The sequence below is a fragment of the Chionomys nivalis genome, chromosome 2 (genome assembly GCF_950005125.1).
Source record: "Chionomys nivalis chromosome 2, mChiNiv1.1, whole genome shotgun sequence".
Classification (NCBI taxonomy): Eukaryota; Metazoa; Chordata; class Mammalia; order Rodentia; family Cricetidae; genus Chionomys; species Chionomys nivalis.
This window is the reverse complement of record NC_080087.1, coordinates 75,482,774-75,613,253: the sequence shown is the minus strand read 5'-3', so window position 1 is coordinate 75,613,253 and position 130,480 is coordinate 75,482,774. Positions and strand designations below refer to the sequence as shown.

Genomic DNA, 130,480 nt, shown 5'->3' with positions numbered 1-130,480 from the left:
ATGTCTCTGAAGGCTGGAAAGAGATTAGATGTATGATAACTATGAGTGAAGATCAATTCTTTATCAATAATGTCACCAGTCAAAGTTCTGAACAAGGATAGATGGCCAGGAGCCTTTAATTACTGCTCACCTGGTATTGATTTAATTCTGGTATATAGTATCTATCTAAAAAATTGTCCATTTCTTTTACATTTTTCAATTTTGTGGCATACAGGCTTTTGTAGTAAGACCTAATGATTCTCTGAATTTCCTCAGTGTCTTTTGTTATGTCCCCCTTTTCATTTCTTATTTTGTTAATTTGAGTGTTCTCTCTCTGCTTTTTGATTAGTTTCGATCGTGGTTTGTCTATCTTATTGATTTTCTCAAAGAGTCAGCTCTTTGTTTCATTGATTCTTTGGATTGTTTTCTGTGTTTCTATTTTGTTGATTTCAACTTCAGTTTAATAATTTCCAGGCTTCTACTCCTCCTGGGTGAGTCTGCTTCTCTTTTTCCTAGGGCTTTCTGGTGTGATGTTAAGTCTCTGATGTGAGCTTTCTCCATTTTCTTTATGTGGGCACTTAGTGCTATGAACTTTCGCCTCATAGTGTCACATAGGTTTGGGTATGTTGTGTCTTTATTTTCATTGAATTCAAGGAAGACTTTAATTTCTTTCTTTATTTCTTCTATGACCCAGAAGTGGTTCAGTAGTTGATTGTTTAGTTTCCATGAGTTCATAGGCTTTCTGGGGGTGCTATTATTGGTAAGTTTTAACTTTACTCCATGGTAATACGATAAAACACAGGTGGTTACTCCATTTTTTTTAATCTGTGGATGTTTGCTTTGTGAGTATGTGATCAATTTTCAAGAAGGTTCCATGATATGCTGAGAAGAAAGTATATTCTTTCCTGTTTGGGTGAAATGTTCTATAGATCTCTGTTCAGTCCATTTGATTCACTACACCTGTTAGTTCTCTTATTTCTCTGTTAAGTTTCTGTCTGGTTGATCTGTCCATTGGTGGGAAAGAGGAGTGTTGAAATATCCTACTATTAGTGTGTGGGCTTTGATGTGTGATTTGAGTTTTAGTAATGTTGCTTTTAAATATGTGCATGCTTTTATATTAGGGGCATAGATATTTAGGATTGAGACCTCATTTTGATGAATTGTTTTTGTTTTGATTATAAAGTGTTCTTCTCCATTTCTTCTCATTGATTTTAGTTTGAAACCAATTTTGTTCGATATTAGAATAGACACACCCACTTGCTTCTTAGGTCCATTTGATTGGAAAAACTTATCCCAACCCTTTACTCTGAGGTAGTATCTATCTTTGATGTTGAGATGTGTTTCTTTTAAACAGCAGAATGCTGTATCCTGTTTTCGTATCCAATCTCTTAACCTGTGCCTTTTTATAGGTGAATTGAGTCCATTAATATTAAGTGATATTAATGACCAGTGGTTTTTAACTCTGGTTACTTTTGGTGGTAGTGTTTGTGTGTTTCCCTTCTTTGAGTTGTGTTGTTGGAGGGTTATCAGATGTCTGTGTTATTGGGGGTGGTGTTAGCTTTCTTTGGTTGAGGTTTTTCTTCTAATGCTTTCTCTAAGGTTGTATTTGTGGATACATATTGTTTAAATCTGTTTTTGTCATAGAATATCTTGTTTTCTCCATTGATGGTGAAAGGAAGATTTGCTGGATATAGATGTCTGTGCTTGCAGGAAGTAAATTTAAGAACATGATACCTGCATTGCCAAGCGATGCTGTAGATGGGATAAAATGGTAGTTCAATGGGTTATAAATGTTTGTCATTGTTTAGAGTGGTTGGTTACAAGCTGTTATTGGTAATGGTCAGGGAAAAAGCTAAACAAAATAGATTACATTCAGGGTTCTTGTTTTGAAAAGAAAAACAAGCACGCACACACATACACATATATATACATACACACACATATATACACATATACATATATGTATATATTGGGTGACAACATCTTTGGGGGCTCTGGAAAAGAAAATTTTGGGTTAGTTGTCAAGTCCTGGGATAGGTGGCTCTATCACTTGTGTGGAGGAGGGTCATCTGTCTATGTGTTACTTTCATTGGTTAATAAAGAAAACTGCCTTGGCCCTTTGATAGGACAGAAAATTAGGTAGGCTGAGTAGACAGAACAGAATACTGGAAAGAAGGGAAGTGAGGCAGTCACCATGTCTCTCCTCTCTGAGACGGACGCAGGTTAAGATCTTTCCTGGTAAGCTACCACCTTGTGGTGCTACACAGATTACCAAATATGGGTTAAAGCAAGATGTGAGAATTAGCCAATAAGAGGCTGGAATTAATGTGCCAGGCAGTGTTTAAAAGAATACAGTTTCCATGTAATTGTTTTGGGTAAATCTAGCTGTGCAGGAGCCAGGCAGTGGGAAGCGGCCCACAGCTCCTTCTTACACACTTGTTGTATAGTTTCTGTGTAAGGGGCTTGTCTCAAATCCTAACTAAAGTAGTCTGTGAGATTGGATCATCTGAGCTACCCATCTCAAAATTGTTCTGAGTAGTTTGTAGTCCAAAGCCAATCTTTAGGTGGTATTTTTCAGTTTAGTGGTATTATAGTACTGGAGGAATCTTTGTGGGGCCTCATTATTCAAAGGTCACTGTTTGGCGTGGTCATGGTTCACTGCAATAAACTGATAGAGACTCAAACCTGAAATCATGTACAGGAAGGGTAGATGAAGATTTTGCCTAGAATTAGTTAGTACTATGTATGACCATTAATATCATGACAAAACTTTAAAATTCATATATATTAATCTTATAAATTTTGTGATAATATGCTTGCCTTAAGAAAAGCTTTAAAGATACAATATAAAACCAAAGGATTATGAGATTAGTGGCAATAAAATAGTACTTAAATATTTTTTTTTTCTTCTGTCCCATATCAGGTGGCTCTTCTGATATGAGATAGAGATTTTGGATTTCACTTTAGTAAGCATGCTTGTATTTAGAGAAAAAGAGAGCCACATTTCAACTCCAAAGACAGCTTTTTAAATTTTATTTATTTATTTATCTATTTAAAAAACTCTTTTCTCATTTTACATGCCAATTCTAGTTCCCACTCCCTCCCCTCCTCCTGTTCCTCCCACCTTTCCCCCATCCACTCCTCATGGAAGTTAAGGCTTCCCATGGAGAGTCAACAAAGTCTAGCACATTTCAAAGCCAGCTTTAATCCTGAATTTTGCTGCAACTACAAAAAGACCATTGGCATTATATGTATGTAGAAAATCACAGAAACAAACATTTGAAAAGATTTATGAAATTTTATCCTGTTAGATATGTGATACACCAATAGGCCAATTTACTCTTTTCTTGAGACATTTTTTTCTGGATGATTTGTTGTTTTTCTTCAGATGTCTCATTTGTCCAGTGGTCTTCAGATTCATTAGCTGGATACCTTTATTTTTCTGAAAAGACAGAAAAACAATCCTTCACCAACCCTAATTTTGGGGGACATTCTCTTTATATCTGATAAAGTGAAAACTATTTCCTAGTTTTCTAGGTAGGTTAAACTACCAACCTAGTTTAGGTAGTAGATTAAATCTAGGTAGGAAGATTAGACATCCATGCTGTTTGATGAAATATCATCTCTTCTAATTATGAGGTATCTCTTGTTCAAGTCAAATATTCATCAATTTTGATGGTATCCATAGCCTTTCTTCTCCTGTGGAAACAAAAGCAAAACCCCTTCCCCAATATGACACATGTCCTGATTTCCATTCTGAGGTCAGTATATCTGCAAAGTATATTGGCTGATTTAATTCAGAAGTTTTTACTACTATCTCTCATATACATATCTAAAATGCATAAGTAATGAAAAATTAAAACTTAAACCATGTCATTAATCTATTTTGTTATCTACCAACATGAGATTCCTTAAAATAAGTTCCCTTGTATGATTCTTCACTCATTAACTCGCTCATTCCTATTCATTCACAGGTGTCTGAGCCATTTCTAGGACTTGGAACATTCAAACACAGCAAGGGCACTCTGCCCTCCCTAAGCCCTAGCTGCAATTGACCAGAATGCAGACAGATAGTTGGGAAGTGAATTCAGGGGTTGAATGGAACCACAGAAGGAAAAAAGAAAATAATGATAAAGGAGGGCTAGAGATATGGTCCAGTGTATAATAGCACATGCTACTCTTCCAGAGGACCTGAGTTGAGTTCTAAGCACCTATGTGAAGAGGCCTCACAAGGTTACCTAACTCCAGCTCCAGAAGACTCCATAAAGTCCCTAGGCATCAACTAGTCAAATGGGAATCTTCTTCTGAGTCTCATTATGAAGAACCCAGCTGCTCCAATGCCCAGGCCCTTAGCCAACTCTTCTGACGGGCTTATGCGACTTTACAGGAAAATCAGGGAGCCTAAAAAGAGGACCAGAAGCCACAGGTTCTCCTTATGGCTCCAGGTCCTTTGGGATTAAGTCTAGCAAATTCTCTCCTGTAGTCAAGTAGTAACAGATGGTGCTGATCTTGACAGCTGTCCTGTTCCAGTGTCAGGGACATGTTTGTATTTGAGACTACCTTATTGCCATGGAAAAATACATTAACAATGTGTGTTATTACTGGAAAGAGATACAGAAAACATAGTGGGTACATCTATATATGTACAACCATGTATCTAATGTCTGCGCCCTCGGAGCCTCCTCATGTGTATATGTAGCAGGATCAGCTGTTTTTCACAGGTGTTATTCTTGGCCATTGAAAGCTTGGGAATACAGCTGTTTTATGAGGTGAAAACAAATGGAGAGTTCAGTCTGACTCTAAAACACTTCTGGATAATTCTATTAAATCCCAGGACTCCAAAGATCATCTACTGGACAAAAAATTCTGTGTTTTCTGGCATGCTGCTATTACTATTGCATAAAGGTGAAGGGCAGGGATTTGCTCTGAACCTTGCAAAAGATTCTGCAATTAACATAGGGTTCTGCTCAGGGAGTCACTGGTTTTAAACAAGTTTAGCATCTGTCTCTCATAAAACTTCATTGTACTCTTTAGAAAAGTAATGGTGATTGGCCTTAAATCCTGGGTATTAATAACAATAATATCATATGGAGAAAATAAGGATCCTAAATTTTTAATCCAGATCTGTCAAACACACCCGCTTCTTCGATTCATAGTTCTAGCAAGTTCTTGTTCATGACACTCTAACAGTCATATCTGCCTCTGAAAACATCCATCTGGGAATGCTGGAGAGATCAGTAATTAAGAGCTCTGATTTTCTTGTAGAGAATCCAAGTTCTGTTTTCAGCACACCCATGACATCTCATGACCTATCTGTAATTCCACTTCCAGGACATCCAATGCCCTCTTCTGGCTTCTGTGAGCATTGGGCATACTTGTGGTACACAGATATACATGCAGTAAAAATAACTTTTCATACACATGAAAAGAAAGAAACAAAGAAAAGAAAGGAGGAAAAAGGAAGGAGGGAAGGAAAGAAAGAAGGAAGGAAGGAAGGAAGGAAGGAAGGAAGGAAGGAAGGAAGGAAGGAAGGAAGAAGGAAAGAAGAAAACAGCAACCTGCATTTCAGAAAATACCTAGTTATGGCCTTTAACTGTACAAAACAAAGTATGACAGGCCAAGACAATGGTTCTGTTTCAAGCTCACCTTTAAGCTATTATCTTTCCTCTCCAAGATCATTCTGTGACTCATTCTTTGAATTCGGGCATCCATGCCTCAGTTCAGTCACCATCAAACACCTGACAAGATTGGTACATATTATGATCCAGTCTGCTAATTTATCTGAATGACAGAACTACTTCTGGTTTTATTTGTGATATTTCTGTGCACACAAGTCCTGAAGACTGATTTGTAGGTACTTTTCAGGGAAGTTGAATAGGAAATATTATTCTGTCCTATCTGAAGGACTTCTTTAAATATCATTGTCTTGGAGAGCACTGGACCAGGCTCAGCAGTGGCTATCAGTACAGCAAGAGGGACACAGCACTCTTTAGTAGAAGGCATGCAGTGTGTCAGTGATATCCAGAAGAGACAATGGGTATCTGACTCCAAATCCTAAGTCTGTATCATCAAGTTCTGCATCTCATCTCACACGTAACAAAAACTGTTTTTCCCAAACAACACAGGAGAGCCACCATCTCTGAACATTCAACATCATGCATCTGCCTGTGATTCTTCTTCAGCCTAAGTTCTCTAAGGACTTGGAGTGTGGGAGAAAGTTAGAAAAACCAACACTAGTTGAAAAGGGCCTTTGCAAGGGTCAGAAATACCACAGCAGGCCATCTTCTCTCTGATGTCTACAAAATACTGTTACCTGAGGCCTCCATCATAAGCTATGACCAGCAATGAGCTAGAATGCCTTGGGGGACATCTCCTGTATAGTGAGGTTCAGGGTGATGAAGACAGGGGAAATCTCAGACTTAGGCTCAGTGCACACATAAGAGTCCAGTGGGATTCTCTTGTGTGTTGTGCCAGTGATGGATCAAGGACTATGTATGCTATATGAATACTCTTCTAATAATCTGCACATCAGCTGTGGGTGGTACATGCACAACTAAGGTAATAGAACAGATACTAGAGTGTTCTAAACAACAATATTTTCCCTTTTCTTTGCAGCTATCACTTGTGGCTTTATTATCTGATCATATCCCTCTAAGATAACTATTTGTATCCAGAGTCAAGCCTCCACCTCTTTTACAATGGCAACTCACCTACCTGCACAGCACTCTTGACTTATCAGTGGACAGCCCAAAATTTCATGCTAAGAGTTTTTTATCCCCAACATCATTACAAGTACTTGAAAATCCTATATCTCCCTTGTCTAGAATTCAGCTGTTGTGGGGGGGAGAAGGAGAGGATTGGGAGGAGGGGGAAGGAAATGGGAGACAGGGAGGAGGTGGAAATTTTTTCAACAAAAATAATTAATTAATTAATTAATTAAAACACATTGTTGGCACTCAGAAAGTGCCTTGAACACAGAGTTCTGAATCACTAAGTATATATTAAAGCAGAGCATTTCATCAATAAAGATTTTTTTAAAGGGAAAAAAATAGAACCAAAGTGAAGAAAATTTACAGATCTTGGGAAGTGTATCCCTGAAATGACAACATTGAGCTTTGGTGAAGCCTTGGTTTTATGATGAATGCTATGAATATGTTTTACTATCATTGGTTAAAAGAAGAAGCTTCTTTGGCCTATTGCAGGGCAGAACATTTCAAGGCAGGAAATCTGAACAGAGATAGAGGAAGAAAGAAAGTGGAGTCAGGGAGACACAATGTAGCTGTCAAAGGAGAAAAATGCCAGAAACTTACTGGTAGGTCACAAACTCTTGCCAATACACAGATTAATAGAAATGATTTAATTTAAGGTATAAGAATGAATTAGAAATGTGTCTGAGCCATCAGCCAAATGGGGTTATAATTAATGTAGTTTCTGTATGATTCTTTGGGACTGAATGACTGCAGGCAGAACAGAAACTTCCACTTACAGCTTTATGGATACATACAGAAATTAATTCTCGGCCCGTGTCATGGTCACAAGCAAATTCCAATCCTCTTATGAGATTCCAGTTATGATTCTCAGCCCGTGTCATGGTCACAAGCAAATTCCAATCCTCTTATGAGATTCCAGTTATGATTCTTCCTTCCCTCCAGGCATCTCTTATTTCTTTTGACTCACCTTGGACTGATATTGAAACATCAATTGGGAGGGTTTCTCAAAGGAGGAAGAAATGTCCCAGACTTAGAGACTTTACTAAAGGATAAGTAGATTTTTCTTTCTATCACTAACTTATGCATTCTTTTACCCCCATTTGCTAACACGATCTCTATGACCCAGAAAGAACACTCAGAACGTGGGGTCATGTTCCTTTATCCCAAATGCTTCCAGATCCTGTCTTTCTCAGCTGGCAATTAACTTCTGCTCTGATTCCAGTGGAGCCAGAAGAGGCAGGTGATGAATGTGCCTGGGAGGCCTGTCCTGTGTCAGAATGAAACTTAAGTTTTGATGATGCTGTTTCATTAACTCTTCACAAATTCTGTAGAGGAGATCTCAGAGTAAGGAGTTGGAAAATGAGTTTAAAAAAACACACCTAAGGAACAAGCTGGTATATCTATCCTAATATGTGACAAAACAGACTTAAATAAAATTAAACCAAAGATATAAAAAAGACATTTCATATTCATCAAAGAACAAACCACACAGTTTCAACAAAGAAAGTTACAGATCTGTTTCCTTCAGAAACACATATGTAAAAATAACCAATAAAAACTTACAAACAGAATCCAAATACATATCAAAAGATGATCCTACAAGATCTAGTGGGATTAATTCCAGAGAATCTAAAATGGTTCAACATAAGAAAATCTGTCAATGTAACCTACCAAATAAAGAAACTGAAAATAGGAAACTCTTTGTGATAATCTTAATTTATTCTGAAAAAGCCTTTGCAAATATAACAGTCCTTCATGATAAATGTCTTGGAGAGAATATGGGTATAACGGACATACCTAAACATAATAAAGGCACTATACAGCAAACTAATAGCCAACATCGAATTAAATGAAGAGAACCTAAAAACACTTCTAATAAAATCATGAACAAGACAAGGCTGTCAACTCTCTCTGTATCTTTTTAAGAAAGTACTTGAAGTTTTAGATTGAGCAACAAGACAACTGAAAGAGATCAAGGGGATAAACCAGAAAGGAAGAACTCAAAGTATCCTGTTAGCAGATGATATTATTGTTTACATAACCAAGGCCCAAGATGATACCAGGGCACCCCTAGAGCTGATAAACACCTACAGGGAAGTGGATGATTACAAAAGTAACTCAAAAATCTGTAGCTCTCTTTCACACAAATGATAATGGGCTAAGAAAAAATGAGGGCTAAAACCCCCTTCACAGTATCCACAAAAAATAGAAACTATCGCAGTGTGGCTCTAACCAAGTATGGTAGTTTAAAATAAAATGGCATCCAAGAGGAGTGACACTCTTAGGAGGTGTAGCCCTGTTGGAGGAAGTGTATCACTGTAGGAGTGGGTATTGAGGTATCTTTTGCTAAATCTTTGCTTTTATGACATACAGACCATTTCCTGTTGCCTAGAATATGTAGGACTCTTTGCTACAAGCCCACAGAACTTTATAGTGAAAGTACAGCTTTAAAATCTCTAGACTAACTCATGGAAGGAATCCAGTGAGGAAACACATTTGTAGAGCTTCAGACTTTTGAGTACCTGTCAGTGTCATTTCTGTAATTACCCTTGTTAAGTCATAGTGTACCCCCCTTTCCATAGAGGGTTTCATTCCAAAAGTCCTGAGCAATGTAGTTAATCATTCATTGAGCATAACATTTTCTTTTTTTTTTTTTTCAGGTGACACATGTGTATTTTAATAACTGAGAAATACTGTACAGATTGGTGATGATGCCTAGCTACAGCCACGGGATTTAAACTTTCTCTCAGGGAGGAACCTGGGAGAGCTTGAAAGGACTTGAAACTCAGTAGAAACTTACTTGACTCACGATAATCAAGAAACATAAGACACATGAGGTTTCTGATGAGGTTATAAAGGCAATAAAAAGTAGCTGGAGGAAAAGGAGATTCTTCTGTGGAGTTCCCTACAAACCTCACAAGCAGCCCCCTGGGTGGAGGATGCTTCTATTTATTTCTGTTTTCTTTTCTTTCTTTCTTTCTTTTTATTTTATTTCATTCTTTTTAATTAAAATTTCTGCATCCTCCCCGTTTCCCATTTCCCTCACCCCCTTCCCACATATTGCCCCCTCCCCCCACTCCCCTTCCCCTATACTAACTCCTCTTCTCCTCCCCCAACTCCATTCCCCCTCTCTCTAGATACTGAAGAGCAAACCAAATTCCCTGCCCTCCAGGAAGACCAAGGTCCTCCCACTTCTATCTAGGTCCAGGAAGGTGAGCGTCCAAACAGGCTAAGCTCCAACAAAGCCAGTTCATGTATTAGGATCAAAACCTAGTGCCATTGTCCTTGGCTTCTCATCAGCCTTCATTGTCCGCCATGTTCAGACAGTCTGTTTCAACCCATGCTTATTCAGTCCCAGTCCAGCTGGCCTTGGTGGGCTCCCAATAGATCAGTTCCACTGTCACAGTGGAACTGGGTGCACCCCTCGTGGTCCTGACTTCCTTGCTCATGTTCTCCCTCCTTCTGCTCCTCATTTGGACCTTAAGAGCTCAGTCCGTTGCTCCAAATTGGGTCTCTGTCTCTATCTCGATCCATTGCCAGATAAAGGTTCTAAGGTGATATGCAAGATATTCATCAGTATAGGATAGGGTCATTTCAGGTTCCCTCTCCTCAGTTGCCCAAGGTACCAGCTGGGGACATCTCCCTGGACACCTGCCAGCCGTTCTAGAGTCAAGTCTCTTGCCAAACTTAAGATGGCTCCCTAAATTAGGATATATATTTCTCTGCTCCCGTATCCCAAACATTCCATTCCCCCAAGCTCCCCCTATCCTCCCCTTCTCACGTTTCTCACCCCATTTCCCCTTAGCCCCATGCCACCTCACCCGCAAGTTACCAGTTTTGCCCGGCAATCTTGTCTACTTCCCCAATCCAGGTGGATGACTATACGTTTTCCTTTGGGATCACTTTCTTATTTAGCTTCTCTAGGAACACAAATTATATGGTCAATGTCCTTTATTTATGGTTAGAAACCAATTATGAGTGAGTACATCCCATGTTCCCCTTTTTGGGTCTGGGATACGTCACTCAGGATAGTGTTTTCTATTTCCATCCATTTGCATGCAAAATTCGAGAAGTCATTGTTTTTTACCGCTGAGTAGTACTCTAATATGTAGATATTCCACACATTCTTCATCCGTTCTTCCATTGAAGGGCATCTAGGTTGTTTCCAGATTCTGGCTATTACCAACAATGTTGCTATGAACATAGTTGAACAGATACTTTTGTCATATGATAGGGCATCTCTTGGGTATATTCCAGAGAGTGGTATTACTGGATCTTGGGGTAGGTTGATCCCAAATTTCTTGAGAAATCGCCACACTGATTTCCAAAGTGGTTGCACTAGTTTGCATTCCCACCAGCAATGGATGAGTGTGCCCCTTTCTCCACACCCTCTCTAGCAAAGTTTATCATTGGTGTTTTTGATTTTAGCCATTCTGACAGGTGTAAGATGGTATCTCAAAGTTGTTTTAATTTGCATTTCCCTTATCGGTAAGGAGGTTGAGCATGACCTTAAGTGTATTTGGACATTAGAATTTCTTCTGTTGAGAATTCTCTGTTCAGTTTAGTGCCCCATTTTTTAATTGGTTTAATTAGCATTTTAAATTCTAATTTCTTGAGTTCTTAATATATTTTGGAGATCAGACCTTTGTCAGTTGCAGGGTTGGTGAAGATCTTCTCCCAGTCAGTGGGTTCCCTTTTTGTCTTAGTGACAGTGTCCTTTGCTTTACAGAAGCTTCTCAGTTTCAGGAGGTCCCATTTATTCAATGTTGTCCTTAATGTCTGGGCTGCTGGGGATATACGCAGGAAGTGATCTCCTGTACCCATATGTTGTAGAGTACTTCCCACTTATTCTTCTTTCAGATTCAGTGTGTTCAGACTTATATTGAGGTCTTTAATCCATTTGGACTTGAGTTTTGTGCATGGCAATAGATATGGACCTATTTTCATTCTTCTACAGGTTAACAACCAGTTCTGCCGGCACCATTTGTTGAAGATGCTTTCTCTCTTCCATTGAATACTTTTAGCTCCTTTATCAAGATTCAGGTGTTCATATGTTTGTGGGTTAAAATCAGGGTCTTCTACTCGGTTCCATTGATTGACTTCTCTGTTTTTATGCCAATACCAAGCTGTTTTCAATACTGTAGCTCTGTAATAGAGTTTGAAGTCAGGGATGGTAATGCCTCCAGATGATCCTTTATTATATGAGACTGTTTTTGTTATCTTGGGGTTTTTGTTTTTCAATACAAAGATGATTAATGTCCTCTCAAGATCTGTGAAGAATTTTGATGGGACCTTGATGGGGATTGCATTGAATCTATAAATTGCCCTTGGTAGAATTGCCATTTTTACTATGTTGATATTCCCAATCCAAGAGTAAGTGAGATCCTTCCATTTTCTGGTATCCTCCTCAATTTCTTTCTTCAAAGACTTAAAGTTCTTGTCAAATAGATCCTTCACTTCCTTGGTTAGAGTTACCCCAAGATATTTTATGCTATTTGTGGCTATCGTGAAGGGTGATGCTTCTCTGATTTCCCTCTGCTTCCTTGTCCTTTGTGCATAGGAGGACAACTGATTTTTTGGAATTGATCTGGTATCCTGCCACGCTACTAAAGGTGTTTATCAGCTGTAGGAGTTTTTTCCTGGAGTTTTTGTGGTCGCTTATGTAAACTATCATATCATCTGCAAATAATGAAAGTTTAACTTCTTCCTTTCCAATTTGAATCGCTTTGATCCCCTTATGTTCTCTTATTGTTATCGCTAGAATTTCAAGCACAATATTGAAGAGGTATGGAGAGAGTGGACATCCTTGTCGTGTTCCTGATTTTAGTGGAATAGCTTTGAGTTTCTCTCCATTTAATTTGATGTTGGCTGTCTGCTTGCTATAAATAGCTTTTATTATAGTTGGGTATGACCCTTGTATCCCTAATCTCTCTAAGACCTTTATCATAAAGGGATGTTGAATTTTGTCAAATGATTTTTCAGCATCTAATGAAATGATCATATGGTTTTTATCTTTCAGTTTATTTCTATGATAGATTACATTGATAGATTTTCATGTGTTGAACCAGCCCTGCATCCCCGGGATGAAGCCTACTTGATCATAATGGATAATTTTTCTAATGTGTTCTGGATTCGGTTTGCCAGTATTTTATTGAGGATTTTCACATCGATGTACATGAGTGAGATTGGCCTGTAGTTCTCTTTCTTGGTTGTGTCTTTGGGTGGTTTTGGTATCAGAGTAACTGCAGCTTTATAAAAGGAATTTGGCAATGTCTTCTCTGTTTATATATTGTGAAATACCTTAAGGAGTATAGGTATTAGGTCTTCTTGGAAGTTCTGGTAGAATTCTGCATTGAAGCTGTCTGGACCTGGGCTTTTTTTGGTAGGGAGGTTTTTTATAACAACTTCTAATTCTTCGCAACTAACAGGTCTATTTAGATTGTTCACCTGGTCATAGTTTAACTTTGGTATATAGTACTTATCTAAAAAAAAAGTGTCCATTTCTTTTCATTTTCCAATTTTGTGGCATACAGACTTTTGTAGTAAGATCTAATGATTCTCTGAATTTCCTCTGTGTCTGTGGTTATGTCTCCCTTTTCGTTTCTGATCTTGTTAATTTGCAAATTCTCTCTCCATCGTTTGATTAGTTTGGATAGGGGTTTATCAATCTTGTTGATTTTGTCCAAGAACCAGCTTTTTGTTTCATTGATTCTTTGGATTGTTTTCTGTGTTTCTATTTTGTTGATTTCAGCCCTCAGTTTGTTTATTTCCAGTCTTCTACTCCTCCTAGGGAGTCTGCTTCTTTTTTTTCTAGAGCATTCAGGTGGACTGTTAAGTCTCCAATGTGTGCTTTCTCCATTTATTTAAGTGAGCACTTAGTGCTATGAACATTCCTCTTAGCACTGTTTTCATAGTGTCCCATAGGTTTGAGTATGTTAAGTCTTCATTTTCATTGAATTCAAGAAAGACTTTAATTTCTCTCTTTATTTCTTCCTTGATGCAGGTGTGGTTCAGTAGTTGACTGTCCAGTTTCCATGAGTTCATAGGCTTTCTGGAGGTAGTGTTGTTGTTGAATTCTAACTTTAATCCATGGTGATCTAATAAGACACAGGTGGTTACTAATATTTTTTTGTAACTGTGTGAGTTTTCTTTGTTACTGAGTATGTGGTCAATTTTCAAGAAGGTTCCATGAGCTGCAGAGAAGAAGGTATATTCTTTCCTATTTGGGTGGAATGTTCTATGGATGTCTGTTAAGTCCATTTGATTCCTTACCTCCCTTAATCCTCTTATTTCTCTGTTAAGTTTCTGTCTGATTGACCTGTCCATTGGTGAGAGAGGAGTGTTGAAATCTACTATTAGTGTGTGTGGTTTGATGACTGCCTTGGGTTTTAGTAACGTTTCTTTTACATAAGTGGGTGCTTTTATATTAGGGGCATAGATATTCAGGATTGAGACTTTGTCCTGATGAATTGTTACTGTTATAAATAAAAAAAATGTCCCTCTCCATCTCTTCTGATTGATTTTAGTTTGAAGTCAACTTTGTTAGAAATTAGTATGGCCACACCTACTTGTTTCTTAGGTCCATTTGCTTGATAAACCTTTTCCCAGCCCTTTACTCTAAGTTGATATCTGTCTTTGTGGTTGAGGTGTGTTTCTTGTAAACAGCAGAATGTTGGATCCTGTTTTTGTATCCAATCTCTTAGCCTGTGCCTCTTTATAGGTGAGTTGAGTCCATTGACATTAAGTGATATTAATGACCAGTGGTTGTTAACTCCGGTCATTATTTCTTTCTTTCTTTCTTTTTTTTTTGGTAGTAGAGTTTGTGTGTTTCCCTTCTTCAAGTTGTGCTGGTGAAGGGTCATTAGATGTCTGATTTATTGTGGGCATTGTTGGACTCCTTGGGTTGTGATTTTCCTTCAATTACTTTCTGTAAGGCTGGATTTATGGCTATGTATTGTTTAAATTTGCTTTTATCCTGGAAAATTTTGTTTTCTCCATTTATAGTGAACAAAAGCTTGGCTGGGTATAGTAGTCTGGGCTTGCATCTATGGTCTCTTAGTTTCTGCAGTACATCTATCCAGGACCTTCTGGCTGTCATGGTTTCCATAGAGAAGTCAGGTGTAAGTCTGATAGGTTTACCTTTATAAGTAACGACCTTTTCCCTTTGCAGCTCTTAATATTTTTTCTTTATTCTGTATGTTTTGTATTTTGATTATTATATGGCGAGGAGATTTTTTTTATTGAAAAAAAAATTTTCTGCCTCCTCCCTGCCTCCAAAGTTTCTCTGAGATCTCAGGGTATAGATTACACATACATTTCTAATCTTGTTCAAGGTATTATACCTATACAGCTCAATTAATAATATAACACAAATTTCTAGTCCTTGAAACTTATTATAACCAACTGTTTAGGATAATAAGGAGATGTAGGTGAGTAGTTAATCACCTAGTATAATCAAAATTGTCACATTAGGTATGTTTTCAAGGTCAAACAAAGATATAGTTTAGATAGATATATCATTTCAAACACTTCAGATATATACAGAATATGGCATTTAAAATGTTTTAATAACCCAGTGTTTCATTTTTATGACAATGATACAAGTCTGTCTGGCAGCGCCAATTACTTCAGAGAGGTTGATTGGCATCGAAGAAACTTGTTATGGAATTTGCCATCAGTGTGACTAGGATAGCCACTTGGAAAAGACAAATAACAATTCATTCACAAGGATGGAGAGCATACTGATGGTAAGAAATACAGATAGGTTGGGGGCAGGGTTCTTTTCTTATCTCCACAGGAAAATACTCATCTTCAAAGAAATTAAGGGACCCTGAATATTTAATTACTGATGGATGGACACATTTTGTAAGTATTAATTTATATATATATATATATATATATATATATATGTCTTATTAAACATTTCTTTGTGGGCCCATATTTCGGTTTGGCACAGAAGCCATTATCCCGGTCTGAGCTAGTCACATAGATCTGCAGACAAGCTGTCTCTGCCTTAACAAAAGCCAGGATGTGTTGCTCCTAGTTTTCTTTTGTTAAAATGTAGAGTACCTGAAAAGAGATGTTGACCGAAGCTGATGACTTAATGGTTTAGAGGTTTGGTGCTTCCCTTCCTTTGTAATTTGGAGGATGTCTTATAGAGATGCTAATTCATGGCCTACCTGACTGCTAGATGCAGACATGACCTAAGCCAACGCACCTGGTTGCCTAGGGGACAGCCTAATGTGTTTTCCCCCACTCAATTCGGGGGTTTATAAGATGCTTGGAGAATAAAGAGTGATTCTTACTTTTTCCAGGATGACCTTGTAAGCTGTGTCAGTTTTATTCCTCGCGACTCCATTCCAGCCGGGTTAGGGAATCTGTGTTGGACCCACATGGGCACCGACATTTCTTTATAAATATGTAGAGCTGGTTTTGAAGTTGGACTCTGGCTCAGTCCCTCTCCAATTCCAAGCCTGTTAGTAAGAGAAAAACCCAGAGTTTCTGGAGTTTCTGTCTCATGTCAAGAGCCATGATATGGGACAGAAAGAAATATGAGTTTAGAAAACATCTTTGCTTTTCTTCATATCTATCATACTTTTCACTAAATATATCTATCATGCCTTTCATTGAATATATATGTATGTCTATATATGTCTATATGATTAATGTTTAAGTTTTTCACACTGAACAATGAGTTTTTCCTGCAGTGACATTTGAAGTTTCCAGGAAAAAGATGGGGCCCCACAACAACAACTCTACCTGGTTCATATGACATAATGATACTGATAGCGCTACTACAAGACCTGTTTTGGGTACCAGTTGCACAAGACGATCCCAACTTGGTTGGCCGAAATGGTGGACATCTTGTACAACATTCTGGCCAGACCTCCACAAAATACTCAGAGACTATTTGCAATTTTAAATGACATTGATCTTGAAATTTAACCATCATTTTACTTTCACAGGATCCCCCAGAAAGAACGTCACCCCCATGACATCTGGAAGTAATTCTAGAGGACGACATCCCCTCTGCCAGTAAAGTTTGCCCCTGGGTTTAGGGACATCATTTAGGGGTTGGGAGATTGGGGAGGAATTTTATAAGCTCAGGGATCATTTTTGAAAAAAAAGAAAAGAAAAAGGAAATGATGGGATAATAGATTTATAATTGTGAGTTACTGTTTTTAGACAAATATATTGGTATCGATTCTTGTATATTGATACAAACTTAAATTATATTGACTATTATATGCATGCATGTTTCTACCTCTGTTTAAAACATTTTTTATGTATTGATATATATTGTATATATTTACCATATTGCAGTGTACATTTCTACCTCTGATTAAGATACTTATAAAATGTTTGTGTATTGATATATATTTACCATATTGCAATGTATATTTGTACAGTGTTTATATTTGGAGGTCATTATCCTCATTTGTTACACAGTTGCTTATTGTCTTAGTCTTTAAGTTAGATAGACATTGAGAATTATATAGATTAATAGTCATCTAAGTTTGTCATTTATAATTAGACTAATCAGGTTCTTTAGATATATAGAGATTATACTCAGTATAGATAGATAATCTTCAACCTCTTCAAAAAGCTGTAGAAAATGGCCTTTAATCTAACTCAGAGTTTTGTGATAGTGAGACACAATTGCTCCTGGCAACATCGCTCTATTCCCGAGAGAATGTTGAGCACCAAAGACACTCCACCTGGAGCCTTTTTTTTTTTTTTTTTTTTTTTGGCAGAACTGGCCTTTGGGCAAAGAAATGCCCATACCTCAACCACTGACAGAGATACAGAGCGTGCATCAATGGATAAAACAGGACTGTCATATCCTGCCAAGACAGGATAAGATAGTTTTGAAAAGTTCCTTGCCTTTAATAATGTTAGGCCTTAGCCAAAGTTGGTTGACTCAACATTGCAAAGGAGACTTTGGGTGATTGCCCAGGTAGTCAGTTGTCTCTGTCAAATGTTGCACATTTTGGATGTATCTCGTTTGTTAAGTAATATTTATTCCCTTCTCAGATCTTTGACGGAGTTGAAGATTATATAATTGTAGTTACTCTCTACATTATTTAGACTCCTTGAGATAGAATGTTTAGCAAAACTTTTGTTCTCAATATTGTTTGTTATATTTATTATTTGTTATTATTGTATATAGTTGTATTTGGTTTAGTTCTGTCTTATTTAGACAAAAGGGGGAGAAGTAGGGATAAGTCCCGCCCCTTAGGGGGCATGTTCTCCTCGGGCTAATGTTTACCTATAAATCTGGCAAGTGTGCTCGCAGTGCTTGCTTCCACTTTCCTGGTCTCCACGGGAATGGTGGTTCTGTAAGTCTATTTCCCCATTAAAGCTGTATATATTTTTACAATCTGTCTGCATTCATTTATGCCGTTACATCACAGTGTTTTTATCACCCCAAGAGAAAGAACCATAGAACAGTGTATAGGGAAGAACTAACTATTTGAATCAAAGTGATTTGTACTCAAGAGAAAACCCCCTCGGCACCCTCTAGGCAAGAAGGTAAATTTAGGCAGAGATGGTAGGATTTAGACAACAGTGACTGGCCAGAAAGTGCAGGTGCAGCCACCTACAAAAGTATCCTCTACTTTTTTTAATCATATGGGAATTCTCTGTGTAACACCAAATGTTTTGGAACTTGTTCCATAACCAGACTAGCTAGAAGAGAATCTCCTGCCTCTGCTTCCTAAGTGATGATGGGATTAAAGGAATTCACAGTCATGCACAACTGTGTCCTCTCCTTCTAACCTCAAAAAAAGTATCCTAGGACTTTCCTTCAAAATTTCCTGTGCACAAGGCTCCTCCTGAGAATTCCCATCCTCTGGATTCACACTACTACCAACGTTAGTCCTGGTCTTACCTGGACAAATCTGAAACCCTGTCTAGACCCATCCTACAGAAGAAGAAATTAAAAGTCCTGAACAGGACAGTGATTGAGTGATGTTCCCTGCACACTACCTGTGCTGAACGTATCAGGGAAGTTCTTATTTGGTTCTTGACCTTGCTTGCTTTACCTCTAGACATGATACTACAGTTCCTCCAGTGATCTTCAGGGGATGTTAGCAGGGCACATTCTCAACGCGCTGAGAATTTTTTTCCTGAGCAGACTGACTTCCATCTCTGTCCCTGCTAACCTTGAACTCCCTCCCTAGACCCTTTTCTGACCTTACTGTATCCTTCCTTTGTCTGAGAACACCTTTATGCATGGGTATCATGAATTTCTCCTCCCTCCAGTCCTCTCTCATAGAGGAAGACTTGACTACAACCAAGGTGTCATCTAGGAAAGAACAAAGGTGACCCAGGAAAATCAGAGAGGACATGTGCAAACCCAACACATAATGGTAAAATGTTGTCCTGAAACATACAATGAAGGATCCCATAGTCCTTTCAAAGAAACACAGGTCACCTCATTCCCAACATTGAGCACATGAAACTCCTCACACAACTGTTCCTGGGCCGCTCTTCTATATCATTAATTTGACTGGTGACATTAGTGATAAAGGATTGATCTTCATTCCTAGTCATCACTCAGCCTGCCTCTTTCCAGCCCTCACAGACATCTCTGTTAACTACTTGCAGTAATTAAGTAAATACCATCTTCCCAGAGCATTGAGAACACAGGGTAGGCTGGGTGCTCAGCTAGGTCTCTGTATCACATGGACACATAGGCAGGATGTGTAGGCCGCCTCGACGGGTTACTCTGTCTAGGGTTTGTAACCCGCCTGGCTGGCCAGTTATTCCAGGGTCACGGAGAGGCACCACCTGAAAGACATAGGCTGATGAGAAGGAAGGAGGCTAGGCAGATTTGTCGAAGCCTCCGTTTATTAGGGTCATGGTTACAGCTTATATAGCCCCTGAATGGGGAGCTTGGGGGGCTGGAGCACGGGGTCTTGCCACGCACGTCACGTAAACCAAGAGGTTACAATGGGTCAGGTCACGATTCCTTGGTCGGGAAGTCACAAGGTGACACACCTAGTTGCCTAGATAGTTTGGAATGTGAGGCAGGTTCTGCTAAGAGATAACTCTCTATTAACAGTTAATTTGGGTGTGGGATAGGCTGTGAGATAGGCTTGCTCAATAAGACTATTCTCAATACAATTGGAAAGTGAAGCCCTCTGCAAAAGCTCCTCGCAGCGGTGCTTCCTGTAAATTTTGGGGGGACACGGCTCCTGACATATCCCCCTTCCTTTTATAAAAGCAGGCATCTATCAAGTGGAGGGCACCAGGTCAGAGTCTAACCCCGGTGTCAGGTCTAAATGAGAAGGGACTGGGACAAGGAGGGACCCTTCTCCCGGATTGGTCGAGCAATTTACCTCTCCTGGGAACAGAGGGGTGCCTTATGAGTCTTACGCCGAGTGGGGACCAGGTCTTTTTCCCCCTTACCCGTCCTCGGGTTCCCAGGACCCTGTCTTAGGTTGGGGGATGTCCTGCCATAAGTTGCCCGTCCCTGGAGCTCCTCAAATAAAAGGTATCTAGCAAGACCTAAAGTAAGCAGGTCTTTGACCACAGGGCACCCTGTCTTAGGCCATGTGGAGGGCAATCCTCGTGCCTGGCACCATGCCATGTTGAGCCGGTTTCTACAACCTCTGTATGGTGTGCTGTTCAGGCGAGGGTCCACACTAACTCCCGTCATTGGGCCCCTGTATCTTTCGTTAACGAAAAGACTGTGAGGAGCTCCTCAAATAAAAGATATAATGATATAATTTTTGGCACCAATAGCTCCATCCTCCAGACCAGAAGAAAGGGCGTTTTCCAAACCCAGTATTCACCGTTTAGTCTGGCCTAAGGTATATCCTCCTTCCTAAATGCCTACTCCACAATAAGATTATGAGTACTGCCTGCCAACAATAAGGGCAGTGTAAAGGGATCAAAATCTAAAATTTTTAACATATGCATTAAACCCAAACACTTTACAGCATGTGTCAAACTTTTCCCAACATCTATAAGCAGTTACAAATATCATTAGGTCAATTCCAGTAAGAATACATACATTGACAGACATTGTTGTTATCAAATACCACCAGCTCCAGTCTCTGAGCGACAGTCAGAACCCCAATCTTCCCCCTTCTTAAGTAAAGAGGGGTTAATATTTTAATTAAAATGAGTTTTGTGTCCCAAAGTTTAAAACAGTCAGATGTTTAGTCTACACCTCAGCTGCAAAGCAAACAGAATGCAGACAGCAGAGGCAGCTCAACATTTGTGCTTCAGGGCAGGTGGGCTTCCTGGGTGAGGTGAGCTGTAGTCAGCTATCTGAAGCACATCCTGGCAATTATCTCAGGCCGGGTCTCCCTGGACTCTGGAGGCATCATGACATCCTGCAGAGTGGCGTAGCAGGTTCTGTTATCAGGCACTCCTCCTTGGGGGCAGAGAAGACCGACCTGACCAAGCATTCCTCTCCAATCTCCTCCGGGAAGTCCTCTGTGGGGTGTCTGCAGCCACGACATCAGGTTTAGCTTTTATATTTTCTTTCTGTGAAAAAAGCATAAACATCTCCTCGACCCCAAATATATATAGGTCGGGTTTTTTCATAATGCATTGCAAGGGCCTTTTTTACCTTGCCTTAGTAAAGGTTAGCTTGGTGTCATCATGCTAGATCCGTTTGCATCAGGATCTGTGTGCAACTTTTATAAGTTGCTGCGTGCAACTGTTATAAGTTGCTTTCAAGGAGCCTTAGTACACTCCATATTTTCTTTTTATTAATTATTAGCCATATGTGCAGTTCTTCTTTGGAAGAGCCATTTGTAAAATTTAGCATAAAATCCTTTAAGGGATTTTTAGCTATAACATTAGCAAAATACAGTTGTGTGAATCGTAGCAATGATCATCTGGGAAAAGATTATTGTTTTGGCCTTTGAATTGAGCAAAGGCAATTGTCCAGGAATCAATCTTAAAATTATCAATGAATCTATTGTTTAGTATAAGAATCATTGATCATAGTCAATATTCTGTTAAACCATCTCCCAGATTTTATCCTGCCCTTTTGTATCAGACAGGCTACTGTTCTAAATTAAGAGTTTAATATCTTAACTGGCAAAACTGAGAAGGTTTAGCCATAAACAGCATTTTTTATAAAACTGTTGTAGAACAAGTTTTACATTTAATATACACACTTGCCATAGCTGTATTATAATTAATATACTATACCTGTTGGTTTATATTTTACCTGTTTGAGTACCTGCTTGGCAGCTTTTTAAGCTCTCTATTGGACACTGTTCTTTGTAATAATTTTACCTATCGGCTCAAGGTTTCCCATAAGAATATTATAACTAGAGCTTTAACCATTGAATATCTAAAAGCTTATAAGCTATTTTTTTTAAGTTGCAAGTTTGCCCCGCAGATAGGAAAAATGAAAAAGGAAGCATTTTAACTAATGATGTTGGCCTCATTAGACACCACCATGTAGAAAAATAAAAATAAATCCATATCCATCTCCATGTACAAAACTTTAGTTTAAATGAGCCAAAGGCCTCAGCATATAAAAATTTTGTTGAGCCTCACAGAGAAAAATTTTTTTGAAGTACACTTTGCCACATCTCAAACATAGCCTCAGTGGCACAAACATTTGGAAAAACCATAAATTATATCTCCTGAACTGAGAAGCTTTTGTATAACAAGACTACAGAGTGGGAAAAGTCCTTACTTATCATAAACCCATTTTAAAAATATATGAAGAACTCAGAAAATTAGTTATTAAAAAATTTAATCCAATAAAAATATTTGATACAGACCTAAACTGAAAACTCTCAACAGACAAACTGAGAGACAGTTTAAAAAAATGTTTAAACATAATATCCTTTAGCCATCAGAGAAATGTAAATTAAAACTCTGAGATTTCATTTTATCCTTGTAAATATGACCAAGATTAAAAATTATTGCTAACAATTTATGCTTAAGAAAATGTGGGTAAAGAAAAAACTTCTTTGCTGGAAGTGCATACTGGCACTAGAAGTGTAAACTGGCAGTCACTTTTGGATCATACACAGTATTGAAAGACCTGGATAAATCCAGACTTCTCCAGCAGAAAAAGAAGAATCAAAAATCTAGGGCTAGCCTGTTCAGCGACCCTGCCCTAGGAACCAGCTGAAGACAAAACCAGACTGCAATCCTGATAAACAATCCCAAAAAACAAGGAATTTTCCTCCTGTGATTATCATCACACTGCTCTAGGAACCTGGGAGTGGTCCCGAGAGGCAGGGAGCTGTCCCCCTGCGACCATCACTGGATTTTTGGAATTTTTATGACCCTCCTGGACCACAGGGCTGTGGTCTTTTTTCTAAAAATTTCCTCTCCAGGTTACTAGAGGCCAAACTCTTCCCCCACGTGGGTCATGAGCCTCGTGGGACTGCAGCAAGGGCGGTCTCCTGCAAGTCATTGGGGGGGCCGTGCCCTCCCGAGACCTGAGTGAGAGTCTCCCCAGCATTGGGAGTCCCTCATTATGGCCATTTTTTTAAAATTAGGCAATTATCTACCTTAAAACTTATCAATACCCCTGTTGGGCCTAAATACAAAAGTTTTTTGACCATAAAAACATGTGCTCAGCTATGTTTATAGCAGAACTACTTTATCATAGCCAGAATCTGAAAATAACCCAAGTGTATCTCTTTTACACCTAGGATAAATGAGACATCATCCTTTTAAATATCCATGAATACCATAAAATATCTTGGAGTAACTCCAAGCAAGCAGGACAGAAGTTTTGGGTCCTGTTACCTTTGCTTGTGAAGGCGGAAATGTTTTTTTATTTTTAACCATTATCACTTGTTAGAGTATAACTCTGGCCCTCGATAAATTTAGTGAGAGGCCTGAGTCTCAGCAGTCTACCCTCAAGCAACACCAGGCAGCAGGAAAGGAACACAAGCTGAGACAATACAACTCCCACCCAAGAGTGGGCATACAAATGAAAAAACTTGTATGATAAAAACTTTAACTCTTTTAAGAAAAAATTTAAGACATTAGAAAATAAAGATCTCCTATTTTTTTGGGAAAATAGAAGAAACATAGCAAAAATGACAATTTCACTGAAAGCAGTCTACAGATTCAGTGTAAATGTCCATTAAAAATTATAGCAACATTCCTCACAGAACTCACATATAGATTTACTATAAATGCACATTAAAATTACAGCAACATTTTTCACAGAACTCGAAAGAACAATCCTCAACTTTATAAGAAAGAAATAAAAATTCAGGATATCCTAAACAATTTTTAAAAATCCTCTGAATGTATCACAGTCTTTGATTTCAAAACTTTTCTACAGAACCACAGTACTGAAATTAATCTATCTTAGATATAAATTTATATGCCTACAAACTAAAGATTTTTGACCAAGAAGCAAAATTTTAGAATGGAAAAGAAGCACATTTATCTCCTTTTATTGTCCTGAAGCTGTAACTTTTTGAGTCCAGACCTCCTTATAGCCAACCTGTCTGGCTGCCTCAGCTCCACATGGCAGGAGGCTAAGACACAGGCTCTCTAGCCCTAGGGGGTCTTCTGTGGAATCAGGGTGGAGCTCAGCAGCTTTCGCTTGTCTAGCTCCGTTTGCCCGTTTGTCTAAAATCCTGTCTTTTTCCATAGTGAATTGTAAGTCCCGAATCTGAGAGGAGAGGTCTGAGAGTTCATGCTGTAATGCAAGAACTTGTTTGAGACCTCCTATTTGGGCCTTAAGGGCGGCTTTGTATTGAACAATTTCTGAATCAAAGGCATGCTATCGGGAGCAGTCAGAGCACAGGGCTGTGGCTGCGGAGTCCTTTTTGGCTGGCTAAGGAAGACGCGGAGAATAGGGTGTATTTCTGGGCCTGTTAAAACTAACCAGAGGCATATTTTATCTATAAAACAAAAAAAATGCAACTAAATCTCTTTTTTTTACTCTTACTCCTCTCACCCTGAGTGATTGTTGAAATGCCTTTATGAATTTCTCTTCCTTTGAAAGCGAATGGCCCATGTCTTGTGGGACGACAGCGAACCTGCGCCTACCTTATCCTGCAGATCTGTCCGAGTTCTACAGCTGCAGAATCTTCTATTTCTTGTCGTCCCGGGACTGCGCGTCGTCGTCCGGGAAGTTAACCGTGCTCCGAGTCCCTGGTTCGGGCGCCACTGTAGGCCGCCTCGACGGGTTACTCTGTCTAGGGTTTGTAACCCGCCTGGCTGGCCAGTTATTCCAGGGTCACGGAGAGGCACCACCTGAAAGACATAGGCTGATGAGAAGGAAGGAGGCTAGGCAGATTTGTCGAAGCCTCCGTTTATTAGGGTCATGGTTACAGCTTATATAGCCCCTGAATGGGGAGCTTGGGGGGCTGGAGCACGGGGTCTTGCCACGCACGTCACGTAAACCAAGAGGTTACAATGGGTCAGGTCACGATTCCTTGGTCGGGAAGTCACAAGGTGACACACCTAGTTGCCTAGATAGTTTGGAATGTGAGGCAGGTTCTGCTAAGAGATAACTCTCTATTAACAGTTAATTTGGGTGTGGGATAGGCTGTGAGATAGGCTTGCTCAATAAGACTATTCTCAATACAATTGGAAAGTGAAGCCCTCTGCAAAAGCTCCTCGCAGCGGTGCTTCCTGTAAATTTTGGGGGGACACGGCTCCTGACAAGGATGGAGCTCCCTCTTTGGTGCTGACAGACCCAAGGCAAGGACACAACAGGTGTCAGCCCTGGAATGAATCATTGTTCTCTGAGGGCATAGGGATGCTTATCAGCATTGTTGCTCAATATGTTGCTTAGAGAAGAAACATAAAGGGAAGTTGAGTGAGATGCAGGGCAACACTGAGAGTGGACGGGATTGAGCATTGATTTGGACTTGAACCCCACCACTCACAACCCATTGGATCCTGTAACAGTGCTCCTTTCTGAGAAGAATCTCAGAGCAGAAGGAGGAAGAAGAGTACAGCCTGAGATCTGTGTTGGAGCTGAGATTCTTCTCCTCCGAGGGAGAGCAACAAGTGAGAAGACTGATGGAGTTCTCTGTGCTTCTCTGCAAGAGGTGTACCCTCTGGCAGGGGCTTCTGCTCACAGGTAAGGGTACCTACTCTCTGACTCTGTTGGAAGGGAAACTTAGAAGCAGGCTGGAGTCTCCTAAAGAGACCAAGATGTTGAGAGGAGACTCAAGGTTTCTGTGTGCACTCGCGGAGCAGAAGGTACAGTGAGGGACAGAGGCTCAGCAGCATGAAACTCTCAGAAGACGGGGTGATGATGGCGAGAGAAAAGCCTGAAGCACTTCATATTCACAGCGAATTTCATTGGCTGTAATGTTCTGAAGACAGCTGTTCCCAACTGTGACAGTATAGCCCTCCAAAAAGAAATCAAACAGGGGAGGGCTAGTGAAATGTTTCAGTGTGTGAAGATATGGTAACCTGAAACTAATCCTCTGCTCCCACACAGTAGACTGAGAGAATAGATTCCTGCAGGCTCTATCTTCCATCCACATAGGAGCTCTGGTTAGAACTCACATATACACGCCCTGGAATATGTGGCCTCACACAGATTTGGGACACACATATTCAGATGTACACAAGAAGACACCAGCCTGCACAAATGCATATATTTAAATTAGTAAATCTAAAATCACTTATTTCACACTGAAATATAAGTACTGTCATAAGTCCCAAACAGAGGAACTATGAAGAGAAATTCATGGAGACACTTTCCTCTTTCCTTCCTTCCATTTTTCCTTTATTTATGTCTGATTCTTTTCCAGGAACTCAACCTTCCAAAAATTTGGAATAATATTGCCTTTATAAGTCCCTGGCTCTGAACTGGCAGTTCTGCTTCAGCCCTTAATCCCAGCACTCGGGAGGCAGAAGCAGGTGATCTCTGTGAGTTCAAAGCCAGCCTGGTCTACATAGCAAGATCCAGGACAGGCAAAGCTACACAGATAAAACCTGTCTCATAAAACAAAAATAAAAAATAAAAAAGTCCTGGTTCTCAAACCTGATGTCAGCAAATCCAATGGGTTGACTAGAATCACAAAGGGATCAGAGAAAAAATCAGAAAGTGTGGAGTCTCCAGAGGAGGAGTTCAGAGAGGTATTGCTCCTCACAACAAATACTCTATGGCATGTAGGGGAGGCTTGGACTTCCCACAGGTCAAAGTTCCCTGCCCTTTCTTAAGGAGGGAAGGGGAAGGAGGAGGGTTAAGTGGGGGAGCGGGAAGGGAATGGAAGGAGAGGAGAAAGTGTAAATTTTTGAATGGAAAAAATACAAGCTACATGAAGAGGGATGATGGACACTGAGGGGAACTAGGAAGACACCTGAGCAAAGAATTCCTGAAAGAGTTAATGAAGTCAGGACCATGAGGGGTGCACCCAACCACTGAGACAGGGGGGCCGATCTATTGGGAGCTCACCAAGGCCAGCTGGACTGCTACTGAAAAAAACATGGGATAAAACCGGACTCTCTGAATGTGGTGGACAATGAGAGCTGACGAGAGGCCAAGGAGAATGGCACAGGAACTTTCATCTGGCGATGGATCGAGAGAGAGACAGAGACCCAATTTGCATCAACCGTCTGAGCTCTTAAGGTCCAAATGAGGAGCAGAAGGAGGGAGAACATGAGCAAGGAAATCAGGACCATGAGGCGTGCACCCACCCACTGTGACAGTGGAACTGATCTATTGGGAGCTCTCCAAGGCCAGCTGGACTGGGACTGAATAAGCATGGGTTGAAACTGGACTCTCTGAACAAGGCGGACAATGAAGGCTGATGAGAAGCCAAGGACAATGGCACTAGGTTTCGATCCTAATACATGAACTGGCTTTGTGGGAGCGTAGCCTGTTTGGATGCTCACCTTCCTGGACCTAGATAGAAGTGGGAGGACCTTGGTCTTCCTGTAGAGCAGGGAATTTGGACTGCTCTTCAGTATCGAGAGGGAGGGGGAGTGGACTAGGGGGAGGAGAAGTGGAGTGGGGATAGGGGGAGGGGTGCGGGGGGAGGGGGGAATATGTGGGAGGAAGGGGAGGGAAATGGGAAACGGGGAGCAGCTGGAAATTTTAAGTAAAAAAGAATAAAAAAAAAAGAGTTAATGAAACACTGAGATACTCTGAGTCAACGGAAGTCATGTGGCTCATGTCTACTAAATAGAGTAGGCACAGTCCTACTTACTCACCAAACAGAGAGATAATCATACTTCTTTAATATTGGTGGTTTTTCTCAATTCTCTTCTAGCCTCCCTTTTAACCTCCTGGCACCTGTCTTCCACTGCCAATGTGACCATTGAATTATTGCCAACTCCAGTGGCTGAAGGAGATAACGTCCTTTTCCTTGTCCACAATCTGCCAGAGGAAATAAAAGCTGTAGCCTGGTTCAAAGGGCTGGGAAATAAGAAACAACAAATTGCAGTGTATGTACTGGACAAAAATTTAAGTAGGCCAGGTCCTATGCACAGCGGAAGAGAGATAATATATCACAATGGATCCCTGCTTCTTGAAAAGGTCACCCAGAAGGATGCAGGATTCTATACACTACGAACCTATGATAGAGGTGGAAAATTTGTATCAACAATAACCATGTACCTCTACGTGCAAGGTAAGTGATTCATTGAGAATTCTGTGAGCTAGGTGAGGTTCATTTCACTGGACACATACAGGAGAGTGGTCTCTGCTTACCTTCCTTCCCTGTGCATTGTGTCCCCATGGTGGGGTTTGAACATTTAATGTGGGAAACAAAGGGTGGAGAATAATGACAATAGATCAGGATCCTTCATTTAAGTTCACTTTGACACAGGTGGATGTATGGTAGATAACTCAGCCAAAGATAAAGCCTCTGTCTAGAGTCTAGAGATTCTCACAGGTTTGTTTCCTTGAGAAAGACTTTGAGGGAATTAGCATTGTACCTGGTGGAGGAAAACATAGAATCCTCAGAGATGTGAGCACCAGGACGCCCTGGCTCAAGACTTCTGTCCCAACTCAACTCCAGGTGTTCATGAGGAGCATTTTCTAAGTGTAGGATTTTAGCTTTCAGATGGCAGGGAAGAGTGCCTCCTGGTAGTTGAAAACTTGTGAAGTGAGGGATTAGAGAGTGCATTATCCTGAGAGCCTTGGCTGGGTTTCATCCCTTGGCCATCTTCTTCAGAGAGTCAGTAGGGAAACATAGCTCAACAGGTGTCCAGGCCATTTGCTAACTGTCCTGTTGGGCATATGAGATTTCACATGAAAGTTGTGGTCCCCAAGGAGAGGGACTCAGGACACAGATTCTTCTTACAAGGGCCTGTCCTCTAGGTCCAACTGGGGGAATTTTCTCCTTCAGGTAAATGGCTACAGGCTACGCTGATCTGAGAGCTTTGCAGACATGAGCTGTAGTTCCCATGCTGAACACCGGGGATGTCATCAGGATACACAATGAACAGCCAGAAAAATATTTGCCTAAACCGGGAACTATCCTAGAAACCTGGTTCCACTCATTTTTACAGACCAGAAAATATCTGTCTCAACATTCTCAGAGCTACGGGCTATTTAATGTGTCTGCCACACTGCCAGGAGACCATGTTTTCTTCCCACTTCATGTGTTTCCTTTGGAAAACCCATGGTATCCAAGGGGAATCAACTAGATAGAGGTTCAAGGTCTCTCATAAAGACCATTGATCACATGGGCAAACCCATTATACAGTTCAGCAAACAGAGGAAGTGGGAGAATCGTGTCGAAAATCATCCACAGGTTGAAGGATCTCACAGACTTCTCTCCAGAATCATCTCCTCCCACACAGCAAGATGTGAGACTCATGACAAATGACACATCCTGTGCCTTTGACCTCGGTCAGAACCTAGTCTGATAGTCAGTCTAGGGAGGGTAGATTCATTTTTCCACATACATCACACACCTGGTCCCTTTGTACCTCAAGGGCAGTTTTTGTCACCTTCTTGCTGAGAGCAAATTCCAGGTTTCCAGGGCATTGAAAATGAGGCAGATTGGATGCCCAGCTGGGTTTCTTTGTCACACAGCTGTGCAGATTTTCCATTTTTCAAGCTGCCAGAGCCTAGACCAGCACACAGCAGAGTGCAGTTCCTGAGTCAGCACCAATTATCTCTCCTCACAGGATGGTCAGTAGCCTTGACTCTCACTCTGTTCTAGGGGAGAGAAACACCAGGAGAGAATGGGAAAGGAACGTGGGGGCAGCACTGAAACCACAAGGGCAGTGTTTTGAAAACAGACCCACCCTCAGCCCATGAGACTCTGGGAGGATCTCCTTTCTGGAAGAGGCTCAGCTGAGAAAGGGGAAGGACAGCAGAACTTAGGAGCTGTGGTGGAGCAGAAGTTCCTCATAGAGACAGATCAGATGACTGAGACAATGGAGGTCCTCTCTGTACTCCTCTGAAAAAGGTCACCACATGCCAGGGCTTCTTCTCACAGATGACAGTGTGTGCGAGGAGGGACTGACATACTGTGGAGTCTCCTGAGTGGCACAAGGACATGAGAGGAGCCTCAGTGTTTGTAGGGAGAGAGGCTCAGCATTAAGATATCCTCATCGAATATTGAACAGTAAGAATGGGGGAGACATCATTCTTCCATCAAGTTCTTATTCATGACCACAATATTCTGAGGACTGATGCTCTCAGCTTGATGGTCTGAATAAAAATTCAATCTGGTGTAGATCACTAACATGATCCAACGTATACAGGCATTTGCTTCATTGTCTGACAAACTCAGACAAATGAACAGAAGAAAGCCAAGACGACTTGTGCTTCTTATGATGATGTCCCAGTTTGAGTGAACTTGAAGATAAAAAAAAAAAGCTGGAAAATGAATTCAGAATTCAGGTGTAGGCTACAGGCCCAAGAGGAACAGAGCAGCAACAAAGCCAGAGAGTGAAGACACATGGTCTATAGGGGAAAAGGTTGGGACTGCATTTCCCCAACACTAATCCACTATAAGTGTGAGCAGTCAGCTGGGTAGGAAAGAGAGAAACTCACCTAGAAACCTAGGCTGAGCAAGGGATACAGCTGCTCAGAACAGAAGGCCATATCTTAGTCGAATACAAAACTTCCAGTTTCGATGGATCTCTCTCTTCCTTCTAGCTTTCCTTTGGAAGTGCGGACGCCTTGCTACCTCTGACCAGCCCACTATTGAATCAGTGCCACCCTGCGTTGCTGAAGGGGGAAGTGTTCTTCTACTCGTTCACAATCCACCAGAGAATATTTTAGGCTTTGTCTGGTTCAAGGGAAGGTCTAACTTCAAGAATATTGTGGCCACCCGGTTAATACAAGGTATGAAAGCAACTGTGTGGGGACCTGCATACAGTGGCAGAGAGACATTGCACAGTGATGGATCTCTGCTGCTTCATCGTACCACTGAGAAAGACTCTGGATTGTACACGCTACGAATCCTGAGAACAGATGCAGGAAGTGAATACACACAAGTGCAACTCCAGGTGGACAGTAAGTGATTCCCTGTAATTGTTCGGTGATTAGCTGGGGCTTAGACACACATGACTGCCATGGCTGGCCTAGCATCTCTTCTGGGTCCCCACGTTGAGGTTTGATCACTTAGTGAAGAACACCCTGGTAGAGCCAAATGGCCATAGATCTGACTCCACCTGCATCACGGAAGACCTTGATGGAAAGTAACTCAGCCTAAGATGTCAGAGTCATCCCACTCCTTGGAGCTCTTAACTAGGGAGCACTGAATACTCTCATCTATCAACACTGGAGTGAAGTCACCCAGGAGAATATTTTTCTATTGTTCTTCTCTTAATTCTTTCAAAACTGATAGGGAACAATGATGTTAGAATCCCATGTCAAACTGTGGTATTTATTAGCTTACAACTGAGATTGTCATAACTAAAATCGAGGACCTGGTACAGAGACCATGGTGGAGGGCTGTCTATTGGCTTGCTCTTCTGGCTTGCTCAATCAGCTCTCTTATGTCACCCAGGAGTCCCAGCCCAGGGCTTAAACTGACGCATTAGTCTAAATTCTTACATCAGCCCCAGTTTAAAAACTGTACTAAAGTTATGCCCAAAGGCCAATTTGGTGGTGGCATTTTCAACTGAGTTCTTTTCTCGAAAAATGACTGTAGCTGGTGTGAACTTGGTATAAAAACAATCAGCCTAGTGGCCAAGCCTTTAATGAATGAAGCTTGCTTTGAAGATCAGACTGCTCCAAGCCCCCATATAGGCCCAGACCTAAGAGCTGTATGGCACAACAGGAATTGTTTCTATAAGTTGAAGTCAGGGGTTGAGTGATCCTTAAAAAAAACAGAAGAAAACACCTGGAAAGTGAAAGTTCCAGGCCTATTGAGTTCAGGGGAGGCATCATCTTAAATGTCAGTGTTCATGAGTCTGTACAGTATCTGACTAAGGGCAGTGAGGGAGTAGCCATGTAGACACCCAAAGAGACTGTTCCACAAAGAGGGCATGACACATTCAGGGACACTGTTGGAAAGAAGGACTTCATGTATCAGCCCTTCTTTAAGAGGAAGAGAAACACACATACCTGAACCCTAGGGTAAGTGATGAATCCATCTGCTCAGGATGGAGGTCACCATCTTTTCACGAAGCACAGTGATCCCCATGTGATGGCTTTTTTTCTCTTTTCCCTCCCAGGTCCCCATTCTCAGTCCTGCAACCCTTTCGCTTCTTCCCGACTCATGATCCAACCGGTGCCTCGCGATGCAGCTGAAGGGGAAGACATAGTTCTCCAAGTTTATAATCTTCCAGAAGATCTGAAAGCCTTTTCTTGGCACAGAGCAACATATAGAGCTCCAACCCTTACTATTGTAAAATACAACAGAGCCACAAATTCCATCTCCTGGGGGCCTGAACACAGAATCAGAAAAACCTTATACAGTAATGGATCTCTGATACTCCGGGATCTCACTAAGAAAGATGCAGGAATCTACACACTAATAGTTTTGGACAAAGATTTCAAAATTGAAAGACTATACGGGGAATTTTTTATAAAGAGTAAGTGACTCTCTATGGTCTGCAAAAGCTTAAAGTGTCTGATCCCACTTCATACACTAACCTGTCAGGATTGGGCTGTTACTGCACTCTCCTGCATTGCATTGTGTCCCCTACCCACTGGGGTTTGGGTCTCTACTGCAGGACACACACAGGGTAGACAAACTGTAATAGATCAGAACCCCACACTTGCCTTTCCATACAGAAAAGAAGAACTGTATTGTGTAAAACTAGCCCCAGGATGTCAACTGAAGCTCTCACCATGCACATGTCCTCAGAAAGAGGGGGTCAGGCAGTTCCTGAATAGTTCGACCATGGGGTCCTCACAGAGGCTGTCAGCCTGGACTCCAAAACTTTGTCTCTGGCTGGACAGTAGGTGACAGTGGAAAGTTTATGTCACTGTTTTGGTTAGATTTCCTGTTACAACCAACAAGGAACAAGGCTTTACTGACTGTCCCATAGAGTGTAGAATAAGCTATTTACTGCCATGAGAGATGCAGTTGGGTAGGTCACCTGAGCAACTCATTCTGAGGCTCAGTGGGCAGGTGTCTGGGCCATTAGCCTGTTGCTCTGATGGGCTGATGAGACTTCACAGGGAGGTCAAGGCACAAAGGGAAGAAACTGAGGAGGCAGCTGCTCCAGATCCCTCACCCTGAGGGGTCCAACCTAGGGAATTCTCTTCCACAAGTAAACAGTAACAGATGCTGCTAATCTGAGCAGCTACCCCACCCCAAGTTCAGACCATTGCTCATAACTAAGTTCATCTCATGAACACAGCAATGACCAGGCACTATGTGTTCTAATACAGGGAAACTAAGACACAGGAAACAGTGCCTGAATCTTGGCAAAACAGTCCCTGAATGGCAAATCCAAACCACAAGTTATGTCTATAGTCACAGCTCCAAATTCTACCTGCTGGATGTTTTAGAAAATGTGAACTGAAGAGGGTCTGGTTTACTGTGTGGACTACTGTCATTTGGTATTCTCCTCTGTTTCTTCACAGAGAATGTGACACAGCCCTTTGTGCAAATCACTGACACCACAGTCTCAGGAGGTACATCTGTGATCTTCACCTGCATTTCACCTGACACTGATGTCTCCATCCGTTGGATCTACAATGAGAAGAACCTTCAGCTCACAGAGAGGATGACTCTGTCTCCTACAAAGTGTGGACTCAAAATAGATCCTGTCAGGAGTGAGGATGCTGGAGAGTATCGGTGTGAGGTTTCCAACCAAGTCAGTTCAAAGACCAGTCACCCAGTTTCCTGGGGCCATCATAAGTGAGTGACCGCTGCTCTCATCCCACACCAGAGTATAGATATTTCTTTATCAATGGGGTACAAAATGGAGACACACTATGTGTTGAAAATGATTAGTTACTACTCAGATACAGCCAGTATGGTGACTCATACCTGTAATACTGGGATACACGTGTGTACAAGGAAAGACCAGGAATAAAAGTGATGTTGTCTTAAAAGGAAAATAAAGACACCAATATGATAAACAAAAATCCAAAGGCTTTAAGAACTTTTGTTATGGGTCAAATATATTGTTAATCCCTCAGAACTCATAGGAACTAATTTCAGGAGCCCTCAAACTTTGGATGCTTGGAGTCTGCTTAGAAAAATGGTGCATTGTTTTCATTGAGAAAAACACCCTCTTGTATGCTCACATACATTTTCTCTTTAACTCACCTAAATCCAGTGCTGCCTACACACCATTATCCATGTGAAGTGAGAAACGTGAAGACAGGAGAATGCACTGTCCATGATTTACTGTGGACATCGCTGGTTTCTAGATGCACAGATGTAGCATCCTTCACCTAAGGGCAGATCACACGCTTTTCACCCTGAAAGTGGCATTCACAGTGGGACCTTGCACCTAAGCCTTCTTTCTTGTTGATGTGTATTTCTTTCCTTTTACATTTTCTCATATTACATCACCAGCACAGTTCTCCTCTCCCCACCTCTCCCTAGACCTCATTTCACCTCTACCTCAGATCCACTCATCTTTGCCTTTAAATAATGAGCAGGCTTCCAGGGGTATCCACAGAACACCTGATAAACACCTTTAGTAGCGTGGCAGGATACAATATCAATTCAAAAAAATTAGTTGCCCTCCTATACACAAAGGATAAGGAAGCAAAGAGGGAAATCAGAGAAGCATCACCCTTCACGATAGCCACAAATAGCATAAAATATCTTGGGGTAACCCTAACCAAGGAAGTGAAGGATCTATTTGACAATAACTTTAAGTCTTTGAAGAAAGAAATTGAGGAGGATACCAGAAAATGGAAGGATCTCCCTTGCTCTTGGATTGGGAGGATCAACATAGTAAAAATGGCAATTCTACCAAGGGCAATTTATAGATTCAATGCAATCCCCATTAAAATCCCATCAAAATTCTTCACAGAACTTGAGAGGACATTAATCAACTTTATATGGAAAAACAAAAACCCCAAGATAGCCAAAACAATCTTATATAATAAAGGATCGTCTGGAGGCATTACCATCCCTGACCGCAAACTCTATTACAGAGCTACAGTACTGAACACAGCTTGGTATTGGCATAAAAACAGAGAAGTCGACCAATGGAATAGAATAGAAGACCCTGACTTTAGCCCACAAACCTACGAACACCTGATTTTCGATAAAGGAGCTAAAAGTATACAATGGAAAAAAGAGAGCATCTTCAACAAATTGTGCTGGCAAAACTGGATGTCAATCTGTAGAAGAATGAAAATAGATCCATATCTATCACCATGCACAAAACTCAACTCCAAATGGATTAAAGACCTCAATATCAGTCCAAACACACTGAACCTGATAGAAGAGAAAGTGGGAAGTACTCTACAACACATGGGCACAGGAGATCACTTCCTACGTATGACCCCAGCAGCACAAACACTAACGACATCATTGAATAAATGGGACCTCCTGAGACTGAGAAGCTTCTGTAAAGCAAAGGACACTGTCACTAAGACAGAAAGGCAACCCACTGACTGGGAGAAGATCCTCACCAACCCCGCAACTGACAAAGGTCTGATATCCAAAATATATAAAGAACTCAAGAAATTAGACCGTAAAAGGTTAATCAATCCAATTATAAAATGGGGCACTGAGCTGAACAGAGACTTTTCAACAGAAGAAGTTCAAATGGCCAAAAGACACTTAAGATCGTGCTCAACTTCCTTAGCAATCAGGGAAATGCAAATCAAGACAACATTAAGATACCATCTTACACCGGTCAGAATGGCTAAAATCAAAAACACCAATGATAGCCTCTGCTGGAGAGGTTGTGGAGATAGGGGCACTCTCATCCATTGCTGGTGGGAATGAAAACTTGTGCAACCACTTTGGAAAGCAGTGTGGCGGTTTCTCAGGAAAGTCGGGATCAACCTACCTCTCGACCCAGCAATACCACTATTGGGAATATACCCAAGAGATGCCCAAACATACAACAAATGTATATGCTCAACTATGTTCATAGCAGCATTGTTTGTAATAGCCAGAACCTGGAAACAACCTAGATGTCCTTCAATGGAAGAATGGATGAAGAAAGTATGGAATTTATACATATTAGAGTACTACTCAGCAGTAAAAAACAATGACTTCTTGAATTTTGCATACAAATGGACGGAAATAGAAAACACTATCCTGAGTGAGGTAAGCCAGACCCAAAAAGAGGAACATGGGATGTACTCACTCATATTTGGTTTCTAGCCATAAATAAAGGACATTGAGACTATAATTCGTGATTCTAGAGAAGCTAAATAAGAAGGCGAACCCAAAGAAAAACATATAAGCATCCTCCTGAATATTAACCTTCATCAGGCGATGAAAGAAGACAGAGACAGAGACCAACATTGGAGCACTGGACTGAAGTCTCACGATCCAAAGGAGGAGCAGGAGAGTGAGCACGAGCAAGGAACTCAGGACCGCAAGGGGTGCACCCACACACTGAGGCAAAGGGGATGTTCTATCGGGAACTCACCAAGGCCAGCTGGCCGGGGTCTGAAAAAGCATGGGACAAAACCGGTCTCGCTGAACATAATGGACAATGAGGACTACGGAGAACTGAAGAACAATGGCAATGGGTTCTTGATCCTATTGCACGTAATGGCTTTGTGGGAGCCCAGGTAGTTTGGATGCTCACCTTAATAGACCTGGATGGAGGTGGGTGGTCCTTGGACCTCCCACAGGGCAGAGAAACCTGCTTGCTCTTTGGGCTGAGGAGGGAGGAAGACTTGATTGGGGGAGGGAATGGGAGGTGGTGGCGGAGAAGAGGCAGAAATCTTTAATAATTAAATAAATTAATTAATAATAAAAAAAATAATAATGAGCAGGCTTCCAGGGGTATCCACAGAACATGGCATAGCAAGTCATATTAAACTTGCCACCATCCCTCATATCAGAGCTGAGAATGGCAATTCTGTAGGAAGAAAAGGATCCAAAGGCAAGCAAAGGAGTCAATGATGTCCCCCTATTCTACCTTTAAGAGTTCCAGAAGAATAACCATCTACATTACCATAACTTACATGCTAAGGTACTAGCTCAAATCCATGTAGGGTCAAAGATTATCACCTCGGTCTCTGTGATTCTTTATAAGCCTTGCTTAATTGTTTTTATGTTCCATGTGTTCATGGTGTCCTTGACTCATCTGGTTCCTTCAGTTTTTCCTTCCTCTATTCTATGGGATTCCCCAGGCACTGCCAAGCGTTTGGCAGTAAGTCTACGCATTTGTTCCCATATGTTGCTGGTGAATTTTAGGTTGAACACGATCTAGTAGTATAAAACAATTTCATTAGTAATCATTTTATTGAAATGTTTTTCCAGTCATGTTTGATTCTACCCTGAATTTCTTTTCTGTTGAGCCTCTGATTCCTGGCCATCCCAGGCGGTATCAAGTCAGGACTTCCTCTCAAAGCATAAACTTTAATTTGGACCAGCTATTTGCAGACCAATATGACAAAATCTGTGCCACCATTACCTTAGTACATGTTTCAGGAAGAATAGATTGTAGGTCAACTATTTCGTGACTAGATTGTTGCCCCAGTCCTACTGCTCGTTGTCGAAGATGGCTGGTTCAGGTTTCCTATGCCTCACTACTAGGATTCTTAGGGTCACTCTTGTAGATTCCAGAGAGATTCAGCTGTAGTACACTTCCAAGTCACTCCCAAAATGCCCCACCATTCCAGTCCTGTGGAGTTTGATGCGTGATTTAAGCTTTAGTAATGTTTCTTTTCAAATGTGCATACCCTTGTATTTGGGACATAGATGTTTAGAATTGAGACTTCATCTTAATGGATGTTTTCTTCATGGACTCTTATAAAATGTGCTGATTCATCTCTTTTGATTAATTTTAGTTTGAAGTCTATTTTGTAGCTATTAGAATAGCTACACCAGCTTATTTCTAATGTCCATTTGATTGGAAATTCTTTTCCTGACCTTCTGGTACCCTCTGCATACTGCTGAACTTATTATACAATCAATGTTGCACACACAACTGAAGGTGAGAATATTCTATTAGTTCTTTTTTCTTTTAGTTTTTAAAGACACAGTTTCTCTGTGCAGCCTTGTGATGTGGTATGGCCTTCTATATATCCATTGATTTTATTGGTTAAGAAAGAAGCTGTTTGGGGCCAATGGCTTAAGAGAATACAGCCAGGCTGGAAAAGATATAGAGAGAAAGTAGGCAGAGTCAGAGAGACACCACATAGCCACCAGAGTGAAAAGATGCAAGTTGCCAGTTGGAACCTTGCCTGTAGGCCACAAGCCACATAGTACAATATAAAATAATAAGAATTGGTTAATTCTAGATGTAACAGCTAGCTAGCAATATTCTTAAGTGATTGGCCAAGCAGTGATTTAAACAATATAGTTTCTGAGTGATGGTTTTGGGAGTCTGGGCAGTCATCTACAACAGCTTTGGCTGTCCTGGGCATCACTCTACTGAAGAAGCTGGCCTCAAACTCATAAAGATCCACCTGCCTCTGCCTCCTGAATGCTTGGATTAAAGGCATGGATTGACACCACTGCTCACTGTTGCATTTGTTATTAATGTGAAAGGGAATGACAGTAGAAGTGAAAAAGAAAAAAGCTTTTTAAATTTTATCATTTTTATTGATTTTTACTGAGCTCTACATTTTTCTCTGCTCCCCCACTGTCTCTCCGTACCCCCTGCAACCCTCACCCAAGATCTTCATGTTCCCAATTTACTCAGGAGATCTTGTCTTTTTCTATTTCCCATGTAGATTAGATCTATGTAAGTCTCTCTTAGTGTCCACATTGTTGTCTAAATTCTCTGGGACTGTGGTTTGTAGAATGGTTTTCTTTGCTCTAGGTTTAAAAAGTACCATGAGTGAGTGCATGTGATAATTATTTTTCTCTGTCTGGGTTACCTCACTCAAAATAATGTTTTCTTTTTTTTTTCACACAAAGTTATTATTTTCTTTTTTTCACAATACTTTTTTTATTTTCTATTATATTTTATTTTTTTAAATTATTTTTATTGTTTTTTAATTAAAATTTCCACCTGTCCCCGTTCCCCATTTCCCTCCCCTCCTCCCACATATTGCCCCTTCCCCCACTTCCCTTTCCCTATCCCCACTCCTCTTCTCCTCCCCCCACTCCATTCCCCCTCCCTCTCGATACTAAAGAGCAGTCCAAATTCTCTGCCCTGCGGGAAGACCAATGTCCTCCCACTTCTATCTAGGTCCAGGAAGGTGAGCATCCAAACAGGCTAAGCTCCCACAAAGCCAGTTCATGTATTAGAATCGAAACCTAGTGCCATTGTCCTTGGCTTCTCATCAGCCTTCATTGTCCGCCATGTTCAGAGAGTCCAGTTTCAACCCATGCTTATTCAGTCCCAGTCCAGCTGGCCTTGGTGGGCTCCCAATAAATCAGTTCCACTGTCACAGTGGGTGGGTGCACCCCTCGTGGTCCTGACTTCCTTGCTCATGTTCTCCCTCCTTCTGCTCCTCATTTGGACCTTAAGAGCTCAGACAGTTGCTCCAAATTGGGTCTCTGTCTCTATCTCGATCCATCGCCAGATGAAGGTTCTAAGGTGATATGTAAGATATTCATCAGTATAGGATAGGGTCATTTCAGGTTCCCTCTCCTCAGTTGCCCAAGGTACCAGCTGGGGACATCTCCCTGGACACCTGCAAGCCCCTCTAGAGTCAAGTCTCTTGCCAACCCTAAGATGGCTCCCTTAGTTAGGATATATACTTCGCTGCTCCCATATCCATCCTTCCTATATCCTAACCATCCCAATCCCTCAAGCTCCTCCCATCCTCCCCTTCTCACGTTTCTCATCCCATTTCCTCTTAGCCCCAAGGCATCTCACCCGCTAGTTCCCAGTTTTTGCCCGGCAATCTTGTCTACTTCCCATAGCCAGGCGGATGACTATACGATTTCCTTTGGGTTCACTTTCTTATTTAGCTTCTCTAGGATCACAAATTATATGCTCAATATCCTTTATTTATGGCTAGAAACCGATTATCAGTGAGTACATCCCATGTTCCTCTCTTTGGGTCTGGGATACCTCACTCAGGATAGTATATTCTATTTCCGTCCATTTGCATGAAAAATTCGAGAAGTCATTGTTTTTTACCGCTGAGTAGTACTCTAATATGTATATATTCCACACTTTCTTCATCCATTCCTCCATTGGAGGGCATCTAGGCTGTTTCCAGGTTCTGGCTATTACAAACAATGCTGCTATGAACGTAGTTGAACAGATACTTTTGTCATATGATAGGTCATCTCTTGGGTAAATTCCCAAGAGTGGTATTACTGGATCTTGGGGTAGGTTGATCCCAAATTTCCTGAAAAATTGCCACACTGATTTCCAAAGTGGTTGCACTAGTTTGCATTCCCACCAGCAATGGATGAGTGTGCCCCTTTCTCCACACCCTCTCCAGCAAAGGTTATCATTGGTGTTTTTGATTTTAGCCATTCTGACAGGTGTAAGATGGTATCTCAATGTTGTTTTAATTTGCATTTCCCTTATCGCTAAGGAGGTTGAGCATGACCTTAACTGTCTTTTGGTCACTTGAAATTCTTTTGTTGAGAATTCTCTGTTCAGTTCAGTGCCCCATTTTTTAATTGGGTTAATTAGCTTTTTAAATTATAGTTTCTTGAGTTCTTTATATATTTTGGAGATCAGACCTTTGTCAGTGGCAGGGTTGGTGAAGATCTTCTCCCAGTCAGTGGGTTCCCTTTTTGTCTTAGTGACAGTGTCCTTTGCTTTACAGAAGCTACTCAGTTTCAGGAGGTCCCATTTATTCAATGTTGTCCTTAATGTCTGTGCTGCTGGGGATAAACGTAGGAAGTGATTTCCTGTACCCATATGTTGTAGAGTACTTCCCCCATTTTCTTCTATCAGGTTCAGTGTGTTCAGACTGATATTGAGGTCTTTAATCCATTTGGAGTTGAGTTTTGTGCATGGCGATAGATATGGATCTATTTTCATTCTTCTACACGTTGACAACCAGTTCTGCCAGCACCATTTGTTGAAGATGCTCTCTTTTTTCCATTGAATACTTTTAGCTCCTTGATCAAAAATCAGGTGTTAATATGTTTGTGGGTTAAAATCAGGGTCTTCTACTCAGTTCCATTGATCGACTTCTCTGTTTTTATGCCAATACCAAGCTGTTTTCAATACTGAAGCTCTGTAATAGAGTTTGAGGTCAGGGATGGTAATGCCTCCAGACGATCCTTTATTATATAAGATTGTTTTGGCTATCTTGGGGTTTTTGTTTTTCCATATAAAGTTGATTATTGTCCTCTCAAGTTCTGTGAAGAATTTTGATGGAATTTTAATGGGGATTGCATTGAATCTATAAATTGCCCTTGGTAGAATTGCCATTTTTACTATGTTGATCCTCCCAATCCAAGAGCAAGGGAGATCCTTCCATTTTCTGGTATCCTCCTCAATTTCTTTCTTCAAAGACTTAAAGTTATTGTCAAATAGATCCTTCAATTCCTTGGTTAGGGTTACCCCAAGATATTTTATGCTATTTGTGGCTATCGTGAAGGGTGATGCTTCTCTGATTTCCCTCTTTGCTTCCTTATCCTTTGTGTATAGGAGGGCAACTGATTTTTTTGAATTGATCTTGTATCCTGCCACACTACTAAAGGTGTTTATCAGCTGTAGGAGTTCTTTGCTTGAGTTTTTGGGGTCACTTATGTACACTATCATATCGTCTGCAAATAATGAAAGTTTAACTTCTTCCTTTCTAATTTGAATCACTTTGATCCCCTTATGTTGTCTTATTGCTATTGCTAGAATTTCAAGCACTATATTAAAGAGGTATGGAGAGAGTGGACAGCCTTGTCGTGTTCCTGATTTTAGTGGAATAGCTTTGAGTTCCTCTCCATTTAATTTGATGTTAGCTGTCGGCTTGCTATAAATAGCTTTTATTATACTTAGGTATGACCCTTGTATCCCAAATCTCTAAGACCTTTATCATAAAGGGATGTTGAATTTTGTCAAATGCTTTTTCAGCATCTAATGAAATGATCATATGGTTTTTTTCTTTCAGTTTATTTATATGATGGATTACATTGATAGATTTTCGTATGTTGAACCAGCCCTGCATCTCTGGGATGAAGCCTACTTGATCATAATGGAAAATTTTTCTAATGTGTTCTTGGATTCTGTTTGCCAGTATTTTATTGAATATCTTTGCGTCCATGTTCATGAGTGAGATTGGCCTGTAGTTCTCTTTCTTGGTTGTATCTTTGTGTGGTTTTGGTATCAGAGTAACTGCAGCTTCATAAAAGGAATTTGGCAATGAATTCTCTGTTTCTATATTGTGAAATACCTTAAGGAGTATAGGTATTAGGTCTTCTTGGAAGTTCTGGTAGAATTCTGCATTGAAGCCTTCTGGACCTGGGCTTTTTTTGGTAGGTAGGTTATTTATAACAACTTCTAATTCTTCGCGACTAACAGGTCTATTGAGATTGTTCACCTGGTCCTGGTTTAACTTTGGTATATGGTACTTATCTAAAAAAGTGTCCATTTCTTTTACATTTTCCAATTTTGTGGCATACAGACTTTTGTAGTTAGATCTAATGATTCTCTGAATTTGCTCTGTGTCTGTGGTTATGTTTCCCTTTTCGTTTCTGATCTTGTTAATTTGCGTATACTCTCTCCGCTGTTTGATTAGTTTGGATACGGGTTTATCAATCTTATTGATTTCTCCAAGAACCATCTTTTTGTTTCATGATTCTTTGGATTGTTTTCTGTGTTTCTAGTTTGTTGATTTCAGCCCTCAGTTTGATTATTTCCAGTCTTCTACTCCTCCTAGGTGAGTCTGCTTCTTTTCTTTTTAGAGCTTTCAGGTGGACTGTTAAGTCTCCAAGGTGTGCTTTCTCCGTTTCCTTTAATTGGGCACTTAGCGCTATGAAATTTCCTCTTAGCACTGCTTTCATAGTATCCCATAGGTTTGAGTATGTTGAGTCTTTGTTTTTATTGAATTCAAGAAAGACTTTAATTTCTTTATTTCTTCCTTTATCCAGTTGTGGTTCAGTAGTTGACTGTCCAGTTTCCATGAGTTCATAGGCTTTCTGGAGATAGCATTGTTGTTGAATTCTAACTTTAATCCATGGTGATCTGATAAGACACAGGTGGTTACTGATATTTTTTTGTAACTGTGTAAGTTTGCTTTGTTACCGAGTATGTGGTCAATTTTCGAGAAGGTTCCATGCACTGCAGAGAAGAAGGTATATTCTTTCCTATTTGAGTGGAATGTCCTATAGATGTCTGTTAAGTCCATTTGATTCATTACCTCCATTAATTTTCTTATTTCTCTGTTAGGTTTCTGTCTGATTGACCTATCCATTGGTGAGAGAGGAGTGCTGTAATCTCCTACTATTAGTGTGTGTGGTTTGATGACTGCCTTGAGTTTTAGTAATGTTTCTTTTACATAAGTGTGTGCTTTTATATTAGGGGCATAGATATTCAGGATTGAGACTTCATCCTGATTAATTGTTCCTATTATGAGTAAAAAAAATGTCCCTCTCCATCTCTTCTGATTGATTTTAGTTTGAAGTCAACTTTCTTAGAAATTAGTATGGCCACACCTGCTTGTTTCTTAGATCCGTTTGCTTGATAAACCTTTTCCCAGCCCTTTACTCTGAGTAGATATCTGTCTTTGTAATTGAGGCGTGTTTCTTGTAAACAGCAGAGTGTTGGATCCTGTTTTCGTATCCAATCTCTTAGCCTGTGCCTCTTTATAGGTGAGTTGAGTCCATTGATATTAAGTGATATTAATGACCAGTGGTTGTTAACTCCGGTCATTTTTCCTTTCTTTCTTTCTTTCCTTTCGTAGTAAGGTTTGTGTGTTTCCCTTCTTCAAGTTGTGCTGGTGAAGGGTCATTAGATGTCTGGGTTATTGTGGGCATTGTTGGACTCCTTGGGTTGTGATTTTCCTTAAAATACTTTCTGTAAGGCTGGATTTGTGGCTACGTATTGTTTAAATTTGTTTTTATCCTGGAAAATTTTGTTTTCTCCATTTATAGTGAATGAAAGCTTGGCTGGGTATAGTAGTCTGGGCTTGCATCCATGGTCTCTTAGTTTCTGCAGTACATCTATCCAGGACCTTCTGGCTTTCATGGTTTCCATAGAGAAGTCAGGTGTAAGTCTGATAGGTTTACCTTTATAAGTGACTTGACCTTTTTCCTTTGCAGCTCTTAATATTCTTTCTTTATTCTGTATGTTTTGTGTTTTGATTATTATATAACGAGGAGATTTTTTTTTTTTTGATCCAGTCGATTCGGTGTTCTGTATGCGTCTTGGACCTTCAAAGGAATATCTCTTAAGGTTGGGAAAGTTTTCTTCTATAATTTTATTAAGTATATTTTCTGGACCATTGAGCTGTACTTCTTCTCCTTCTGCTATCCCTATTATTCTTAGGTTTGGTCTTTTTATTGTGTCCCAGATTTCCTGAATGTTTGGTGATGAGAATTTGTTGGTTTTGCTGTTTTCTTTGATCAGTGTGTTTATTTTCTCTTGGTATCTTCAGTGTCTGAGATTCTTTCTTCTATTTCTTGTAATGTGTTGGTAGTACTTGTCTCTGTAGTTCCTGTTTGTGTATCCAGATTTTCCATCTCCATTTTTCCCTCGGTTTGTGTTTTCTTTAATACTTCCACTTCAATCTTCAAGTCTTGAACCGTTTCCCTTACCTGTTTGATTACTTTTTCTTGTTTCTCTTGGTTTTCTTTGGTATCTTTGAGAGATTTATTCATTTCCTCTACCTTTTTGTTTGTAATCTCTAATTGAATATGGCAGTTTTTCACCTCCTGTTTAAGGTCCTCTATTATTTTCATATAATTCACTTTTGGGTCGAATTCTTCTAATTCTTCTGGAATTTGATGTACAATTCTTCTTATTTAGGGATTCCTGGATTCTGGTGATGTCACGTTGCCTTTCAGGCTGTTGGAGGAATTCTTGCATTGGCGCCTGCCCATCTTTTCCTTCAAATGGAGCCAGGAGAGGCCTGGTGTCTTGGTCTAGTCTTTGCTGTGACTAATTCTCTGGGTGTATCTCCTCAGTGTAGGGGCAGGAACTGTTCCCTTCCAGATGGACTCCTCAACACCAAAACATGAACGTCTGGTAGTCCAATGACCCGCGGACAAAAGAGTGAATGCAGGGGGTAGGTCGGGGTAGAATAGAACACAGGCGACCCTGCAACACAGGCTGGAGGTGCCTGTGCTCCCTTTCGGGGGTTGTTAAGGCCTGCCCAGTAGGCAGGCACTCACTGCTCTGGGTGCATAGCCTTAGTGTAGGAGCAGGAAGCTGTTCCTCAGGAGAGGACCTTGCAGACAAGGCAGGCTTGGGGGGAGGGGGGGTCACGTGTGTAGGAAAGAAAGCCCTGCAGCAGGAGCTGGGGGAAGGGGGGTTGAGCTCTCTTCCGGGACAGTCCGCCCCAGGATAGCACACACTCACCCGTGCAGATGGAACTTCTCAGCACCAACACAGGGACACCTGGTAGCCCAATGAGCCAGGGACCAAGGGAAGAAGGAGGCAGGCATGGACAAACCTAAGAATAATAGGTATAGCAGAAGGAGAAGTACAGCTTAATGGTCCAGAAAATATACTTAATAAAATTATAGAAGAAAACTTTCCCAACCTAAAGAAAGATATACCTATGAAGGTTCAAGAAGCATACGGAACACCAAATAGGCTGGATCAAAAAAAAAATCCCCTCACCACATAATAATCAAAACACAAAGTATACAGAATAAAGAAAGAATATTAAGAGCTGCAAAGAAAAAAGGCAAAGTTACTTATAAAGGTAAACCTATCAGACTTACACCTGACTTCTCTATGGAAACCATGAAAGCCAGAAGGTCGTGGATAGATGTATTGCAGAAACTGAGAGACCATGGATGCAAGCCCAGACTACTATACCCAGCCAAGTTTTCGCTCACTATAAATGGAGAAAACAAAATTTTCCAGGATAATAACAAATTTAAACAATACGTAGCCACAAATCCAACCTTACAGAAAGTAATAGAAGGAAAATCACTAACCAAGGAGTCCAACAATGCCCACAATAACTCAGACATCTAGAGACCCTTCACCAGCGCAACTCAAAGAAGGGAAACACACAAAATCTACTACTAAAAAAGTGACTGGAGTTAACAACCACTGGTCATTAATATCACTTAATGTCAATGGGCTCAACTCTCCTATAAAAAGGCACAGGCTAAGAGACTGGATACGAAAACAGGATCCAACATTCTGCTGTTTACAAGAAACACACCTCAACCACAAAGACAGGCACCTACTCAGAGTAAAGGGTTGGGATAAGGCTTATCAAGTAAATGGACCTAAGAAACAAGCAGGGGTGGCCATACTAATTTCTAACAAAGTTGACTTCAAACTTAAATCAATCAGGAGAGATGGAGAGGGACATTTTCTACTCATAACAGGAACAATTCATCAGGATGAAGTCTCAATCCTGAATATCTATGCCCCTAATATAAAAGCACCCACGTACGTAAAAGAAACATTGTTAAAACTCAAGGCAGCCATCAAACCGCACACATTAATAGTAGGAGACTTTAATACTCCTCTCTCACCAATGGACAGGTCAATTAGACAGAAACCTAACAGAGAAATAAGAGAATTAATGGAGGTAATGAATCAAATGGACTTAACAGACATCTATAGAATATTCCACCCAAATAGGAAAGAACATACCTTCTTCTCTGCAGCTCATGGAACCTTCTCAAAAATCGACCACATACTCGGTAACAAAGCAAACATCCACAGTTACAAAAAAATATTAATAACCACCTGTATCTTATCAGATCACCATGGATTAAAGCTAGAATTCAGCAACAATGCTACCCCCAGAAAGCCTACAAACTCATGGAAACTGAATAGTCAACTACTGAACCATACCTGGATTAAGAAAGAAATAAAGAAAGAAATTAAAGTCTTCCTTGAAGACAATGAAAATAAAGAAACAACATACTCAAACCTATGGGACACTATGAAAGCAGTCCTGAGAGGAAAGTTCATAGCACTAACTGCCCACTTAAAGAAAACAGAGAAAGCACACATTGGAGACTTAACAGCCCACCTGAAAGCTCTAGAAAAAAAAAGCAGACTCACCTAGAAGGGGTAGAAGACTGGAAATAATCAAACTGAGGGCTGAAATCAACAAAATAGAAACACAGAAAACAATTGAAAGAATCAATGAATCAAAAAGCTGGTTCCTGGAGAAAATCAACAAGATTGATAAACCCCTATCCAAACTAATCAAACGGCAGAGAGAGAATCTGCAAATTAATAAGATCAGAAATGAAAAGGGGGACATAACCACAGACACAGAGGAAATTCAGAGAATCATTAGATCTTACTACAAAAGCCTGTATGCCACAAAACTGGAAAATGTAAAAGAAATGGACGCTTTTTTAGATAAATACCATATACCAAAGTTAAACCAGGACCAGGTGAACAACCTAAATAGACCTGTTAGTCGTGAAGAATTAGAAGCTGTTATCAAAAACCTCCCTTCCAAAAAAAGTCCAGGACCAGATGGTTTCAATGCAGAATTTTACCAGAACTTCCAAGAAGACCTAATACCTATTCTCCTTAATGTATTTCACAATATAGAAACAGAAGAGTCATTGCCAAATTCCTTTTATGAAGCTACAGTAACTCTGATACCAAAACCACACAAAGACCCAACCAAGAAAGAGAATTACAGGCCAATCTCACTCATGAACATCGACGCAAAAATCCTCAACAAAATTCTGGCAAACCGAATCCAAGAACACATTAGAAAAATTATCCATTATGATCAAGTAGGCTTCATACCAGAGATGCAGGGCTGGTTTAACATACGCAAATCTATCAATGTAATCCATCATATAAATAAACTGAAAGAAAAAAACCATATGATCGTTTCATTAGATGCTGAAAAAGCATTTGACAAAATTCAACATCCCTTTATGATAAAAGTCTTGGAGAGATTAGGGATACAAGGGTCATACCTAAATATAATTAAAGCTATATACAGCAAGCCGACAGCTAATATCAAATTAAATGGAGAGAAACTTAAAGCCATCCCACTAAAATCAGGAACACGCCAAGGCTGTCCACTCTCTCCATACCTCTTCAATATAGTTCTCGAAGTTTTAGCAATAGCAATAAGACAACATAAGGGGATAAAGGGGATTCAAATTGGAAAGGAAGAAGTTATCTAATGGGTCTTTAAAACCGGATCAGGTTTCCCTTCTGGCCAGGGGCTTACAAAATACCCTCGCTCCGTTTCCTGGCTCCTGTTGTGGGACAAGATCACTCTCACCACTCAAAAGGGTATTCAGGGACAGGACCTGGCTCCCCGTTTGCCGGGGACCTCGCCAACAAAAGGCCTACCTCTTTGATTTAATTGTAGTGGGACGATCTGCTCTCAGAGTTGCACGCCGGTCCCCAACACTTGGCGTCTGTGTCGCGCCGGTCCCCGCCACTTGGCTGTCTGCCATATTATTTTATTTTATTTGGGTTTTCGAGACAGGGTTTCTCTGTTGCTTTGGAGCCTGTCCTGGAACTAGCTCTTGTAGACCCGGCTGGCCTCGAACTCACAAAGATCCTCTGAGATTTTATTAATCATGCTTCAGGGAGAAGAGGAAGAAGGGGAAACTGTGGTCAGGATGTAAAAACAAACAAACAACAAATAACAGAATCTCAACAAAATCAGGTCAGGCTGTATATTTCTGTGAGTGATTGTCCTGATTGATACAGGAGGCACAAACCACTGTAACAACATCATTCCTAGGCAGATGGTCCTTGGTTGTAAAAGAAATGAGCTAAGCATGAGCCAAAGTGTGAGCCAGTGAATGAGCCAGCAAGCAACATGTTTTCCTTTAGTGATACAATATAAAACAACCCCAACAGGGAAATGGAATTTTCTCTCTCCTAAAATGCTCTTTTTCCAGGTGTTTTTATCACCCCAAGAGAAAGAACCATGGAACGATATATATGGAAGACACAACTATTTGAATTAAAGTGATTTGTACTCAAGAGCAAACCCCTTTGGCACACTCTAGGCAAGAAGGTAAATTTAGACAGAGATGGTAGGATTTAGACAACAGTGACTGGCCAGAAAGTACAGGTGCAGCCCCCTACAAAAGTGTCCTTTCCTTTTTTTAACTAGACAGGATTTCTCTGTGTAATCCCAGATGTTTTGGAACTTGTTCCAAAACTAGGCTGGCTGGAAGAGATACTCCTGCCTCTTCCTCCTGAGTGATGATGGTATTAAAGGCATTTACCGTCCTGCACAACTGTGTCCTGTCCTTTTAACCTCAAGAGAAGCGCCTTGGACTTTCCTTCAAACTGTCCCCAGATGTTTTGGAACTTGTTCTATTGTAAAAGGATCAGTGGCCCGCTTCACACCACCTGGCTCCCAGCTAGCTTTACCCAAAATAATTATATGAAAACAGTATTCTTTTAAACACTGCCTGGCCAATTATCTCCAGTCCCTTATTGACTAACGCTCTCATACTATTTTAACACATCTCCATTAATGTGTATTGCCACTTGACTATGGCTTACCGCCGTGAGTCTAACCAGCATCCATCTCAGAGAGGCCAAGGAAGTTTATTTATTTGACCAATGAAAGTAACACATAGACAGAAGGCCTTCCTACTCCATTACCCCTTTTTCTGTTTAAACAAAAAACAAATGCTTTCACTTTATCATAGTAAAATTACATATAACATAACAGTTATCAAGCAAGAATTACACTTATAATATTTAGTTCTGTTTAATCTTTTATCATAACAATGGAAAACTATCCATTCTTCAACTCCATCAAAGACTCCAAAAGGATATAATATTACCTAAGTAAACAAAAAGTAAGCAATTTCCAAAACTCTAGAAATGACAGAGACATCTCACTGCCTGTAGAGTCACCCAAAGTTCTTTTGTACCATTGGGGCATCCATCTTCAGCCTACAGGCCCATAGTTTTTAGCAGACATTTCCATGAAGCAGGAAATTTTAAAGGCAGTTTAGTCACAATCTTCTGTGTCCTATAGAATGTCTCACAGACTCTTTCATGAATCAGGAACCCCGAATGATCATCTCAAGTTTAGGCAAGTTTAGCAGTCCTTTCTCTGTGGGTTCTTGGTGTCCAGTTTATTCAAAAGTCCAGGCAAGAGCAGTTTCTTGCTCAAATGGCTATCAAACTCCATAAGGCACCTCTTTGATGCCCATCTTCCTCTTGAAGTAGATTGGTGCTGCCAGGAGCAGACGTGTCTCATTGTCATGAAAAGCCCTAAGTTATTAAAACATTAAAAGCCATATTCTGTAGTCTTTGAAAGATATGAAGAATGCCTATCTGAAATATATCTATGCATATCTAGAAAATCTAACTAACATGACTACAAACTTGACTATTATCAATGATTATCCATTTACAACCTGTATTTCCTAATTATACATTACATTTTTAAATGAACTACACAATAACAATACCTTATCAAGATCAGAAATACACATACGTATAACAAAATTGACCTTAAAATCCATGCCAATGTAAATTATTCATATCTATATCATATCCCCCTTTAAATGTAAAAGAAAATTTATAAACAATATTTGGAAATAAGCTGTGTTAAATTCTCTCTATCTCTCTCCTTAATAAGCCCTCTCGGGTTTTACATGGAGTTAGTAGATCATGTTGAAGCACCACTCTGTGCTTCCCACCACCTGGATCCCAGATAGCTTTACCCAAAATAATTATATGGAAACTGTATTCTTTTAAACACTGCCTGGCCCATGATCTCCAGCCCCTTATTGGCTACCTCTCACATATTATTTTAACCCCTCTCCATTAACGTGTATTGCCACTTGACTGTGGCTAACCAACATGAGTCTAACCAGCATCCGTCTCGGAGAGGAGAGCCATGGCGTCTGCCTGACTCTCCTATCTTTCTCCCAACATTCTGTTTGGTCTACTCCACCTATCTAAGCTGCTGTCCAATCAAAAGGCCAAGGCAGTTTCTTTATTTGACCAATGAAAGTAACACATAGACAGAAGGACCTCCTACTCCATTGTTCCATAACCAGGCTGGCTAGAAGAGATTCACCTGCCTCTGCCTCCTGAGTGATGATGGGATTAAAGGCATTCACCATCCTGCACAACTGTGCCCTGTCCTTTTAACCTCAAGAGAAATGTCCTAGGACTTTCCTTCAAAATTTCCTGTGCACAAGGCTCCTCCTGAGAATGCCCATCCTCTGGATTCACACTACTACCAACGTTAGTCCTGGTCTTACCAGGACAAATCTGAAACTCTGTCTAGACCCATCCTACAGAAGAAGAAATTAAAAGTCCTGAACAGGACAGTGATTGAGTGATGTTCCCTGCACACTACCTGTGCTGAACGTATCAGGGAAGTTCTTATGGGTTCTTGACCTTGCTTGCTTTACCTCTAGACATGATACTACAGTTCATCCAGTGATCTTCAGGGGATGTTAGCAGGGCATATTCTCAATGCGCTGAGAATTTTTTCCCTGAGCAGACTGACTTCCATCTCTGTCCCTGCTAACCTTGAACTCCCTCCCTAGACCCTTTTCTGACCTTACTGTATCCTTCCTTTGTCTGAGAACACCTTTATGCATGGGTATCATGAATTTCTCCTCCCTCCAGTCCTCTCTCATAGAGGAAGACTTGATTACAACCAAGGGGTCATCTAGGAAAGAACAAAGGTGACCCAGGAAAATCAAAGAGGACATGTGCAAACCCAACACATAATAGTAAAATGTTGTCCTGAAATATAGAATGAATGATCCCATAATCCTTTCAAAGACATACAGGTTACCTCTTACCCAACACTGAGTACATGAAACTCTTCACACAATGGTTCCTGGGCCTCTCTTCTGGATCATTAATTTGACTGGTGACATTAGTGATAAAGGATTGATCTTCATTCCTAGTCATCACTCAGCCTGCCTCTTTCCAGCCCTCACAGACATCTCTGTCAACTACTTGCAGTAATTAAGTAAATACCATCTTCCCAGAGCATTGAGAACACAGGGTAGGCTGGGTGCTCAGCTAGGTCTCTGTATCACATGGACACACAGGCAGGATGGAGGCTCTCTCTTTGGTGCTGACAGACCCAAGGCAAGGACACAACAGGTGTCAGCCCTGGAATGAATCATTGTTCTCTGAGGGCATGGGGATGCTTATCAGCCATGTTGCTCAATATGTTGCTTGGAGAAGAAGCATAAAGGGAAGTTGAGTGAGATGCAGGACAACACTGAGAGTGGACGGGATTGAGCATTGATTTGGACTCGAACCCCACCACTCACAACCCATTGGATCCTGTAACAGTGCTCCTGTCTGAGAAGAATCTCAGAGCAGAAGGAGGAAGAAGAGTACAGCCTGAGATCTGTGTGGGAGCTGAGATTCTTCTCCTCCGAGGGAGAACAATAAGTGAGAAGACTGATGGAGTTCTCTGTGCTTCTCTGCAAGAGGTGTACCCTCTGGCAGGGGCTTCTGCTCACAGGTAATGGTACCTACTCTCTGACTCTGTTGGAAGAGGAACTTAGAAGCAGGCTGGAGTCTCCTAAAGAGCCAAGATGTTGAGAGGAGACTCAAGGTTTCTGTGTACACTCACGGAGCAGAAGGTACAGTGAGGGACAGAGGCTCAGCAGTCTGAAGCTCTCAGAGGACAGGAGGTGATAATGGTAAGAGAAAAGCCTGAAGCACTTCATATTCACAGTGAATTTCATTGGCTGTAATGTTCTGAAGACAGCTGTTCCCAACTGTGACAGTATAGCCCTCCAAAAAGAAATCAAACAGGGGAAGGCTAGTGAAATGTTTCAGTGTGTGAAGATATGGTAACCTGAAACTAATCCTCTGCTCCCACACAGTAGACTGAGAGAACAGATTCCTGCAGGCTCTATCTTCCATCCACATAGGAGCTCTGGTTAGAATTCACATATACACACTCTGGAACATGTGGCCTTACACAGATTTGGGACATACATCTTCAGATGTACACATGAAGACACAAGCCTGCACAAATGCACACATATATTTAAATTAGTAAATCTAAAATCACTTATTTCACACTGAAATAAGTACTGTCATAAGTTCCAAACTTAGGAACTATGAGGAGAAATCCATAGAGGCACATTCCTCTTTCCTCCTTCCATTTTTCCTTTATTTGTGTCTGAATCTCTTCCAGGACCTGAACTTTCCAAAAAATTCAGAATAATATTGCCTTTACAAGTCCCTGGTTCTGAACTGGCAGTTCTGCTTCAGCCCTTAATCCCAGCACTCGGGAAGCAGAAGCAGGTGATCTCTGTGAGTTCAAAGCCAGCCTGGTCTACATAGCAAGATCCAGGACAGGCAAAGCTACACAGATAAACCTGTTTCAAAAAAGCAAAAATAAAAAATAAAAAGTCCTGGTTCTCAAACCTGATGTCAGCATATCCAATGAGGAACTCTGGGTTGATTAGAATCACAAAGGGATCAGAGAAAAAATCAGAAAGTGTGGAGTCTCCAGAGGAGGAGTTCAGAGAGTCATTGCTCCTCACACCAAATAATCTACGTAAAGAGGGATGATGGACATTGAGGGGGAACTAGGAATGCACTTGAGATGAGAATTCCTGAGAAAGTAAATGACACACTCTGACACTCTAAATCAAGGAAAGTCATGGTGCTAATGTATACCAAGGGGGGGTGGGCACAGTCCTACTTCCATACCAAAATGAGAGATGATCATACCTCTTTAATATTGGTGCTTTCTCTCAATTCCCTTTTAGCCTCCCTTTTAACTTCCTGGTACCTGTCTTCCACTGCCAGTGTGACCATTGAATTTCTGCCAACTCCAGTGGCCGAAGGAGATAACGTCCTTTTCCTTGTCCACAATCTGCCAGAGGATATTATAGACATTACCTGGTTCAAAGGGCTGGAAAAGGAGAAACAACCAATTGCACTGTATGTACCGCACAAGAATTTAAGTATACCAGGTCCTATGCACAGCGGGAGAGAGATAATATATCACAATGGATCCCTGCTTCTTGAAAAGGTCACCCAGAAGGATGCAGGATTCTATTCCCTACGAACCTATACTAGAAGAAGAAAATTTGTATCAACAATACCCATGTACCTCCACGTGCACGGTAAGTGATTCATTGAGAATTCTGTGAGCTAGGTGAGGTTCATTTCACTGGACACATACAGGAGAGTGGTCTCTGCTTATTTTCCTTCCCTGTGCATTGTGTCCCCATGGTGGGGTTTGAACATTTAATGTGGGAAACAAAGGGTGGAGAATAATGACAATAGATCAGGATCCTTCATTTGACTTCACTTAGACACAGGTGGATGTATGGTAGGTAACTCAGCCAAAGGTAAAGCCTCTGTCTAGAGTCTAGGGATTCTCACAGGTTTGTTTGCTTGAGAAAGACTTTGAGGGAATTAGCATTGTACCTGGTGGAGGAAAACATAGAATCCTCAGAGATGTGAGCACCAGGACGCCCTGGCTCAAGACCTCTGTCCCAACTCAACTCCAGGTGTCCATGAGGAGCATTTTCTAAGTGTAGGATTTTAGCTTTCAGATGGCAGGGAAGAGTGCCTCCTGGTAGTTGAAAACTTGTGAAGTGAGGGATTAGAGAGTGCATTGTCCTGAGAGCCTTGGCTGGGTTTCATCCCTTGGCCATCTTCTTCAGAGAGTCAGTAGGGAAACATAGCTCAACAGGTGTCCAGGCCATTAGCTAACTGTCCTGTTGGGCATATGAGATTTCACATGAAAGTTGTGGTCCCCAAGGAGAGGGACTCAGGACACAGATTCTTCTTACAAGGGCCTGTCCTCTAGGTCCAACTGGGGGAATTTTCTCCTTCAGGCAAATGGCTACAGGCTACACTGATCTGAGAGCTTTGCAGACATGAGCTGTAGTTCCCATGGTGAACACCAGGGATGTCATCAGGATACACAATGAACAGCCAGAAAAATATTTGCCTAAACCGGGAACTATCCTAGAAACCTGGTTCCACTCATTTTTACAGACCAGAAAATATGTGTCTCAACATTCTCAGAGCTACGGGCTATTTAATGTGTCTGCCACACTGCCAAGAGACCATGTTTTCTTCCCACTTCATGTGTTTCCTTTGGAAAACCCATGGTATCCAAGGGGAATCAACTAGATAGAGGTTCAAGGTCTCTCAGAAAGACCATTGATCACATGGGCAATTCCATTATACAGTTCAGCAAACAGAGGAAGTGGGAGAATCATGTCAAAAATCATCCACAGGTTGAAGGATCTCACAGACTTCTCTCCAGAATCATCTCCTCCCACACAGCAAGATGTGAGACTCATGACAAATGACACATCCTGTGCCTTTGACCTCGGTCAGAACCTAGTCTGATAGTCAGTCTAGGGAGAATAGATTCATTTTTTTCTGCACACATCAAACACCTGGTCCCTTTGTACCTCAGGGCAGTTTTGTCACCTTCTTGCTGAGAGCAAATTCCAGGTTTCCAGAGCATTGAAAATGAGGCAGATTGGATGCCCAGCTGGGTTTCTTTGTCACACGGCTGTGCAGATTTTCCATTTTTCAAGCTGCCAGAGCCTAGACCAGCACACAGCAGAGTGCAATTCCTGAGTCAGCACCAATTATCTCTCCTCACAGGGATGGTCAGTAGCCTTGACTCTCACTCTGTTCTAGAGGAGAGAAACACCAGGAGAGAATGGGAAAGGAACGTGGGGCAGCACTGAAACCACAAGGGCAGTGTTTTGAAAACAGACCCACCCTCAGCCCATGAGACTCTGGGAGGAGCTCCTTTCTGGAAGAGGCTCAGCTGAGAAGGGGGAAGGACAGCAGAGCTTAGGAGCTGTGGTGGAGCAGAAGTTCCTCATAGAGACAGATCAGATTGACTGAGACAATGGAGGTCCTCTCTGTACTCCTCTGAAAAAGGTCACCACATGCCAGGGCTTCTTCTCACAGATGACAGTGTGTGTGAGGAGGGACTGACATACTGTGGAGTCTCCTGAGTGGCACAAGGACATGAGAGGAGCCTCAGTGTTTGTAGGGAGAGAGGCTCAGCATTAAGATATCCTCATCGAATATTGAACAGTAAGAATAGGGGAGACATCATTCTTCCATCAAGTTCTTATTCATGACCACAATATTCTGAGGACTGATGCTCTCAGCTTGATGGTCTGAATAAAAATTCAAGCTGGTGTGGATCACTAACATGATCCAATGTATACAGGCATTTGCTTCATTGTCTGACAAACTCAGACAAATGAACAGAAGAAAGCCAAGCAGAAGAAAGCTTCTTATTATGATGTCCTAGTTTGAGTGGACTTGAAGAAAAAAAAAGCTGAAAGATGAATTCTGATGTTGGCTACAGGCCCAAAAGGAACAGAGCAGCAACAAAGCCAGAGAGTGAAGACACATGGTCTGTAGGGGAATAGGTTGGGCATGCATCGCCACAGCACTAATCTGCTCTAAGTGTGAGCAGTCATCTGTAAACTTGGTTGGACAGGGAGAAACTCACACAGAAACATAGGCTGAGCAAGGAACACAGCTGCTCATGACAGAAGGCCTTATCTAAGTCAAATACAACACTTCCAGTTTTGATGGATCTCTCTCTTCCTTCTAGCTTTCCTTTGGAAGTGCGGACGCCTTGCTACCTTTGGCCAGACCACTATTGAATCAGTGCCACCCAGCATTGCTGAAGGGGGAAGTGTTCTTCTACTCGTTCACAATCCACCAGAGAATATTTTAGGCTTTGTCTGGTTCAAGGGAATGGCTGATTTCAAGAATATTGTGGCCACCCGGTTTATACAAGATATGAAAGCAACTCTGTGGGGACCTGCATACAGTGGCAGAGAGACATTGCACAGTGATGGATCCCTGCTGCTTCACGGTGTCACTCAGAAAGACTGTGGATTGTACATTTTAAAAATTATGAGAACAGATAAGAGAAGTGAATACACACAAGTGCAACTCCAGGTGGACAGTAAGTGATTCTCTGTGATTGTTCAGTGCTGGGTGGGGCTTAGACACACAGGACTGCCATGGCTGGCCTAGCATCTCTTCTGGGTCCTCATGTTGAGGTTTAAGTACTTAGCGAAAGACATACTGGTAGAGCCAAATGGCCATAGATCAGCTTTCGTCATCTGACTCCTCCTGCATCAAGAAAGACCTTGATGGAAAGTAACTCAGCCTAAGATGTCAGAGTCAGCCCACTCTCTTGGAGCTCTAGACTAGGGAGCCCTGAATACTGTCATCTATCAACACTGCAGCGAAGTCACCCAGGAGAACATTTTTCTATTGTTCTTCTCTTAATTCTTTCAAAACTGATAGGGAACAATGGTGTTAAAATCCCATCTCAAACTGTGGTATTTATTAGCTTACAACTGAGACTGTCATAACTAAAATCGAGGACCTGGTACAGAGACCACGGTGGAGGGCTGTCTATTGGCTTGCTCTTCTTGCTTGCTCAATCAGCTCTCTTATGTCACCCAATAGTCCCAGCCCAGGACTTAAACCGACTGAATTGGTCTAGATTCTTACATCAGCCCCAGTTTAAAAACTGTACTAAAGTTATGCCCAAAGACCAATTTGGTGGTGTCATTTTCTTTTTTTTTTGTTTTTTGTTTTGTTTTGTTTTGTTTTTAAAGATTTATTTATTCAATGTATCTTGTGGTTTTGCCAGCATGTATATCTGTTTGAGGGTGTCAGATCCCCTGGAACTGGAGTAAAAGACAGTTGTGAGCTGTCATGTGGGTGTTGGGACTTGAACCTGGGTCCCTTGGAAGAGCAGCCAGTGCTCTTAACTGCTGAGCCATCTCTCCAGTCCCTCAACAAATGTTTTCACAGTAAGTCCAATTAAAATAGATTACAAATTAGTTATTACAATATCCATGTAAAGCTTCTATTGCAAAGAGCCATGTTTTCACCACCCACCCAAAAGGCACAGAACCAGAATGATTTCATAGTATCACCTTGGCTGCAGGAGGGCAGATGGCTCAGAGGGAATGGAGGGGGCACACACTGACATGGGGACAGGACAATCTTATAACCACAGCTCTAAATTATAAAAACTTCCTTTAATAGAGGCTTATAACATGGAAGAGATTTGTCAGATAAAATGTAGAGTTTCCAACACACTGAAATATAAGCCGATAAGTCACCATAAATACAGCACCCAATAATAAAAACCACAACAGCAAATTCACACAGTCTCTGTAACAGCCATGATCTGATTTCACATGCTTTCAAGAGACGGCAAATATGGCCCGCTGGATAGAGCGCTCTAGGGCTTTGAAGTCACTCATCTGACAGGGTTGTGGCATTGGTGGCTCAACTCAAGAAGTAGAGCAGGTCCCAGCACTTCAGTGTATTGAACATCCTTTAAATATCAAAGTGAGAAATAAAAAAAACGAGATATCACGCCATGAGAGACGGTAGGAAGCAAGGACAGCTGTGTAAAGCTCGTGGCTGAAAGGTGGCTTGCCAGCTTCATTTCTTTGGCTTCTTGGGTAGTGGCCTCCGGAACAGTAAGATGTGAGGCTCGGTACTCGAACTCCTCGTCGTCATATTTGTCCGAATAGTAAATAACTCCCAGATAACTCCCAGCAGCACGCTGGTGGTGTCATTTTCAACTGAGTTCTTTTTTTCAAAATGACTGTAGCTGGTGTCTACTTGATATAAAAACAATCACCCTAGTGTCCAAGCCTTTAATGAATGAAGCCTGCTTTGAAGATCAGACTGCTCCAAGCCCCCATATTTTCCCAGACCTAACGGCTATATAGCACAACAGGAATTGAATCTATAAGGTGAAGTCAGGGGTTGAGTGTTGCAAAAATAAAAATAAAAATAAAAAAAGAAAAAACAGAAGAAGAAACCTAAAGAGTGAAAGTTCCAGGCCTGTTGAGCTCAGGGGAGGCATCATCTTAAATGTCAGTGTTCGGTAGTCTGTACAGAATCTGACTAAGGGCAGTGAGGGAGCAGCCATGTAGACACCCAAAGAGACTGTTCCATGAAGAGGACATGACACATTCAGGGGCACTGGTGGACAGAAAGAGGTCATGTTTCAGCCCTGCTTTTAGAAGAAGAGATACACACATACCCACAACTCTAGATTGAGTGATGAATCCATCTGATCAAGATATAGGTCACCATCTTTTCACAGGGCACAATGATCCCCATGTGATGGCTTTTTTCTCTTTTCCCTCCCAGCTTCCAATTCTCAGTTCTGCAACCCCTTCACTTCTTCCCAACTCATGGTCCAACCGGTGCCTCACTATGCAGCTGAAGGGGAAGACGTAGTTCTTCAAGTTTATAATCTTCCAGAAGATCTGAAAGCCTTTTCCTGGCACAAGGCAACATATAGAACTCCGGTCTTTAAAGTTGTAAAATACACCAGAGCCACAAATTCCAAATCCTGGGGACCCAAACGAAGAATAAAAAAGACAGGATACAATAATGGATCTCTGATACTCCGGGATCTCACTGAGAAAGATGCAGGAGTCTACACACTAACAGTTTTAAAAAAAGATTTCAAAATTGAAAGACTATACGTGGAATTTTATGTAAAGAGTAAGTGACTTTCTATGGTCTCCAACTGCTTGAAGTTCTGATCCCACTTCATACACTAACCTGTCAGGATTGGATTGTGCCTGGCCTCTCCTCCACTGCATTGTGCCCCCCCCCACTGGGGTTTGGGTTTCTACTGCAGAACACACATGGGGTAGACAAACTGTAATAGATCAGAACCCCACACTTGCCTTTCAATACAGAAAGGTGGAACTGTGCTCTGTAAACTCAGCCCCAGGATGTCAACTGTAGCTCTCACCATGCACATGTCCTCAGAAAGAGGGGGTCAGGTAGTCCCTAAATAGTTCAACCATGGGGTCCTCACAGAGGCTGTCAGCCTGGACTCCAAAACTTTGTCTCTGGCTGGACAGTAGGTGACAGTGGAAAGTTTATGTCACTGTTTTGGTTAGATTTCCTGTTACAACCAACAAGGAACAAGGCTTTACTGACTGTCCCATAGAGTGTAGAATAAGCTGTTTACTGCCATGAGAGATGCAGTTGGGTAGGTCACCTGAGCAACTCATTCTGAGGCTCAGTGGGCAGGTGTCTGGGCCATTAGCCTATTGCTCTGATGGGCTGATGAGACTTCACAGGGAGGTCAAGGCACAAAGGGAAGAAACTGAGGAGGCAGCTGCTCCAGATCCCTCACCCTGAGGGGTCCAACCTAGGGAATTCTCTTCTGCAAGTAAACAGTAGCAGATGCTGCTAATGTGAGCTCCCCCACCCCAAGTTCAGATCATTGCTCATAACTAAGTTCAACTCATGAACACAGCAATGACCAGGCATTATGTGTTCTATTATAGGGAAACTGAGACACAGGAATCAGTGCCTAAATCTGGGTAAAACAGTTCCTGAGTGACAAATCCAAACCACAAGTTATGTCTATAGTCACAGCTCCAAATTCTGCCTGCTGGATGTTTTAGAAAATGTGAACTAAAGAGGGTCTGGTTTACTGTGTGGACTACTGTCATTTGGTATTCTCCTCTGTTTCTTCACAGAGAATGTGACACAGCCCTTTGTGCAAATCACTGACACCACTGTCACAGGAGGTACATCTGTGATCTTCACCTGCATTTCACCTGACACTGATGTCTCCATCCGTTGGATCTTCAATGAGAAGAATCTTCAGCTCACAGAGAGGATGACTCTGTCTCCTACAAAGTGTGGACTCAAAATAGATCCTGTCAGGAATGAGGATGCTGGAGAGTATCGGTGTGAGGTTTCCAACCAAGTCAGTTCAAAGACCAGTCACCCAGTTTCCTGGGGCCATCATAAGTGAGTGACCGCTGCTCTCATCCCACACCAGAGTATAGATATTTCTTTATCAATGGGGTACAAAATGGAGACATATTATGTGTTGAAAATGATTAGTTACTACTCAGATACAGCCAGTATGGTGACTCATACCTATAATACTGGAATACATGTGTGTACAAGGAAAGACCAGGAATAAAAGTGATGTTGTCTTAAAAGGAAAATAAAGACATCAAAATGATAAACAAAAATCCAAAGATTTTAAGAACTTTTGTTTTGGGTCAAATATATTGTAATCCCTCAGAACTCATAGGAACTAATTTCAGGAGCCCTCAAACTTTGGATGCTTGGAGTCTGCTTAGAAAAATGGTGCATTGTTTTCATTGAGAAAAACACCCTCTTGTATGCTCACATACATTTTCTCTTTAACTCACCTAAATCCAGTGCTGCCTGCATACCATTTGTCCATGTGAAGTGAGAAACGTGAAGACAGGAGAATGCACTGTCCATGATTTACTGTGGACATCGCTGGTTTCTAAATGCACAGATGTAGCATCCTTCACCTAAGGGCAGATCACACGCTTTTCACCCTGAAAGTGGCATTCACAGTGGGACTTGCACTTAAGCCTTCTTTCTTGTTGATGTGTATTTCTTTCCTTTTACATTTTCTCATATTACATCACCAGCACAGTTCTCCTCTCCCCACCTCTCTCTAGACCTTATTTCACCTCTACCTCAGATCCACTCATCTTTGCCTTTAAATAATGAGCAGGCTTCCAGGGGTATCCACAGAACATGGCATAGCAAGTCATATTAAACTTGCCACCATCCCTCAGATCAGAGCTGAGAATGGCAATTCTGTAGGAAGAAAAGGATCCAAAGGCAAGCAAAGGAGTCAATGATGTCCCCCTATTCTACCTTTAAGAGTTCCAGAAGAATAGCCATCTGCATTACCATAACTTACATGCTAAGGTCCTAGCTCAAATCCATGTAGGGTCAAAGATTATCACCTCGGTCTCTGTGATTCTTTATAAGCCTTGCGTAATTGTTTTTGTGTTCCATGTGTTCATGGTGTCCTTGATTCAATTGGTTCCTTCAGTTCTTCCTTCCTCTATTCTATGGGATTCCCCAGGTGCTGCCAAGCGTTTGGCAGTAAGTCTATGCATTTGTTCCCATATGTTGCTGGATGATGCCTCACTGATGAATTTTAGGCTGAACACTGATCTAGTAGTATAAAACAATTTCATTAGTAATCATTTTATTGAAATGTTTTTCCAGTCATGTTTGATTCTACCCTGAATTTCTTGTCTGTTGAGCCTCTGATTCCTGGCCATCCCAGGCGGTATCAAGTCAGGACTTCCTCTCAAAGCATAAACTTTAATTTGGACCAGCTATTTGCAGACCAATATGACAAAATCTGTGCCACCATTACCTTAGTACATGTTTCAGGAAGAATAGATTGTAGGTCAACTATTTCGTGACTAGATTGTTGCCCCAGTCCTACTGCTCGTTGTCGAAGATGGCTGGTTCAGGTTTCCTATGCCTCACTACTAGGATTCTTAGGGTCACTCTTGTAGATTCCAGAGAGATTCAGCTGTAGTACACTTCCAAGTCACTCCCAAAATGCCCCACCATTCCAGTCCTGTGGAGTTTGATGCGTGATTTAAGCTTTAGTAATGTTTCTTTTCAAATGTGCATACCCTTGTATTTGGGACATAGATGTTTAGAATTGAGACTTCATCTTAATGGATGTTTTCTTCATGGACTCTTATAAAATGTGCTGATTCATCTCTTTTGATTAATTTTAGTTTGAAGTCTATTTTGTAGCTATTAGAATAGCTACACCAGCTTATTTCTAATGTCCATTTGATTGGAAATTCTTTTCCTGACCTTCTGGTACCCTCTGCATACTGCTGAACTTATTATACAATCACTGTTGCACACACAACTGAAGGTGAGAATATTCTATTAGTTCTTTTTTCTTTTAGTTTTTAAAGACACAGTTTTTCTGTGTAGCCTTGTGATGTGGTAAGGCCTTCTGTATATGCATTGATTTTATTGGTTAAGAAAGAAGCTGTTTGGGGCCAATGGCTTAAGAGAATACAGCCAGGCTGGAAAAGATATAGAGAGAAAGTAGGCAGAGTCAGAGAGACACCACATAGCCACCAGAGTGAAAAGATGCAAGTTGCCAGTTGGAACCTTGCCTGTAGGCCACAAGCCACATAGTACAATATAAAATAATAAGAATTGGTTAATTCTAGATGTAACAGCTAGCTAGCAATATTCTTAAGTGATTGGCCAAGCAGTGATTTAAACAATATAGTTTCTGAGTGATGGTTTTGGGAGTCTGGGCAGTCATCTACAACAGCCTTGACTCCTGGGCATCACTCTATTGAAGAAGCTGGCCTCAAACTCATAAAGATCCACCTGCCTCTGCCTCCTGAATGCTTGAATTAAAGGCGTGGATTGACACCACTGCTCACTGTTACATTTGTTATTAATGTGAAAGGGAATGACAGTAGAAGTGAAAAAGAAAAAAGCTTTTTAAATTTTATCATTTTTATTGATTTTTACTGAACTCTACATTTTTCTCTGCTCCCCTCCCTGTCTCTCTGTACCCCCTGCAACCCTCACCCAAGATCCCCATGCTCCTAATTTACTCAGGAGATCTTGCCTTTTTCTACTTCCCATGTAGATTAGATCTATGTAAGTCTCTCTTAGTGTCCACATTGTTGTCTACATTCTCTGGGACTGTGGTTTGTAGCATGGTTTTCTTTGCTTTAGGTTTAAAAATTACCTATGAGTGAGGACATGTGATAATTATTTTTCTCTGTCTGGGTTACCTCACGCAAAATGATGTTTTCTAAACCATCCATTTTCTTTCAAAATTTAAGATGTCATTATATTTCCTGCTATGTAGTATTCCATTATGTAAATATACCACATTTTCCTTATCCATTCTTTGGTCGAGGGGCATTTAGGTTGTTTCCAGGTTCTGGCTATGACAAACAATGGTGTAGGAGGTCCTTCTGTTTATGTGTTGCTTTCATTGGTTAAATAAAGAAACTGCCTTGGCCTTTTGATAGGACAGAACTTAGATAGGTAGAGTAGACAAAACTAAATGCTAAAAAAAAAGAACAGAGTGGCAGATGCCGTGGTTCTCCTGCCTGAGATGGACTCTGGTTAGAATCTTGCCAGTAAGCCACAGTCGTGTGGTAATACACATTAATGGAGATGGGTTAAACGAATATATAAGAGTTAGCCAATAAAAAAATTAGAGCTAATGGGCCATGCTGTGTTTAAATAAATACAGTTTTATGTAATTATTTCAGGCATAAGCTAGCCGGGCAGCTGGGACAGAACAAAGGGACCCTCTCTCCCAACAAAACAATGCTGTTATGAACATAGTTGAGCACATGTACTTGTGGCATGATTGAGCATACTTTGGATATATACCCAAAAGTGGTATTGCTGTGTCTTGAGGAAGGATTTTTGTAATTTTCTGAGAAATTGCCACAGTGACAAATTGATCACCAAAAGAACACATAATCCAATAAAAAAAATGGAGTACAGACCTAAACAGAGAACTCTCAACAGAGGAATCTAAAATGGCTGAAAGACACCTAAGAAAAATGTGCAACATCCTTAGTCATCAGAGAAATGCAAATCAAAACGACTCTGAGATTCTACACCTGTAAGAATGGCCAAGATTAAAAACACTGATGACAACTTATGCTGGAACTGGAAATTTTATTATTTTAAAGGAACTTTTAAGGGGTAACTGTGGTTGATAGGCATATACCCTCAGAGCTATAATAGCTATCCACTAAAGCTTACTGTTGTATGTACACAGTGGCAGAGAGACAATGTGTACCAATGAATCTTTGCTGTTTTGAACAACATCCAGATGGATACATGATTTTTAAAATGTTTTATGTCATTTTATTTTATTTCTTACCCACATTAGGCTTTGAACAGTTGGTTCAGAACACACCCAGTTGATACAAACTGCATTGTTTAAATCTTTCAACTGATCCCAGCACTTGGGAGGCAGAGGCAGGCGGATCTCTGTGAGTTCGAGACCAGCCTGGTCTACAAGAGCTAGTTCCAGGACAGGCTCCAAAACCACAGAGAAACCCTGTCTCGAAAAACAAAAAAAAAAAAAAAAGTGTATAATAAATCTTTCAACTGATTTCACCTTGTTGAGAGTAGGATGTGTGGTGGGGTAACTCATCCAAAGGATAAAGGAGCCAAGACTGTGTGGATCTCAACATAAATGTATCCCTAAGAAAATCTTGTGATTCAGGAAGGGTCAGGCAGATGGAACTGTAGAATTTTACTAGAGGGGGATTGATGACCAAAAAGTCCTGTCTCCAGGTCACTCTTACAGAATCCCACCTCCAGGTGAGCTTGGAGAGTGTGAACATGCTTGGAATCTGACCTGCTACTGCTAACAGAGAAGAATGATTTAGCAATTGTTTAAATCTTCTACCTCATGGAACCAGCCAGTGTTGCCATGAGAGCCACATTTAGGCAAGGTCACGTGGGCATGTCCTTCTGAGTCTCAGCCTAGTGAACACAGCTGCACAGATGCCCAAACCCTTAGCTAACTGTTCTGATGGGCTTCTGAGGCTTCACAGGAATGTCATGATCTGCAAAGGGAGGAATGAACAGCCCAAGTTCTCCTAATGACTGCATGTCCTCAGGGACTAAGTCTAATGAACTCTCTCCTATGGGTAGTAGTAACAGATATGGCTGATATGGACAGCTGTCCTGTCCCAATGTCTGGGCCTAATTTGCACTTAGGTATTGCTATGGCAACACTCACTTACCACATGTGATGTCACTGGAATACTGAGACAGAAAGCACAGTGACCAAATTAGGCTCACACAGATCATGGCTAGGAAATGTGAAGCACAAGCTATCTGTCTTTAGCTACATATCCAGTGTCTCCACCCTGGAGGCCTTCTCAGATGTCTGTGAAAGGGAATGAGCTGGTCTTCAGAGACATTAAACTTGATCATCAGTAGGGAGTGAGGATTATAGTCTAGGAAATGAGAGCAAACAGACAGTTATATTTTACTCTAGAATTAATCTGCCTGCCTTTGGAGAATTTCTGCAAAGTATCCAAGCCCCCAAGCAAACATACCAGACAGGAAATCATGTGTTTCCTTGTGTGTCATAATGGCTAATATTGAAGGTTAAACACATGTCTTTATTTGTCCCTTCAAGTAGATACTGTATCTAGCACAGGGACTTTCTGTTGAAGAAGTCTCATATTTAAAGCCACTTTAGCATCTGCCTCTCATCTTACCCTATTGTGCTCTTTGTAGAAATAACCCTTGCAGTAACTGGCTTTAGATCAGGTTTTAGTAGCAATGGTCTCATATGGAATAAGGAAGCATCCCAAATTTGTAGTCATGATCTGCCAAACAAAACTGTACCTTTTTTTTTTATCTTATTCGTTTTAATGAAAATTTCGGCCTCCTCCCCGTTTCCCATTTCCCTCCCCCTCCTCCCACATATGGCCCCCTCCCCTCAGTCCCCTTCCCCTATTCCCACTCCTCTTCTCCTCCCCCCACTCCATTCCCCCTCCCTCTTGATACTGAAGAGCAGTCCAAATTCCCTGCCCTACAGGAAGACCAAGGTCCTCCCACTTCTATCTAGGTCCAGGAAGGTGAGCATCCAAACAGGCTAAGCTCCCACAAAGCCAGTTCATGTATTAGGATCGAAACCTAGTGCCATTGTCCGTGGCTTCTCATCAGCCTTCATTGTCCACCATATTCAGAGAGTCCAATTTCAACCCATGCTTATTCAGTCCCAGTCCAGCTGGCCTTGGTGGGCTCCCAATAGATCAGTTCCACTGTCACAGTGGGTGGGTGCACTCCTCGTGGTCCTGATTTCCTTGCTCATGTTCTCCCTCCTTCTGCTCCTCATTTGGACCTTAAGAGATCAGTCCGTTGCTCCAAACTGGGTCTCTGTCTCTATCTCGATCCATTGCCAGATGAAGGTTCTAAGGTGATATGCAAGATATTCATCAGGATAGGATAGGGTCATTTCAGGTTCCCTCTCCTCAGTTGCCCAAGGTACCAGCTGGGGACATCTCCCTGGAAACCTGCGAGCCCCTCTAGAGTCAAGTCTCTTGCCAATCCTAATGACTCCCTTAGTTAGGATATATACTTCGCTGCTCCCGTACCCACCCTTCCTATATCCCACCCATCCCATTCCCGCAAACTCCCCCCATCCTCCCCTTCTCACGTTTCTCACCCCATTTACCCTTAGCCCCATGCCACCTCACCCGCAAGTTCCCAGTCTTTGCCTGGCAATCTTGTCTACTTCCCCTATCCAGGCAGATGACTATACATTTTCCTTTGGGTTCACTTTCTTATTTAGCTTCTCTAGGATCACAAATTATATACTCAATGTCCTTTATTTATGGCTAGAAACCAATTATGAGTGAGTACATCCCATGTTCTTCTTTTTGGGTCTGGCTTATCTCACTCAGGATAGTGTTTTCTATTTCCATCCATTTGCATGCAAAATTCACGATGTCACTGTTTTTTACCGCTTAGTCGTACTCTAATATGTATATATTCTGTACTTCCTTCATCCATTCTTCCATTGAAGGGCATCTAGGTTGTTTCCAGGTTCTGGCTATTACAAACAATGCTGCTATGAACATAGTTGAGCAAATGCTTTTGTCATATGACAGGGCATCTCTTGGGTATATTCCCAAGAGTGGTATTACTGGATCTTGGGGTAGGTTGATCCCCTGAGAAATCGCCACACTGATTTCCAAAGTGGTTGCACAAGTTTGCATTCCCACCAGCAATGGATGAGTGTGCCCCTTACTCCACAACCTCTCCAGCAAAGGCTATCATTGGTGTTTTTGATGTTAGCCATTCTGACAGGTGTAAGATGATATCTCAAAGTTGTTTTAATTTGCAATCCCCTTATCGGTAAGGAGGTTGAGCATGACCTTAAGGGTCTTTTGGCCATTTGAATTTCTTCTGTTGAGAATTCTCGGTTCATCTCAGTGCCCCATTTTTTAATTGGGTAAATTATCCTTTTAAAGTCTAGTTTCTTGAGTTCTTTATATATTTTGGAGATCAGATCTTTGTCTGTTGCAGGGTTGGTGAAGATCTTCTCCCAGTCAGTGGGTTCCCTTTTTGTCTTAGTGACAGTGTCCTTTGCTTTACAGAAGGTTCTCAGTTTCAGGAGGTCCCATTTATTCAATGTTGTCCTTAATGTCTGTGCTGCTGGGGATATACGTAGGAAGTGATCTCCTGTGCCCATATGTTGTAGAGTACTTCCCACTTTTCTTCTATCAGGTTCAGTGTGTTCAGACTGATATTGAGGTCTTTAATCCATTTGGACTTGTGTTTTGTGCATGGCGATAGATATGGATCTATTTTCATTCTTCTACAGGTTGACAACCAGTTCTGCCAGCACCATTTGTTGAAGATGTTTTCTCTCTTCCATTGAATACTTTTAGCTCCTTTATCAAAAATCAGGTGTTCACTGGAGTGGCTACCAGGTGCCCAGGGCAATGTCCCCAGTTAGTTCCTTGGGCAGCTGAGGATAGGGAACCTGAAATGACCCTATCCTTTAGCCATACTGATGAATATCTTGCATATCACCATAGAACCTTCATCTAGCGATGGGTGGAGATAGACACAGAGGAGCACCACACTGGAGCACCGGACTGAGCTCCCAAGGTCCCAACGAGGAGCAAAAGGAGGGAGAACATGAGCAAGGAAGGCAGGACCATGAGGGGTGCACCCACCCACTGAGACAGTGGGGCTGATCTATGGGGAGCTCACCAAGGCCAGCTGGACTGTGACTGAAAAAGCATGGGATAAAAGCGGACTCTCTAAACATGGTGGACAATGAGGGCTGATGAGAGGCAAAGGACAATGGCATGGGGTTTTGATCCTACTTCATGTTCTGGCTTTGTGGGAGCCTAGACAGTTTGGATGTTCACCTTCCTAGACCTGGATGGAGGGGGGAGGACCTTGGACTTTCCACAGGGCAGGGAACCCTGATAGCTCTTTGAACTGGAGAGGGAGGAGAAGAGGAGTGGGGGGAGGGGGAGGGGTGGGAGGAGGGGGAGGGAAATGGGAGACAGGGAGGAGGCGGAAATTTTTTTTTCAAAAAAAATGAATAAAAAAAAATAAGGTGGTCATATGTTTGTGGGTTAAAATCAGGGTCTTCTACTCATTTCCATTGATCGACTTCTCTGTTTTTATGCCAATACCAAGCTGTTTTCAATACTGAAGCTCTGTAATAGAGTTTGAAGTCAGGGATGGTAATGCCTCCAAAAGTTCCTTTATTGTATAAGATTGTTTTGGCTATCCTGGGGTTTTTGTTTTTCCATATAAAGTTGATTAATGTCCTCTCAAGATCTGTGAAGAATTTTGTTGGGATTTTAATGGTGATTGCATTGAATCTATAAATTGCCCTTGGTAGGATTGCCATTTTTACTATGTTGGTCCTCCCAATCCAAGAGTAAGGGAGATCCTTCCATTTTCTGGTATCCTCCTCAATTTCTTTCTTCAAAGACTTAAAGTTCTTGTCAAATAGATCCTTCACTTTCTTGGTTAGAGTTACCCCAAGATATTTTATGCTATTTTTGGCTATCGTGAAAGGTGATGCTTCTCTGATTTCCCTCTTTGTTTCCTTATCCTTTGTGTATAGGAGGGCAACTGATTTTTTGGAATTGATCTTGTATCCTGCCACACTACTAAAGGTGTTTATCAGCTGTAGGAGTTCTTTGCTGGAGATTTTGGGGTCGCTTATGTATACTATCATATCATCTGCAAATAATGAAAGTTTAACTTCTTCCTTTCCAATTTGAATCCCTTTGATCCCCTTATGTTGTCTTATTGTTATCGCTAGAAATTCGCACACTATATTGAAGAGGTATGGAGAGAGTAGACAACTTTGTCGTGTTCCTGATTTTAGTGGGATGGCTTTGAGTTTCTTTCCATTTAATTTGATGTTAGCTGTTGGCTTGCTATAAATAGCTTTTATTATAGTTAGGTACGACCCTTGTATCCCTAATCTCTCTAAGACCTTTATCATAAAGTGATGTTGAATTTTGTCAAATGCTTTTTCAGCATCTAATGAAATGATCATATGGTTTTTTTTCTTTCAGTTTATTTATATGATGGATTTATTGATAGATTTTCATGTGTTGAACCAGCCCTGCATCCCCAGGATGAAGCCTACTTGATCATAATGGATAATTTTTCTAATGTGTTCTTGGATTCGGTTTGCCAGTATTTTATTGAGGATTTTCGCATCAATGTTCATAGGTGAGATTGGCCTGTAGTTCTCTTTCTTGGTTCGGTCTTTGAGTGGTTTTAGTATCAGAGTAACTGCAGCTTCATAAAAAGAATTTGGCACTGACTTCTCTGTTTTTATATTGTGAAATACATTAAGGAGTATAGGTATTAGGTCTTCTTGAAAGTTCTGGTAGAATTCTACATTGAAGCCATCTAGACCTGGGCTTTTTTCGGTAGGGAGGTTTTTTATAACAACTTCTAATTCTTCGAGACTAACATGTCTATTTAGATTGTTCACCTGGTCCTGGTTTAACTTTGGTATAAGGTACTTATCTAAAAAAGTGTCCATTTCTTTTACATTTTCCAATTTTGTGGCATACAGACTTTTGTAGTAAGATCTAATGATTCTCTGAATTGTTCTGTGTCTGTGGTTATGTCTCCCTTTTTGTTTCTGATCTTGTTAATTTGCGTATTCTCTCTGCCGTTTGATTAGTTTGGATAGGGGTTTATCAATCTTGTTGATTTTGTCCAAGAACCAGCTTTTTGTTTCATTGATTCTTTGAATTATTTTCTGTGTTTCTATTTTGTTGATTTCAGCCCTCAGTTTGATTATTTCCAGTCTTCTACTCCTCCTAAGTGAGTCTGCTTCTTTTCTTTCTAGAGCTTTCAGGTGGGCTGTTAAGTCTCCAATGTGTGCTTTCTCTGTTTCCTTTAAGTGGGCACTTAGCGCTATGAACTTTCCTCTTAGCACTGCTTTCATCGTGTCCCATAGGTCTGAGTATGTTGAGTCTTTGTTTTTATTGAATTCAAGAAAGACTTTAATTTCTTTATTTCTTCCTTTATCCAGGTGTGGTTCAGTAGTTGACTGTCCAGTTTCCATGAGTTCGTAGGGTTTCTGGGGATAGCGTTGTTGTTGAATTCTAACTTTAATCCATGGTGATCTGATAAGACACAGGTGGTTACTAATATTTTTTTGGAACTGTGTAAGTTTGTTTGTTACTGAGTTGTGGTCAATTTTCGAGAAGGTTCCATGAACTGCAGAGAAGAAGGTATATTCTTTCCTATTTGGGTGGAATGTTCTATAGATGTCTGTTAAGTCCATTTGATTCATTGCCTCCATTAATCCTCTTTTTCTCTGTTAGGTTTCTGTCTGATTGACCTGTCCATTGGTGAGAGAGGAGTGTTGAAATCTACTATTAGTGTGTGTGGTTTGATGACTGCCTTGAGTTTTAGTAATGTTTCTTTTACATAAGTGGGTGCTTTTATATTAGGGGCATAGATATTCAGGATTGAGACTTTGTCCTGATGAATTGTTCCTGTTACGAGTAGAAAATGTCCTTCTCCATCTCCTCTGATTGATTTTAGTTTGAAGTCAACTTTGTTAGAAATTAGTATGGCCACACCTGCTTGTTTCTTAAATCCATTTGCTTGATAAACCTTTTCCCAGCCCTTTACTCTAAGTAGATATCTGTCTTTGTGGTTGTGGTGTGTTTCTTGTAAACAGCAGAATGTTGGATCCTGTTTTCGTATCCAATCTCTTAGTCTGTGCCTTTTTATAGGTGAGTTGAGTCCATTGATATTAAGTGATATTAATGACCAGTGGTTGTTAACTCCGGTCATTTTTTCTTTTTTTCTTTCTTTTTTTTTTGGTAGTAGAGTTGTGTGTTTCCCTTCTTCAAGTTGTGCTGGTGAAGGGTCATTAGATGTCTGAGTTATTGTGGGCATTGTTGGACCCCTTGGGTTGTGATTTTCCTTCTATTACTTTCTGTAAGGCTGGATTTGTGGCTATGTATTGTTTAAATTTGTTTTTATCCTGGAAAATTTTGTTTTCTCCATTTATAGTGAACGAAAGCTTGGCTGGGTATAGTAGTTTGGGCTTGCATCCATGGTCTCTCAGTTTCTGCAATACATCTATCCAGGACCTTCTGGCTTTCATGGTTTCCAGAGAGAAGTCAGGTGTAAGTCTGATAGGTTTACCTTTATAAGTAACGACCTTTTTCCTTTGTAGCTCTTAATATTCTTTCTTTATTCTGTATGTTTTGTGTTTTGATTATTATATGGCGAGGAGATTTTTTTTTTGATCCAGTCTATTCGGTGTTCTGTATGCTTCTTGGACCTTCAAAGGAATATCTTTCTTAAGGTTGGAAACGTTTTCTTCTATAATTTTATTAAATATATTTTCTGGACCATTGGGCTGTACTTTTTCTCCTTCTTCTATCCCTATTATTCTTAGGTTTGGTCTTTTTATTGTGTCCCAGATTTCCTGAATGTTTTGTGATGAGAATTTGTTGGTTTTGATGTTTTCTTTGATCAGTGTGTTTATTTTCTCTATGGTATCATCAGTGTCTGAGATTCTTTCTTCTATCTCTTGTAATCTGTTGGTAGTACATGTCTCTGTAATTCCTGTTCGTTTATCCAAATATTCCATCTCCATCCTTCCCTCAGTTTGTGTTTTCTTTATTACTTCCATTTCATTCTTCAAGTCTTGAACCGTTTCCCTTACCTGTTTGATTTCTTTTTCTTGTTTCTCTGTTTTCTTGGGTATCTTTGAGAGATTTATTCATTTCCTCTACCTTTTTGTTTGTAATCTCTAATTGAATATGGCAGTTTTTCACCTCATGTTTAAGGTCCTCTATTATTTTCATATAATTCACTTTTGAATCGAATTCTTCAAATTCTTCTGGAATAGGGTGTACAATTCCTCTTATTTCGGGATTCCTGGATTCTGGTGATGTCACATTGCCTTTCAGGTTGTTGGAGGAATTCTTGCATTGGCGCCTGCCCATCTCTTCCTTCAAATGGAGCCAGTAGAGGCCTAGTGTCTTGGTCCAGTCTTTGCTGTGACTAACTCCCTGGGTGTATCTCCTCAGTGTAGGGGCAAGAACCGTTCCGTTCCAGATGGACTCCTCAACACCAAAACATGGACGCCTGGTAGCCCAATGACCCGCAGACAAAAGGAGAATGTGGGGGGTAGGGCGGGGCCGAGTAGAACACGGGCGACCCTGCAGCACAAGCTGAAGGTGCCTGTGCTCCCTTTCGGGGGTTCTTGAGGCCTGTCAGGTAGGCAGGCACTCACCACTCTGTGTGGGTAGCCTTAGTGTAGGAGCAGGAAGCTGTTCCTCAGCAAAAGACCTTGCAGACAAGGAGGGCTTGGGGGGTGGGGCATGTGTAGGAAAGAAAGCCCTGCAGCAGGAGCTTGGGGAGGGGGTTTTGTGCTCTCTTCGGGGACAGTCCACCCCTGGATAGCACACACTCACCCGTCCAGATGGAACTTCTCAGCACCTAAACAGGGAGGCCTGGTAGCCCAATGAGCCAGGGACAAAAGGAAGAAAGTGGCAGGCAGGGCGGGTCCAGAAGAGCACAGCAGAACCTGCAGCCCCAGCCACAGGGGCCCGTGCTCCCTCAGGCATACCTGATAGTCTGGCACTCACCGCTCTGGGTGGGTAGGCTTAGTGTAGGAGCGGGAAAATTGTTCTTGAGCAGAGGACCTAGCAGACAGCAGGGCAGGCTTGGGGGGTGGGAGCTGGGGGGCTGGGTCATGTGTAGGAAAAGGGGCCCTGCAGCAGGAGCTGAGGGAGGGGGGGTTGTGCTCTCTTCCGGGACAGTCCGCCCCTGGATAGCACACACTCACCCATCCAGATGGAACTCCTCAGCACCTACACAGGGATTCCTGGTAGCCCAGTGAGCCAGGGACAAAAGGAAGAAAGTGGCAGGCAGGGCGGATCCAGAAGAGCACAACAGACCCTGCAGCCCCAGCCGCAGGGGCCCGCGCTCCCTCGCAGGGGACCTTGAGGCCTGCCCAGTAGTGAGGCACTCCAAAACTGTCCCTTTCAGCTAGGGTTCCAGCAAGTTCTAGCTCTCTACTTTCTACCAGTCAGATCTGCATCTGAAAACATCCACCTGGGATGGCTCGAGTTATGTCTCAGTGGTTAAAAGTAATGATTGCCATCATAGAGGAGCAAAGTACAGCTCCTAGCACATGGAAGCTCATAAACATATATAACTCCACTTCTAGCATCTGTAAGCGCCAGGCATGCTTGTGATTGCAGATATACATAAAGCAAAAATATATACACATAAAAATATTTTTAATAAATTTGTAAACTTATTTTACACACCAACCCACAGTTTCTCCTCCCTACTCTACTCCTATTCCCCCCCTCCACCCTCTCCTACCCCCATATACTCCACTTTCATCTCCATTTAGAAAGGGTAAGGCCACCTATGGAAGTCAACAAAGCAAGGCAAGATGAGGCAGGACCAAGATCCTCCCTCCTACATCAAGGCTGAGTTTGGCATCCAACCATAGGAAATATTCTAACATGCCAGCTCATGCACCAGGGATAGGTCCTGGTGTCACATATAGGGGCCCCACGACAGAACCACATACACAGCTGTAATTCATATGCATAAAGTCTAGGTCTGTCCCATGCAGGCCCCTTAGATGTTAGTCTAGACCATTAGCTGCCATGAGCTCAGGTCAGCTGTCTCTCTGGGTTTTCCCATCATGATCTTGACTCCCTTTGCCAATATAATCCCTTCTCCCATTCTTCAATTGGACTCCCAGAGCTCAGTCCAGGGCATGCCTGTGGATCTCTGCTTATGGTTCTATAAGTTACTGAATGAAGGCTCTATGACAATTAGGGTAGATGCCAATCTGATTATAGAAGTTCAGTTCAGGTACTCCCTCCACTATTGTTAGGAGACTTTACTGAGATCATCCTTGATTCCTGGGAGGTTTGATGGTACCAGGTTTCTCCCTAACACCATAATGGTCCCCTCTATCAAGATATCGCTTTCATTGCTCTCCCTTGTCCTCCTTCCCCCAAATCGACCATCGTGATCCTTCATGTTCACATTCCTTATGCCCTCCTCTCTATTGCCTATGCCCAGTTTACCAAGAAGATCTCATGTATCTCCCCTCCCAGGGCAATACATGTGTCCCTTTTATGGTCCTTTCTGATATCTAGTTTCTCTGGGGCTGGAAACTGTAGCTTAGTTATCCTTTGCTTTGCATCTAATATCCACTTATGATTGGTACATACTATTCTTGTCTTTCTGGGCCTCACTCGGGATGTTTTTTTTCTTTCAGCTCCATCCATTTATCTTCAAAGTTCATGTCATTGTTATTTATCACTGAGTAATGCTCCATTGTGTAAATGTACCACATTGACCACAATGTAGGGGTGAGTGTGGGGTGGGAGAAGGAAAGAGGGGGAGAGAGAAGGGAGAAAGCAAGACTGGAGAGAGCTTGGGGGAGTGGGAGGGTAGAGAAGGAGGAAGGGCAGATATAGGAGCAGGAAAGAAGATATCTACATTAAGGGAGCCATTTTAGGGTTGGCAAGAGACTTGGCTCTAGAGGGGATCCCAGAAGTCCACAGAGATGTCCCCAGCTAGGTCCTTAGGCGGCATAGGAGACGGTGCCTGAACTGGTCTTGCCCCACTATCACACTGATCTCAAATATCACCATAGAATCTTCATCTGGTGACAAAGACAGATAGAGACAGAGACTCTCATCAGAGCAACAGACTGAGCTCCAAAGGTCCAGTTGAAGAGCAGAAGAAGGGAGAAGATGAGCAAGGAAGTCTGGACCGAGAGGGATTGGTCAACCCACCAACACAGTGTGCCTGATCTAAACGGAGCTCACCAAATCCAGCTGGACCAGGACTGAATGAGCAAGCAATCAAACAGAACTCTCTGAATGTGGCTGACAATGGGGGCTGACTGAGAAGCCACTGATAATGGCACTGGGACTTCTTTCTAATGCATGTACTAGCTTTTTGGGACCCCAGTCTATTAGGATGCAAAGCTTCCTAGGCAAGCCGGAGAGGAATGGGAGGAGGGGAGGAAATGAAAAGTTTTTAATGGAAAAATAAATTTAAAAAAAAAATTGCACTCGTACCACCAGTGGAGGAATGTTCCCCTTACTCCAAGTCCTCTCCAACATGAGCTGTCCTTAGCGTTTTTTATCTTAGCCATTCTGGCAGGTGTAAGAGCCTATCTCAGAGTCATTTTGATTTGTATTCCCCTGATAGCTAATGATATTGGATAACTCTTTAAGTGTATTTCACTCATTTCAGATTCTTCTGTTGAGAATTCTGTTTAAATCTGTACAACATTATTAATTGGATAATTTGGTAGTTTGATGTCTACCTTCTTGAGATCTTTAAATATTTTGGAGATCAGTCCTCTGTAAAATGTGGATTTGGTGATGATATACCATTATGTATAATGTTGTTTTGTCATATTAACAGAGTCCTTTGCCTTAAAGAAGGTTTTCAGTTTCAAACAGTCCCATTTCAGTGTCTCTGCTACTGGTGTTATATTCATTATGTAGTTTCCTTTTCCAATGCCTGCAAGACTAATTCGCATTTTCTCTTCTGTCAGGTTCAATTTATCTGAATTTATGTTGAGGCCTTTGATCCATGTGAATTTGCATTTTCTACAAGATGATATATGTTGATTTGTTGTAGGAGGTAGCTTTTCCATTTCCTAGCCAACCAGATTCCCAAAACAATCACACAGAAATTATATCATTTAAATCAATGCTTGGGCTATTAGTTCTAAATTCTTATTGGCTAGCTCTTACATATAATATAACCCAATTATACTAATCTGTGTATTGCTACAAGGCTGTGGCTTACTGAGAAAAGCTCCATCTGGTATCTGTCTCCTGTGGGGCTACATGACTTATCCTGACTCTGCCTTCTTTCTCCCAGTATTCAGTTTAGTTTTTCCCATCGAGCTATAATCTATCCTATCACAGGCCAAGGCAGATTATTTACTCATTAACCAATTGTATTCACAACATACAAAGGGGAATCAAACATCACCTCATCTTTTTTTAGTATTTTTTATTTATTTACTAATAATATCCACCTTTTACCCTCCTCCCATTTCCCTCCCACTCGCCCCTCCTGCTCCCACCTCACTCTCCAGTCCTAAAAGAAGTCAGGGTGCCCTGAGTTCTGGGAAGTCAAAGGCTCTCCCCTCTCCATCCAGGCCTAGAAAGGTATGCATCCAAACAGACTAGGCTCCCAAAAAGCTAATACATGCAGTAGAATCAAAATCCAGTGCCATTATCATTGGCTTCTCAGTCAGCCTTCATTGTCAGCCAATTTCAGAGAGTCTAGTCTGATCACATGCTCATTCAGTCCCAGTCCAGCTAGCCTTGGTGAGCTCCCATTAGATCAGGAGCACTGTCTCAGTGGGTGGACACACCCTCTTGCTGTCCTAACTTCCTAGCTCATGTTCTCCCTCCTTCTGCTTTATATCTGGATCTTGGGAGCTCCAATGTGGGTCTCTGTCACTATCTTCATCCATCACCAGATGAAGGTTCTATGGTGATATGCAAGATATACATCAGTGTGGCTATGGGAGAATACCAATTCAGGCACCCTCTACTCTCCCACCCAAGAACTTAGCTGGGGACATCTCCTTGGACACCTGGGGACATCTCTAGAGTCAAGTCTCTTGCCATCCCTAAAATGGCTCACTTAATTAAGGTATCTTCTTCTCTGATCCCATATCCACCCTTCCTCCATCTCAAATATCCCATTCCCCCAAGCTCTCCCCAATCCTCCTCTTCTCCCTTCTCTCTCCCCATCTCCCCTTCTTCCAAACCTACCCCCACCCCCATGCTCCCAACTTTTGCCCAGCGATCTTGTCTACTTCCAATATCCAAGAGGATAAATATATGTTTTTCTTTCAGTTCACCTCATTATTTAGCTTCTCTAGGCTCATGAACTATAGGCTCAATATCCTTTGTTTATAGCTAGAATCCACTAATGAGTGAGTACATACCATATTCCTCGTTTTGGGTCTGGGTTAACTCACTCAGTAAAGTGTTTTCTATTTCCATCCATTTGCATGCAAAATTCAAAATGTCGGTTTTTTTTAACCACTGAGTAGAACTCTAATAAGTATATGTGCCACACCTTATTTCTACATTCTTCAGTTGAGGGACACCTATGTTGTTTCCAGGTTCTTGGCTGTTACAAATACTGCTGCTATGAACATAATTAAACAAATGCTTTTGTAGTATGATTTGGCATCTCTTGGGTATATTTCCAAGAGTGGTATTGCTGGATCCTGAGGTGGGTTGACTCCCAGTTTCCTAAGAAAATACCACACTGATTTCCAAAGTGGTTGCACAAGTTTGCATTCCCACCAACAATGTATGAGTATTCCCCTTAGTCTACATCCTCTCCAGCATAGGTTATCATTGGTATTATTGATTTTAGTCATTATGACAAGTGTAAAATGGTATCTCAAAGTTGTTTCGATTTGCATTTCCCTGATGGCTAAAGAAGTTGAACATGACCTTAAGTATCTTTTGGCCATTTGAACTTCTGTTGAGAACTCTCTGTTCAGTTCAGTACCCCCATTTTTAATCGGGTTATTCAGAAATTTATTGTGTAGTTTCTTGAATTCTTTATGTATTTTGGAGATCAGGCCATTCAGTAGGTTGCTTTTTGTCTTGATGACAATGTCCTTTGCTTTACAGAAGCTTCTCAGTTTTAGGAGGTCCCATTTATTCATTGTTGCTCTTATTATCTGTGCTATTGGGGTTATACGTATGAAGTGGTCTCCTATGTACCATATATTGCAGAATACTTCCCACTTTCTCTTCTATCAGGTTCAGTGTGGTCAGATCAATATTGAGGTCTTTAACTCATTTGGACTTGAGTTTTGTGCATGGTGATACTTATGGATCTATTTTCATTCTTCTACACATTGACATCCAGTTATATCAGCACCATTTGTTAAAGATGCTTCTTTCTTCCATTGTATAATTTTAGCTCCTTTGTCAAAAATCAGGTGTTCACAGGATTGTGGATTAATATCCAGGTCATCAATTTGATTCCACTGGTCAACATCTCTATATTTATGCCAATACCAAGCTGTTTTCATTACCATAACTATGTAACAGAGTTTGAAGTCAGGGTTGGTAATGCCTCCAGGAGTACTTTTATTGTATACGATTGTTTGGACTATCCTGGGCTTTCTGTTTTTCCATATAAAGTTGATTATTGTTCTCTCAAGGTCTGTGAAGAATTTTGTTGGGATTTTGATGGGGATTGCATTGAATCTATAGATTGCTTTTGCTACAATTGCCATTTTTACTATATTGGTCCTACCAATCCAAGAGCATGGGAGATCCTTCCATTTTCTGGTGTCCTCTTAAATTTGTTTGTTCAAAGACTTAAAGTTCTTGTTAAATAGATCTTTCACTTCCTTGGTTAGAGTTACCCCAAGATACTTTATGCTATTTGTGGCTATCATGAAAGGTGAAGTTTCTCTGATTTCCCTCTCTGCTTCTTTGTTCTTTGTGTATAGGAGGGCTACTGATTTTTTGGAGTTGATCTTGTATCCTGCCACATTACTAAAGGTATTTACAGCTGTAGGAGTTCTTTGGTAGAGTTTTTGGGGTCGCTTATGTACAGTATCATATCATCTGCAAATAACAAAAGTTTGACTTCTTCCTTTCTGATTCGAATCCCCTTGATCTCCTTATGTTGTCTTATTGTTATTGCTAGAACTTCAAGAACTTTATTGAAAAGGTATGGAGAGAGTGGAGAGCCTTGCCTTCTTTTTGATTTTATGGAATTGCTTTAAGTTTCTCTCCATTTAATTTGTTAGCTGTCAGCTTGCTGTATATAGCTTTTATTATATTTAGGCATGAACCTTGTATCCCTAATCTCTCCAAGACCTTTATCATAAAGGGGTGTTGAATTTTGTCAAATGCTTTGTCTGAATCTAATGAAACGATCATATGGTTTTTTTCTTTCAGTTTATTTATATGATGGATTGCATTGATAGATTGTCATATGTTGAACCAGCCCTGCATCTCTGGGATGAAGCCTACCTGACCATAATGGATAGTATTTTGATGTATTGTTGGATTTGGTTTGCCAGTATTTTATGAGAATTTTTGTGTAGATGTTCATGAATGAGATTGGTGTGTAATTCTCTTTCTTGGTTGAGTCTTTGTGTCGTTTTGATATCGGGGTAACTGTAGCTTCATAAAAAGAGTTTGGCAATAACTCTTCTGTTTTATTTTGTGAAGCACATTAAGGAGTATAGGTATTAGCTCTTCTTGGAAGTTCTGCTAGAATTCTGCATAGAAACCATCTGGTCCTGGGCTTTTTTTTTTTTTTAAGAAAAAGAGGGTCCCTGCAGGGGCTCTAAACCCCGCATACTGCCTCTCTCTACTTGTCCCACCCAGCTTGCATCCAGAACCCTTCTCACTTCTGCCCCCTTTCCTCTTTGGGCACAAAACACCATCCAGCTCAGTCTGTCTGGCGCTGGGGGCAAATCCTCAGGGCCAGTAGGCAGGCGAGACTTCCTTTGTTTCACTGGCCTGCCTGCACCAAGCAAGGTAGGTGCTTTGTTTACGAACTACCCAACCTACACGGAGACCTGATCTCGGCACCAGGAGAGACAGCAGTGTGGTGAGTTTGTGACTGGTGGTGGAAGCAGCCCTGGACAGGGAACTCTGAAGTTCCTTATCCCCCACCCTATACTCCCTGGGCTCCCTGCAGGGGTTCTACACCCCGCATACTGCCTCTCTCTTCTTGTCCCACACAGCTTGCATCCAGAACCCTTCTCCCTTCTGCCCCCTTTCCTCTTTGGGCACAAAACACCATCCAGCTCAGTCTGTCTGGTGCTGGGGGCAAATCCTCAGGGCAAGTAGGCAGGCGAGACTTCCTTTGTTTCACTGGCCTGCCGGCACCAAGCAAGGTAGGCGCTTTGTTTACGAACTACCCAACTTGCAAGGAGATCTGATATTGGCACCAGGAGAGCCATCAGTGGGAGAGCTAATCTTGGTACAAGGAGAGCCGTCTTTGGGCACGGAGATCTGATATTGGTACCAGGGGAGACATCACTGGAGCACCAGGAGAGCTATCACTGCAGAGTGCCATCACTGTGAAGGTACATCAGTAGGCAAGAAGACCTGATCCGGTAAAAGAAGATCCATAGGGGAGCATTCGGAGAAAGAGATGGGCAGGCGCCAATGCAAGAATTCACCCAACAATCTGAAAAACTATATGAAACCACCAGAACCCAGCGACCTCACAACAGGAGGACATGAACACCTTAATCATGAAGAAGTAGATAAAACTGACTTTATGAAAGTGATTGACGTCCTTAAACAGCATGTAAAAAATGCCCTTATAGAAATGGATGAGAAGTATAACAGAAAGTTTGAAGGATTGAGTAAATCAGTGAATGATACCCTAGGAAACCAAGGAAAAACAATCAAACAGATAATGGAAACAGTTCAAGACTTAAAAACTGAAATGGAGGCAAAGAAGAAAACACAAACAGAAGGCCAGCTGGACAGGGAAATTCTAGGTAAATGAATAGAGACTACAGAAACAAGCATAACCAACAGAATACAAGAGATAGAAGAAAGAATCTCAGATTCTGAAGATACCATAGAGAAAATAAACACGCTGATCAAAGAAAACAGCAAGGCCAACAAATTCTCATCACAAAACATTCAGGAAATATGGGACACAATAAAAAGACCAAACCTAAGAATAATAGGAATAGAAGAAGGAGAAGAAGCGCAGCTCAATGGTCCAGAAAATATATTTAATAAAATTATAGAAGAAAACTTTCCCAACCTAAAGAAAGATATACCTATGAAGGTTCAAGAAGCATACAGAACACCAAATAGGCTGGATCAAAAAAAAAATCCTCTCGCCATATAATAATCAAAACACAAAACATACAGAATAAAGAAAGAATACTAAGAGCAGCAAAGGAAAAAGGCCAAGTTACTTATAAAGGTAAACCTATCAGACTTACACCTGACTTCTCTATGGAAACCATGAAAGCCAGATGGTCCTGGATAGATGTACTGCAGAAACTAAGAGACCATGGATGCAAACCCAGACTACTATACCCAGCCAAGCTTTCGTTCACTATAAATGGAGAAAACAAAATTTTCCAGGATAAAAACAAATTTAAACAATACGTAGCGACAAATCCAGCCTTACAGAAAGTAATAGAAGGAAAATCACTAATCAAGGAGTCCAACAATGACCACAATAACTCAGACATCCAGAGACCCTTTACCAGCGCAACTCAAAGAAGGGAAACACACAAAATCTACTACTAAAAAAGTGACCGGAGTTAACAACCACTGGTCATTAATATCACTTAATGTCAATGGACTCAACTCACCTATAAAAAGGCACAGACTAAGAGATTGGATGCAAAAACAGGATCCAACATTCTGCTGTTTACAAGAAACACACCTCAACTACAAAGACAGACACCTACTCAGAGTAAAGGGTTGGGATAAGGCTTATCAAGTTAATGGACCTAAGAAAAAAGCAGGTGTGGCCATACTAATTTCTAACAAAGTTGACTTCAAACTTAAATCAATCAGAAGAGATGGAGAGGGACATTTTCTACTCATAACAGGAACAATTCATCAGGATGAAGTCTCAATCCTGAATATCTATGCCCCTAATATAAAAGCACCCACGTACGTAAAAGAAACATTGCTAAAACTCAAGGCAGCCATCAAACCGCACACATTAATAGTAGGAGACTTTAATACTCCTCTCTCACCAATGGACAGGTCAAGTAGACAGAAACCTAACAGAGAAATAAGAGAATTAATGGAGGTAATGAATCAAATGGACTTAACAGTCATCTATAGAATATTCCACCCAAATAGGAAAGAATATACCTTCTTCTCTGCAGCTCATGGAACCTTCTCGAAAATCGACCACATACTCGATAACAAAGCAAACATCCACAGTTACAAAAAAATATTAATAACCACCTGTATCTTATCAGATCACCATGGATTAAAGCTAGAATTCAGCAACAATGCTACCCCCAGAAAGCCTACAAACTCATGGAAACTGAATAGTCAACTACTGAACCATACCTGGATTAAGGAAGAAATAAAGAAAGAAAATAAACTCTTCCTTGAAGACAATGAAAATAAAGAAACAACATACTCAAACCTATGGGACACTATGAAAGCAGTCCTGAGAGGAAAGTTCATAGCACTAAATGCCCACTTAAAGAAAACAGAGAAAGCACACATTGGAGACTTAACAGCCCACCTGAAAGCTCTAGATAAAAAAGAAGCAGACTCACCTAGAAGGGGTAGAAGACTGGAAATAATCAAACTGAGGGCTGAAATCAACAAAATAGAAACACAGAAAACAATTGAAAGAATCAATGAAACAAAAAGCTGGTTCCTCGAGAAAATCAACAAGATTGATAAACCCCTACCCAAACTAATAAAGGGCAGAGAGAGAATTTGCAAACTAATAAGATCAGAAATGAAAAGGGGGACATAACCACAGACACAGAGGAAATTCAGAGAATCATTAGATCTTACTACAAAAGCCTGTATGCCACAAAACTGGAAAATGTAAAAGAAATGGACACTTTTTTAGATAAATACCATATACCAAAGTTAAACCAGGACCAGGTGAACAACCTAAATAGACCTGTTAGTCGTGAAGAATTAGAAGCTGTTATCAAAAACCTCCCTTCCAAAAAAAGTCCAGGACCAGATGGTTTCAATGCGGAATTCTACCAGAACTTCCAAGAAGACCTAATACCTATACTCCTTAATGTTTTTCACAATATAGAAACAGAAGAGTCATTGCCAAATTCCTTTTATGAAGATACAGTAACTCTGATACCAAAACCACACAAAGACCCAACCAAGAAAGAGAATTACAGGCCAATCTCACTCATGAACATCGACGCAAAAATCCTCAACAAAATTCTGGCAAACCGAATCCAAGAACACATTAGAAAAATTATCCATTATGATCAAGTAGGCTTCATACCAGAGATGCAGGGCTGGTTTAACATACTCAAATCTATCGATGTAATCCATCATATAAATAAACTGAAAGAAAAAACCCATATGATCGTTTCATTAGATGCTGAAAAAGCATTTGACAAAATTCAACATCCCTTTATGATAAAAGTCTTGGAGAGATTAGGGATACAAGGGTCATACCTAAATTTAATTAAAGCTATATACAGCAGGCCGACAGCTAATATCAAATTAAATGGAGAGAAACTTAAAGCCATCCCACTAAAATCAGGAACACGCCAAGGCTGTCCACTCTCTCCATACCTCTTCAATATAGTTCTCGAAGTTTTAGCAATAGCAATAAGACAACATAAGGGGATAAAGGGGATTCAAATTGGAAAGGAAGAAGTTAAACTTGCATTATTTGCAGATGATATGATAGTGTACATAAGCGACCCCAAAAACTCCACCAAAGAACTCCTACAGCTGATAAACGCCTTTAGTAATGTGGCAGGATACAAGATCAACTCCAAAAAATCAGTCGCCCTCTTATACACAAAGGATATGGAAGCAGAGAGGGAAATAAGAGAATCATTACTTTTCACGATAGCCACAAAAAGCATAAACTATCTTGGGGTAACTCTAACCAAGGAAGTGAAAGATCTATTTGACAAGAACTTTAAGGCATTGAAGAAAGAAATTGAAGAGGATACCAGAAAATGGAAGGATCTCCCTTGCTCCTGGATTGGGAGGATCAACATAGTAAAAATGGCAATTCTACCAAGGGCAATCTATAGATTCAATGCAATCCCCATTAAAATCCCATCAAAATTCTTCACAGATCTTGAAAGGACAATAATCAACTTTATATGGAGAAACAAAAAACCCAGGATAGCCAAAACAATCTTATATAATAAAGGAACTTCTGGAGGCATTACCATCCCTGACTTCAAACTCTATTACAGAGCTACAGTAATGAAAACAGCGTGGTACTGGCATAAAAACAGAGCAGTCGACCAATGGAATCGTATAGAAGACACGGATTTTAACCCACAAACCTATGAACAACTAATTTTCGATAAAGGAGCTAAAAGTATACAATGGAAGAAAGAAAGCATCTTCAACAAATGGTGCTGGCACAATTGGATGTCAACCTGTAGAAGAATGAAAATAGACCCATATCTATCACCATGCACAAAACTCAAGTCCAAATGGATCAAAGACCTCAATATCAATCTGAACACACTGAACCTGATAGAAGAGAAAATGGGAAGTACCCTACAACATATGGGCACAGGAGATCGCTTCCTATGTATAACCCCATCAGCACAGACATTAAGGGCAACATTGAATAAATGGGACCTCCTGAAACTGAGAAGCTTCTGTAAAGCAAAGGACACTGTCATTAAGACAAAAAGGCAGCCTACTGACTGGGAGAAGATCTTCACCAACCCCGCTACAGACAAAGGTCTGATCTCCAAAATATATAAAGAACTCAAGAAACTAGACTTTAAAAGGATAATTAACCCAATTAAAAAATGGGGCACTGAACTGAACAGAGAATTCTCATCAGAAGAAGTTAAAATGGCCAAAAGATACTTAAGGTCATGCTCAACCTCCTTAGCGATCAGAGAAATGCAAATCAAAACAACTTTGAGATATCATTTTACACCTGTCAGAATGGCTAAAATCAAAAACACCAAGGATAGCCTTTGCTGGAGAGGTTGTGGAGAAAGGGGTACCCTCATCCATTGCTGGTGGGACTGCAAACTTGTGCAACCACTTTGGAAATCAGTGTGGCGGTTTCTCAGAAAAATTGGGATCAACCTACCCCTGGACCCAGCAATAGCACTCTTGGGAATATACCCAAGAGATGCCCTAGCATATGACAAAAGCATTTGTCCAACTATGTTCATAGCAGCATTATTTGTAATAGCCAGAACCTGGAAGCAACCTAGATGCCCTTCAATAGAAGAATGGATGAAGAAAGTGTGGAATATATATACATTAGAGTACTACTCTGCGGTAAAAAACAATGACTTCTCGAATTTTGCATGCAAATGGATGGAAATAGAAAATACGATCCTGAGTGAGGTAACCCAGACCCAAAAAGAAGATCATGGGATGTACTCACTCATAATTGGTTTCTAGCCATGGATAGGGGCCACTGAGTCTATAATTTGTGATCCTAAAGAAGCTAAACAAGAGGGTAAACCCAAGGAAAAACATATAGATATCCTCCCAGCTATGGGAAATAGACAAGATTGATGGGCAAAAAATGGGAATCTTGGGGGTTGGGGTGGGATGGGGATGAGGGGAGATGGGGAGAGAAAAGTGTGAAGGAGAGGATGAGGGGAACTGGGGGAATCGGGGTGATTGGGGGTAAAGGAAGGTTGGATGGGGGAGCAGGGAAACTCATACCTTAGTTAAGGGAGCCACCTAAGGGTTGGCAAGAGACTTGAACCTGGAATGGCTACCAGAAGCCCAGGGCAATGTCCCCAGTTAGCTCATTGGGGCACCTGAGGATAGGGAACCTGAAATGAACCTATCCTATAATCATACTGATGAATATCTTGCATATCGCCATAGAACCTTCATCTAGCGATGGATGGAGATAGAGACAGAGACCCACACTGGAGCACCGGACTGAGCTCCCAAGGTTATAATGAGGAGCAAAAGGAGAGAGAACGTGAACAAGGAAGTCAGGACCATGAGGGGTGCACCCAACCACTGAGACAGTGGGGCCGATCTATTGGGAGCTCACCAAGGCCAGCTGGACTGCTACTGAAAAAACATGGAATAAAACCGGACTCTCTGAATGTGGCGGGCAATGAGAGCTGATGAGAGGCCAAGGAGAATGGCACGGGAACTTTCATCTGGCAATGGATCGAGAGAGAGACAGAGACCCAATTTGGAGCAACGGTCTGAGCTCTTAAGGTCCAAATGAGGAGCAGAAGGAGGGAGAACATGAGCAAGGAAATCAGGACCACGAGGCGTGCACCCACCCACTGTGACAGTGGAACTGATCTATTGGGAGCTCTCCAAGGCCAGATGGTCTGGGACTGAATAAGCATGGGTTGAACCTGGACTCTCTGAACATGGCGGACAATGAAGGCTGATGAGAAGCCAAGGACATTGGCACTAGGTTTCGATCCTAATACATGAACTGGCTTTGTGGGAGCTTAGCCTGTTTGGATGCTCACCTTCCTGGACCTAGATAGAAGTGGGAGGACCTTGGTCTTCCTGTAGGGCAGGGAATTTGGACTGCTCTTCAGTATCAAGAGGGAGGGGGAATGGAGTGGGGGGAGGAGAAGAGGAGTGGCGATAGGGGGAGGGGAGCGGGGGGAGTGGGCAATATATGGGAGGAGGGGGAGGGAAATGGGAAACGGGGAGCAGTTGGAAATTTTAATTAAAAAGAATAAAAAAAATGAGAAGAAGAGAAAAAAAGAAAAAAAAGAAAAAGAGGTAAATGGAATCGAATAAAAGACCCTGACTTTACCCCACAAAACTATGAACACGTGATTTTCGATAAATGAGCTAAAAGTATACAATGGAAAAAAGAGAGAGTTTTCAACAAATTGTGCTGCCAAAACTGAATGTCAATCTGTAGAAGAATGAAAATAGATCCATATCTGTCACCATGCACAAAAATCAAGTCCAAATGGATTAAAGACCTCAATATTAGTCCGAACACACTGAACCTGATTGAAGAGAAAGTGGGAAGTACTCTACAACATATGGGCACAGGAGATGGCTTCCTATGCCCAGCACAGACACTAAGGACATCATTGAATAAATAGGACCTCCTGAGACTGAGAGGCTTCTGTAAAGCAAAGGACACTGTCACTAAGACAAAAAGGCAACCTACTGACTGGGAGAAGATCTTTACCAATCTCACAACTGACAAAGGTCTGATCTCCAAAATATATAAAGAACTCAAGAAACTAGACAGTAAAAGGCTAATCAACCCAATTATAAAATGGGGCGCTGAGCTGAACAGAAAACTCTCAGAAGAAGAAGTTCAAATGGCCAAAAGACACTTAAGGCCATGCTCAACTTCCTTAGCGATCAGGGAAATGCAAATCAAGACAACTTTAAGATACCATCTTACACCTGTTAGAGTGGCTAAAATAAAAAACACCAACGATAGCCTTTGCTGGAGAGGTTGTGGAGTAAGGGGCACACTCATCCATTGCTGGTGGGAATGCAAACTTGTGCAACCACTTTGGAAAGCAATATGGTGGTTTCTCACGAAATTCGGAATCAACCTACCACTGGACCCAGCAATATCACTCTTGGGAATATACCCAAGAGATGCCCTATCATATTACAGAACGATTTGTTAAAGTATGTTCATAGCAGCATTATTTGTAATAGGCAGAACCTGAAACAACCTAGATGCCCTTCAATGGAAGAATGGATGAAGAAAGTATGGAATATATACATATTAAAGTACTACTCAGCAGTAAAAAACAATGACTTCTTGAATTTTGCATGCAAATGGACAGAAATAGAAAACACTGTCCTGAGTGAGGTAAGCCAGACCCAAAAAGAGGAACATGGGATGTACTCACTCATATTTGGTTTCTAGCCATAAATAAAGGACATTGACCCTAGAATTCGTGATCCTAGAGAAGCTAAATAAGAAGGTGAACCCAAAGAAAAACATATAAGCATCCTCCTGAACAGTAACCTTCATCAGTTGATGAAAGGAGACAGAGACAGAGACTCACATTGGAGCACCAGACTGAAATCTCAAGGTCCAAATCAGGAACAGAAGGAGAGAGAGCACGAGCAAGAAACTCAGGACTGCAAGGGGTGCACCCACACACTGAGACAATGGGGATGTTCTATCGGGAACTCACCAAGGCCAGCTGGCCCGGGTCTGAAAAAGCATGGGATAAAACCGGACTCGCAGAACATAGAAGACAATGAGGACTACTGAGAACTCAAGAACAATGGCAGTGGGTTTTTGATCCTATTGCACGTACTGGCTTTGTGGGAGCCTAGTCAGTTTGGATGCTTACCTTACTACACCTGGATGGAGGTGGGTGGTCCTTGGTCTTCGCACAGGGCAGGGAACCCTGATTGCTCTTCAGGCTGATGAGGGAGGAGAACTTGATCGAAGGAGGGGGAGGGAAATGGGAGGCGGTGGTGGGGAGGAGGCAGAAATCTTTAATAAATAAATAAATAAGAATAAAATAAATAAAAAAGAAAAATAGGTAAAATTCTATTACTTTTTGTTGAGAAAAACATGAATATTACATAAAATATAGAAGCTACCAAAGTAGGATAGCACCAATAAAAATATTATTCAACTATTAATATACTATTGTACCTACAAAGCAAAGATTCATAAAAGTATGAAACATTAAAGATTCCCATTACCTTGATAGTTATCTATTCCAGTGACTGAAAGAAAAATAAAGGTTGAAAAACAATCTCACTGACATTATTTGCTGTATTATCTTCAGTTGTACAATATGGAAAAAATGCTGAAACCAATCAAATCTGGTGTGTAAACAGTACACTGGTGTCCTGCCTTTGTTGCCTTAAATACATATGTCTCTATGTAAGTGGGAAATCGACAGCCTCAAACCTCATATCATGCAATGAAAATGTCAGTACTTTTTTAATTCATTATCTATCTGTATAGTATGTGGGGAGTTCAGTAAGGAGAATCCCATGAAGGTATAGAGAACGATGATGGAGGCCATTTTCTTACTGGATTTCTAAATGAAAAGGTTCACTGACAAGGTTATGGCTGAGTGGCTCATTTTGGGAAACTCATCTGGACTAAGGAATAGAATATTTTGGATTTTTCCATACCATCTCTCCCTTATGCTTTTTCTTTTTTGAGAATACATGGATTTCGAAAGCAGGTATTTCACAGTAAGTCTAGTGCCAGATCCTAAGGCAAAATCTCAGGTTTCTGAATGAATAAATAATGCAATTCTTCTTTATGAGCCCAGTAATCCTTAAACATTTATGCGAAGGGTCAGGGAAAATGGGTTAGTCTAAAGCATTGAAGTCTGAGTTTAGATCTACATTGTATACAGAAAATAAGTTCCAGTGATTTGCTCCTATAATCCTAGCACTGGGGAGGGGCAGGATTGTCACTAGGAGTTTAAGACTAGCCAACAGAGCTGAACTAGCAAGTTCCAGTGAGAGATCGTATTTCAAAAATAAGGTAGGGAGCAAGGGAGACGTTTCAGTAGGTAATATGTAATCACGAAGACATTGAATTTGAATCCCCAAAATCCACAGACAAAACAAAGCAAATAACAAAACAAATAAGCAAGCCAATAAAAACCAATAAAAATAGCTGGTATTTATCTAAAAACAAGTCCATTTCTTTTACATTTTCCAACTTTGTGGCATATAAGCTTTTGTAGTAAGACCTAATGAGTCTCTGAATTTCCTCAGTGTCTCTTGTTATGTCCCCATTTCATTTCTGATCTTGTTAATTTGCATGTTCTCTCTCTGCCTATTGATTAGTTTGGATAAAGGTTTGTCAGTCTTGTTCACTTTCTCAAAGAACCAGCTCTGTGTTTCATTGATTCTTTGGATTGTTTTCTGGGTTTCTATTTTGTTGATTTCAGCCCTCAGTTTGATTATTTCCAGTCCTCTACTCCTCCTGGGTGAGTTTGCTTCTTTTTTCTCTAGAGATTTCAGCTGTGCTGTCAAATTTCCAATGTGAGCTTTCTCTGGTTTTTTTGTTTTGTTTTGTTTTGGTTTGGTTTGGTTTTTGGATTTTGGTTTTTTTTTGTGTGGGGGGGGGGCACTAAGAGCTATGAACTTTCCTCTCAGCAACGCTTTCATAGTGTCCCACAGGTTTGAGTATGTTGTGTCTTTATTTATATTGAATTCAAGAATGACTTTAATTTCTTTCAATATTTCTTCCTTGACCCAGGGGTGGTTCAATAGTTGACTGTTCAGCTTCCATGAGTTCTAGGCTTTCTGGGGGTAGAATTATTGCTAAATTCTAACTTTATTCCATGGTGATCCTATAAGACACAGCTGGTTACTAATTTTTGTATCTGTGGAAGTTTGCTTTGTTACTGAGTATGTGGTCAGTTTTCGAGAAGCTTCCGTGAGATGCTGAGAAGAAGATATATTCTTTCCTATTTGAGTGGAATGTTCTATAGATGCCTGTTAAGTCCATTTGATTCATTACCTCCATTAATTCTCTTATTTCTCTATTAGGTTTCTGTCTGATTGACCTGTCCATTGGTGAGAGAGGAGTGTTAAAGTCTCTTACTATTAGTGTGTAGGGTTTGATGTCTGACTTGAGTTCTAGTAATGCTTCTTTTACATAAGTGAGCGCTTTTATATTAGGGGCATAGATATTCAGGACTAAGACTTCAACCTGATGGATTGTTCCTATTATGAGTATAAAGTGTCCATCTCCATCCCTTTTTTTTCTCTTTTTTTTTCTTTTTTTTTCTCTCCATCCCTTTTGATTAATTTTAGTTTGAAGTCAATTTTGTTAGATATTAGGATAGCCACACCCACTTGTTTCTTAGGTCCATTTGATTGAATAATCTTTTCCGAACCCTTTACTCTGAGTAGATGTCTGTCTTTGTGGTTGAGGTGTGTTTCTTGTAAACAGAAGAATGTTGGATCCTGATTTCATATCCAATCTATTAGCCTGTGCCTTTTTATAGGTGAATTGAGTCCATTGGTATTAAGTGATATTAATGACCAGTGGTTGTTAACTCCAGTTATTTTTTTTTTTTGGTAGTGGAGTTTGTGTGTATCCCTTCTTTGAGTTGTGCTGGTGAAGGGTTGCTAGATGTCTGAGTTATTGTGGGCATTGTTGGATTATTTGGTTTGTGATTTTCCTTCCATTAATTTCTGTAAGGCTGGATTTGTGGCTACGTATTGTTTAAATTTGATTTTATCCTGGAAAATTTTGTTTTCTCCATTGATGGTGAATGAAAGCTTGGCTAGGTAAAGCAGTCTGGGCTTGCATCCCTGGTCTCTTAGTTTCTGCAGTACAACTATCAAGACCTTCTGGCTTTCATGGTTTCCATAGAGAAGTCAGGTGTAAGTCTGATCAGTTTACCTTTATAAGTTACTTGACATTTTTTCTTTGCAGCTCTTAATATTCTTTCTTTATACTGTATGTTTTGAGTTTTGATTATTACATGGTGAGGGGATTTTTTTTTTTTGATCCAGTCTATTTGGTGTTCTGTATGCTTCTTGAACCTTCATAGGAATATCCTTCTTTAGGTTGGGAAAGTTTTCTTCCATAATTTTGTTGAGTATATTTTCTGGGCCATTGAGCTGTAATTCTTCTCCTTCTTCTACCCCTATTATTCTTAGGTTTGGTCTTTTTATTGTGTCCCAGATTTCCTGGATGTTTTGTGATGAGAACTGGATGGATTTGCTGTTTTCTTTCTTTATTTTCTCTATGGTGTTTTCAGCATCTGAGATTCTTTCTTCTATCTCTTGTATTCTGTTGGTTATGCTTGTCTCTTTCATCTCTGTTCGTTTACCTAGATTTCCATATCCAGCCTTCCCTCGGTTTGTGTTTTCTTCATTGCCTCCATTTCAGTTTTCAAGTCTTGTACTGTTTCCACTATCTGTTTGATTGTTTTTTCTTAGTGTCCTAGGGTATCTTTTAGGGATTTACTCAATTCTTCATACTTTTTGTATTCTTCTCACTCATTTCTTTAAGGGAGTATTTCACATTCTGTTTAAGGGACGCTATTGCTTTCATAATGTCAATTTTTTCTACTTCTTCTGGATTAGGGTGTTCAAGTCTTCCTGTTGTTTGTTTGTTGGGTTCTGGTGTTACCATGTTGTTTTTCAGATTGTTGGAGGAATTCTTGTATTGGTGCCTACCCATCTCTCTCTTCAAAAGCTCTCCAATGGATCTTCTGGTACAGGATCAGGGCCCCTTGCTGGCCAGGGATCCCTCTGATGGATCTTCTCGTACAGGATCAGGGCTTCTTTCTGGCCAGAGACTGGTCTGAAAGGTTGTCCTCAGCACAGGGACAGGACTCTTGGAGTTTGAAGGACTCCGCAGACAAAAGGGCTAACTTGGGGTGGGGGTGAGTAGGGGAGGGTTGTGTGGAGCCAAGAAGCCCCCGCAGCAGGAGCTGGAGATTCCATGAACTCCCCTCCAGCTGGGTGGGTGCACATTAACCCCTCTGGGTGGGCAGCCTCAGTGCAGAAACAGGAACTGTTACTGGGCCAAGGACCTCGCAGACACTAGGGCATGCTTGGGGCTAGAGGCAGGGATGTGCGGAACAAAGAAGACCTTGCAGCAAGAGCTGGAGGGGACAGTGCTCCTTCTCCGTTTGTTCTGCTCTGCCCTGGATGGCACCCACTCACCAGTCTGAAAGGTTGCCCTCCTCACTCAAGTTTTATCAGAGGTGCTGTTTTAACATATATCTTTTACTGTCATTTTATAACCCATTACTAAACCTTTCAATCTACTTGATATTGACCATGTATCTTTCCTACTTATCATATCTGGTAGTTTCTCCATTTGATTTCTGTTTGTTTTGTCATGGTTTGAATTTTCTAATTATTAAATGTGTCAAAAAATGTACAAAGTTAAGATCTTTCTTCATATGAAAAAAAAAGAGTGGCTTTTTGTTTCACAGGCCTGCCTGTACCAAGCAAGGTAGGCGCTTTGTTTATGAACTACCCAACCAGCACGGAGATCTGAAATCGGCACCAGGAGAGCCATCATTGGGGTGAGTTTGTGACCCGTGGCAGCAGCCCAGGACAGGGAACTCAGAAGTTCCTCATCTGCCCCCCTATACTTCCTGGGCTCCCTGCAGGGACTCTACTCCCCGCATACTGACTCTCTCTCTTCCTATCCCACCCAGCTTGCATCCAAAACCCTCCTCCCTTCTGCCCCCTTCCCTCTTTGGGAACATAACACCACCCTGCTCAGCCTGTCTAGGTGCTGGGGGTGAATCCTCAGGGCAAGCGGGCAGGCAGGAGTCCCTTTGTTTCACTGGCCTGCCTGCACCAAGCAAGGTAGGCACTTTGTTTATGAACTACCCAACCAACATGGAAAGTTAATCTCAGCACCAGGAGAGCCATCATTGGGCATGGAGATCTGATATTGGCACCAAGAGAGACATCACTGGAGCACCAGGAGAGCCATCACTGGGGAGTGCCATCACTGGGAAGGTACATAAGTAGGCAAGGAGACTTGATCCTGTAAAAGAAGATCCATAGGAGAGCATTCGGAGGAAGAGATGAGCAGGCACCAATACAAGAATTCACCCAACAATCTGAAAAACAATATGAAACTACCAGAACCCAGCGACCTCACAACAGGAGGACATGAACACCTTAATCATTAAGAAGTAGAAAAAAATTGACTTTATGAAAGTGATTGATGCCCTTAAACAGCGTGTAAAAAATGCCCTTATAGAAATGGATGAGAAGTATAACAGAAAGTTTGAAGAATTGAGTAAATCAGTGAATGATACCCTAGGAAACCAAGGAAAAACAATCAAACAGATAATGGAAACAGTTCAAGACTTGAAAACTGAAATGGAGGCAAAGAAGAAAACACAAAAAGAAGGCCAGCTGGACATGGAAAATCTAGGTAAATGAATAGAGACTACAGAAACAAGCATAACCAACAGAATAAAGAGATAGAAGAATCTCAGATTCTGAAGATACCATAGAGAAAATAAACACACTGATCAAAGAAAACAGCAAGGCCAACAATCTACCATTACAAAACATTCAGGAAATATGGGACACAATAAAAAGACCAAACCTAAAAATAATAGGAGTTGAAGAAAGAGAAAAAGCACAGCTCAACAGTCCAGAAAATATATTTAATAAAATTATAGAAGAAAACTTTCCCAACCTAAAGAAAGATATACCTATGAAGGTTCAAGAAGCATACACAACACCAAATAGGCTGGATCAAAAAAGAAAAATCCCCTCACCATATAATAATCAAAACACAAAGTATACAGAATAAAGAAAGAATATTAAGAGCTACAAAGGAAAAAGGCCAAGTTACTTATAAAGGTAAACCTATCAGACTTACACCTGACTTCTCTATGGAAACCATGAAAGCCAGATGGTCCTGGATAGATGTACTGCAGAAACTAAGAGACCATGGATGCAAGCCCAGACTATTATACCCAACCAAGCTTTTGTTCACTATAAATGGAGAAAACAAAATTTTCCAGGATAAAAACAAATTTAAACAACACGTAGCGACAAATCCAGCCTTACAGAAAGTAATAGAAGGAAAATCACTAACCAAGGAGTCCAACAATGACCACAATAACTCAGACATCTAGAGACCCTTCACCAGCGCAACTCAAAGAAGGGAAACACACAAGCTCTACTACTAAAAAAGTGACCGGAGTTAACAACCACTGGTCATTAATATCACTTAATGTCAATGGACTCAACTCACCTATAAAAAGGCACAGGCTAAGAGATTGGATGCAAAAACAGGATCCAACATTCTGCTGTTTACAAGAAACACACCTCAACCACAAAGACAGACACCTACTCAGAGTAAAGGGTTGGGATAAGGCTTATCAAGTAAATGGACCTAAGAAACAAGCAGGTATGGCCATACTAATTTCTAACAAAGTTGACTTCAAACTTAAATCAATCAGAAGAGATGGAGAGGGACATTTTCTACTCATAACAGGAACAATTCATCAGGATGAAGTCTCAATCCTGAATATCTATGCCCCTAATATAAAAGCACCCACGTACGTAAAAGAAACATTGCTAAAACTCAAGGCAGCCATCAAACCGCACACATTAATAGTAGGAGACTTCAATACTCCTCTCTCACCAATGGACTGGTCAATTAGACAGAAACCTAACAGAGAAATAAGAGAATTAATGGAGGTAATGAATCAAATGGACTTAACAGACATCTATAGAATATTCCACCCAAATAGGAAAGAATAAACCTTCTTCTCTGCAGCTCATGGAACCTTCTCGAAAATTGACCACATACTCGATAACAAAGCAAACATCCACAGTTACAAAAAAATATTAGTAACCACCTGTATCTTATCAGATCACCATGGATGAAAGCTAGAATTCAGCAACAATGCTACCCCCAGAAAGCCTACAAACTCATGGAAACTGAACAGTCAACTACTGAACCATACCTGGATTAAGGAAGAAATAAAGAAAGAAATTAAAGTCTTCCTTGAAGACAATGAAAATAAAGAAACAACATACTCAAACCTATGGGACACTATGAAAGCAGTCCTGAGAGGAAAGTTCATAGCACTAACTGCCCACTTAAAGAAAACAGAGAAAGCACACATTGAGACTTAACAGCCCACCTGAAAGCTCTAGAAAAAAAAGAAGCAGACTCACCTAGGAGGAGTAGAAGAATGGAAATAATCAAACTGAGGGCTAAAATCAACAAAATAGAAACACAGAAAACAATCCAAAGAATCAATGAAACAAAAAGCTGGTTCCTGGAGAAAATTAACAAGATTGATAAACCCCTAATCAAACTAATCAAACGGCAGAGAGAGAATTTGCAAATTAATAAGATCAGAAATGAAAAGGGGGACATAACCACAGACACAGAGGAAATTCAGAGGATCATTAGATCTTACTACAAAAGCCTGTATGCCATAAAACTGGAAAATGTAAAAGAAATGGACACTTTTTTAGATAAATACCATATACCAAAGTTAAACCAAGACCAGGTGAACAACCTAAATAGACCTGTTAGTTGCGAAGAATTAGAAGCTGTTATTAAAAACCTCCCTTCCAAAAAAAAGTCCAGGACCAGATGGTTTCAATGCGGAATTCTACCAGAACTTCCAAGAAGACCTAACCCTGACTGTTCTTGGGACTGGAGAGGGAGGAGAAGAGGAGTGGGGAGAGGGGGAGAGGGGCGGGAGGGGGGAGGTAAATGGGAGGCGGGGAGGAAGCGGAAAATTTTTTTTCAAAAAAAAAGTTAAAAAAAAAAAAGAGTGGAACCGAAACAAAAGCAGGGCAAATTGCCTTTTAGCAATTTACAATTACCTTTATTCGCTATAGAAACTACACTCATATAAAATTAAATCATATGCTACTTTTGCCATGGCTTATCTATTCAGAATGGAGTCTACATCTGACAACTTCCAATTAAACCAGCTTGACATTCAAGTTAAAGTTAGCAGAGAAACAAATAGAGGAACAAAAAAAAAATACAGACACTATTAAAAATTCAGTCAACCTGTATTCCCAGCATCCTTTGCACAGTTACTTTCCTTCATTCTCATTTCATTAGCAATTTAGTGTTTAGCATGTTGGTTACAGTAGTTAAGTGTTAATTAGCTATTTGGCATGTTATGCTGAGATGAACCTGATTAAATAAAGAGGAAGCTCCATCCTTTGAGCAACATGACTGGGGCACTGATGTTGATGCCTCAGGTTCAGTACATAATGAGACTTGTAGCTTCAGGCAATGGTAGGCTGCCTGCTCTGTCTCTGGCAAGGCACTGAATTAAAGTATTAGCTCTGTAGTGGACCCCTGCTTATCAGCAACCTTGCTATTACTCTAATGACCCTGATGTGCATAAGCAATATTTTCATCCTCTTCCCAAGAGATTTATGTAGCTGTTGAAGTGGAAAATGAATATTTTACAGTTCACTTGTCTGATCAATTACCTACAAGCTGCTGCAGTATTTTATAGCCAGTGGGAGAGCTGTGTACGTGATGATCGAGAAATCTGGAGGAAATCTCTGAGCCAACTACACAAAAGGGAATAACTCTGTGAATGAGCCATCAGTAACAGTTCTTTGTTCATATGAATCTAGCCAGAAATTACACTGTAATCAATTAGTGTACTTAAATGCTACTCGCTAGAATGTGAATTCTAAATGTGAAGAAATTTGACAATGTGGCTGAAGGACAATGAAGCACAGAGTGGTTGAAAGATAACCTTTTTCGATGCAACACCTCCCTTAGTCCTGGCAGTTTTAGATTCAATAATTGGATGAAAATCTTTCTCCAGTGACACTTTGGAATTAAAATGATAAAGTGACTTAGCAAAATATGCTTACTGTAGACAGGAGTTTGCTACTATTCTTACAAATTGAATATATTTCCTCATCAACTTTTCTGGAAAACATTTTTAAAGGAACATATTGATCTAAATCCTTATAGCTTAATAATGTTTTGTATAATGTTGATTGAAAACTTTAAATGACCTACTAAAAGAATAAATACCCCAAAAATGACAAAAATAACTGGAGTTAACAACCACTGGTCATTAATATCACTTAATACCAATGATCTCAATTCACCTATAAAAGGCACAGGTTAAGAGAATGGATGCAAAAACAGGATCCAACAATCTGCTGCTTACAAGAAACACACCTCAAACTCAAAGACAGACACTACCTCAGAGTAAAGGGTTGGGAAAAGGTTTTTCAATCAAATGGACATTAGAAACAAACAGGTATGGCTATACTAATATCTAACAAATTGACTTCGAACTAAAATCAACCAGAAGAGATGGAGAAGGATACTTTATACTCATAATAGAAACAATTCGTCAGGAGGAAGTCTCAATCCTGAATGGAATTTCCCGTCAATGTGACTAGGATAGTCATTTGGGCTAGAAATTACTCTTGCCTTGACTGCATAATGGTATAATCTATGAACTGGATTTGTAAGACCCACAGAAAAGTGACTGCTGTACTTTCCAAAAGACAAAATGGTCCTTCAGGGTTCATGATTCACAGAAGAAGAAAAAAAAAACTGCCAGACATTCTGCAGGACCCAGAAGAAAGCAACTGATGAACTTTGCCAGTACAAGGAAGAACAGAACTGCAAATTTCCTGCTTCACTGAAAAGTCTACCAGATATTATGGGCCTATAGACTGAAGATGGATGCCCCAACATTACACAAAACTTTGGGTGACTGTCCAGGCAGCAAGATAGCTCTGCCTTTTCTAGAAATTTGAAAGTTGCTTACAATGCACTTCTTGTTTATGTACATAATATTATTTCCTTCTTGAGTCTCTGAGGGATTTGAAGACTAGATAATTATAGTTCTCCTTGTTTACCTGGCACAGAAACAAAATTATGATAGAAAGTGAATTAGGTATAAGACTTTGGACTCAACAATATTTTATAGATATGGAGTATTTCTCTGAATTTGTCAAGTGAAAATCGACTAGATATTGTTGAGATATTTATTTCCTGTGTAGATTGTATATAGTCGTTGTGCTTATTGTATAAAGATTTTCTTATACTGGTTATAGCATTCTTTTTTGACAAAAAGGGAAAATGTAGTGGCATTTCATTCATGTTTTAATAAATAAAGATTGCCCAAGAATCTACACTGGGCAGCATTACAGACAAGGCAACAATGACAAAAAACTTTAATCCCAGTAGCCACACTAGCTTGCCATAGAAACCAGGCAGTGGTGGTGCATACTCTTAATCTCAGAACTAGAAAGGATTATAAAATGTGAGACACAGCTCTTATGCTCGGTCTTATTCTGAGATTCCTGAGGGCAGGATTGCCATTTGGGACTGAAATAGAGGTAAGTGGCTGGCTACTTCGCTTTTCCAACATTCATGTTGAACCGCAATTGCTGTCTCTGGGATTTAATTTTTTTTTTTTTTTTTTTTTTTTTTTTTTTTTTTTTTTTTGGTTTTTCAAGATAGGGTTTCTCTGGTGCTTTGGAGCCTGTCCTGGAACTAGCTCTTGTAGACCAGGCTGGCCTCGAACTCACAAAGATCCTCTGAGATTTTATTTATCATGCTTCAGGGAGAAGAGGAAGAAGGGGAAACTGTGGTCAGGATGTAAAAACAAACAAACAACAAATAACAGAATCTCAACCAAATCAGGACAGGCTGTATATTTCTCTGAGTGATTGTCCTAATTGATAAGGGGGCACAAACCACTGCAACAACATCATTCCTAGGCAGATGGTCCTTGGTTGTAAAAGAAATGAGCTAAGCATGATCCAGAGTGTGAGCCAGTGAATAGGCCAGCAAGCAACATGTTTTCTGCCTTGACTTCCTTTAGTGATACAATATAAAACAACCCCAACAGGGAAATGGAATTTTCTCTCTCCTAAAATGCTCTTTTTCCAGGTGTTTGTATCACCCCAAGAGAAAGAACCATACAACAGTATATAGGGAAGATACAACTATTTGAATTAAAGTGATTTGTACTCAAGAGCAAACCCCCTCGGCACCCTCTAGGCAAGAAGGTAAATTTAGACAGAGATGGTAGGATTTAGACAACAGTGACTGACCAGAAAGTACACGTGCAGCCCCCACAAAAGTGTCCTTTCCTTATTTTAACTAGACAGGATTTCTCTGTGTAACCGCAGATGTTTTAGAACTTGTCGAAACTAGGCTGGCTAAAGAGTTTCTCCTGCCTCTACCTCCTGAGTAATAATGGTATTAAAGGCATTTACCATCCTGCACAACTGTGTCCTGTCCTTTTAACCTCAAGAGAAGCATCCTAGGACTTTCCTTCAAACTTCCCCAGATGTGTTGGATCACTGTAAAAGGATCAGTGGCCCGCTTCCAACCACCTGGCTCCCAGCTAGCTTTACCCAAAATAATTGTATGGAAACTGTATTCTTTTAAACGCTGCCTGGCCCATTATATCCAGTCCCTTATTGACTAACTCTCTCATATTATTTTAACACATCTCCATTAATGTGTATCGCCACTTGACTATGGCTTGCCGCCGTGATTCTAACCAGCATCCATCTTAGAGAGGAGAGCCATGGCATCTGCCTGACTCTGCTTTCTTTTTCCCAGCATTCTGTTAGGTCTACTCCACCTATCTATGCTGCTTCCTATCAAAAGGCCAAGGCAGTTTCTTTATTTGATCAATGAAAGTAACACATAGACAGAAGGCCCTCCTACTCCATTACCCCTTTTTCTGTTTAAACAAAAAACAAATGCTTTCATTTTATCATAGTAAAATTACATATAACATAACAGTTATCAAGCAAGAATTACACTTATAATATTTAGTTCTGTTTAATCTTTTATCATAACAATGGAAAACTATCCATTCTTCAACTCCATCAAAGACTCCAAAAGGATATAATATTACCTAAGTAAACAAGAAGTAAGCAATTTCCAAAACTCTAGAAATGACAGAGACATCTCACTGCCTGTAGAGTCACCCAAAGTTCTTTTGTACCATTGGGGCATCCATCTTCAGCCTACAGGCCCATAGTTTTTAGCAGACATTTCCATGAAGCAGGAAATTTTAAAGGCAGTTTAGTCACAATCTTCTGTGTCCTATAGAATGTCTCACAGACTCTTTCATGAATCAGGAACCCCGAATGATCATCTCAAGTTTAGGCAAGTTTAGCAGTCCTCTCTCTGTGGGTTCTTGGTGTCCAGTTTATTCAAAAGTCCAGGCAAGAGCAGTTTCTTGCTCAAATGGCTATCAAACTCCATAAGGCACCTCTTTGATGCCCATCTTCCTCTTGAAGTAGATTGGTGCTGCCAGGAGCAGACGTGTCTCATTGTCATGAAAAGCCCTAAGTTATTAAAACATTAAAAGCCATATTCTGTAGTCTTTGAAAGATATGAAGAATGCCTATCTGAAATATATCTATGCATATCTAAAAAATCTAACTAACATGACTACAAACTTGACTATTATCAATGATTATCCATTTACAACCTGTATTTCCTAATTATACATTACATTTTTAAATGAACTACACAATCACAATACCTTATCAAGATCAGAAATACACATACATATAACAAAATTGACCTTAAAATCCATGCCAATGTAAATTATTCATATCTATATCATATCCCCCTTTAAATGTAAAAGAAAATTTATAAACAATATTTGGAAATATGCTGTGTTAAATTCTCTCTATCTCTCTCCTTAATAAGCCCTCTCGGGTTTTACATGGAGTTAGTAGATCATGTTGAAGCACCACTCTGTGCTTATCACCGCCTGGATCCCAGATAGCTTTACCCAAAATAATTATATGGAAAAATTCTAGCAATAGCAATAAGACAACATAAGGGGATCAAAGGGATTCAAATTGGAAAGAAAGAAGTTAAACTTTCATTATTTGCAGATGATATGATAGTGTACATAAGCGACCCCAAAAACTCCAGCAAAGAACTCCTTCATCTGATAAACACCTTTAGTAGCGTGGCAGGATACAAGATCAATTCCAAAAAATCAGTTGCCCTCCTATACACAAAGGATAAAAAAGCAGAGATGGAAATCAGAGAAGCATCACCCTTCACGATAGCCACAAATAGCATAAAATATCTTGGGGTAACTCTAACCAAGGAAGTAAAGGATCTATTTGACAAGAACTTTAAGTCTATGAAGAAAGAAATTGAGGAGGATACCAGAAAATGGAAGGATCTCTCTTGCTCTTGGATTGGGAGGATCAACATAGTAAAAATGGCAATTCTACCAAGGGCAATTTATAGATTCAATGCAATCCCCATTAAAATCCCATCAAAATTCTTCACAGATCTTGAGAGGACAATAATCAACTTTATATAGAGAAACAAAAAACCCAGGATAGCCAAAACAATCTTATACAATAAAGGATCATCTGGAGGCATTACCATCCCTGACCTCAAACTCTATTACAGAGCCTCAGTATTGAAAACAGCTTGGTATTGGCATAAAAACAGAGAAGTCGATCAATGGAACCAAGTAGAAGACCCTGATTTTAACCCACAAACATATAAACACCTAATTTTTGATAAAGGAGCTAAAAGTATTCAATGGAAAAAAGAGAGCATCTTCAACAAATGGTGCTGGCAGAACTGGTTGTCAACCTGTAGAAGAATGAAAATAGATCCATATCTATCACCATGCACAAAACTCAAGTCCAAATGGATTAAAGACCTCAATATTAGCCTGAACACACTGAACCTGATAGAAGAAAAAGTGGGAAGTACTCTACAACATATGGGTACAGGAGATCACTTCCTACGTTTATCCCCAGCAGCACAGACATTAAGGACAACATTGAATAAATGGGACCTCCTGAAACTGAGTAGCTTCTGTAAAGCAAAGGACACTGTCACTAAGACAAAAAGGGAACCCACTGACTGGGAGAAGATCTTCACCAACCCTGCAACAGACAAAGGTCTGATCTCCAAAATATATAAAGAACTCAAGAAACTAGACTTTAAAATGCTAATGAACCCAATAAAAACATGGGGCACTGAACTGAACAGAGAATTCTCAACAGAAGAAATTCAAATGGCCAAAAGACACTTAAGGTCATGTTCAACCTCCTTAGCGATAAGGGAAATGCAAATTAAAACAACTTTGAGATACCATCTTACACCTGTCAGAATGGCTAAAATCAAAAACACCAATGATAGCCTTTGCTGGAGAGGTTGTGGAGAAAGGGGCACACTCATTCATTGCTGGTGGGAATGCAAACTTGTGCAAACACTTTGGAAATCAGTGTGGCGATTTCTCAGGAAATTTGGGATCAACCTACCCCAAGATCCAGTAATACCACTATTGGGAATATACCCAAGAGATGCCCCATCAAATGACAAAAGTATCTGTTCAACTATGTTCATAGCAGCATTGTTTGTAATAGCCAAAACCTGGAAACAACCTAGATGCCCTTCAATGGAGGAATGGATGAAGAAAGTGTGGAATATATACATATTAGAGTACTACTCAGCGGTAAAAAACAATGACTTCTCGAATTTTGCGTGCAAATGGATGGAAATAGAAAACACTATCCTGAGTGAGGTATCCCAGACCCAAAAAGAGGAACATGGGATGTACTCACTCATAATCGGTTTCTAGCCATAAATAAAGGACATTGAGCTTATAATTTGTGATCCTAGAGAAGCTAAATAAGAAAGTGAACCCAAAGAAAATCATATAGTCATCCGCCTGGAGAGGGGAAGTAGACAAGATTGCAGGGCAAAAACTGGGAACTTGCGGGTGAGGTGGCAAGAGGCAAAGGGGAAATGGGATGAGAAACATGAGAAGGGGAGGATGGGAGGAGCTCGGGGGATTGGGATGGTTGGGATATAGGAAGGGAGGATACGGGAGCAGCGAAGTATATATCCTAAGGGAGCCATCTTAGGGTTGGCAAGAAACTTGATTCTAGAGGGGTTCGCAGGTGTCCAGGGAGATGTCCCCAGCTGGTACCTTGGGCAACTGAGGAGAGGGAACCTGAAATGACCCTATCCTACACTGATAAATATCTTACATATCACCTTAGAACCTTCATCTGGCGATGGATCGAGGTAGAGACAGAGACTCAATTTGGAGCAACGGTCTGAGCTCTTAAGGTCCAAATGAGGAGCAGAAGGAGGGAGAACATGAGCAAGGAAATCAGGACCACGAGGGAGGCACCCACCCACTGTGACAGTGGAACTGATTTATTGTGAGCCCACCAAGGCCAGCTGGTCTGCGACTGAATAAGCATGGGTTGAAACTGGACTCTCTGAGCATGGCGGACAATGAAGGCTGATGAGAAGCCAAGGACAATGGCACTAGGTTTCGATCCTAATACATGAACTGGCTTTGTGGGTGCTTAGCCTGTTTAGACGCTCACCTTCCGGGACATAGATAGAAGACCTTCGTCTTCCCGCAGGGCAGAGAATTTGGACTGCTCTCCAGTATCAAGAGGGAGGGGGAATGGTGTGGGGGGAGGAGAAGAGGAGTGGGGATAGGGGGAGGGGACTGGGGGGAGGGGGCAATATTTGGAAGGAGGGGAGGGAAATGGGAAACGGGGAGCAGGTGGAAATTTTAATTAAAAAAAAAAAATCTTTAACTCAGGTTTCAGGAACTAAGGTTAAAGTTCTGGTGCTCGCTTCTAACCTCCATGGGTACCAATATGCACATGATGCATACACATGCATGCAGGCAAAATACTCATACACACAAAGTGGATAAATCTAAATTTTAAAAACTGATTAAAACGTGTTGATTATATTGACCCCGATTTGGGCTGATAAAGATGTTTGAGCTCAGTTGTGGCTTAAAATGAACACTCCAAAAAAGCAGTTTCTCATCACAAACCCAGGACTTGGGAGTGTACACAAGGCTGAGTCTTCAGATAGTCTTTACTGGTGCCACAGACCAGCCTGTTGGTCACTCAGACATGACTCCTGTCACAAAACATCACCATCACCACCTCAGGTAACAATACCGGCTCATCCTCATACTTCTTAGACTGGAGGTCTGGTCGGAGGCCAGCAACCTACTAGGAATATAGGTGGTCCAACGCCAGGTGGCCTCTTTCCCTTCTCTTTCCACTGTTAGCTTTGACTAGAGTTGAATTGGTTTTGAAACTATTTCTAAGTTTTTCTCATCACAGAACCTGCCATTTCTGTTGTGTTTCCCTCAACAGCGAGTAGTGCTCGGGTCCCTGCTATCTCATCATCCTGTTGGCACTGTGAGGTAGGTGCTGGGGAAGTCCACCCATCTCCTGTCTCCTTGCTGTAGGACCACTTGTTGTTCTGTGATGGCATTTCCACTCTCGCCCGGTTCCCATGAAGTATTTGCATATGCATTCTACAGAGTGAAATATCTGGTTTTCAAAAAAAGGTTTGCATTTGTCAGTATTCAAAACTCTTACCTTTCAGGTTAATCGATAAAAAGCTTTTCTTTTCCTTTTTGTTTTATAACAGGGTTTCTCTGTCACAGGCTGACCTCAAACTCCTGCACTCAAGCAGTCCTCCTGCATCAGCCTTCCAATTCTGTAATGACACCAGTACAGTCAGAGTATAGAGACAGGAACTACCATTGATCACTGGTGAGACTATAAATATGCATGGCTTTCCTAAAAGGTCTGGTGGTGATGTCAACAAGCGTAAAATCCCCACCTGATTAAATCTGTCCACTGGACATTGTCATGAGCACAGCTGTAGTCCCCAAAGCTTCCTGTAATGAAGACCCAATAGCACCAAATGTGTGTGTGTGTTTAACAGTAAGATCTTTACAGACGTTAAGCGAAAATAAGGCATTGGGGGGAGGGTGTTAACCTGAAATGCATCAAGAAGAGAAGGAAATTTGCATGACAGAGAGACACTAGATACCTGCTCCCAATGGAAAGACCATCTGAAGACAGCAAGGCAGCCTCCTCGGCCATCCGAATAAGGAGAGTTCAAAATTGGGAGACTCCAGGCTGCAGAACTTTAGGATGTTAATTTCTGTTGCTTCAGCAACCAATTCTGTGGTAGTTACAGCAACCGTAGCTAGCTGATGCACGAATATAGGTATCTGTTATCAATAAGAATGCAATGGCTGAAGATTTGCAAAACTACTCCAGTCCCTGAGGTAAATCGTGTTAGTCCAGTTGCTGTTGGTTGGCCGTGGTTCTGGGTCCTGTGGACAATGAGAGAGCAAAGCAGGCTCAGGTCAGCCTCTTAGCACTGGCATTTTCACAGGAGACAGGCGTGTACTAGGGGACTTCTGTGAAGAGTGGATGACTGAGTTCTAATCTGAGGGGCTCAGTAGAGGAGGCTGGCTCTCTGTGGAGCAGAGGCCCTGCCATAGAAGGAGCGTGGTAGCAGGAAAAGAAGTCCTGGTGAGCTAGAGTGGGGAGCATCTGAGAGAGGAGAGGGAGGCTGGAATGGGGAGACATAGGAATCTCCAAAAGAGCCATACCACAGATTGACGATGTTAAGGCACACCAAATCATACAAGAATTTCTCAGTCCTATAGGAATATTTTCTTCCTTCTCCTTTTTAAAATAGTTTTCCCAGTTCTCTACAGTGACCTAACATTAGGGGTAGGAATGGGGGATACTTTAAATATTGAGATTGGGAGTAAAATAGAGATATTTATATAAATGTGCTCTTCCATCAAGAACCCTGAAAATGCATGCCAAGAGTTTCGGTCACAGTATAAAGTACATACTTAACATCAAAAAAAAATAATAATAATAATTATATGGAAACTGTATTCTTTTAAACACTGCCTGGCCCATGATCTCCAGCCCCTTATTGGCTACCTCTCATATATTATTTTAACCCATCTCCATTAATGTGTACTGCCACTTGACTGTGGCTAACCAACATGAGTCTAACCAGCATCCGTCTCGGAGAGGAGAGCCATGGCGTCTGCCTGACTCTCCTATCTTTCTCCCAACATTCTGTTTGGTCTACTCCACCTATCTAAGTTGCTGTCCAATCAAAAGGCAAAGGCAGTTTCTTTATTTGACCAATGAAAGTAACACATAGACAGAAGGACCTCCTACTCCATTGATCCATAACCAGGCTGGCTAGAAGAGATTCACCTGCCTCTGCCTCCTGAGTGATGATGGGATTAAAGGCATTCACCATCCTGCACAACTGTGCCCTGTCCTTTACCTCAAGAGAAATGTCCTAGGACTTTCCTTCAAAATTTCCTCTGCACAAGGCTCCTCCTGAGAATGCCCATCCTCTGGATTCACTCTACTACCAACCTTAGTCCTGGTCTTACCAGGACAAATCTGAAACTCTGTCTAGACCCATCCTACAGAAGAAGAAATTAAAAGTCCTGAACAGGACAGTGATTGAGTGATGTTCCCTGCACACTACCTGTGCTGAACGTATCAGGGAAGTTCTTATGGGTTCTTGACCTTGCTTGCTTTACCTCTAGACATGATACTACAGTTCATCCAGTGATCTTCAGGGGATGTTAGCAGGGCACATTCTCAACGCACTGAGAATTTTTTCCCTGAGCAGACTGACTTCCATCTTTGTGCCTGCTAACCTTGAACTCCCTCCCTAAACCCTTTTCTGACCTTACTGTATCCTTCCTTTGTCTGAGAACACCTTTATGCATGGGTATCATGAATTTCGCCTCCCTCCAGTCCTCTCTCATAGAGGAAGACTTGACTACAACCAAGGGGTCATCTAGGAAAGAACAAAGATGACCCAGGAAAATCAGAGAAGACTTGTGCAAACCCAACACATAATAGTAAAATGTTGTCCTGAAATATAGAATGAATGATCCCATAGTCCTTTCAAAGACATACAGGTCACCTCTTAATCAACACTGAGCACACGAAACTCTTCACTCAATGGTTCCTGGGCCTCTCTTCTGGATCATTAATTTGACTGGTGACATTAGTGATAAAGGATTGATCTTCATTCCTAGTCATCACTCAGACTGCCTCTTTCCAGCCCTCACAGACATCTCTGTCAACTACTTGCAGTAATTAAGTAAATACCATCTTCCCAGAGCATTGAGAACACAGGGTAGGCTGGGTGCTCAGCTAGGTCTCTGTATCACATGGTCTCATAGGCAGGATGGAGGCTCCCTCTTTGGTGCTGACAGACCCAAGGCAAGGACACAGCAGGTGTCAGCCCTGGAATGAGTCATTGTGCTCTGAGGGCATGGGGATGCTTATCAGCCTTGTTGCTCAATATGTTGCTTGGAGAAGAAACATAAAGGGAAGTTGAGTGAGATGCAGGGCAACACTGAGAGTGGACGGGATTGAGCATTGATTTGGACTCGAACCCCACCACTCACAACCCATTGGATCCTGTAACAGTGCTCCTGTCTGAGAAGAATCTCAGAGCAGAAAGAGGAAGAAGAGTACAGCCTGAGATCTGTGTTGGAGCTGAGATTCTTCTCCTCCGAGGGAGAACAATAAGTGAGAAGACTGATGGAGTTCTCTGTGCTTCTCTGCAAGAGGTGTACCCTCTGGGAGGGGCTTCTGCTCACAGGTAATGGTACCTACTCTCTGACTCTGTTGGAAGGGGAACTTAGAAGCAGGCTGGAGTCTCCTAAAGAGACCAAGATGTTGAGAGGAGACTCAAGGTTTCTGTGTGAACTCGCGGAGAAGAAAGTACAGTGAGGGACAGAGGCTCAGCAGTCTGAAGCTCTCAGAGGACAGGAGGTGATGATGGTAAGAGAAAAGCCTGTAGCACATCATATTCACAGTGAATTTCATTGGATGTAATGTTCTAAAGACAGCTGTTCCCAACTGTGACAGTATAGCCCTCCAAAAAGAAATCAAACAGGGGAGGGCTAATGAAATGTTTCAGTGTGTGAAGATATGGTAACCTGAAACTAATCCTCTGCTCCCACACAGTAGACTGAGAGAACAGATTTTTGCAGGCTCTATCTTAAATCTACATAGGAGCTCTGGTTAGAATTCACATATACACGCCCTGGAACATGTGGCCTCACACAGATTTGGGGCATACATCTTCAGATGTACACATGAAGACACCAGCCTGCACAAATGCACACATATATTTAAATTAGTAAATCTAAAATCACTTATTTCACACTGAAATATAAGTACTGTCATAAGTTCCAAACTTAGGAACTATGAAGAGAAATCCATAGAGGCACATTCCTCTTTCCTCCTTCCATTTTTCCTTTATTTGTGTCTGAATCTCTTCCAGGACCTGAACTTTCCAAAAAATTCAGAATAATATTGCCTTTACAAGTCCCTGGTTCTGAACTGGCAGTTCTGCTTCAGCCCTTAATCCCAGCACTCGGGAGGCAGAAGCAGGTGATCTCTGTGAGTTCAAAGCCAGCCTGGTCTACATAGCAAGATCCAGGACAGGCAAAGCTACACAGATAAACCCTGTTTCAAAAAAGCAAAAATACAAAATAAAAAAGTCCTGGTTTTCAAACCTGATGTCAGCATATCCAATGAGAAACCCTGGGTTGATTAGAATCACAAAGGGATCAGAGAAAAAATCAGAAAGTGTGGAGTCTCCAGAGGAGGAGTTCAGAGAGGCATTGCTCCTCATACCAAATAATCTACGTGAGGAGGGATGATGGACATTGAGGGGGAACTAGGAATGCACTTGAGCGGAGAATTCCTGAGAAAGTAAATGACACACTCTGACACTCTAAATCAAGGAAAATCATGGTGCTAATGTATACCAAGAGGGTGGGCACAGTCCTATTTACACACCAAAATGAGAGATGATTCTACCTCTTTAATATTGGTGCTTTTTCTCGATTCTCTTCTAGCCTCCCTTTTAACCTCCTGGTACCTGTCTTCCACTGCCAGTGTGAACATTGAATTATTGCCAACTCCAGTGGCTGAAGGAGATAACGTCCTTTTCCTTGTCCACAATCTGCCAGAGGATATTATAGACATTACCTGGTTCAAAGGGCTGGGAAAAGAGAAACAACGAATTGCACTGTATGTACCGCATAGGAATTTAAGTATGCCAGGTCCTATGCACAGCGGGAGAGAGATAATATATCACAATGGATCCCTGCTTCTTGAAAAGGCCACCCAGAAGGATGTTGGATTCTATTCTCTACGAACCTATACTAGAGGAAGAAAATTTGTATCAACAATACCCATGTACCTCCAAGTGCACGGTAAGTGATTCATTGAGAATTCTGTGAGATAGGTGAGGTTCATTTCACTGGACACATACAGGAGAGTGGTCTCTGCTTACCTTCCTTCCCTGTGCATTGTATCCCCATGGTGGGGTTTAAACATTTAATGTGGGAAACAAATGGTGGAGAATAATAACAATAGATCAGGATCCTTCATTTGACTTCACTTAGACACAGGTGGATGTATGGTAGGTAACTCTGCCAAAGATAAAGCCTCTGTCTAGAGTCTAGAGATTCTCACAGGTTTGTTTTCTTGAGAAAGACTTTGAGGGAATTAGCATTGTACCTGGTGGAGGAAAACATAGAATCCTCAGAGATGTGAGCACCAGGACGCCCTGGCTCAAGACTTCTGTCCCAACTCAACTCCAGGTGTCCATGAGGAGCATTTTCTAAGTGTAGGATTTTAGCTTTCAGATGGCAGGGAAGAGTGCCTCCTGGTAGTTGAAAACTTGTGAAGTGAGGGATTAGAGAGTGCATTGTCCTGAGAGCCTTGGCTGGGTTTCATCCCTTGGCCATCTTCTTCAGAGAGTCAGTAGGGAAACATAGCTCAACAGGTGGCCAGGCCATTAGCTAACTGTCCTGTTGGGCATATGAGATTTCACATGAAAGTTGTGGTCCCCAAGGAGAGGGACTCAGGACACAGATTCTTCTTACAAGGGCCTGTCCTCTAGGTCCAACTGGGGGAATTCTCTCCTTCAGGCAAATGGCTACAGGCTATACTGATCTAACAGCTTTGCAGACATGAGCTGTAGTTCCCATGGTGAACACCAGGGATGTCATCAGGATACACAATGAACAGCCAGAAAAATATTTGCCTAAACCGGGAACTATCCTAGAAACCTGGTTCCACTCATTTTTACAGACCAGAAAATATCTGTCTCAACATTCTCAGAGCTACGGGCTATTTAATGTGTCTGCCACACTGCCAGGAGACCATGTTTTCTTCCCACTTCATGTGTTTCCTTTGGAAAACCCATGGTATCCAAGGGGAATCAACTAGATAGAGGTTCAAGGTCTCTCAGAAAGACCATTGATCACATGGGCAATTCCATTATACAGTTCAGCAAACAGAGGAAGTGGGAGAATCATGTCAAAAATCATCCACAGGTTGAAGGATCTCACAGACTTCTCTCCAGAATCATCTCCTCCCACACAGCAAGATGTGAGACTCATGACAAATGACACATCCTGTGCCTTTGACCTCGGTCAGAACCTAGTCTGATAGTCAGTCTAGGGAGAATAGATTCATTTTTTTTCTGCACACATCAAACACCTGGTCCCTTTGTACCTCAGGGCAGTTTTGTCACCTTCTTGCTGAGAGCAAATTCCAGGTTTCCAGAGCATTGAAAATGAGGCAGATTGGATGCCCAGCTGGGTTTCTTTGTCACACAGTTATGCAGATTTTCCATTTTGCAAGCTGCCAGAGCCTAGACCAGCACACAGCAGAGTGCAATTCCTGAATCAGCTCCAATTATCTCTCCTCACAGGGATGGTCAGTAGCCTTGACTCTCACTCTGTTCTAGGGGAGAGAAACACCAGGAGATAATGGGAAAGGAACGTGGGGCAGCACTGAAACCACAAGGGCAGTGTTTTGAAAACAGACCCACCCTCAGCCCATGAGACTCTGGGAGGAGCTCCTTTCTGGAAGAGGCTCAGCTGAGAAAGGGGAAGGACAGCAGAACTTAGGAGCTGTGGTGGAGCAGAAGTTCCTCATAGAGACAGATCAGATGACTGAGACAATGGAGGTCCTCTCTGTACTCCTCTGAAAAAGGTCACCACATGCCAGGGCTTCTTCTCACAGATGACAGTGTGTGCGAGGAGGGACTGACATACTGTGGAGTCTCCTGAGTGGCACAAGGACATGAGAGGAGCCTCAGTGTTCGTAGGGAGAGAGGCTCAGCATTAAGATATCCTCATCGAATATTGAACAGTAAGAATTGGGGAGACATCATTCTTCCATCAAGTTCTTATTCATGACCACAATATTCTGAGGACTGATGCTCTCAGCTTGATGGTCTGAATAAAAATTGAAGCTGGTGTGGATCACTAACATGATCCAACGTATACAGGCATTTTCTTCATTGTCTGACAAACTCAGACAAATGAACAGAAGAAAGCCAAGACAGAAGAAAGCTTCTTATTATGATGTCCTAGTTTGAGTGGACTTGAAGAAAAAAAAACCTGAAAGATGAATTCTGTTGTTGGCTACAGGCCCAAAAGGAACAGAGCAGCAACAAAGCCAGAGAGTGAAGACACATGGTCTGTAGGGGAATAGGTTGGGCATGCATCGCCACAGCACTAATCTGCTCTAAGTGTGAGCAGTCATCTGTAAACTTGGTTGGACAGGGAGAAACTCACATAGAAACATAGGCTGAGCAAGGAACACAGCTGCTCATGACAGAAGGCCTTATCTAAGTCAAATACAACACTTCCAGTTTTGATGGATCTCTCTCTTCCTTCTAGCTTTCCTTTGGAAGTGCGGACGCCTTGCTACCTTTGGCCAGACCACTATTGAATCAGTGCCACCCAGCATTGCTGAAGGGGGAAGTGTTCTTCTACTCGTTCACAATCCACCAGAGAATATTTTAGGCTTTGTCTGGTTCAAGGGAATGGCTGATTTCAAGAATATTGTGGCCACCCGGTTTATACAAGATATGAAAGCAACTCTGTGGGGACCTGCATACAGTGGCAGAGAGACATTGCACAGTGATGGATCCCTGCTGCTTCACGGTGTCACTCAGAAAGACTGTGGATTGTACATTTTAAAAATTATGAGAACAGATAAGAGAAGTGAATACACGCAAGTGCAACTCCAGGTGGACAGTAAGTGATTCTCTGTGATTGTTCAGTGCTGGGTGGGGCTTAGACACACAGGACTGCCATGGCTGGCCTAGCATCTCTTCTGGGTCCTCATGTTGAGGTTTGAGTACTTAGCGAAGGACATACTGGTAGAGCCAAATGGCCATAGATCAGCTTTCGTCATCTGACTCCTCCTGCATCAAGAAAGACCTTGATGGAAAATAACTCAGCCTAAGATGTCAGAGTCAGCCCACTCTCTTGGAGCTCTAGACTAGGGAGCACTGAATACTGTCATCTATCAACACTGGAGCGAAGTCACCCAGGAGAACATTTTTCTATTATTCTTCTCTTAATTCTTTCAAAACTGATAGGGAACAATGGTGTTAGAATCCCATCTCAAACTGTGATATTTATTAGCTTACAACTGAGATTTTCATAACTAAAATCGAGGACCTGGTACAGAGACCATGGTGGAGTGCTGTCTATTGGCTTGCTCTTCTGGCTTGCTCAATCAGCTCTCTTATGTCACCCAGGAGTCCCAGCCCAGGGCTTAAACTGACTGAATTGTCTAAATTCTTACATCGGCCCCAGTTTAAAAACTGTACTAAAGTTATGCCCAAAGGCCAATTTGGTGGTGGCATTTTCAATTGAGTTCTTTTTTTCAAAAATGATTGTAGCTGGTGTCTAGTTGATATAAAAACTATCACCCTAGTGTCCACGCCTTTAATGAATGAAGCCTGCTTTGAAGATCAGACTGCTCCAACCCCCATATAGTCCCAAAACTAAGGGCTGTATGGCACAACAGGAATTGCAACAATAAGGTGAAGTCAGGGGTTGAATGTTGCAAAAAAAAAAAAAAAAACCAGAAGAAAAAACCTAGAAAGTGAAAGTTCCAGGCCTATTGAGCTCAGGGGAGGCATCATCTTAAATATCGGTGTTCATGAGTCTGTACAGAATCTGACTAAGGGCAGTGAGGGAGCAGCCATGTAGACACCCAAAGAGACTGTTCCATGAGGAGGACATGACACACTCAGGGGCACTGGTGGAAAGAAGGAGGTCATGTTTCAGCCCTGCTTTAAGAGGAAGAGATACACACATACCTGAAACTCTAGGTTGAGTGATGAATCCATCTGATCAGGATGGAGGTCACCATCTTTTCACAAAGCACAGTGATCCCTATGTGATGACTTTTTTTCTCTTTTCCCTCCCAGGTCCCCATTCTCAGTTCTGCAACCCCTTCACTTCTTCCCGACTCATGGTCCAACCAGTGCCTCGCTATGCAGCTGAAGGGGAAGACGTAGTTCTCCAAGTTTATAATCTTCCAGAAGATCTGAAAGCCTTTTACTGGCACAAGGCAACATATAGAACTCCAGTCCTTAAAATTGTAAAATACACCAGAGCCACAAATTCCAAATCCTGGGGACCCAAACAAAGAATAAAAAAGACAGGATACAATAATGGATCTCTGATACTCCAGGATCTCACTGAGAAAGATGCAGGAGTCTACACACTAACAGTTTTAAAAAAAGATTTCAAAATTGAAAGACTATACGTGGAATTTTATGTAAAGAGTAAGTGACTCTCTATGGTCTCCAACTGCTTGAAGTTCTGATCCCACTTCATACACTAACCTGTCAGGATTGGATTGTGCCTGACCTCTCCTCCACTGCATTGTGCCCCCCCACCCACTGGGGTTTGGGTTTCTACTGCAGGACACACATGGGGTAGACAAACTGTAATAGATCAGAACCCCACACTTGCCTTTCCATACAGAATGGAGGAACTGTGCTCTGTAAACTCAGCCCCAGGATGTCAACTGTAGCTCTCACCATGCACATGTCCTCAGAAAGAGGGGGTCAGGTAGTCCCTGAATAGTTCAACCATGGGGTCCTCACAGAGGCTGTCAGCCTGGACTCCAAAACATTGCCTCTGGCTGGACAGTACGTGACAGTGGAAAGTTTATGTCACTGTTTTGGTTAGATTTCCTGTTACAACCAACAAGGAACAAGGCTTTACTGACTGTCCCATTGAGTGTAGAATAAGCTGTTTACTGCCATGAGAGATGCAGTTGGGTAGGTCACCTGAGCAACTCATTCTGAGGCTCAGTGGGCAGGTGTCTGGGCCATTAGCCTGTTGCTCTGATGGGCTGATGAGACTTCACAGGGAGGTCAAGGCACAAAGGGAAGAAACTGAGGAGGCAGCTGCTCCAGATCCCTCACCCTGAGGGGTCCAACCTAGGGAATTCTCTTCTGCAAGTAAACAGTAGCAGATGCTGCTAATGTGAGCTCCCCCACCCCAAGTTCAGATCATTGCTCATAACTAAGTTCAACTCATGAACACAGCAATGACCAGGCATTATGTGTTCTATTATAGGGAAACTGAGAAACAGGAAACTATGCCTAAATCTGGGTAAAACAGTTCCTGAGTGGCAAATCCAAACCAAAATTATGTCTATAGTCACAGCTCCAAATTCTGCCTGCTGGATGTTTTAGAAAATGTGAACTGATGGGCTGGAGAGATGGCTCAGCCGTTAAAGTCTAGGCTCACAACCAAAAATATAAAGAAAATGTGAACTGAAGAGGGTCTGGTTTACTGTGTGGACTACTGTCATTTGGTATTCTCCTCTGTTTCTTCACAGAGAATGTGACACAGCCCTTTGTGCAAATCACTGACACCACTGTCACAGGAGGTACATCTGTGATCTTCACCTGCATTTCACCTGACACTGATGTCTCCATCCGTTGGATCTTCAATGAGAAGAATCTTCAGCTCACAGAGAGGATGACTCTGTCTCCTACAAAGTGTGGACTCAAAATAGATCCTGTCATGAGTGAGGATGCTGGAGAGTATCGGTGTGAGGTTTCCAACCAAGTCAGTTCAAAGACCAGTCACCCAGTTTCCTGGGGCCATCATAAGTGAGTGACCGCTGCTCTCATCCCACACCAGAGTATAGATATTTCTTTATCAATGGGGTACAAAATGGAGACACACTATGTGTTGAAAATGATTAGTTACTACTCAGATACAGCCAGTATGGTGACTCATACCTATAATACTGGGATACATGTGTGTACAAGGAAAGACCAGGAATAAAAGTGATGTTGTCTTAAAAGGAAAATAAAGACATCAATATGATAAACAAAAATCCAAAGACTTTAAGAACTTTTGTTATGGGTCAAATATATTGCGATCCCTCAGAACTCATAGGAACTAATTTCAGGAGCCCTCAAACTTTGGATGCTTGGAGTCTGCTTAGAAAAATGGTGCATTGTTTTCATTGAGAAAAACACCCTCTTGTTTCTCTTTAACTCACCTAAATCCAGTGCTGCCTGCACACCATTTATCCATGTGAAGTGAGAAAGAGTGAAGACAGGAGAATGCACTGTCCATGATTTACTGTGGACATCGCTGGTTTCTAAATGCACAGATGTAGCATCCTTCACCTAAGGGCAGATCACACACTTTTCACCTTGAATGTGGCATTCACAGTGGGACCTTGCACCTAAGCCTTCTTTCTTGTTGATGTGTATTTCTTTCCTTTTACATTTTCTCATATTACATCACCAGCACAGTTCCCCTCTCCCCCCCTCTCCCCAGACCTCATTTCACCTCTACCTCAGATCCACTCATCTTTGCCTTTAAATAATGAGCAGGCTTCCAGGGGTATCTACAGAACATGGCATAGCAAGTTCTATTAAACTTGCCACCATCCCTCATATCAGAGCTGGGAATGGCAATCCTGTAGGAAGAAAATGGTCAAAGAGCATGCAAAAGAGTCAATGATGTCTTCCTATTCTACCTTTAAGAGTTCCAGAAGAATAGCCATCTGCATATCCATAAATTATATACTAAAGCCCTAGCTCAAATCCATATAGGGTCAAAGATTATCACCTCGGTCTCTGTGATTCTTTATAAACCATGCTTAATTGTTTTTGTGTTCCATGTGTTCATGGTGTCCTTGACTCATCTGGTTCCATCAATCCTTCCTTCCTCTATTCTATGGGATTCCCCAGGCGCTGCCAAGTGTTTGGCAGTAAGTCTACGCATTTGTTCCCATATGTTGCTGGATGATGCCTCACTGATGAATTTTAGGCTGAACACTGATCTAGTAGTATAACAGAAAATCATTAGTAATCATTTTATTGAAATGTTTTTCCAGTCATGTTTGATTCTATCCTGAATTTCTTCAGTGTCCAGTCTCCGGTTCCTGGCCATCCCAGGCAGTATCAGGTCAGGTCTTCCTCTCAAAGCATGAACTTTAATTTGGACCAGCCATTTGTAGACCAATCCCACAAAATCTGTTCCCCCATTACCCCAGTTTCAGGAAGAATAGATTGTAGGTCAACTATTTCGTGACTGGATTGTTGCCCCAGTCCTACTGCTCGTTGTCGAAGATGGCTGGTTCAGGTTTCCTATGCCTCACTACTAGGATTCTTAGGGTCACTCTTGTAGATTCCAGAGAGATTCAACTGTAGTACACTTCCAAATCACTCCCAAAATGCCCCACCATTCCAGTCCTATGGGGTTTGATGCGTGTGATTTAAGCTTTAGTAATGTTTCTTTTACAAAGGTACATACCCTTGTATTTGGTAGATTTTAGAATTGAGACTTCATCTTAATGGATTTTATTCTTCATGGATTCAGATGAAACGTCCTTTATCTCTTTTGATTAATTTTAGTTTGAAGTCTATTTGGGTAGCTATTAGAATAGCTACACCAGCTTATTTCTAAAATCCATTTGATTGGAAATTTTTTTCCAGACCTGCTGGTACCCTCTGCATACTGTTGAACTCACAATACAATCACTGCTGCTCACACAACTGAAGGTGAGAATAATCTTTCTTCTTTTAGTTTTTTAAGACACAGTTTCTCTGTGCAGCCCTGTGATGTGGGAAGGCCTTCTATATATGTGTTGCTTTAATTGGTTAATAAAGAAGCTGTTTTCAGCCAATGGCTTAACAGAATAGTCAGACTGGAAGAGATATAGAGACAGAGCAGGCAGAGTCAGTGAAACACCAAATGTGTTGCTTTTATTGGTTAATAAATAAAGAAACTGCTTTGAGCCTAAAGCAGGGCAGAACAGAGCTAGGCTGGGAAAACTAAACTAACTGCTAGAAAAAGAAGGCTGATCAGAGAGGTGCCACATAGCCGCCAGAGGGGAATGACACAAATTGCCAGTTAGAACCTTGCCTGTATTCCACAAGCCTTGTAGTAAAATATAAAATAATAAAAATGTGTTAATTCTAGATCTAACAACTAGCTATCAATATGCTTAAGTAATTGACCAAGCAGTGATTTTAACAATATAGTTTCTGAGTGATTATTTTGGGAGTCTGGGCAGTCAGGAACAAACAAGCAGCCTCCTACAACAGCCTTGGCTATCCTGGGCATGACACTATTACTGAGGCTGGCCTCAAACTCATAGAGACCCACATGCATCTGCCTCCTGATTGCTTGGATTAAAGGCGTGTGACACCACTTCTCACTGTTACATTTATTATTAATGTACCAGGGAATGACAGTAGAAGTAAAAAAGAGAAAAGATTTTTAACTTTTATCATTTTAAAGAAACTTTTACTGATAAAAAGTGGTAACTGTGGTTGATAGGCATACACCCTCAGAGCTATAAAGCTATCCACTAAAGCTTACTGTTGCATATACATGGTGGGAGAGAGACAATGTGTACCAATAGATCTTTGCTACTTTGAACAACATCCAGATAGATACATGATTTTTAAAATGTTTTATTTCATTTTATTTTATTTCTTGCCCACATTAGGGTTTGGACAGTCGGTTCAGAACACACCCAGTTGATGTACATTATGTACACTATCATATCATCTGCAAATAACAAAAGTTTGACTTCTTTCTTTCCAATTCAAACCCCCTTGATCTCCTTATGTTGTGTTATTGCTATGCTAGAACTTCAAGCACTATGTTGAAGAGATATGGAGAGAGTGGAGAACCTTGCCTTATTCCTGATTTTACTGGAATGGCTATGAGTTTCTCTCCATTTAATTTGATGTTAGCTGTCGGCTTGCTGTATATTGCTTTTATTATAGTTAGGTATGAACCTTGTATCCCTAATCTCTCCAAGACCTTTATCATAAAAGGGTATTGAATTTTGTCAAATGCTTTCTCGGCATCTAATGAAATGATCATATGGTTTTTTTTTTCCTTCAGTTTATTTATATGACGAATTACATTGATAGATTTTCATATGTTGAACCAGCCCTGCATCTCTGGGATGATGACTACTTGATCATAATGGATAATTTTTTATGTGTTCTTGGATTTGGTTTGCCAGTATTTTATTGAGAATTTTTGCATCAATGTTCATGAGTGAGATTGGCCTGTAATTCTCTTTCTTGGTTGAGTCTTTGTATGGTTTTGGTATCAGGGTAACTGTAGCTTCATAAAAAGAGTTTGGCAATGACTCTTCTGTTTCTATTTTGTGAAATACATTAAGGAGTATAGGTATTAATTCTTCTTGGAAGTTCTGGTAGAATTCTGCATTGAAATCATCTGGTCCTGGGCTTTCTTTTTTTTTTTTTTTTTTTTTTTTTTTTTGGTAAGGAGGTTTTTGATGACAGCTTCTAACTCCTCATGACATAAAGGTCTATTTAAATTGTTCACCTGGAGTGAGTCGCCATGATTCTCCCACTCCAGACAGACGCAGGTTAAGATCTTTCCTGCATTATGGATCCAAGCCTGTTGAGAGACCGAGAACTCTTCAAAAAAAGAGCTCTTTCCACCCCTGTGGTAGAAAAACGTTCTGTGCCTTCTGAGTTGCCCTCTGCCTCATCCAAGAAGAAGAAAGCAAAAGTCGAACATGGAGGGACATCAGGCTCTAAACAAAATGCAGATCATAACAATGGATCATTTAACTTGAAAGCACTATCTGGAAGCTCGATATAAGTTTGGTGTTCTTGCTAAGATCGTGAATTACATGAAAACACGGCACCAGCGAGGAGATACATATCCTTTAACTCTAGAAGAGATTTTAGATGAGACACAACACTTAGATATTGGACTAAAGCAGAAACAATGGCTAATGACTGAGGCTTTAGTCAACAATCCCAAAATTGAAGTAATAGATGGGAAATACGCTTTCAAGCCAAAGTACAACCTGAAAGAAGGCCCTCCTCAGGCTTCTGGATAACCATGACCAGCGAGGGTTAGGAGGGATCTTATTAGAAGACATAGAAGAAGGGCTTCCTAATTCCCAGAAAGCTGTCAAGGCTTTAGGGGACCAGATACTTTTCGTAAATCGTCCTGATAAGAAGAAAATACTTTTCTTCAATGATAAAAGCTGTCAGTTTTCTGTGGATGAAGAGTTCCAGAAACTGTGGAGGAGTGTCACTGTGTATTCAATGGATGAGGAAAAAATTGAAGAGTATCTGAAACGACAGGGTATTTCTTCCATGCAGGAATCTGGACCAAAGAAAGTGGCCCTATTCAGAGAAGGAAAAAGCCTGCTTCACAGAAGAAGCGACGGTTTAAGACACATAACGATCATTTGGCTGGAGTGCTGAAGGATTACTCGGACATTACCCCTGGCAAATAGGGAACGTTTTTATCCTCAAACAAGGTGACAGACCCAGTCAAGATCTTTTGTGATGCTTAGGATCTGAAGACTTTCTGCCTTCTCATCTGCTCCTCGGGACTGAGAGGAGCATTCAGTTTACACAACAGGAGCAGATTACCAAACCCAGCTATTGTCGCCCAGCAGGCTATTGGGAGCGCTTCCTGTTAACTCCTGGGTTGGTTGGTTTTATTTTTCTAGAAGGACACTTAGCATGGCACGCGGGTGTCTTTGCTATTTATCTTGACTCCATGTTTTCTGTTGCTTTAGAACAAGTTGGCAGGTAGTGCTGAATGCAATATTTCTTTATTCCAAGAGAAAATATTTATAATAAACGTTTGTTTGTAGGAGGAAAAAAAATAAATTGTTCACCTGTTCTTGATTTAATTTTGGTATATGGTATTTATCAAAAAAAATGTCCATTTCTCTCACATTTTCCAATTTTGTGGCATAGAGGCTTTTGTAGTAAGATCTAAGGATTCTCCAAATTTCCTCTGTGTCTGTGGTTATGTCCCCCTTTGCATTTCTGATCTTGTGAATCTGGTGTTCTCTCTCTGCCATTTGATTAGTTTGGATAGGGGTTTGTCAATCTTCTTGATTTTTTCCAAGAACCAGCGTTTTGTTTCATTGATTCTTTGGATTGTTTTCTGTGTTTCTATTTTGTTGATTTCAGTCCTCAGTTTGATTATTTCCAGTATTCTACTCTTCCTGGGTGAGTCTGATTCTTTTTTTTTTCTAGAGCTTCAGGTGTGCTGTTAAGTCTCTAATGTAAGCTTTCTTTATTTTCTTTATGTGGGCACTTAGTACTATGACTTTCCTCTTAGCACTGCTTTCATAGTGTCCCATAGGTTTGGGTATGTTGTTCTTTATTTTAATTAAATTCAAAGAAGACTTTAATTTCTTTCTTAATTTCTTCCTTAACCCAGGGGTGGTTCAGTAGTTGACTGTTCAATTTCCATGAGTTTGTAGACTTTCTGTGGTTAGAATTGTTGTTGAATTCTAACTTTGTTCCATGGTGATCCAATAGTACACAGGTGGTTACTACAATTTCCTTGTATCTATAGATGTTTGCTTTGTTGCCAATTATGTGATCAATTTTTGAGAAAGTTCCCTGAGATGCTGAGTAGAAGGTATATTCTTTTCTGTTTGGGTGGAATGTTCTATAGATGTCTGTTAAGTCCTTTTGGTTCGTTACATCTGTTAGTTTTTTTATTTCTCTGTTGAGTTTCTGTCTGGTTGTCCTTTCCATTGGTGAGAGAGGATTGTTGAAATCTCCTACTATTAGAATGTGGGGTTTGATGTATGCTTTGAGTTCTAGTAATGTTTTCTGACATGTGTAGGTGCTTTTATATTAGGGGTGTAGACATTCAGGATTGAGACTTCCTCCTGATCAATTGTTCCTGTTATGAGTATAAAGTGTCCTTCTCCATCTCTTCTGATTGATTTTAGTTTGAAATCAATCTTGTTAGATATTAGTATAGCCACACCTGTTTGTTTCTAAGGTCCATTTGATTGGAAAACCTTTTCTCAACCCTTTACTCTGAAGTAGTGTCTGTCTTTGAGTTTGAGGTGTGTTTCTTGTAAACAGCAGAATGTTGGATCCTGTTTTCGTATTCATTCTCTTAATCTGTGCCTTTTTATAGGTGAATTGAGTCCATTGATATTAAGTGATATTAATGACCAGTAGTTGGTAACTCTGGTTATCTTTTTTTGCTGGTAGTATTTGTCTGTTTCCCTTCTTTGAGTTGTGCTGGTGGAGGATTGTCAGATGTCTATGTTATTATAAGTGTTTTGAGTTTCCTTGGTTTGTGGTTTTCTTTCTAGTATTTTCTTTAAGGCTGGGTTTGTGGCTACGTATTGTTTAAATATATTTTTGTCCTGGAATATCTTACTTTCTCCATCAATGGTATATTCAAGCTTTGCTGGGTATAGTAGTCTGGGCTTGCATCCATGATCTCTTCGTGTCTGCAGCACATCTATCCAAGACCTTCTGGCTTTCATGGTTTCCATAGAGAAGTCATGTGTAATATTCATAGGTTTCATTTTATATGTTATTTGACCTTTTTCCTTTGCAGCTCTTAGTATTCTTCTTTATTCTGTATGTTTTGTGTTTTGATTATTGTATGGTTGTTGTGCTTTCCTTTCCCTTTAAGGGACAAGCCACGCCCACTCTGACCTGCCCACGCCATCTGACCTCTGACCTGCCTGCGCCATCTTGTCTCTCCTTCTGTTTCTTCAGCGTGGCCGCGCTCTCTCTGGTTCTTTCCCTCTCTCTCTCTCTCTCTTTCTCTCTCTCTCTCTCTCTCTCTCTCTCTCTCTCTCTCTCTCTCTCTCTCTCCTCTCTTCTCTCTCCCTCCCTCCTTCCCCCCTTTTCTCCCCTATTAATAAATGCTTTTATGGCTACTTTCTGTGTCCATGGGTCTGCTCACAACCGCCGCGCATTGGGAATTCTGCCGCATGGCTTCCCTCTGCCACCGCTCGGGTGCTGGACCCTGGAGCCGGCACCCGGCACCGCTGGGGACCTGCTGGAGCTTGCTGCTCCGTGAGCCCCCCGAGGGACTCCCGCACATTGTTTTAGGAATAAGATTGGTGCCGCGACTCGGATGATTCGTGCACCCCGGACTTCCACCCGGGGCCAGAGTTCCGGCTTTAGGCGCCGTCCGGAACTCTGAGCTCCCTCCCGGGGCAGGATCAGGACCCGAGGACCTTCTCTACACGACCCACGTGTTCCATCTGCCTGGATGCAGCTCCTCCAAACAACACCGGCTTCTAATCGTGAGTGCCCCCATTTTGGCCAGCTTAACCATCTCTTTTAACCCAAGGGATTGACCGTTGAGCTCCCGGCAACCCTTTGCGGTTTCTAGGGATGGGGGGAACCTCCAACCGAGGGCCTTCAGGGCCTCGGTTTTTCCCTTCGCTGGCATTCAATTCGGCTTGTCTCCTGTTCTAAGCCTGTGCCTGGGACGGCGTGGCCTTAGCCTGCCCCTCAGCTCACCCGCGCCTGGAGGCCCGGGGTCTCCAGAAGTTCTCCCTCTTTTTTTTTTCTCGTTTCATTCCTTTTCTTCCTTCTTTTCGTCGTAACTGCCGCTACGGTGCGGCACGCCGCTACGGTGCAGCCTGACCTTGGCTGAATTCAACTCAGCCAGGTAATAGCACCCCCCCTGTGAAATCGGACGCCTTTTCACAGGGCCTGGGTGTTCATGCCATCTACATCTCGCCTTAACAGGGAGCCATTCCCCTTGTAGGCTTGAGATGCCACGGTTTTTTGCGGGTGTTTTCACGGCCTTGACCATGGGAGCCAAGCCATCCAGACCTATCACTCCGGCCTCATGCTTTAATGCCTTACATTTATCCGTCTCTGTCCAAATAAATGACCCCATTAAAACTATGGTGGTCGCCATCTTGGCTGAGGGCCAGATGGGTCAGGTGACTTTTTTCGCCATCTTGGCTGGGAGCCAGGCCACGTGATCACACTCTCCTGGTTTTACCCTGCCTCTTCACCTGGTTCTCACTAAACTCTTCGTGTTAACTCGGTTAAATGTGTTTTGAACAATGATCAAATGCCTTTAATAGGGCCCATTAGAGGCGTCCACATTGCCCAATTCCTGTTCACTCTTTCTATATATAATAATTGTTTATTACATCTCATTTCAGACTACAAAACATGAGTCCCATATTTTAAACTGGTATGTACCTTTAAGTCTCTTAAGCGGTTCTCTACCATTGTCGGTTCTGCCACTAACCTTATATTACAAACAGTTCTTTGCCCTCAACTGCTCAGAGATCTAGGGAATGTGATATTTAAATATTGAATTATTAAAAAAAAAAAAAACTTCTCACAACAACAAAAAGAGACAGGTTGGCTCCTAGCAGCAGCTCTCTGCTCCCTCCAAAGAAGACAGATGCGCGCAGAACAACGTCCTTCTGCATTTCGCTTCAACTGCAGAGCGTTGACCATTGGGCAAACCTGCCTTTCGTCTAAAGTAAAGACCTCCAGACATGGACGAAATCGCTGGAATCGACAGCCTAGCTGCTCAGGTCAAGGTAGGCCTGTCTTCCTACAGATTTCTTAGCCCACAGGGTCTTCTGGAGCCTGCGCTAAACAGAAAAGGTCAAACGCAACCTTCAGCGACCATGGAGGACCCAAAAGGAGTAGCTCTGGGTGCCAATCAAGTAAGCTCTCTGTCATTTTTTAATCAGTAACTCAAGTAAAATCTTATCCTTCTCAAAAATCTCTGACAGTTTGACAGCTGAGAGGTTTCGCCAGGTTGAGGTTTTGCGAGGTGACCTCACCAAAAGGGAGCCGAATTAAGAAATCCATCTTAAACAGGTCAGATACCCCCTCAATTCCCTGGTCCTAAAAATTTTTTTCTTAATTTAACTTTGTTTTTGTTCTGCCAATACCTTAGGGACACCAGACAATTTTCATGCCACAGACACCAGTCAAAGGCAAAGAGACCAGCCATGCCAGGATGCGACCAGCACCCAGCCTTCTCTCGCGCCCCCACCCCCAAAAGACGACGCCCACAATCAGCAGGAAGCAGTCTTGAGAGTTCGCTGCCCCAGTTCCTTTGGGCTGTGGTGTCCTGTCTCCTGCTTTTTATTATAAGGAAGACCTGGGAATGTTGTGCTTTCCTTTCCCTTTAAGGGACAAGCCACGCCCACTCTGACCTGCCCACGCCATCTGACCTCTGACCTGCCCGCGCCATCTTGTCTCTCCTTCTGTTTCTTCAGCGTGGCCACGCTCTCTCTGGTTCTTTCCCTCTCTCTCTCTCTCTCTTCTCTCTCCCTCCCTCCTTCCCCCCTTTCCTCCCCTTTTAATAAATGCTTTTATGGCTACTTTTTGTGTCCATGGGTCTGCTCACAACCGCCGCGCATTGGGAATTCTGCCGCATGGCTTCCCTCTGCCGCCGCTCGGGTGCCGGACCCTGGAGCCGGCACCCGGCACCGCTGGGGACCCGCTGGAGCTTGCTGTTCCGTGAGCCCCCCCGAGGGACTCCCGCACATTGTTTTAGGAATAAGAATGGTGAGGGGATGTTTTTTGTGGGCCCATATTTTGGTTTGGTACAGTAGCCATTAGCCTGGTCTGAGCCAGTCACATAGCTCTGCAGACAAGCTGTCGCTTCCTTAACAAAAGTCAGGATGTGCTGCTCCTAGTTTCTTTTGTTAGAATGTGGATTACCTGAGAAGAGATGTTGGCTAAAGCTGATGACTCAAGAGTTTGAGAGTTTCAGTGCTTCCTTCCTTTTGTAACTAAGAGGATGTCTTATAGAGATGCTAATTCATGGCCTACCTGACTGCTAGATGCGGACATGACCTAAGCCCAGGCACCTGGTTGCCTAAGAGACAGCCTAATGTGTTTTCCCCCACTGAATGTAGATATAAGATGTTCTGAGAATAAAGAAATTCTGGCCTTTTCCAAGATGACCTTGTAAGCTGTGTCAGTTTTATTCCTCACGACTCCGTTTCAGCCGGGTTAGGGAATCTATGTTGGACCCACATGGGCTCCGACAGTTTTTCTTTGATTCAGTCCATTTGGTGTTCTGTATGCTTCTTGTACCTTCATAGGAATATCCTTCTTTAGGTTGGGAAAGTTTTCTTCTATAATTTTGTTGAATATATTTTCTGGGCCTTTGAGCTGTAATTCTTCTCCTTCTTCTACCCCTGTTATTCTTAGGTTTGGTCTTTTCATGGTGTCCCAGATTTCCTGGATGTTTTGTGTTAAGAATTTGTTGGATTTGTTATTTTCTTTAACCATTGAGTTTATATCCTCTATAGTATTTTCAGCGTCTGAGATTCTTTCTTCTATCTCTTGTATTCTGTTTCTTATACTTGTCTCTGTAGTCCCTGTTTGTTTACCCAGATTCTCCATATTCAGCCTTCCCACGATTTGTATTTTCATTATCTCCATTTCATTTTTTAAGTCTTGAACTTTTTCCATTACCTTTTGATTATTTTTTCTTGGTTTTCTTAGGTATCTTTGAGAGATTTATTCATTCATTCTACTTTTTTGTTTGTCTTCTCCGTTTCTTTAAAGCAGTTTTTCACATCCTGTTTAAGGTCCTCTATTATTTTCATAATGTTATGTTTAAAGCCAATTTCTTCTACTTCTTCTGGAATAGGGTGTTCAAGTCTTCTTTTGTGTTGTCATGTTGCCTTTCAAGTTTTTGGAGGAATACTTTCATTGGTGCCTGCCCATCTCTTCCTTCAGATATAGCCAGGGGAGTCTTGGCATCACCGTCCAATTTTTGCTGTGACTTACTCTCTGGGTGTATCTCCTCAGTGCAGGAGCAGGAACCATTCCTGGGTCAAGGACCTCACAGACAATAGGGCAGTCTTTGGGAGGCAGGGTAGTGTGGAACAAAGAAGCCCCTGAAGCAGTAGCTGGAGGGGCACTGTGCTCCCTTCCCTGACTGTCTGCCCCGGGATGGCACACACTCACCGGTCTGAATAGATCTCCTCAGCACAGAAACAGGGACTCCTGGAAGTCCAAGGACCCCTGCAGACAAAAGGGCAAACTTGGAGGGAGGGCAGGGTCATGTGTAACAAAGAAGCCCCTGCAGCAGAAGCTGGAGGTACCCTGCACTCCCTTCTAGGAACCTTCTGGCCCACAAGCAGACACTCACCCCTCTGGGTAGAAAGCCTCAGTGCAGGAACAGGAACTGTTCCTGGGCCAAAGACTTCACAGACAATAGGACATGCTTGAGGGAGGCAGGGTCATGTGGAACAAAGAAGCACCTGCAGCAAGAACTGGAAAGGAGTCCGCCCAGGGATGGCACACACTCACCCGTCTGGATGGAACTCCTCAGCACAAGAACAAGGACACCTGGAAGTCCAAGGCCCCATAGACAAAAGGATGAACTTGGGGGGGGGGGCAGGTTGGTGTGTAACAAAGAAGCTCCTGCAGCAGAAGCTGGAGGTGCCCTGCACTCCCTTCCGGGGACCTTCCGGCCATGCAGGCACACACTCACCCCTCTGGGTAGGTCATCATGTGTTTTCTTGTGTGTCATAATGGCTAATATTGAAGGTTAAACACATGTCTTTATTTATCCCTTCAAGTAGATAATATATCTAGCACAGGGACTTTCTGTTGAAGAAGTCTCATATTTAAAGCCACTTTAGCATCTGCCTCTCATCTTACCCTATTGTGCTCTTTGTAGAAATAACCCTTGCAGTGACTGGCTTTAGATCACAGGTTTTAGTAACAATGGTTTCATATGGAATAAGTAAGCATCCCAAATCTGTTGTCATGATCTGACAAACAAAACTGTCCCTTTCAACTAGGGTTCCAGCAAGTTCTAGCTCATAAACATATATAACTCCACATCCAGGGAATCCAATGTCCTCTTCTGGCATCTATGAGCACCAGGAATGCTTGTGATTACAGATATACATGCAGCCAAAAATAGAATACACATAAAAATATTTTATTAAATTTTTAAACTTATTTTACACACCAACCACCATTTCCCCTCCATACTCTACTCCCTCCCTCCACCCCTTTTTATCCCCATATACTCCTCTTTCATCTCCATTTAGAAAAGGTAAGGCCTCCTATGGAAGTCAACAAAGCAAGGCAAGATGAGGCAGGACCAAGATCCTCCCCCTTACACCAAGGCTGAGTTTGGCATCCTACCATAGGAAATATTCTAACATGCCAGCTCATGCACCAGGGATAGGTCCTGGTGTCACATATAGGGGCCCCACGACAGAACAACATACACAGCTGTCATTCATATGCATAAAGTCTAGGTCTGTCCCATGCAGGCCCCTTAGCTGTTAGTCTAGACCATTAGCTGCCATGAGCTCAGGTCAGCTGTCTCTCTGGGTTTTCCCATCATGATCTTGACTCCCTTTGCCAATATAATTCCTTCTCCCATTCTTCAACTGGACTCCCAGAGCTCAGTTTAGTGCTCGCCTGTGGATCTCTGCTTATGCTTCCGTAAGTTATTAAATGAAGGCTCTATGATGACAATTAGGGTAGGTACCAATCTGATTAGAGAAGTACTCCCTCCACTATCATTAGGAGCCTTTACTGAGACCATCCTTGATTCCTGGGAGGTTTGATGGTACCAGGTTTCTCCCTAACACCATAATGGTCCTCTCTATCAAGATATTGCTTTCATTGCTCTCCCTCAGCCTCCTTCCCCCAAATCGACCATTGTGATTCTTCATGTTCACATTCCTCATCTCCTCCTCTCTATTGCCTATGCCCAGTTTGCCCAGCAGATCTCATATCTAGTTTCTCTAGGGCTGGGAATTGTAGCCTGGTTATCCTTTGCTTTGCATCTAATATCCACTTATGAATGGGTACATACTGTTTTTGTCTTTCTGGACCTCACTCAGGATGTTGTGTTCTACTTCATCCATTTGTCCTCAAAGTTCATGATGTCATTGTTACTTACTGCTGAGTAATGGTCCATTGTGTAAATATACCACATTTACCACATTCTTAATGAATGGGCATCTAGGTTGTTGTTAGTTTCTTGCTATTATGAATACTGCTTCTGTGAACATAGTTGAGCAAGTGTCCTTACAGTAGGATTGCACATCCTTTGAGTATATGCCTGAGATTGGTATAGGTGGGTCCTGAGGTATATTGATTCATAATTTTCTGAAAAACTGCCACATTGATTTCCGAAGTGACTATATAAATTTGCACTCTTACCACCAGTGGAGGAGTGTTCCCCTTACTCCATATCCTCTCTAACATGAGCTGTCATTAGCGTTTTTGATCTTAGCCATTCTGACAGGTGTAAGAGTCATTTTGATTTGTATTTCCCTGATAGCTAAGGATATTGGATAATTCATTAAGTGCATCTCACTCATTTCAAATGCTTCTGTTGAGAATTCTGTTTAAATCTCTACAACATTTTTAATTGGATAATTTGGTAGTTTGATGTCTACCTTCTGGAAATCTTTAAATATTTTGGAGATCAGCCCTCTGTAAGATGTGAATTTGGTTGTAGAAGGAGCGGCAGGCTGCGTTCCCACACGGCTCCCGCACAGCTAGCTATATACCCAAAATAACAACACACAAATTGTATTCTTTTAAACACTGTTTGGCCCATTAGCTCTAGCCACTTTCTGGCTAAATCTCATATCTTGATTAATTCATTTCTATTAATGAGTGTAGCACCATGAGGTGGTGGCTTACCGGGAAGGATCTTAACCTGCATCCATCTTGGAGAGGAGAGCTACAGCATCTGCCTCACTTCCCTTCTTCCCAGCATTCTGTTCTGTTTACACTGCCTACCTAATTTTCTGTCCTATCAAAGGGCCAAGGCAGTTTCTTTATTAACCAATGAAAGTAACACATAGACACATGACCCTCCTCCATCATTTGGTGATGATATTATACCATTATGTATGATGCTGATTTGTCATATTAACAGAGTCCTTTGCCTTAAAGAAGCTTTTCAGTTTCATAAGATCCCATTTATTGATTTTTTGATCTCAGTGTCTATGCTACTGGTGTTATATTCAGGATGTAGTTTCCGATTCAAATGCCTGAAAGGCTAATTCACATTTTCTCTTCTGTCAGGATGTGAATTTGTATTTTCTGCAGGGTGATATAAGTGGATTTGTTGTAGGAAACTGCTTTTCCATTTCCCGGCCACAAAGATTCCCAAAGCAATCACACAGAAACTATATTATTTAAATCAATGCTTATCCTATTAGCTCTAACTTCTTATTGGCTAGCTCTTACCTATTCATTTAACACAATTCTACTAATCTGTGTATTGCCACATGGCTGTGGCTTAC

The 130,480-nt window shown here is 41.4% G+C and overlaps 1 protein-coding gene and 1 pseudogene across 1 annotated transcript; both read left to right on the top strand.

Annotated features, from left to right (window-relative positions):
• The first annotated feature begins 28,221 nt into the window (after positions 1-28,221).
• Positions 28,222-116,049, top strand: LOC130868631 (carcinoembryonic antigen-related cell adhesion molecule 5-like). Its single transcript, XM_057760785.1, has 9 exons — positions 28,222-28,240; positions 32,253-32,612; positions 33,613-33,828; positions 53,906-54,265; positions 59,334-59,693; positions 60,689-60,921; positions 112,938-113,154; positions 114,342-114,701; positions 115,769-116,049. The coding sequence occupies exons 1-9, from the start codon at positions 28,222-28,224 to the stop codon at positions 116,047-116,049; spliced, it is 2,406 nt and encodes an 801-aa protein (XP_057616768.1).
• Positions 116,050-119,829: 3,780 nt separating this feature from the next.
• Positions 119,830-120,728, top strand: LOC130869357 (general transcription factor IIE subunit 2-like; annotated as a pseudogene).
• Positions 120,729-130,480: the final 9,752 nt, after the last annotated feature.

Excerpts from the sequence above, each read along its gene's own strand:
- LOC130868631 (XM_057760785.1), top strand. Across the intron at positions 32,613-33,612 it reads CGGGGAATTTTTTATAAAGA|AGAATGTGACACAGCCCTTT; the intron begins GTAAGTGACTCT and ends GTTTCTTCACAG. Across the intron at positions 54,266-59,333 it reads CATGTACCTCCACGTGCACG|CTTCCAATTCTCAGTTCTGC; the intron begins GTAAGTGATTCA and ends TTTCCCTCCCAG.